The sequence below is a fragment of the Fringilla coelebs genome (genome assembly GCF_963513975.1).
Source record: "Fringilla coelebs genome assembly, chromosome: 9".
Taxonomy (NCBI): Eukaryota; Metazoa; Chordata; class Aves; order Passeriformes; family Fringillidae; genus Fringilla; species Fringilla coelebs.
Window position 1 is genome coordinate 31,082,878 of NC_140067.1, and position 138,861 is coordinate 31,221,738.

The 138,861-nt window shown below is 50.5% G+C and overlaps 7 protein-coding genes across 14 annotated transcripts in view; 3 read left to right on the forward strand and 4 right to left on the reverse strand.

Annotated features, from left to right (window-relative positions):
* The first annotated feature begins 10,350 nt into the window (after positions 1–10,350).
* On the forward strand, positions 10,351–24,099 carry OLFML2B (olfactomedin like 2B). 2 transcript variants are annotated; one of them, XM_084211381.1, is made up of 8 exons: positions 10,351–10,583; positions 11,645–11,908; positions 15,210–15,317; positions 18,247–18,417; positions 20,024–20,261; positions 21,158–21,646; positions 22,101–22,277; positions 22,564–24,099. In XM_084211381.1, exons 1-8 carry the CDS (start codon positions 10,440–10,442, stop codon positions 23,163–23,165), a joined length of 2,193 nt encoding a protein of 730 aa, XP_084067507.1. In that variant the 5' UTR covers positions 10,351–10,439; the 3' UTR covers positions 23,166–24,099. The 2 variants fall into 2 exon arrangements, with proteins under 2 accessions (XP_084067507.1, XP_084067508.1); XM_084211382.1 differs by having other exon boundaries at positions 20,024–20,252.
* Positions 24,100–24,542: 443 nt separating this feature from the next.
* Positions 24,543–98,059, reverse strand: ATF6 (activating transcription factor 6). 2 transcript variants are annotated; one of them, XM_084211492.1, is made up of 16 exons: positions 97,948–98,059; positions 97,805–97,869; positions 96,098–96,185; positions 95,685–95,779; positions 95,073–95,202; positions 94,604–94,810; positions 91,976–92,196; positions 86,520–86,705; positions 86,054–86,145; positions 74,896–75,039; positions 73,038–73,157; positions 71,602–71,704; positions 70,102–70,166; positions 66,136–66,247; positions 42,221–42,305; positions 24,543–26,561 (listed from the first exon to the last, which is right to left on the reverse strand). In XM_084211492.1, the coding sequence occupies exons 1-16, from the start codon at positions 98,015–98,017 to the stop codon at positions 26,353–26,355; spliced, it is 1,992 nt and encodes a 663-aa protein (XP_084067618.1). In that variant the 5' UTR covers positions 98,018–98,059; the 3' UTR covers positions 24,543–26,352. The 2 variants fall into 2 exon arrangements, with proteins under 2 accessions (XP_084067618.1, XP_084067617.1); XM_084211491.1 differs by having other exon boundaries at positions 66,136–66,250.
* Positions 98,060–98,792: 733 nt separating this feature from the next.
* Positions 98,793–110,178, reverse strand: LOC311156889 (P-selectin-like). Of its 4 annotated transcripts, XM_084211207.1 has the most exons (23): positions 110,170–110,178; positions 109,602–109,689; positions 107,041–107,430; positions 106,837–106,944; positions 106,547–106,729; positions 104,373–104,558; positions 104,051–104,236; positions 103,730–103,915; positions 103,412–103,597; positions 103,092–103,277; positions 102,773–102,958; positions 102,446–102,631; positions 102,128–102,313; positions 101,808–101,993; positions 101,489–101,674; positions 101,168–101,353; positions 100,850–101,035; positions 100,535–100,720; positions 100,194–100,379; positions 99,939–100,058; positions 99,519–99,549; positions 99,255–99,310; positions 98,793–99,110 (listed from the first exon to the last, which is right to left on the reverse strand). In XM_084211207.1, the coding sequence occupies exons 1-22, from the start codon at positions 110,170–110,172 to the stop codon at positions 99,256–99,258; spliced, it is 3,582 nt and encodes a 1,193-aa protein (XP_084067333.1). In that variant the 5' UTR covers positions 110,173–110,178; the 3' UTR covers positions 98,793–99,110; position 99,255. The 4 variants fall into 4 exon arrangements, with proteins under 4 accessions (XP_084067333.1, XP_084067334.1, XP_084067335.1 ...); XM_084211208.1 differs by lacking the exon at positions 101,808–101,993; XM_084211209.1 differs by lacking the exons at positions 103,412–103,597; positions 103,730–103,915.
* A 4,696-nt stretch (positions 110,179–114,874) lies between these two features.
* Positions 114,875–115,942, reverse strand: LOC311157130 (1-phosphatidylinositol phosphodiesterase-like; the record flags this gene model as incomplete). The annotated part of the gene is made up of 1 exon (XM_084211547.1): positions 114,875–115,942. The coding sequence occupies one exon, from the start codon at positions 115,940–115,942 to the stop codon at positions 114,875–114,877; it is 1,068 nt and encodes a 355-aa protein (XP_084067673.1).
* A 1,218-nt stretch (positions 115,943–117,160) lies between these two features.
* Positions 117,161–119,637, forward strand: HTATIP2 (HIV-1 Tat interactive protein 2). 2 transcript variants are annotated; one of them, XM_084211320.1, is made up of 6 exons: positions 117,161–117,346; positions 117,422–117,529; positions 117,627–117,764; positions 118,516–118,577; positions 118,927–119,052; positions 119,160–119,637. In XM_084211320.1, exons 1-6 carry the CDS (start codon positions 117,185–117,187, stop codon positions 119,383–119,385), a joined length of 822 nt encoding a protein of 273 aa, XP_084067446.1. In that variant the 5' UTR covers positions 117,161–117,184; the 3' UTR covers positions 119,386–119,637. The 2 variants fall into 2 exon arrangements, with proteins under 2 accessions (XP_084067446.1, XP_084067447.1); XM_084211321.1 differs by lacking the exon at positions 118,927–119,052.
* A 4,156-nt stretch (positions 119,638–123,793) lies between these two features.
* On the forward strand, positions 123,794–135,569 carry LOC311157196 (regulator of G-protein signaling 5). Its single transcript, XM_084211687.1, has 5 exons — positions 123,794–123,923; positions 128,677–128,787; positions 130,966–131,027; positions 131,156–131,322; positions 131,807–135,569. Exons 1-5 carry the CDS (start codon positions 123,880–123,882, stop codon positions 131,966–131,968), a joined length of 546 nt encoding a protein of 181 aa, XP_084067813.1. The 5' UTR covers positions 123,794–123,879; the 3' UTR covers positions 131,969–135,569.
* A 257-nt stretch (positions 135,570–135,826) lies between these two features.
* RGS4 (regulator of G protein signaling 4) overlaps positions 135,827–138,861 on the reverse strand; it is a 7,607-nt gene continuing 4,572 nt past the window's right edge. For both annotated transcript variants that reach the window (XM_084211685.1, XM_084211684.1), the window contains exons 4-5: positions 138,624–138,790; positions 135,827–138,117 (exon numbers count right to left, since the gene is read on the reverse strand). In XM_084211685.1, the coding sequence (XP_084067811.1) occupies positions 137,866–138,117; positions 138,624–138,790 (419 nt within the window). In that variant the 3' untranslated portion in view covers positions 135,827–137,865. The remainder of the gene's footprint in view (positions 138,118–138,623; positions 138,791–138,861) is intronic.

A 138,861-nucleotide genomic window follows, 5' to 3' on the forward strand; every position in this document is an offset into this window, starting at 1 on the left:
TCTTGTGACCCCAGGCATTATTGTCCATGCCTTTCTGTAGAAAAAGACTTGGCTGTGCTCAACCTCACTTTCTGCCCCTCTCCTCCATGTGCTGAGGAGCTGGATGTCTTTGCAGCCAAAGGATGGGGCTGTTTTGTGGGGTGGGAACCATAATCACCTCCCACGTTTTTTCTTTTGTCCTGAAAGCACAGGTAGAACCTGGATCCCTGAAACAGGGACTCCCCAAAGGGTGGCTCAGGTGTTGGCTGCTCCCAAGGTTTGGCTGCCCACTCCAGCAGGCTGTGGGAGGAACTGGCCATTGCTGTGGATGTGCCAGTCTGCAGGAGGATGGCTCCTCATGCTCTTCTCCTGGCCAGCAGATTCCTGTGCATGGAGCTTAATCCTTCCAGCTGCAGCCAGCTCCTCTGTGCCATGGAAACAGGTCCTGCCTCTGGAGCACAGGGCCCTGGGGTGCAGGCTGTGAGAAATTCCAGCTGGGATAAGGAAGAGCTGGCAGTGGCAGCCATGAATCACTGCTAACACAGGATCTTGCTCTTAGTGATCCTTGGATATGGAGCTTTCTAGAGAACCTCCAGGGCAGGTCTGCAGTGTGAAAACTCATTGTGGTTGCTCTGTGAACCCTGCACAATCAGCTGTGCGATCTGATCTCTCACAGCTGTGCCTCATCCTGAGCCACTGGTTTTTCACCTTCGTGAGCAAGCACACACATTGCCTTGCTCCAAGCACAGCCTGAGCTCCCCATTGCTTTTCAGCTCAACTGGCTTTCAGCTATGTAGGGCATGGATAACAGGAGGGTGGGTGGGAACTGAGCCCTGGCCAAGGAAGGAACAAGCTTGAGATTGGTGTGTCAGAGCTGGAATCCCGTGGCTGGGTGACCTTTGCCTCTCCATGGCAGGAAAGGGATGGGATGGAAGAGAACAACAAGGACTGGCATGTTCCTGCATACAGGTGGATGTAATACAGTCAGGCTGTTTGGAAAGATCCAGGCTTAGTGGATGGCAAGCTTGATGTTGAAAGTCTTGGGCGCTGCCCAGAGTGGGGAGAGGAGACACATAGCTCTGAAGGGCTGGGTGAGAAATGGAGCAGAAACCCCTCTGGGAGGGTTGCAGCAGCATGACCTCTCTGTCTGGCAGGGAAGAGACAAGAGGGACTGGGTCTGGGTGGGTTTTGCTGAGAATGGGCAAATTGTAGAGCCAAGACTGCCTCTAGAGTCAGGGAAGGTTGTCAGCACTGCTTTGAAAGATGGAGTTGTGCTCAGAGGAGAAATCAAAAAGGGAACTGGCAGATGAGTTCAGGAACAACTCGTGGGAAGAATCAGAATGGTAAATTCCTTGTTAAGCTCATCAGCCGATGCTCCTGTGCAGAGCAGAGCTGGGAGAGGCTGTGATGCTCTTTTGGCACCAGTGCTGAGAGAGAGGAGCCTGGAAAGGCTGCCCTGCCAGAACCCCTCCGCAGATGCAAGGGTTTTATCAAACCAAAGTGCTAGCAGGGGAGACGACAGGGCGGGCAGATGACATTCACCTTGAGGCAGAGCAGCTGAGCTGCTCACTGTGCATCCATTTCTCCCTTCAAGCTGCCTCAAGCACAGCAAACAGAGCATGGTGGGTACTCAGCCTGGGTTCAGGCTGTGCAAGGCAGCACAGATGCTGAATGTGTGTGTAGGACCCTCTTTGGGGAAGGAGAAGCTACTAAAGACAAAGATGGTGTACCATGGAGGCACAGCTCCAGACTTGGCCTCCTCTGCGTTTCTGTCTGTCTCAGCAGAAGCTTTGGTCAGCTCAGCTGGGATTAGTGGGAGCTGTGTCCCTTGGAAGCTCCATGAGTCACTGTGGCTGGCACCCCCCAGGGCAGCACGTGGCAGCAATATTTCACATCTCTGTCACCTGAGCAGAAGGTGCCTCACTCTAGGTGAGCCAGCAGAGGCCAAACTGGCTGCCATGGTCTGGGTAAGTCCCTTCCAAGCAGCAGTGTGTGGAGGCTGTGGGGGTGCTGCTCTGTCCTGGCTGGCCTGTCGAGCCCTGGGGTGTGGGAGCACGGTCTCCAAGTGCCAGGGGTTTATTGATGGCACTAGCACCCCTCAGAGCAGAGCAGATCATCCCTCGACCTCCCCACGCTGCCTGGCAGCAGCTGCCACAGCTAGAGGCTCAGCAGGGCTGCATCTCATCCCTGCCTTGAATTCCTTGGATACCTTTCAGCAGCTCCTGGCTTCCTTGGCTTTGGGCAGCTCTTGGGTTGACTCAGGCTTTTCCTGCTGAGCTCAGCTCACGATAGGCATTTTTGTTTGGAGGGGAATGTGCTGTCACTGGGGTCTGGGCTCTGTGGATGGCAGCTGGCAGAAGGCTGCGGGAGGCACGGCTCAGGTGCGTGTGACAGCAGAAATGTGGGAGAACGGGAGGGCTGGAGGCCAGCTGGGAGGGTGGCTCCTCCTCTGGGCCCTGGGCTGGCTGCCAGGCAGTGCCAGAGGGCAAGGTCAGGGAAGTCAGGGAGAGGAGCCCACTGCAGGCACGCTGCCCCGGGTCTAGGGGAGAGAAGCTGGCACGGCAGGAGCAGCTGGCAGCTGGGGCCCCGCTCTGTTCATGGGCAGGGGCTCCCCTCACCTCTGCTGGGACTGAAGCTTTGCCTCTCTGAACCCCAGGCATGGGGTCAGGGAATCAGCCCAGCAGGCAGCTCTAGCTGGGTGCAGCCACCTCAGCTTCACGGGCACGAGTGGCTTCCTCCCACCCACGTGGGGACAGCCCTTGGCATTTCCATCCCCACAAAGCCCTTCAGGTGCTCCTGGTGTCACAGGCACAGTGTTCCATGAGGAGGGACAAGGAGGGGAGGGCATTCCTGCAGGAAATGCTGCTCCTCCATGGGCACAGTTATTCTCTGTGCACTTTGGGAGCTGGGCCCAGCTTCTGCTTGGGTCTCTTCTCCCAAACCCAAGGACAACACTGCTGGGGTGCAGAGCAGCAGAGCTGGCAAGGGTATGGGGGAGAAAGGGGGAGCATGAAGCTGAACTGGTGGGGTAGAAGCTGGTGGTGTGGAGATGCCCTCTCCAACACCTCTGGGGCCCCTAAAAGCCCTCAGGATCTTCAGGGAGGTGTGGGCACTGACCATGGCAGAGTGATCTGCTGTTGGTATCCCAGGACAAGCAGAGCATGTTGGACCAGGTTCCACAGAATCATAGAGTTGGAAGGGACCCTCAAGGATAATCAAAGCACAACTCCTGGCTCTGCACAGGACACCCCAAGAGTCACACCCTGTCCCTGAGAGCATTGTCCAAACACTTCTGAAACTCTGGCAGGCATGGCCACTTCCCTGGAGAGCCTGTTCCAATCCCCAACCACTCTCTGGGTGAAGAACCATCTCCTAACATCCAACCCAAGCCTTGCTGGACACAGCTTCTTGCTGTTCCCTCAGGTTCTCTTGCTGGTCACCAGGGAGAAGAGATTGGTGCTTCCCCTTGTGAGGAAGCTCTAGACTGCTATGAGGTCTCCCCTCAGTCTCCTCTTCTCCAGGCTGATCAAGCAAAGTGACCTCCCTGCTCCTTCACCTCCAGCCCTTCCCCATCCTGCTCAGGGCACGAGCAGGACCCAGGTGATGCTGGGCAGGGCGGGTGGCGCTGGCACCGGGGCCATCCCGGATGGGCTGCCCGGGGCACCTCAGTGGCAGGTGCTGCTGGTATGTGGTGACTGCTGGAGAAACCTGTTCCAGCAGTCAATCAATCCCACTCAATCAGTCAATCAATCACCTTCCCTGAATGCTGCTGGTCAGGCTGATGCTGGCAGCTCCCTCTGAGGAGCTGAGCTCATTCATTCCCCAGGGACCTGTCAATACTGTCCCTTGTGACACGGGCTGCTGTCAGAGAGAGGTCATGTTTTTATCAGGCCTTGATAATCCCTATTTTCTCCCCACCTTTTTCCCCTGCCCTGCATCCCTCAGCGAGGTGTTCATCAGGGATTTGATTGCTGCAGGACAAAGGGCAGCTTTCCCAATGTTTATCAGAGCACTGCTGTGTGAGTTGTGGGTCCAACTATGGTGGCTGGCCACCTCAGAAGCGCTGCTTGGAGCAGGACAGGCTGTCCTGGGCCTGGCCCGTGCTCACTTGGCCAGCAGTGCTGCATGTTGAGCTCCAGCAGCCTCGGCTGGGGTGTGCAGGCTCTGCCCGGGTCTCCCTGCACAGTCCCCTGACCTCTCAGGTCCCTGGTTCAGCTCAGGAGAGAGCAGAGCAGGGTAATAACAAGGGGGACATCCCCAGGTGGGCACCAGCACAGCTGGGAGTCATGTGGGTCAGGCAGGCTGGGCTCCCTGGAGCCAAAAGAGCTGAAGCCAACCAGTCTTCGGAGCCTCACTTTTGTCCAAGTTGGAGGTTTCCCCAGAAACTTCCAAGGGGGTTTTCTGTCTGAGAGACTGAAACAGAAGCTTTTGCTTCCTTGCTTTGTCCCTGAGCAGTTCTATGGCTACCACAAGCCCCTGCTTCCCCTTGAGGGCCCTTCTTGCCCCCTGCCCTGTCTTGGCAGGGCTGCTCTGAGGCAGGGCAATGCGGAGGGGTTCCAGGGGAGGGGAAGGAGTGTGGGGTGGGCAGGGCAGGGTGCTCCAGCAGGGCTGTGTGGAGAGACTGCTGTCCTTCTGCAGCAGCACTGTAGCTCAGGCTTGCTGGTATCTCAGGGGCTGCCTGTAGTGCCCAGCTGGTGCAATGTGCAGATGGCAGCAGGGCACACACGTGCAGAGCCTGGGGATGGCCCCTGCCAGCGGGGCACGCTCTGCACACCCTCCCTGCCACGGCCGCCCGCTGAAGGCTGGGATGTGCAGACAGAGGAGGGCAGGAGGAAGTGCTGATCCTTCCCAAAGGGATGGAGCAGCCTGGCAGCGTGGGGGTGTGCTGGAAGCGTGCTGTGAGATGTTGGCTGAGTGGCCTCAAAAGCCAGGGCCTGTCTTGCACAGCCCCACGCGGCAGAGCGGGCACGTGCCCGATGGAACGGGATGTGCGTGCTCAGGGAGATCGGTATTTTGAAACACAGCAGGGCAGAACCCTGCCTTGATCACAGGGACCGGGGCTAATTACAGTGTGAAGTGGGGATGGATACAATCAGCTGGCATCCCAGGGAGGCTGGATGGAACAGCTGCATCCCTGGAGGTGCTGGGCATGAGCTGGGGGTCAGAGGTATGGACACACCCTTATATTTACACGCTGGATTTCTTTGTCATCTCCTGTGCTGTTCAAACCAGAACTAATAGGCAGAGCTGTTTTCCTGGCTGTGCTATGCAGGGGGTGGCCATGGAGCAAGGGTTTCCACGGTACTCTCTAGGTACCAGTGCCAGCACGGGACAGAATCCCTTGATGTGTAGGAAAGCCCAGGTGAATCCCAAAAGTCTTTGATGCCAATGGGAAAATGTCAGGCCCTGGCGTCTGCCACTGTTTGGTGAATAGGAACAGGAAGCCAGGAATTTTAGCATAATATTATTATAAGGCAGAACTTGTATGAAGTCCCACTTTGCTCACACTGCAGTAATTTGTCCTGAGCTTTGTAATCAGTACCTGTGTAGCTCAGCTTAGTGCACATTCTCCTAAACCCAGCCTTAAGCTACCCTTGTAAGCTCTTATGGATGGAACAACCTGCCTGGGAAGCCTGGGGCTCCTCCCAGCCAGCTAACCCACCTGACACAGTGCAACTCACCTGGCCTGCTCCTGGTTTCAAAAACCGTGCTTGGAAAGTTCTGTTATAACTGCTTTTAGGAGGAGGTTTTTAAATACAGTTTTTGTTCTGGCTTGGACAGGCCTCCTCCCGCTGTGCAGGTGCTCTGACAGAGGAATGCTGAAGGGCCAGGCTTGGGGCAGTTGTGGCTCCTGCTCCCGTGGACAGCCCCAGAATGGTTTCCGGAGCACGTGCCTGCTCACCCAGGTATCATTTGACTCACAGACACAAACAGGGAAACCTCTCAAATTGCTCTGCAGCTCAGGGTCATGTCACGAGTTTCCTGCCAGGTTAATTCCCTCCATGGGATGCATTTCCTCCTTGAGATGGACGTGGGAGGGAGCTTCCCTCAGCCAGGGCACCTGTGCAAACCTGTGTGCTGGAGCTGCTGCACGAGGCGCCGCCACTGATGGCTGCGGCCCCTGCCTGGCTCTGCGGGCTCCTGTCAGGTGAGTGGCAGCTGCTGAGTCCACCTCTCCCTTCACACCCTCACCCATCACCTTGGCAGCTGCATAAGCATTGCCTTCAGGGCCTTCAGGGGCCCTGGCTGCTGCTGGCAGCCCAGGAACGTGGGGACATATTCCACCAGCCTCCTTCTACCTGTGACCGCCGGTAGGCACAGTGCCTCGCAGAATCCAGCGTGGGAACGCAAACACCGTCTGCCTCCTGAGGCTTTGGTGTCTCTCAGCAGGATGTGGTGCTGATACCCAAGGCCATGGCACCAAAAGCCACACGAGCTGAGGCCACAGATTCTGGGAAGAGCTCCAGCACATACCAGGAGCATGCAAGGATCAACCACAGCCTGTAGCTCACCTCTGGGCCAGATAAGAATGAAGATGATGTGTCCCATCCTTGTGATGCTAGGGATCTTTCAGGTTTTGACCCTAAGTTTTCTGACATGTGTCCTTTCAGACTGGCAACTGGAGGCTTGGTCAGCCCTGCAGAGACAGGCTGGGGGAAATGAGGAGACAGGGACCTCATGCAGCAGCACAGAGAAGGGCAGAGTCCTGCTAGGGGCAGGAACAGCCACCATACCAGTATGTGCTGGGCCACCCAGCTGGAAGGGAGCTTGGCAGAGAAAGCCCGAGGATGCTGGCAGGGAACAGGCTGGGCAGGAGCCAAGAATACACCTTGGCAGGGAAGAAGGTGGATGGTGTCCTGGGTGCATTAGCTGAGGGCTGATAGGAGGCAGAGCTGCATGGGCTACCCCTGGAGCGCTGCATGCAGTGTGGGGCTGGCCGGGAGCAGCAGAAACCCTGGAGAGCTTCCAGTGGGGGTCACTGCCGTGGAGAAGATACTGAAGATACTGGAGCATCTCTCCTGCGAGGAACGGCTGGGCGCGCTGGGGCTTGTGCCGCCTGTAGGAGGCTCGGCGGGTGGCGGGCGGGAGGCGTTTGACTCGCCAGGAGCTGTGAGGAGCCGCAGCTCCGAGCGCCCGGCTGTCCGGGCCGGGCCGTGCCGCGCGGGGGAGCTGCGCCCCCGCCAGCGGGACGGGCGGGACGGACCGGCCGAGCTCCGGCATCCCGCGGGTCCAGCTCCGGCATCCCGCGGGTCCAGCTTCCGCATCCCGCGGGGTCCAGCTCCGGCATCCCGCAGAGCCCAGCTCCCGCATCCCGCGGGTCCAGCTCCCGCATCCCGCGGGGCCAGCTCCGGCATCCCGCGGGGCCCAGCTCCCGCATCCCGCGGGGTCCAGCTCCTGCATCCCGCGGGGCCAGCTCCGGCATCCCGCGGGGCCCAGCTCCCGCATCCCGCGGGGTCCAGCTCCCGCATCCCGCGGGCCCAGCTCCCGCATCCCGCAGAGCCCAGCTCCCGCATCCCGCGGGCCCAGCTCCCTCATCCCGCAGAGGCCAGCTCCCTCATCCCGCGGCCCCAGCTCCCTCATCCCGCAGAGCCCAGCTCCCATCCCGCAGAGCTCAGCTCCCTCATCCCGCAGAGCCCAGCTCCGGCATCCCGCAGAGCCCAGATCCCGCATCCCGCGGGGCCCAGCTCCCTTATCCCACAGAGCCCAGCTCCCTCATCCCGCGGGCCCAGCTCCCTCATCCCGCAGAGGCCAGCTCCCTCATCCCGCAGAGCCCAGCTCTCTCATCCCGCAGAGCCCAGCTCCCGCATCCCGCGGGCCCAGCTCCCTCATCCCGCGGGCCCAGCTCCCTCATCCCGCAGAGCCCAGCTCCCGCATCCCGCGGGCCCAGCTCCCTCATCCCGCGGGGCCAGGTCCCGCATCCCGCAGAGCCCAGCTCCCGCATCCCGCGGGCCCAGCTCCCGCATCCCGCAGAGCCCAGCTCCCGCATCCCGCGGGGTCTCACCCCGGGCTCCTGCCCGCTCCCGGGGCGCCGGCAGCCTCAGGTGTCCCCAAAGGGCAGGATGTGCCGCCTGTGCCGTCCGTCTGTCCTGCCGATCTCAGCACACCCTGGCATCACAAGGAACGGTCCTGGCCTGACCCACGGTGTCCCCCTGCTGCAGGGCCCCCTCGAAGGGGCCCAGACAGGCACAGAGAGGCGAGGCACTAAGGACATGCTTTCAGGGGGCAGGACTTTGCACTCACAGCTCCAGGCACAGACATACTCCTTGCCTGTCCTGAGACTTAAATTCCCTTTTATCCAGACCTGCTGGTTGTTCTTGATACACTTTGAAGAGCACTGTCTGCCTGCATCCTCGGGCAGCCCTGGCTCTGCTTGAGCCCAATAACATAGAATGGGGTCAGCTATGGGGATACTGGGGCCTCCTGCTCTCATTGAAGTTTGGGCCAGTCTCCATCAGCAAGACAGAAAAGCCAGAACCACACCTTCTTGCTCTGCTGTCCTCTGCAATCTGTGGATTTGTCTTGTTTTTTTCTTGAAGGAGGAGTATTCAGACTCTAGAGATGATTGCTCTGAATCCAAAGTGCCTGTCAGTTTCTCTCCTTGCCCCTAAAGGACAGGATTAAACCCATCTTTAACCCAAAGTAAATACCACCATAAGAAAAGCTTTCTTCCACTTATAAATAAAAGAAATCAGCAAGGTAGGTCAGTAACATGTGAAATCCTTTCTTTTAGTTTTGAAATACCCTGGTTGATTTGTTTTCCTTATGTTTTTCCAGCCTTTGAAAGTGATCATTAGGAAGAGGCCTCCCCAGTTTTAGGTGCTGTTTGCTGTGGGTGCCCTCTGGGCTGGTGTCACTGCCAGCCCTGGCAGTGCCATGACTGCACGGGGGTCTGGCGCTCTGGGCCAGCTGGGCAGGGGCTGGGGGCTGCTGAAGCGCTGGCCTGGCAGCCTCAGGACAGCCTGTGCTGACAGATGGGGTAGCTGTCCTCAGGGAAGTTGAGCCATGGAAACAGAAGGGAAGGAGCCTGTGCTCAAGGGACCAATTATCCTTGACAGAGGCTGCTCGGGGGAGGCTGTTAGAGATGCCTTTGCCTCCCACTGCTCTCCAGTTGCCAAAGGCTGACTCTCCTTCTCCTCCCAGCCTCCCTGTTGCTTCCCATCCTGCTCTGTTCTGCTCAGCCCTGCTGCAGGGACCCACACGGCCCTGCCCCCTTCTCCGCAGGCTTCCCTTCCCAGGGAGGCCAGAGGAAAGGGAGGCACAGCGCCATCCCACACGAATCCTGAGGTCAGCATCGTCCGCCATCCCCTTGCCACAGCCGCTTCCTCTCTCACACGAGATGTTTTCTTTGTGTCTGGCAGCTCCATCCCTGCGGAGCTGCCGTGGGAGAGAGGGCTGGAATGGAGGAGCTGCAGTCCCCCTAAGGAGGGTGCCTGGGCCCAGAATTGGGGTGGTTTTGGAACACTTGTGCATTAGGGACCGGGGGCGCTTGGCTTGTGCACAGCCTGGCGTCAGCAGGAGCTTACACGGCCTCTGGTGCCACACGCTGTGCGTGTGACTTCTGCCCGCAACCTGTGCGCATGTTGGGAGGAAATGTGAGCGTGTGCCACACCTGGTACTGCGCTGGCCTGGGCTGGTGTGTTTGTGAGGGCACCTCGCGTTCCCTGCTGTGTCGGTGAGGCCCAGCCATTGTCTCAGCAGCACAGGACGCTGTGCCTGCGCTCCCCGGGAACAGCGAGTCCAGAACATTTCCTTTTGGCAGGAGGTGCACAAGGATACAGGACTGCCAGAGCACAGCCGCTTCCCGACGGCATCAGATTGAATTTCAGGGAGCACACACAGGTCCACACTCACGGCTGGGATCCTTTCTTGGAACACACTGCCTGCGTGACCCCAATGTGGGCAGTGCGACTGAGAGCCGGGGTGTGCCGTGCCGTGCTATCGGGACCACTTCCCTGCCACCCAGAGGACGGAGGGTGTGAGCCAGGCTGTTCCTGGAGCTGGAGAAAGGGCCAGACAGGCCGTAAGGACGGCTCTCCGTCCACCCCGGCTCCCTGGCACACGGCAGGGATGGGATGCTCATGCATCCCGGCATGCGCAGGCCCTCTGGGGAGGCGGCTGGCGGCTCCCCAGAGCGGTGCCGGGGCTCCCCGCAGCCTGCTCCGGGCGGGCGATGCCCGAGTGCCCCGCGGAGCCCCAGCAGCTGTGGGGAGCCCCCGCCGCAGCTGGGAAGCGCCGCCGGGGACTCGGGCGCGCCCGGGGCTCGTCCCGCCGCCGAAGGGGAAAGGACCGGGAGAGGAACGGAGGGAGGAGCGGAGGGTGGGAGGTCGGAGCGGGAGGGAGGGAAGGAGGAGGAGCGGGGCGGGAGCCCGGGCCGGCCCCGCCCGCGCCGCCGCTCCGCACCTGAGCGAGCAGCGGCGGCTCCGCGCCGGCCCCGGCCCCGGCCCCTCCGACGCCCGCCCATGGCTCGGCCGCTGCCGCTGCTGCTCTGCCTGGCCGCGCTGGGCGCCGGCTGCCGGGCAGCGACCCAGCCCGCCGCCACGGCCGGGCCCTCCGCCGAGCCGCTGCAGGACGAGGCGGACAACCAGGAGAACATCCTCTCGCAGGTACGGCGGGGCCGGGCTCTGTCGGGCGGGGCTGTGCGCGCCCTGCGGGGCGCTGGCCGGTGCTGCGTGCTGTAGGTGCTCCACAGAGCGGGGTGCTCCCGAGTGAGGGCTTCTCGGCACTGCTGGGTAATACTGGGCACGCTCTGAGTGATGCTGGGTACACGCTGTCGGTGGTGCTGGGTGATGCTGTGCACATCCTGGGTGATGCTGGGTGTACATTCTCGGTGGAGCTCGGTGATGATGTGCACTGGAGGAAGTTCATCACCGAGGGCACAGTGAAATCACTTAAGCCCATCAGGGAGCGCTTCGCAGACTCCATCCCATCATTTCTCCGGGGAGACTCAGAAAAAGGGAAACTCCTTGAGAGGAGAGTTGGTGGGGCCTCTTTGTGTGCCGAGGGGAGGGATCCGGGCTCTTTCCCTGCCAGTGGGATGCGGTGGAGGTTTCTGTTAGATTTGGCTGATCAGGCAGCGTGTTATTATCTGCCCTCGGAAATGGCTAATGCAGAGACTATTGCAAATGTACCGCCAAAGTTATTTTTGTGCTTGGGCTTCCAGAAGCGCTGTCTGCAAATCTCCGTAAAGGAAATTCCTGGCATTGTATAGAGCTAATCAGAAGTACTGCTTCACCACCAGGTTACGCTGCTTATAGGGTGGCTTTCAGCCACTCTTCCAATGTACCCTTGCCCTGTTGGCCTGTTTAAAACAGTCTTGCTCTGGGTAGCAGGTGACTTATTTGGTCTTTTGCGCACAGAGCATTAAAAGAAAGCAGAAAAATTCAAAATTCTTGTATTTAAAATTCAAAGCGGCGTTCTGTGCACGGTGCAATAAAGAATACCCTGTTGGAAGAAGCCAGTTTTTGTTCCCCTTGTAGTGTAGTGATCAGCTCTGTGCTCTCTAGAAAGCTCCTTGGCTTAGCAGATTCTGGAAGAGCTGGCCAGTTTCCTCGAGACTCAGGGCATCCAGAGTGTCCTTGTGTGGACCTTGAGCTCTAGGCCGTGCGTGTCCCTGGGCGTGCAGGCGCAGCACAGGAGGTTTCTCACTGCTGTCACCTGTGCTCAGCTGCTAGGTGACTACGACAAGGTGAAGGCGGTGTCCGAGGGCTCCGACTGCCGCTGCAAATGCCTGGTCAGGCCCCTGGGCCGTGGTGCCTGCCAGAGGATTAACGAGGGCGCCTTCAGAGCGGAGGATTTCTACACGGTGGAAACCATCACGTCAGGACCCAGCTGCAAGTGTGCCTGCGTGGCCCCCCCCTCAGCTCTCAACCCTTGCGAGGGCGACTTCAGGCTGAAGAAGCTGCGGGAGGCAGAAAGCAGCGACCTGAAGGTAGGAGAGCAGCTTCAGCTCCTGACTCTTTGGGGACAAGGTCATCTTATGGAGCCTTTTTTTTTTTACAGAGCTTTTTCTGAAAAAAACTCTATTTCCGAACATTTTTCTTAAACCATCTCCTAGTTATATTTATATCTGCATGTTTGATATAGAAATCAAGCTCAGCTTAAGGGCTTGAGTCGAGCAGCTGCAGTGGATGATTCACTTGATTCATCCTGTGCTGCCTGGGGTCCACTGTGGCTTTCTGTGCTGAGAGCCCAGCAGGGACTGGGCTGCTCCCTGCCCTCTGTCCAGCTCCAAATGTCCCTGGAGGACAGCTCTGCTTCACTCAGCAGCTGCCAGGTCTTTTTTCTGTTGCAGACAGGGACTCCCAAGGACCCACGCAAAAAAGCTGATTTGGCTTCCATGGGCTGAAAGCTGCTGATGCGTCAGTGTGAGGGTGTGATGCACAGCTGGCTGATGGCAGGAGGGATTTGTTGTTTTAAATGCTGACACTTCTCTACTATTTAGAAAGATAAAATACTATTTAGTATTTTATCTCTCTAGTAATATGTATCTCTTTTCCAAAAGTGAAGTGTTTGTTTTTAAGTACTCCTGACTTTTACTGGAGGCTTCCTTTTGCTGGTGTAGCAGCTGGCAGCAGACCCTGCTGGGTTTTCCAGTTTGCTTCCAGTGCAGGGCAGCAGAACGTGCCACTGGCTCGGTCCAGTCCCTGGAGTGCTAGGTTGGGTGCTGGTGGCACTGATGCCCTTAAATCCCTCTTGGGTGGGAAGGGGGGTGGCGTGCAAGGTGCCTTGGGGCAGCTGCCATTGAGGCCACCACGATGGGCTTGTTCTAATTAATTTGGAGCTTGAGGATGTGTTTCATCTTGCCCGACTGCAGACAGTTAGCAGCTTCTTGTCCAAGCTCCCCTGCAGCTAGGGAAGATAAACAGGCACAGGCAGACAATCCATCATTCCAGGGGAGGAGGAGTCCCAGTCTGGAGCTGTTTGATGGTTCCTCGTCTGGGGAAAAGCCAGGAGGTCCCACGTGGCCTTAGATGAGAGTTGTGAACTCTCTGCGGTTAGGGGAGGGACACCCCCAAGGCGACAGAGCCACCCCTGTGGTCCCTTGTGGGGCAGCAGGCAGAGCTCCTGCAGCAGCAGCTCCCAGCTCCCTCCTCATCCTCCTCCAGGAGGAGCAGAGCTGCCTGGCCGTCCCTCGGAGCTCGCAGCCAGCCGCGGTGTGAAAGGCTGTCCTCTAGGAACGGCCCCGGCCCCCCCGCTCCTTTGGCGAGGGCCGGCGCCAGGCGTTGCACAAGGTTTATCCAAACACACACACCCGGGGGTTTCTGTGCCGCCAGCGTCCAGCACGGGAGCTGGGCAACAGGATTGCCTTCCCTCCGAGCACAGAGCCCCTCCAGGGGTCACTGGGGATCACTGGGAACAGCCCCTTCTTGTAGGAGAGGCTGGGAAGAAGGAGAGGACACAGCTCCAGTTCTTAAATTGCTTATGAGGAGCAGCTCCCCCAACTCATCAGTGGGTGAACCCCACAGCTCTAGCAGCCCCAAAGGGTTTTACTCTCTTTGCTGGTCCAACAAGTGTTGCTCTTGCCCAGTCCAGCAGCAGGAAGGGCACAGGGTCATTTGTATGCTGTGTTTTACCAGGCTTACCTGACACAGCAGCCCTGGGTACTCCATGTGTGGGAGAGCCGTGGGAAGGTTCCTCCCTTGGGTGGGCTGGAGGATGAGTCCCTGAGGGAATGATGAGAAAGAGAGAAATCCAGGCAGCAGGAACACAGCCCAGGGCAACCAAACTCAGTCGAATGCTTGCACTGGGCTCCCCAGCTGAACGTTTCAGTCCCATCTGTGCCTTTAGTGAGGTCCAATGGGAATTCATGGACCATCAGACCAGTGGGAGCCAAAGTCCCAGTGGGTGAAGGGAGGGAAGCAGTGAGTTGAACATCAGTGTCGTGGGGGAAGGTCAGCGTGGTGTTGGCAGGGAGCAGCTTTATCTCAGCTCTATTTCTGTGAAATGGCAGCGTGCTGCCTGCAGGCACAGCGTGAGTTTTGGGGATCTTGGTGCAGAGTCAGTGCAAGGAGGCTGTGCTCAGGATCATTTGGAAGGAGGTTAATGCAGTCTGCAACCTTTGTGCATTGATGGAAATTCTCCAGCCTGGAGGGAAAGTGGTTGTCCCCAGCGGCTGTCTGGCAGGCAGCGTGCATTGTATCGGTCGTCTCCATCCAGCTCTCAGTGGAAAGTGGATGCACAGCCATAAAACAGCTCTTGTCTCTTAATGCTGCCATTTTATCTGGCCCAAAAAGTCTTTCCTTTGCTCTCAGCTCCACAGGGAGGCTGCAGAGGCTGGGGTGGAAACTCCAAGTGCTGCCAGCAGCGCTGCCTGTGATTCTCCCGTGTTTATGAAGCTCTGCTGACCAGTTTGTAGCTGCTGGGAGAAAATGTCACCACCCTGTAGTAATTCCTATGAACTGAAAATCCTGCTCAGCCATCGGGGTTGTAGAGTCCACAGCACCACGCTGGACATGTGGGGACACATGTGGACACATGGGACCAGGAGGAGGTGGCCCAGGAGGCCTTCCCACCAGCCGTGCCATGCTCAGCACTGTCCTCTATGTCCACCAGAAACTGGACAAAATGCAGACCAAGGGCTCTGCTGTCCAGATCCCCAGAGGTGACCAAGGGCTGATGCTGGGCAGGACACAGGCACAGGGGTGACTTAAATACAGGGTGTCTGTGAAATGGGTGGCTGCAGGAGAGAGCAGCATCCCTCTGATAAAATTGTTCTTCTGGCGATTGTTGCCAGGCTGGCACTGAATTCCTATTTCTTCACTCTTGCAATCTGAGAGTATTTTAAAACTTTTTAACAAGTTTCTTGTTCCAGGAAAAAGAGCACAGGATGGCATGAACTCAGAGTCTGATCTCAAACTGAGCTGCCTTTTTCTTGTTGCCTCTTTTGCTGGCAGTCACATCACTGGTGGAGTAATTAAGCCTTTGGGCTTGTGGGAGAGCCTGCCTAGAGCAGGCAAAGAGAGCAGCGTGTTACCTTGCTCTGCTACTAATCCCCAGCGCCCAAAATGTGTTCCTGAAGCCCTGAGGCTCTGTGGGGGTGGCGAGTGTCACTCTGCTTGCTGTGCTCTGACCAGGGCAGCAGTGCAGCAGGGCTGTGTAAGGGAAAACTTGCCTTTCAATGCAAATTCTTGCGCTCGGGTGGAGTGCACTTGACTTTTCGGCTGAAGAAGCTGCACGAGGGTGTGTTACAGCAAGTGCTGCTGCCTGACTGCTCTCCCCTTGCCTTGCAGCTCTCCTCCATCATGGAGATGCTGGAAAGTGCCTTTTATGGCTTAGACCTCCTGAAGCTGCACTCAGTCACGACCAAGCTGGTGGGTCGGGTGGAGAAGCTCGAGGAGGTGAGTCCTGCTCTCCTTCAATGTCCTTGCCCTTGGTGGGACTGGCCTTCAGCCAAGTTCCTGCTACCTTTGGTGCATTCAGAGCCACGTTGCCTGGGAAGAAACGTTAATTAACTATTTGGCTGAAACTAAACCAGACCTAGACTTAGATGTCTGAACCAGAGTGGATCACAGGCAGTGCTCGGTGCATCCCCACCCCACCAGCCTTGCCTGATCCTCTCCAGCACTCGCAGTCCCTCAGGGCTTAGACTTGGGAGCGGGATCCCAGCTGTGGCCTCAGCAGGAGCAGCATCTCCTTTGGGTCAGAAGGCCCTGCTGTTAAGTTTTTCCTCCTCTCAGTTTTACTTGCGTGCTGGTGTGGTGGTTGCTCTCAACCAGGAGCTTTTGTGCTGTTTGATGTGGGGGCGAGAGGTTTGAGGCTGGTGCTGGGGTACACTCAGCAGGACTGTGGGGAGCCAAGGCGCTCACATTCCTGAAGGACCAAGTTACGTCTTGGCCTGTGTTAAAACAGAGCAGAACCCTCAACCTTCCATTTAATTTTAGAGCAGACTTTCAGTGAAATAATTTTCACTTCCATACAGTTTAATATTTCTTTGGCTAGCACAGTGTAGGGTTTGCAGTTGAAGCTGTGCTCGGTGTGTAGCAACAGGTTGCCAGATTAAATAGTGGAGTTTTCTCCCGTGGTCCGTATCTGGGACAGTAATTCCACATTCTTGTCGGAGTGGAGCAGCCCTGTTCATCTCCAGCCAGGAGCTGAGAGGCGATGATGATTTATAAAGCCAAAATTCCACTTGCAAAGTGTTTCGGGAAGGCACGGCGTGCTCCGTCCCAGGGTCAGGAAGGAGACTGCTAAGGGGAGCACGCTTGCCTGGGGGATTTTGAGTTTCCAAGCATGGCAATTGACCCAAAAGGGGTTTTGAGGTCTGAAAATAACAAAGCACCAATGTTCCCCTTTGCAATCCCACCCTCTTCCTGTAGTTTAGTGCGTTCTTGAGTCACGACTTGTGTTTGCCAAGGGATTGTTTCAGGTGGGATTATCCCTGCACGCTGCTCCAGTACCAAAGTGGCCCAGCTGGTTTCTGCAGGGGGTTCAGAGCCAGCAGTGCTGGTGGCACATGGGCACATGGGGTGACCTCTGCAGCCTGGTCACTCCGCTCACAGCCTGTCACAGGGAGGCAGATGGGCAGAAAGCTCCATAGGGCTGAAGGAGTGGGGCCTGGGATGGAGTTGTGGAGGTGTAGGAGCAGGGAATTCACAGGGGTCTCTAATTTCCCAGAAGTGAGGCTGCAGGATCATATCAAAACAGCCGAAGCTGCCTGCAGGCACTGGGTCAGGATGGAGAAAGGCAGGAGAGGCCCTGGTTAGAAGGAGATTGCCCAGTGCTTGGGGCAGAGCCCAGCTGATGCAGGCAGCAGGTGTGAAAGCGTCCTGCTGCTGGCTTAGCACAGGAATTCCTGTTGAGAGGATGTGGAGGAGGATCAAGGCCTGCACCAGCCATGGGCCGTGACAGCAGGGACAGCTGAGATGCTGAACTGGAGCCTGGCATAGCTTCAGAGCATCACCCTCCCAGGCAGGTGTGCTTTTGGCAGCTGCTGCCCTGCACAGCAGCTGAGCAGCCTCAGCAGCATCACAAGCCAGGCCTTGGTGCTGCCTCTCCACTCCAGGGGAGGCAGATTTCATCCCTGAGCAGGTCATGAGCCAAACATTACACGGGAGAAGCAGTAAGGGCACAAGGCTGTTGGCATCAGGCATCCTCCCCAAAGGAGGATGGTGTCGAGAGCTGCTCCTGCGCTGCTCCTGGCAGAACATCATGAGATGCCCTGCTCCTCTGCTTACTGCAGCAAAAGGCTTGCTGGAGAGTCCCTGTGCCATTGGACTCAGCCTCAAAGTGTCCTGGTAACTCATGATTCTTGGGTAAGGATTGGGAATTCAGATGCCCGTGGAGGGGGCTGGGGGTTAACCCTCTGTTTGCAGAACTTGGAAGGTTTCATGAGTTCTTTGCAGTACAACAAGGTATTTTAGACCAGCAGGGTTGGTAGAGGGAAGGAATCCCCAGTTCTTGGTCCATGGAGTGCCTTCTTTAGTGAGGCAGCTCCTTTGCTTTATTTTCAGCTCACAGCTGTTGCATCAGCTGGCAATTTTGAGGTCACAGGTGGAGGTCATGGTGGGCTTTAGGAGAAATTAATGACGGAACAGATTGAAAAGGAAGGATCAGGGTGACCACCCCCAGTGTCTGTGCTAAAGTGCTTTGACTGATGTGCCACCTATCCAAAGCAGTTGCTGTTTGAGGTGTAGAAGCCCAAGGAGTGATGGGCAGACACTGCAATAATCCCTTGGGTACGGGGTGTGCCTGTGGCTGGGGGACTGAGAAGGGTGAAGAGCTTTGCCTGCTGGGTGAGTTGGAACCAGCCCCAGCTCTGTCCCCATCACAGGACAGCTCTCTGAGGCTCACTGGCTCTTGTCCTGTCCCCAAATTCTCAGATTCTGTGGGAGCAGAGGGTGTTGGGGAGCTGCAGTCCCTGAGTGCAGGTACTGTGTGACCAGGCCAGGAAAGTGGGATTAATAAATGCAAGGTGAACTTGCTGCCACAGGTAAAGGGCACCAGGCTGACTTAAGGTGTTTCAGCTTGTCTTTTCCTCTTCCTTCTGTGAGCTGGAGGATGTGGCTGAGGGTGGGGGTTGAAGAGCCTCAAGGCCACTCTCCCACTCTATGGGAACCTGCAGCAAAGAGTGGATCTGGGATATGTACACCAGGGATGGGGTTCCTGTCTCCCGCTGGGGTCATGGGCAGCTTCTTAGCAGCTGAAGTGCCTGGCCTCATGGAGAATCCCCAGCTGTGAGCCCAGGATGGCAGCACAGAGCTCCAGGGCTGCAGTTTGGGGGCCACAGAACATCCCTTGTCGTTAAAGCGTCCTCTCCTGCTTTCCCAGGGCATGTCCAGGAACTTGACGCAGGAAGGCCAGCGGGCAGGAGCCAGCGGGGAGGAGGGTCTGCAGGATCCCCCTGGCAGGGAAAACTGCTCCAGGCTCCTCACCAACAGCCTGGCTGACATCGAGAGCTCTCTGCAGCGGGATGCCGAGGCTGCCTACGCTCACTCAGAGGTACAGCTCGGTGTCACTGCTCTGCTCACACTGCCCCGGGGTGATTTTCTCCTCCCGTTTATGTGCCTCCAACTCCAAGCCGTGTGTCTCGGCACAGCCCGGCTGCTGCTGGGATGGGATGTCGGTGGAAGCAGAGGGAGCTTGCTCCCTCGGCCTCCCCCCTTCCCACGGGGTTGTTGGTTTTCGAGGTCAGCGGTGGCTGAGCTGCTTGGAAAACGTGATGTCATTGCGGGGCCGGCTGGGAAGCGCTGGGAAACAGAGCCTTTGATTAGCAGGGCTTGGGGCTCGCTGGAGGGACAGCCTGTCGCCTGCCTCCCCTCACTCCCGGCCGGGCAATTACCCCTCCACCAGCAGCCCCTGTGCCTGGCGGGCTCTGGGCAGGGGCTTGGCCATTCCCCTGGTTCTGGCAGCCAGCAGCAGACTGTGGGGTCCCCATGGCTCTGCCCAGCATGGGGACATCCTTTGCCTGGGGCAGCAGTTTCTGTGCAGCCCCAGAGAGATGTGAGCGGGGTGTTTTGGGAAAAGCTCCTGAAGTTCTTGCTGCTTCAGTGGTACCATCTAGGATGGCCCATGCTGCTCTGATCCCTGCTGGGCAGCTCCTGGAGCGTCCTGCCCTCGCCCCGGTGTCCCTCTGCAGGGCACTAGGAGGTGTCTGGCAGGGGGGAACAGTTAGTGCATAATTTCCAGCTCAAGCAGGGGTGCTCATCTGCTGAGGATGGCGAAAGCCTGCGCTTGCCCTCCACCCCTGCTCTGCAGATCCTGTGTGGGGGTGGGCTCCCCAAGCCCGTGGGGACAGGGGTGGGCTCCCACACGTGCACTGTGTGTCAGCAGGTGGGGAAAGGCACCAACTGTGCTGTGCCAGCGCTCCCTGCCCCAGGGGGAGCCGTGCCCAGGCGGGGGTGTCAGCTGTGCTCCCAGCCGCTCTCCCCTGCTCCCCAGGCTTTGAGCTGAGCAGCTGCTGCCTGCTGGAGAGGAGCCAGCCCCAGCCAGGCAGGAGAGCAGAGCATGGGGCTTTTATTACCCCGAGTGACCTCATTTCCCAATATTCCTCTTTTCTCACTGCTAATTGCAGCAGGGCCCATCTTGTCAGCCAAATGGGCACCGCTTCAACCCTCAGGCTGGCTTTTCGATTTTCTTTAATGAGATGAAATCCTTCAGACCTGAGCTGTGGCAGCTGGTCTTTGCCCTGGGGGGTTCCTGGTCCCTGCCTCAGGAGCTTCCCGGTCCTGCTGGGAAGGTGCCTTCAGCCTCTTTACCCTGTGAAAGCTCAGTGCACATTGCACACTCTGCAGATCAGCTGCTGGAACCAGCCCCTGGCATTCCAGGGAGTGACCCTACTTCTGCCTGCCCTGCACTCCACAGGCCTTAGGGAGTCCTGAGTCCCAGAAGTGCAGGGTGGCACCAAGGACATGCAGGGGCAGTGCTGGTCTGCCACCCTGCTGTGTCCTGAAGGCTTTCCGATGGCAGAATGGACTGAGGGAGACCCTAAGGAGGGAGGAAGCTCAAATCCTTCTGCCCAGCATGGGGCTGTGCAGTCTGACCTGCCCTTTCACCAAAACGTGGCATTTCTAGCCTATCTGGTAACAACCTCCTGTGTCTCTTCCAGGGAAAATATGAAGAAAGATTCCTGAAGGATGAAACCATCTCCCAGCAGATCAACTCTGTGGAATCCCTCCCGGAGCTGCAGCTCTCTCTGGAGGACAAGAAGCCCGAGCAGCTCTTGCAGAGGAAGCTGCGGGTGAGGAGCCGGCCTCCTTCCAAGCCCACCATTGTCCGAGGGGTCACCTACTACAAAGCCCAGTCCAGCGAGTCAGAGAATGACATCGAGGAGCAACGTGAGTTGGGTATGCAGCCGTGCTGGGATGGTGGCTGCATCCTGCAGCAATGACAGTGCCTCATCCCCTGGGAATGTGGGGGCAAAGCGTGTGGGAGCAGCAGGGGGAGGTGGGACAGCTGGTACTCACTGCTGTGCAGCCTTTGAGCTGTGCACGCAGGGCAGTGTAGCATTGTTATTCCATGGAAAATCCCTGGTAGCTAAGGAAATAGCTCACTGCTTTGGTTCAGAACACCCAGCATCAACACCTTTCCAGAAGTGCATGGAGGTTTATTAAATTCGCTTCTGTTTCAAACCCGCCTGCCCAATGGCGCCCCGGGAGGGTTGTGCAGTGTTTGCTGTGGCGGGAGGCGGCTCAGGGCTCGGCCCTGCCGTGCTGGGAGCAGGGCATGAGCCCTCCCGGAGCAGCGGGGCGGGCAGAAGGGCGAGTGCCCTCGCTGTGCAGACCGGCTCAGCAGCAAGGACGTCCAGCCCTGCCCTGCCCTGGGGGATTTGTGAGCTCCTGGAGATGAGGAGGAGCAAAGGATGCCCATGCTGGCTGGGGAATCCCAGCGATCCCCGTGCCCTGGCTGAGGCTCCTGCTTTGGCATTCTGGGTGAGGTGAGTGGGATCTGGTTTGGAATGCAGCTGGGTCTCCATCCTGCCCGGTCTCTGGGAGGTGGCAGGGCAGAATTGATCTCCATCACCTCTCGCTCTGCCTAGCCTGAGGTGGTGGATGTCACCATGGTGGGGCCTCACTCACCTTCCGACACGGGCACTGTCGGCCTCTGCAGTTCTCTGAGGGGACATGGAGAGGGAATGCAGATGGATTTAGTACCAGCCAGCCTGCAGCAGTGCCCAGGGAGCCGGCTGGAGGGGCCTGGCTCCCCTGGCTGCGGGGCTGACACCCGTGTCTGTGTTTGGCAGCGGACGAGCTGTTCAGCGGGGACAACACGGTGGATCTGCTGATAGAGGACCAGCTCCTGAGGCCCAGCAGCAGGGCGGGCGAGCCCCTCAGGAAGCCCTCCCCGGTGGGGTGGCCGCCCACCCCTGGCATAGCTCCCAGCACCCTGCCAGCTGCGGGCACTGCCGTGACAGCCACGGTGCCGCCGTCCCCTGCCACGCCGGACCCCAATGCCGTGAGCTGGCTGATCCCCGCCCCGGAGGCCGTCACCGCCCCGGCTGGGCTGGCGGAGGAGGGCACCCCACAGCTCCCGGCAGCAGCCACGGCCAGCACGGTGGTGGCCACAGCCACAGAGAACTTGCTCGTGGCCACCCCCCCTGGAGGCTGGAGTGACATGGAGCCCAGCCCAGGAGCTTGGGTCCAGGCAAACACGCCTGCAACGCCGGTCAGCCCGGCCATCCCTGCCACCCCGAAGGAGGGCCTGGAGGAGGAGGACATCAGGAACATCATCGGTGAGTGCCTGCAGGTGCTGTGCCCGTCCAGCTTTGTGAGGGGGCTGGCTCGTGCCCACAGTGCATCCTGCTAAGCACAGCTCACCTGGGTTTGGTCACAGGTGGGAGGTGTCATGGACATGGCAGCAGGGCAGCACTGGGGTGCCAGGTTTAATTATTAACTCTGGAACCTACTGTAGTTTCCTCCCACCTTTAGGGGCTGGGCTGGGCAAAGCAAAAAGAGATGGGACCTCAGACAGTGACAGCCTCAGCTGGAGCAGGGACACGGCTGAGGCTGTGGGGAGATGTTTGTGGGGTCTGGCCAGTCCTGCTGGGCCTCACAAAGCTGCACCAGAGCCAAGGTGGCAGGGGGTGCCTGCTGGGAGAGCAAGGGGCTTGGGGCAGGGGGTGACACCTTCAGGGAGAGCATGACCACCCTGCCTCTGGCCTCACAAGCCTTCCCCTGCCCACGCAGGGCGCTGCAAGGACACGCTGTCCACCATCTCGGGGCCCACCACGCAGAACACCTACGGGCGCAACGAGGGAGCCTGGATGAAGGACCCCCTGGCCCAGGAGGAGAGGATCTATGTCACCAATTACTACTACGGAAACACACTGGTGGAGTTCAGGAACCTGGACAATTTCAAGCAAGGTGGGTTTGCACCATCTCTGATACCATGCTAACCAGCACTCAGCTGATCCAAGCAGCATCCTCGTTCCTGGGGATGCTGCATCGCGGGGGGATGATCTGCCTGGCGACCCTCCACTCTTGGCTGCTGGCACCTGCTGTGTGGGGCACGGAGCATGGGACAGCTCAGGCTGTGGCTGGGGGCCAGGGAGGGAGTGCAGGCAGAGCTGTGGGCAGAGGGTGCTGCTGGCACGGCCACTCGCCCCCCAGCAAAGGGAGGTCTCAGCAGCCAGGTGTGTCTGCCCTGCAGGTCGCTGGAGCAACTCCTACAAGCTCCCGTACAGCTGGATTGGGACAGGGCACGTTGTCTACAACGGCTCCTTCTACTACAACCGGGCCTTCACGCGCAACATCATCAAGTACGACCTGAAGCAGCGCTACGTGGCCGCCTGGGCCATGCTGCACGACGTGGCCTACGAGGAGTCCACCCCGTGGCGGTGGCGAGGCCACTCTGACGTGGACTTTGCCGTGGACGAGAACGGCCTGTGGGTCATCTACCCAGCCATCAGCTACGAGGGCTCCAACCAGGAGGTGATCGTGCTGAGCAAGCTGAACGCGGCCGACCTCAGCACCCAGAAGGAGACCACGTGGCGGACGGGGCTGCGCAAGAACTTCTATGGGAACTGCTTTGTCATCTGTGGGGTCCTGTACGCGGTCGACAGCTACAACAAGAGGAACGCCAACATCTCCTACGCCTTTGACACGCACACCAACACGCAGATCATCCCCAGGCTTCTCTTCGAGAATGAGTACGCCTACACCACGCAGATAGACTATAACCCCAAGGACCGCCTGCTCTACGCCTGGGACAATGGCCACCAAGTCACCTACCATGTCATCTTTGCCTACTGAGACCCCCCCCACCACAGTGGGGCACTGCAAGCCAGGGGCCACCAGCACCTTTTATTATTATTTTTATTGTTATTATTGTTATTTTGTACAAATTGAAGAGTAAATGATGGGTTTTGTTTCAAGCTGGTTTTTTATGGCGGATTGTAGATCGATCCCCAGGCCAGAAGCACCCCCCTTGTCTTTGCTGTATCCTTGCTTCCGATTTTCCTTCCCAGGGGAAGGAGGTCCTCCTTTGGAAGGGCAGGCCCGGCTCTCCTACCCAGGGAAGAGGAGGTGGCCCAGACGCCGTCCTCCTGAGGATGATTTCAGCTGGAGATGATCAGCAAGACACCCTGAACCAGTGCAAAGCTGCATGCAGCAGGTCCCAGCAGGATGCTGCTGCCTGCCTGTCCTGGTGGAGGACCTGCATGTCCCATGGGAATGGCCCATCTCTCAGGACCATCCTCCCAGCTGACGGCCAGCAGGCCCCTCGGAGATCCTGCTGTACAACGGGGCTGCCAGCACAGCCAGCAGCCCCTGGTGCTGGCACTTGTGTCGAGGACTGTCCCCTCCAGCCGGGGCTCTGCTCTCTGCAAGCCGCTCTGGGGGGCTGGGCACACCCCGAGCCCTGCCTCATGCCTGGAGGGAGCTGGCGGCAGGAGGGGGATGCTGTAAATACGTGTAGATGGCTTTTGTTTGTTCATTTTGTAACCCAAATAGTCCCCCTTGGCATTTGTTGGGTGAGGGCTCTGCTCAGCTGGGTGCTGGGCTGCCTTGGCAGGGGCTGGCAGAGCCCTCACTGTGCCACTCCACCTCCTACATTCCTTCTCATGCCCATGCCAGCCCTGGTCCTGGACCGTCAGGATCCCCTCAGAGAGGCACAGCCCTTGCCCTCCTGCCCATCAGCATCTTATATTTACCTGCTGTCAGTAATAAAGGATCCAGTACCTTCGCAGCTGTTTGGGCCTTTCTTTGGCTCTGGTTCACCCTCTGGGTGCATGACACTGCACAGGGGTGTTTGGGGTGGGTTCTGGTTAGTTTGGGGAGAGCCAGTTTACACACCAGATGGGGACAAACTCCAGAAGCCTGCTTGGGACTGGTTCTGGGGCAGGGTGACATGCCATGTCCAGCCCCCATGGGGTCCTCTGGCAGGCTCTGGGTGAGCAGCTCGTGTAGGGTACCTGCTCTCCAGCAGCAGGAGGGGCAGAGGGTAGATGTGCCACGGGCACTGCCAACACTGTGCCAAGCAGAGCCACACTGCACAGCCCAAGAGATGGCAGACCAGGGCAGGTGTTCCAGTAGTTTGCCTAAGGAAAACAGTATCAACAACCACAATAATGAAATTATTAGTAATAAATAAAAGAAGGATTTTACTGCCTTCAGTACTAGGGACACAGAGAACAGAATTACACAGGATGGAAGATGCTCTCCACCACCAGAGCCCAGGGCTGCTGGCTGAGGATGTGGTGCTGCAGCAGTCCTGAGCCCCCAGCCCCCACCAGCAGCCCTTCCCGAGGTTGTGCCAAGCCCAGCCACCACCCCAGTCCCCTCCCCAGCTCCCTGGCAACAAATGCCCCCAGAGCAGCCAGCAGCCCCTACCCATGGCTGCGGGGGAGCCGTGTGCCTCTGGCTGGGGCACCGCTGGGGTTTTTATTTCTGACTGTTGTGAGCTGGCCCGCAGTCAGGTGGGGCCAGGCCAGGAAAATGAACTGGTGTGAGCAGCACAGCCGAGCCCAGCCAAGCCCAGCTCCCTCTGCGAGGACGGGGCCTGCGCTGCCGGGGACGTGGCAAAGGGCACAGCTTCCCCAAGGTGCTGCAAGGCACATACCACAGGGGTGTACTGCCCCTCATCCTCCTCCTCACTGCCCCTGGAGCTGTTTGTCTTGATGCAGGATCAACCTGTATTTCCTAACAGCCACACACATGCACTAATAATAACAATAATAATAATTAATAATTAATAACCCCATGTGAGTCAGTTAGCGCTCAAACCATGAAGGAAAGGCGGCTGGCTGGCTGGCAAACTGAAGTTCATCATCCTCTTTGCAAACTGCACAGGGGAGAAAAAATAATGTAACAACATGCTGAAGTCATTATGTAAGGCTGATGCTCTGCTGGCGGCTCATCCCAGCTGAGCAGCAGTGTGCTGGAGCTCCTGGGCCCAGCTCCAGCCTGGGGCTCGGCTGACAGACAGGGAGCAGTGAACAGAGCTCCCCTCTGCAATGGCAGCACTGTGGCCAGTGCTTGGGGCCAAGGGAACCTCCCCTGCTGCCCAGCGAGCCGCTGGCTGCGCTGGTGAGGCAGAGAGGGCTCTGTGGTGCTGAGTGTGTGTGTGACGTGTGTGTGGCTTCAGGAGAAGGTGCTGTGGCTCTGTCCCACGGAACTGAAGCATCCCCTCTGCCCCAGCAAGGCCAGTGCTCCTCCAGTTGTTAGCAGTGAAAAGAATTAAATAGCACACACAAAAAAACCCACGCAAACGAAAACCAGGAAGAAAAAAACCCAAAACTAAAAAAACCCAAACTTTACAAATGCATCTGCTGCATGAAATCACTTCCTTTGGGCCAAGCCTTCAGCCATGCAGCCACGTGTGCTGGGGAAGGCAGCAGCAGGATCCTGGAGAGCCAGGCAGGTGTGGGGTGGGCAGTGCCTCGTCGGGCAGCCCAGCCCAGGGAAGTGGGGTTGTCTTGCTTGTAGTGCTTTAGTGGTGAGTGAGGGGCCTCAGCACCCTCCTGAGGGGCTGGGCTGGGCTGCTCCACCACACTGCTGCATCCCAGGGCTTCCTGCTGGGGGAGGCTGCACAGGCAGGATTTGGGAGGGAATGAGGAGGAGTGGAGCTGTCTGGTCAGGCCCAGCACCTGAAGCTGGGAGCTGGACTTCCTCCTGCTGCCTCGGCACACTGCAGGGAGAGCAGCCCATCCCAGGTGTGGTGTCTGCTGCCTTGGCTCTGGCTCATCAGCCCACCTCCGGCAGCCTAACAGGGACAGAAATGAACACCAACCCCCAATCCTGGACAGTGCATAAGTAGCAGGGATGGCCCTTGTCCCCCACGTGGTGAGGGGCTCCCAGGACTGTCCCTGGGGAGGAGCCAGCTGTGCTGCATCATCCCCGGGCAGGATGCGGCCGTTGGGCGAGGTCAGGCACAGGAAGGGGCTCAGGCTGGCGGCAGGACCTGCTGCATGCCGGTGCTCCCCGTGCCCTGTCACAAGAGCTACTGCAGGGATTTGACGATGGCCCTCAGGGCATGGGGCGTCTCTGGGACGGAGGGGGAGGAGCTGTAGAAGGTGTCGGTGTGATTTCTGCGCTGCTCTCGGAGGTAGGGAGGGACAGATGAACTTTTGATGTGGAGGATCCTGGTGTCCATCACTTCGCAGTCAATCTGCATCATCACCTCGTAGTCCTGCCCATTGATCACATTCTCTGTGAAAGTATGGAGAAAAAAAAGAGGTCAGAGGTAGCCCTGCAAGCTAGGGATCCAACAGCACTAAAAGCGGAGCTTTGTGGACCCCTTTTTGTCTGGAGCAGGAGCTCCACACTTCCTGCAGCTTTCTGCAGCTGCACACATGGAGCTCCAGCTCACACAGCAGAGCCCCAGACTGCTCGTGACACCTCAAAGAGCCCAGACCACACTTAGCATGTGCAGTCACACCTAGAAATTAATGTCTTTTATTTCCCCTTCTTCATCTGCACATCATTACTGATGGAGTTTGCACTGTGTAACATTCATTACAGAACTGTTGTTCTTGAGCCACTACAGTATGGGAGTAATTGAAAAGAAGGTTTATTTAAGAAAGCTGAATGTTTCACTTTCTGTAACCCTCTTGACACTGGGGATCTTGAGGAATTTGTTCACCAGTTTATTAACAAAAAAAACCTAAAATGTGATCTCTCAAAAGAATTAACTGTGCCTCATTCCCATCCTGACCTGGCTGTTGTACTCGAGTGATGTGGTGACACTGGGCAAGGCCACTCCCCTGACAGAGCCCTGGGACAGGAAGACCTTGAGCAGCATATGGGACCCCAGCGCAGCCCCCAACCTGGGACATCTGCTGCCACAGGAGCTGCTGGGCTTACAGGTTGTGCACATTGGCTAGCATCTGCTGCCTGGATTTAAAGGTGGGAGACTGACTGAACAGACAGTGTGCCCAGGAATGCAAGAGCTGAGATTGGATTTCCAGGCAAGACCAATCCTTTCGGAGCCAGAAGACTGCCATTGGCAGGGTTTCCTTTCTGTGCTCAGGAGGATGGAAGATCACCTAATGGAAAGCGTATGGACTGGAGGAATGCAATATACATTACTAATTTTTACTGTTTTCCTGGATTAACTCTGACTTTGGATGACAGCTGAAGACCGTGGCTGGACCCTGTTGTACCCCACAGCACCTGCAGAAGCCATTAGATCAACTATGTCTGGTATAGTAATGAAAGGCAGGAGCAAACCCTTGCTAAGGGGGCTGAGAGCCTGCAAGGGAAATCAAAGCTTGCACCTGCAAGGAATGAAATGGAAAAAGCTCTGTATGTGCCACCAAGAGACTGAGGCCAGGAGCAGCTGTGCAGGTCTCTGTGCCACTGACCCAGACCCCCGACAAGCCCCTCACCCCTCCTGGGTGCTGCCCTGCTGATAAAGCCCTGCCACGACACAATGCCGTGTCCCCAGATGGGACCCTTTCAGAGGCCATCCCTCCAGGTCACCCCTTCTCTTTGCCTTTGGAGGTGCCCTTGGCTCCCACCCACAAGCTCAGGATCAGTCAGCAGAGGAAGCTGGGCTGCTGGTGCCACTCAGGGAGGGGGCTGGAAAGGGGAGCAGAGGGGCACGAGGGGAAGCTGAAGGGCACAGAGCCCGGAGCCAGCAAATGGGCACAGATGGACTCCCTGTGCCACAGCAAGCTGCAAACAGCTCCTCAGCTCTCATGCTGCAGCTGATGGAACCCCGGCTATGTGAGAAACAGCGCTCCAAAGCCACAAGTACGTGAGGTGGGATGGGATGGGATGGGATGGGATGGGATGGGATGGGATGGGATGGGATGGGATGGGATGGGATGGGATGGGATGGGATGGGATGGGATGGGATGGGATGGGATGGAGCCAGGGCCAGGAAAACATCTTGGTAGCGCAGTGAGCTTCCCTGACGATTCGCAGCCAGCACAGAGGGCTATCATTAAGTTCTGGGCATTGCACAAGACAGAAGGAGAACAGAAATCCCAAGGGCTGCCGAGGCAAGGCAGGGAGCTGTGCTGGGTGGGTGGCACTGGGGAACCAGCCCTGCCCATTCTGGCCAGCTGGGATCCCAAACCCCCTGTGCTGTCACAGCTCCCTCCCAACAGCATACCAGGATTAAGTAAGCCAGAGCTCTGCTACCCCATGGCAAGAGGGGCTGTGTCTTCTGAGTCCACCACAGTGGCGAGAGCTGGGAGGAATCACTGCCACGATGAGCTTCTCTGGCCAGCAGGCACGTAGGGATGCACACCCCCCCCCACACACATTCACAAAAAATACCCAAATCCTGCCCTGTGAGTTAGCCCAGGAGTTAAAGGCAGGTTTGAAGCTGGCATCTGATTCTTTCCCTTTTTGGGTTGAAGGCATTGAACTGCTGCAGAAAACTTCTGCAAAGGCTTTGATCTCACAGGGGTGAGGGCAGCAGTGGGAACGGCTCAATGCCCTCTACAGGCATTTCCAGCAGCCTTTCTCATCACCATTAGCTCCAAACTGACACAGAAGAGGAGGTGGGATGTTCCTCAAAGACCACAGTTACTGCTTGCTGCTGCTGCCAGGCACCTGGAGCAGCTTCATTCTAAGGAGGGGTCTGAAAGCAGTGGCAGCCCCAGGACACCCGGCCCAGCCCAGCCCAGGGAGGGGCTGATGCTCTGTGAATGCCCATGTGATGGTCTCAGCAGAACAACAGGCAAACCTGACCTGAGTACAGCTGGCACAAGCCCCTCCTGTTTGGGAAGACTAGCTCACTGTCATTGCAAAACATTATTCCACACAGCTCTGTCCTGAGCTCGATGCCATTAAACTGCTTCATGATCTGGATGAGGAATAGACAGCATACTTAGAAGACTTCTGGAAGATGCTAAACTGGAGAGATTCCAACAACCTTGGAGTAGCTAGATTGGATGAGACTGCAATTTTGATAAAAGAGAGAAGCTGTCCAAAAGTTTCAGAATGCATTTCAACCACAGCCAGAGCTGGCAAACGAGTAAAAACGGGCTGGGCAGAAGTACTACAGAAAAACCTTGAGGACTGCAGAGGATCACTGTGGATAAGCCAGCAGAATGACAGGATTAGAAACAACAGCTCGACTGCAAGAGAAACATATTTAACTTTGACCAAGTTTCTAATGATAATGAAATACAAGCCCTGATGAAAATACCTTGGGGAGATGAGAGGATCTTCATGATGAAGAGTTTTTAAGGAAGGCTGGAGGAGCAGCTGCCTATCAAGCCCTTGGGTACCAGAGCTCCACAGACACTTGCATGCACTCCTGATCCCTCTGGTCCTGCCCCTCTGTGAGCTGCAAGTCCCTGCTCCTGACCAGAGCTGTGGTCAGCACCTTCCCCAAATGCAGCAGCTCGAGTTGTGGGTTCTCTACTGGACTCCATGGTCTGAGCTGATTCCCAGAACAAGCAAATGATTTTGCCTGGTGATTCCTGTGTCAGATCATTCAAAACCAGCCTTGTCAGGCTTTCTGTCCTTCCCCTCCTGTGCAGTGCCAACATCTGGAGGCATCAGTGGGGCAGAGGGTGGGTTTCCAGAGAGGCTGTGCCCAGCACTGAGCTCAGCAGCTGCCTGCAGTGGATCCCTGGAGGGGTCAGTGTGTGTAACCGGAGCTCAGGCCAGGCTGCACTGTCCTGCCTGAGCACACAGCCACCAGCCCTCCCAGCGAGGCACAGCTGAAGCCAAAGTGCTGCCTGCTGCTCAGGTGCTGGCTGGAAGGGCAGCACTGCCAGCATGCATTACACAGGGCTGCCCAAGGGCCAGAGATCTGCTCTGTCCTGAATTACTTCTGGCTGATGTCTTGTGGGATTGTGTAAATGAAAACAGATCTCCTGTAGAGGAGAGACAGATCAATAATAGATCAATAAATAGATTTATTGCTCCTTTTTGAAGTTCAGAACATACAGTTTTTCACACAGTGCAGACTCAGGCTTAAGAAGCCATCCTTGCTGGGCCAAGAGCCTGTGCTGCGGTTAATTATTTGTTAACAGGTTTAACAGCCATGCTTCAGATGACTGACTACTTCAAATTAATAGCAAAGGTAATTGTGCCAAGTGTTGCAGCTCTGACTGCACTTTCCCAAAGAGCCTTGCTGGCTCTTGCAGGCTGTACCAAACTCCCAGCACGAGCTTGGTCTAGGGAACAGAAACCTAATTCCCAATGCTACTCTCCCTCTAAAAACAATCATGTTGCAAGATCCAACAGATGAAAGCTGAAGTCTGTAGTCCAAACCAAAACCAAATAGGGCTGAGGGCATTAACTACTGCTACAAATTACTGAGGAGGATAGAAGATTGTCTTCATATTTGAAGCACTAGATTTTTAAAACTGTATTACTGAAAAGGCCATAAAACCAAAATCTTTCTTCTTCCCTCAGCAGCACTGGCATCCATCAATCAGTTGGCTGTTCAAATGTCTGTGAGACTGAGCACCCAATTCTATGGGAGATACTCTCTCAGAGAAAGGAAAAAGACAGGAAGAGGGCTTCAAAGGCAGGCAATGAAACTTTTGTTCTGCAGTTAGTAAGAACAAACGGTGATGTCAGCTGTCTCCACAGACTTCAACTTTAGACATATCATCAGTTTGTTTGGCCCTATGGACACATCTGTCCTAAAGGAGATGTAATTCTGATAATTTATCCTTTCCTACTTACATGTTCCCCAAAAAGCTTTGCTGCAGCAAATGTCCACTGTGAAAACTGGTGTCTGCAGAGAAACTGAAACAGAGCTCCCCTGAAAGGCCACCTGAGCTTGCTGGACTGTTTCAAACACTATGGAAAAGCTTTACAGCTTTCTGAAGGTGCACTCACGCCATATGTACATTTATAGAGCCTTATTCAACCACAACTATGAATTTTACTTTACTCTGGGCAATATTGCAGTGTATGACCAAAAAAAAAATACTCAGTGGGACCAATACTCTATCATACAGTGAGGTCCTCAGTCCTCAGCGCCTTTTCTAAGGCCCCAGCTGCCTTTGAAGCAGATACCCATGTACTACTGGCTGCTTTCTGAGCAGGAACCTGCCTGGCTCTGACCATTTATCTGCTGTGCTCACTGAACATGCATTTCAGGTGCTGTCAGCCACACAGATCTGGACATGTCCTTACTCCTGCTAAGGTACAGGGAGGGCAATCCCTCGCCCCATCCTTACTTTAACTACCTGTCTTTGTCAATAAGGTGAGAGAATCATCCCCTCCTTGTGTGGGGGTGGGGAGCAGAAGGTGACTTTGCTATCCACGGAACCAGTTTAACTGATGTCAAAATAGGAGCCAGCGAACCACCCCTGTGTAAGGTGATCCAAACCCACCAACTCTATTAAAGCCATCTTTGCTGAACAGCTACTCATACTCTGTACTTTCCACAATTCCTTCTAGAGAGGAAGTTTTCAGTCTGTGTCAGCACTCATCTACACTTGGAGCCCCTTGTGCAGCCCATCTCTCACAGCAGCAGAAACCAGGGCAGCTTTCAAAGAGCCACTAACGTGCTCCAGCACCTGGGTGCTTTGTGCGAGCTGTGCCAAGCTGACAATGATACAGTTTAGCTTTAGGAATGATTTAGCACCTGGTTATCCAAATAGTTTTATTGTAACCTGCCCTGGCCCAATGCAGAGCTTATGTTTAGGGTAGCAGGGCTCAGGAAGCATGAGCGTCAGGAGCTGAAGGCACCAGCTGCACTCTGCTGCACTGGCCTGAAGGGCTGCAGCTGTCCCCACACATAACTCAGGGGCTCTCTACATTGTCACTGCAGCAATCTTCCATCTCATCTCTGTCGAGAAGCCCTGACTGTCCTACCCAGCACATCTGGACAACGTTTCCCTCTGAAGGGTTGGTATACACTACCAAATAAGTATATAAATGAAGCAGTGTTACAGACTAAAAATACGCTCACTGCAACAACGCAGCAGGATCGCTAAAACATTTACAGATTGGATTGCTGGACAGGATTGTTTGAGGCAAGGGAGAAAGTTATAGTGTGACCCAAATAACTTCCCTTTTGAAAAGCAAATTCCCCCTTGGAACTACTTCTGAACAGAGCAGTTGCAGTGGTCTCACCTCTGTGAACTCAGCTGTCCTCAGTCCCGGGCACAGACTAAGTGAGATCCTGGCATTTCAGTCTCCAGGTCTCCTACCTCCCTCCAACTCTTAGCCAGGCATCTCTAGGAGTACAGAAACACACCATCAGACTCACCCTGACAAGCCATGAGATGACAGTAGGAGACAGGGTCTCTCTCTTCATGCCCAATCCAATAGAGCAGTGGTGGCAGGGGTTATCCAAGGGAGATATGCACAGGCATGAGAAGTAAGCAAGAAAACCAGAGGAAGCAAGCTCTCAGTGGCCTCTGAAGTAAATAATGGGGCCAGCAGCGAGGCTGGCACTGCTGTGGGTGAGGAGCATCACCTGCCCTTAGCTCACACCACTGTGTGGTCTCTGGAAGAGGCCAGCAGCACCTGTGAGCAATGCAGTCAGTGGCCAGCCTGTGCCAGCTGGTGCTTTGCAGTACCTGCTCTAGGCTGGGAGGTCTCAGGGAGAGGGAAGGAAAGTTGGCTCTCCCATGTCCCACTGGATTGCCCACCTCCCTTTTCAATCTTTCATGCTGCATTGCTTCCTCTAGGAGAAAGAACATGAGCTACTGAGGAGATGGCCCAGTGTGGACTTGGTGTGATTGCTCTTGTTTTGGAGAGGGAGCCAATGGTCACCTCAGGAAGAGAAGACCACACTCAGCAGTGTTGACCCTTGCAGGCACTTGATTTCAAACTCCCTCAGATGGAGTATTTCTTGGAAAAACAGAGACATTTTTGACAGCTCTGGCCGGGTATATGTGTGCTGTTGGCAGGGTAGCATTGCTGCAGGATGACCCCATTTAAAATCTAACCATCTGTGACAATGCTAATGACAAGAGGCAAAAACCCAAAGAGAAAACAAAGACAAGGGTAAGGAGTTTTGCAGCACAGAAAACTCTTGGGAGTGAAGGAAAGAGGCTAGAGGAAGGGCAATGCTCTTAGTCAGAACCATCCCATGCCCACTTGGGAGGCACTAAAAGGATAAACAAACTTCCCACACTGCCTGCAAATCCAGACCTACCCACTTTACAAGACATGAAACTGCACACAGGAGAGTAGCCTAGAAAGGCATTCCAGTAAAGGCTTCTTTCAAGAACTAGGGCTGGAGGGCTTGTCCCAGGACCAGGCACTGCTCCCTCTGAGTGCAGCAGGGACTGGGAGCCATGGCATCTCCCCAGCACAGACCTTCCCTGCAAAATGAGACCATCTGTTTCCACCTTTTAGAGACACTAATCTGTGAGGGAGCCTTCCCTCTTGTCTCACAAAAGCTTGCTTCCTTTCAGCAGTCTCAAAGAACCATATTTCCCCAAGGTTTCTGAGCACTCAGTATGTTGCTGTGCTGAAGGGAGCACCCTTATCCTCACTCACTCTCCCTCTGGGGCCTCCAATGGAGCACTAAGGTAGGGCTTTCCTCTGCAGGAGCTGTGCTCTCTTCCCAATCTGCTGCACGTGCCAGGACACACTCAGCTCTCACAGATTCTGCCAACTGGTGCAAAACTGAGACTTCAGTTGAAGCCATTTTTTAAAAGTTTGCCTTATTTGTCACCTGACTGATATTAATACAGCCTCAGTGGTTAATACCAGCACAAGAACACTTTACTCCTTCCTTCAGCATGGCTGACTTCCACTTTAAGTACTCCTTAACACCTTGGTCCTCCACAGGCACTGGAGACTCTCTGGCAGGCCTCCTCTCAAAAATATTTTTACTATTTCTTTTATGCCTCAGGCATGCTGTTGCTCAGTATCTTTTTCTGGCATAACTTCTTATGGTTTGACATTTAGTCTGCCAGAAATTATCCTCTTTTTTTTTCCTATTCCCTCATTTGGCTACAATGTCCATTGTTTAAAAGATATCTTCTTACTTCTATTGATTGACTTTAATGCGTTACTTAAGCCCATCGTATTTTTTTGTCTTCTTTTAAAGATTTTTGCAGTGAGCTTTTAATCTTTAATCAATCTTCATTTGTCAGCATTTTAACCCCACTAGTTTTTCCTTTAATGTTTTCCCATTTTACTCAGCCCCTTCTTTTGAACTGTGGCATTTCAAGTTGCAGGCACTGATAAAATTATTTTAATGGACTTAATTTTTATTTTCAAGAGGTAACATCATGTTTGCATGGACATGGACCTTGCCCTTCACCCAGTATCACTTGTATCCTGGTGTTAAAGCGTGCCACTGATTTAAGACTGCAGGCCAGTGAGAGCCTGTATTCCCTTACAGTTGAAATGTCTTTACAGCTTGGACGGTATCCAAAGAGTGAGCAGAATTTTCCACCTGTCTAACTTGAGTACATAAAGTTACCTCATTTATTTAGATACTGCAATCAGCTCTTGCTTGTAGAAGTGTATTTTTAACACCATCTCCTGTGTGTGTGGGGCGAGCCCTCTCGTGCACACGTGCTTCTGTGACTCAATGCCTGTGTGGGTTCGATGGAAGCTGCAGAGCCTGTGCGAACGCAGCGCGCTCACAGACACAAAGCCCTTGCAAACATTCTGTCTCCCAGCTACAGCAACAGAGATTTACAGCTTTCATCTGCCAGTCCTGCTCTGACACAGGGGTGCCTCCTTTCCCATGGAGAGGGCAGCTGGGCTGGCAGTCATTTCTTCCTCCACGTTCACCCAGGTGTTTGTGCTAGATGGGGATATGGCACAGTCTGCTCCTCTAGAGCTGCTACAGACTCAGGCAGGATGGAGGGAGATGATTTACTTTATGAAGTGGGGAATGAGCAAAAATGTCCTTCAGGAACTCAGGAAGTGTTTTTCAAATAGTTTCCAAGCCCATGAGATGCCCAGAAGCACAGCAGGAAGCACCAGAGGTGAGGTGGCCTGTATCAAGAGGTGAGGGAAGTGCAGCCTGGAGGACAGAGCCAGGATCTGAGGAGCAGGGAAAAGCCTCCCAGCCCTGCTGGCAGGAGTCCAACAGGCCCTCTCAGACTGTTTTCACCAGTCTCTAGGTGTACTCCAGTGATGTTCTCAAGATAGAACTCATAAATGTGAACCTCCTCTACCAGCTCTGTTGCAGCTTTTCGTGTTTTTATGGGGTGAGCTCATTGGGGGTAATTATGCTTCAGATCACTGCAGAAATAATTACCAGAGTTGGCCCGTGTATCACAAACATAAAACTGTTTGCCACCTATAATTTCACACCAAGAGGAATTATATAATCTTGAATTTACAACATTTGAAGCTATATTAAGGCAGATTGGCTGGGCTGGAGGCTAGAATTACAACATGCTGTACACAGAACATAGCCAGGATGTAACCTGGCAGACTGGGGGGCAAGTTCCCTCTTTGCTTTGCAGCACAGCTCTCAGCACAGTGCTCTCTGTGAACCTTGGGAGAGCACACAAACATCCAGGAGACACACACATGCTCAGTTCAAACCCACTCTGCAACTCCACACTGGCCTCCATGCTGCCAGCCTATGGCATGGGCTTCTTTTTAATTACACTTTGTGGATTTTACAGAAGTGTGTCATTCCTACGGAAAAAAAAATCTGCTGTAACAGCTCGGCACTGGCATTGGAAATGCTAAATACAAGTCCAATTAATTTATGACTAATTCTCTGCCCCCTTGGTGAACAGAACGTTCCCAGCAAAATGCCATCTGCAGCAGCTACCCTGAACGCACAGGGAGCACCAGGCACGCTGGGGCTTGGCCTGCTGCAGCAAAACCCATGAGATTCTCTTTTCTGTATTAATTAAGGGGCAAAAGGCACTGAAGATCCTCTGAAATAACCTTCCTGTTCTTTCGAATGCATAAAAATAGATTACTCATTTAGTAATTTAGGTAAACAGCTTGTTATGAAAAGTCATTAGGGAATAAGCCTTCATGATTTCATTTCTTGTTCGTTTCCTGTCTAAATAAATAAACATGAACTCAAGTGACACAGACTCCATTACTTTTGTGCACAGATTGAATGATTTCTTTCTTACTTTTTAAAATAATTTAATCTCCTCCTTTCTCTCAAAGACAACGTATTAACAAACATGGTTGGGGAGAGCAAAGTCTTTCAAAGGTAACAAAAGCAGTTGAGAACTTTTATTTAGGATTCAATCTAGGCAATGATCAATTCTGATTCAAAGAAATGTAGGAAAGTTTGAGGAATATTTTGTTTTGACAAACTGCACTTCTACACAACTTTAAGAACAGAAACGTGACTAGCAGCATCTTACAAGATTACTAAAATCTGATGTTAAAATCCCTTACTAAACAATGTTCTGCCATCATTTCAATCCTGACCTCTGCAGCACAGCTTTACACGAGCATGGGAGCAGAAGTACATCTCTGACATTGGCAAGTCCTCCTAATTACAGGAGAACCACAGCAACGGTGCTGGCCCATGGCTGCACACAGGACACTGCAGGCTCTCCCTCTGTCTCAGCCCAGGCTCAGGAATCAGCTGCTGCAGTGAGGTCTAATCACAGCTTTGACTCTTCCTTCCTCAGACTTCACCAAATGACTTATTCCTCAACTAGCAGCTCAAGGAGCAAAAGAATGGCAGTTTCAGAATGACTGGGATGACAGCATTGGAGACATTCTCAGATATATCTCCCTACATCCAATTTAGAGAACCTGATGGACTCCCAGTGACTCTCCTGAAAAACCTTAGCAGTCACCCTTCTTTCACCCCACATCTAGGTTCTAATCCCACATACACAACTTCCAAAGCCTTCTGGTCACACACTACAGCTTGTAACGCTGTGCTGAGTTCTCAGCACCTTCTGCTAAATGCAGATAAAAAGCAGAAACACTGAGGGAAGTATCTCTACAGCTCATGCTTGTGCAGCCAGGAGATGCGTCCTCCATACCTGGTGGAGTGGCGTGAGCTTCCCAGCCTGGTGCCAAGGACAGCAGCTGTGAGAGGGAGCCATGGGCACCATGACTTGGCTTTTAGGCACAGGGAGAACAATGAGGGACAACAGCTATGGATCACAGGGACCATCACCCTCCTGGAAACTGCTCTGGAACTATCCAAAGCAAAGCAAGAAAGAGGCTTCCCAAAATGTCAAGCAGTAACCTTCAGGGAAGGCAGCTGCTCTTCAGTCAGATACGTGTTATTTTAGACCTTCCTCAATCACTGACTGCGAATTCTGTTTCTTGCTCTGAAAATAGGAAACAGCATCTTTTGTTTGCTTGACCCTGAAAGGCAGAGGAAGTTGAAGACTTTATTTATTCAACCCTAAGACATGGGAACTTACAGACCATTGTCACTTCCCAAAGAGCTTTTGTTTTTATTTTCCTCCTCAGCCTGTGTGGGTTCTGTTTGCCTTACAGATTTTTCACAGACAGTTTGCTACCAGTGCCTGGGACAAATCTGTGACTTGCTTGCACATGGCTGTCAGTTGAAGGGAGGTTCTTTGTAGCTGCATGCAAATAATTATGCTCCTTGATGGCAGAAATCGCTCCAGTTTTGATGAAAAAGCCTTACCACTTTTCCACCTTTTTAATGAACATATATTATTTCATAGCACTTTTGAAGTCTGTTTCCTCAGTATGATGATGGATGGCAAGAAGGAAAGCTGATGGAACTGCTCACAAATCAGAAATTAGCCAACACAACAGAGCACATGGACTCTGCTGAAGTCAGCACTCCATTCCATTTCTGCCTTTGGGGGATTATTTTGCTGTTGGATTTCATGGCAAAAAGCAACCCTTCAGAGAAGAGGTCTCTTTAAGAAGGTTAAGGAGGGTCAGGTTATCGAGGGTCACACAAACAGCTATCTCGAAGGCAGACTGAAGACAAGCCCCACTGGGCTTCATCAGGCTAAGGACCTATCCAGAATATTTATGAAAAATTCAAAACTCTGTCTGTCACAGCTGCTAATTCCAAGAAAACGAGCCTTAGATTTCACCAGGGGCTTTCTCATCACTTTTGTTTTGGCCTAGAGCACAGACACCAACCCCCAGTTTAAAGAAAGTGAATGATGGAAAAACTTTCGCATATAGGGAACTGTTTTGCACGGGGATCCTAAGAAGAAAAAAGGCCTTTTTGGTCTCTGTGTTGCTGCTAAGGCCACTGGTGAGCACACACCTGTACAGACACTTAGAGCTGCTCCTACCAAGAGCAAGTGCAGCTGTGAAAGTCCTTCACCTAATCCCAGGGAGAACTGCATTCCTGAAAGGGGCTCTCTGGCACTGCCTGTCCTCCCTCCCTGTGTGCTGCACGGAGCAGCAGTCCTGCTGGGCTGTGCTGCAGAGCTGCAGGCATGCTGTAGATACAGAAGGCTTGTGCTCAGGATGGGCAGAGTGGCTCAGCTACACTGCTCTCTATAGGTTATTTGGATCCAAAGATCCATGTTGCAGTTAAATAAATAGAGGGCTAATGGCAGATGGTTTCACTTAAACTTCAAGAAAGGCACCGCCTATATGTCAATTTGGAATTGGTGTAATGAGCCAACAACATTCTGAATTAAAATAAAAGCAAATTTAGGAATGAAACCTACTGGAGACTTAACTGGTCTCAAGTGCATAGTTAGATTTCTGAAATAATAGCTGCAATCCAGCATAACAAACATGACTTGCTTGAAAACAAAAGCCTGAGTTTAACTGTAGATTGCAGTTCATTTTCATTCCCATGAGAAACTGCAAGATATTTCTTCTTGGAGTAACTTCACAGGAAGGCACACCAATGGTGCCTCCAAAACCACATGGAGTGGGACTAGGACTTCCCAGTTCTGTGTTTTTCCTTCCAGGTTTACCAATGCTGAGGCCCTTAGGTACCATCAGGCAGATTTTCTGTGAGTATTGCATGTGGTCACTGCGCAGAGGCAGGTCAGGATTGGGCATGGCTGGCTGCAGGGGCCAAGGGCAGAGCTGTACCATGGGACTGCAGCCAGCAGGGACATGGCACAAGGGCAAGGGACTGCCAGAGCATCTGCAGAGGGAGAAAAGGAAGAGCTGCCAGCAGATATTGACTGTGAACTGGGGGATGGCCCAGCAAGCTTGGAAAGGGGCTATGACCAGGGAGGAAGAAGGAAAAGGGAGTAGGAGGTGGAGGATTACCATGTAGTAATGTATAACAAGTTCCTATACTTAAGAAAAATTAAACTTACACATATTTAACATATTTTAACATATTAAGCATATTTGAAGAGGCAAATATGCTTCTGTGCACCTGCACAGTGAGGATCTGGTTCTATCCTAATGCTTTCTGAGGGTGACGGTGATTCAGGCTGACTGTGAGAAGGAGCACGTGGCACATTACAAGGTAATGGCTGTTTTTACTCTTTTCCAGCACAGAGCCACTGAATGAATACTTGAAAGCAAGTTTTTATCTGGAAAATTAATAACATACTGCTATTGCTAGTACTGCTAGTACAAGATCTCCTTTTAGACTTCGATCTTATTGACTGCACACATGTGCATGTGCACATCGATTACAAGATTGTCTCTTGACATTTGTTACTACCTCACAGCACAAGGACTGCCACCTTCCTCCCAGAAAAATTCTTCAGGCTGTAACCTCGACTCTGCCTTGTATGCTCGTGAAAACTGCCAGGTCAGTCCTGCAGGGCCATGTAGGACAGCAGTGGACAACTCATTCCACTCTGTACTCATTGTCCAGACCTGTACTCTGTCCCTGCAGCCAGTGGGAATGGCTCAAGCTGGCTAAAGGCAGTCTCTAGTGGGCCTCAGAAGGCACCAGAAGAATCTAAGTGTGATCAGAAAAAGATGACTGCCTGCTGGGAAAAGACTGTCCAAGTAGTTCAAAGGGCTGGTTCTCAACTGCCCTGTCAAATATTTCATCTTTGGAAACAGTGTCAAATGTAAACTTTAGTATACAAAGCAAGTGATCACAAGCAAGTGATGAAGTTCTGAAAAAACTTCAAAACAAAGACCCCTTCACTTGTATTCCTGTCATCTCCTCTGCCAGGGCTGTGGCAGTAAAAAAGAAGGGCAAGGAAGTGGCAGTGGAAAAGCTTTCCCTTCTTGCACAGAGATCTGGCTGAGGCACAAGGAAAGAGGGGACAAGTTCTGAAAGCTCTGCCAGTTTCTCCAAAGGAGACTCGTCCTTTTCCAGCAGCCAACTCTCTGCAGGTGCACAAAGAATTAAGGTGGGCTTAAAAGAACAGCAGACAGCTGGGAGGAAAGCTTTGCTGTCAGCTAATTCCCAGATGCTTGTGCAGATCGACTCCAGTCCTCACAGAGGCAGAACAGGGTGGAGAAGCAATTTTCTCCAAGGACAGAAATGGATTCTCCTCCTGACAGAACATTTTAGGGAATCATTTCCTATGGTTATCAATAGTCAAACTGAAAACCAAGCCAAGTTACTCACTGGCTCTTGTGTGTCTTGTAACTTTTTCCCCAACACCTGGCTGGGTGTCACAGAAGAATCCAATGCTTGATGCTGTTGTTTACTTAATGCTATTCTTGTGTCTCATCTGTTTCGACATCTCTGCCCAAATCCCTGGACATTTTTTTATTTCCTGGATTATGCTGATGTTCCAAAGAAAAAATCCCGAAGAACTGATGAAAATATAATTTCACAATGTTTTATTATTTATGGATAAGATTTGTCACTGGATTCTGATGCATATTTTCCAAATTATATTTACTCCAGCAAATGAAAAGTTATTTCAAGTAAAAACAGGACTCAGTAAAATGTTAAGAAGAAATAATTTGTAATTTAGAAATAGTGTTTGTACTTCAGTGATAAAGTGCCCACTTGCATGTGATAACTCAGGTCAGCCAGAAAAGGATTTTTGTAACAGACATAAAAAGGGAGTTTCAGGCAGATAAATGCCAAAAATAATTCTGATACATCTAATAAAAATTCCCCTAGGACAGCTGTGCAGATTATCACACTCGGCTGTACTGCATGGGAAAGTGCAATTATCAAAATGCTGAATGCCTGAACTGATTCTTTTTTTCTTAGTTTATGGAAATTCGCATCAGCAGATAATGTTTTCAGCGTGCTGGGATTTAACAATAACATTTGGGTTTATGATTCACATGTACTGTAAAACACAGATGTTTTAAAAAAGCATTATGTGCACAGTTGTTCAGAAAGTAAAGTTTACAGTGCTCCAGGGTTCTCAGTGCATTCAATGAGTGTGGCAGCGACCCTGTGTCCCAAGCATGTCCCACCCTGGCAATTTCTCACCATCTGAATTCATGATATATTTCTGCAAGTCATGTCCTGTCTCTTGTGTGGGACTCAAATCCTGATCCAGAACATTTCTGTGCACTAATAAGCTCGTGCCTCAGTGCAAAGCTGTTTTCTCTGCTGTCCTGCAGCACAGTAACATGATGATTATTAATCCTGACCAGGCAATGCTGAGAGGTCCCATTCACACTGAGTGTTGTATAACAGTGTGGTAAACAGCTGAGGAGGGCTAGGGAAGGCAGTCAGCATCCTAACAAACCAGCAAGGCCAAGGAATTTGCCCTGCTAAGCAAGCGTAGGAGGAACCCAAACGAGGAGATGAGGACAGTCTCCAAGGGCTCTGTGAGCCACCAAGTTAGAGAGGTTAAATCCCACTCATGTAACCCTTAATCAACTGGCTACAAATCACCAGGACTGGATGGCACCCTCCCTGTCCTTGAAGGAGCCAGAATGCACAACTGCTGGCCAAGTCCCCACCTCTCCTCAAAGCCTGGGTGACCAAGCATGGGAGATTTGCCAGCACTCCAGCTCCAACGGGGACCCTGGCAACAAAACCCCAGTAATGACCAGTTTGACTTCTTTTGCAAAGCTGTAATGACAGACATTTGGCCTAAGTTTGCTTTTCATGTATGAGTCAGTCACATCTCTTTGAAACTGTTCTCTTATCGTTCCCTTACTTCTTTTGCACTTACCATTGATGTTTACAGCTGGCAGCACTATAGACATCTTTGGTCTCCTGGTCTTGTTATGTGTGGTGGCTGGCAGTAGCAGGTGGTCCTGGAAAACAGCAGAAAAGAAGTGTTAAATCTACTCTCAAAGCAAAGAGCTGGGAAAATGCCTTTCCACTCTCTCTTACTGGCATTCCACACTGAACTGTTTACAACAGCTCAGAAAATTCATATTGTTGAGGGAGTCTTCCAAAAGTCACAGCAATTGCTCATGCTGTGTAACTAAGAAGAAATCCCTGTTGCATGCAGCAGAATATGAAAAAGCCTTGATCATGTGGAAAGAGATGGAAACTACTATTAAGCCCTCATTCAACAGAGTGCTTATGTATATGATTAAAGTAATTTAACTTGACTTCAATGATATTTAAACATACGTTTAAGGCCCTTGCTGAATTGAAGCTTTTACTTGCACAGCTGTTTACTTTCCATGTAAGTCGTCTTGCTCTGTGAAGCTCGACACCACATGCCTTGTGCAGCAGGACTGCAGTGCTCAGAGCTGGGCTGGGGTGTGAAACACAAGCTCTGCTGACAACACCTCCCAGGGAAGCTGGATGGTGAAGCTGTGCTTTAGCATCTGATCTCTCTTGGGCATGCTGTAAGGCAGCAGAAACTGCCCTGGCTCTGACAGGGGCAGCTGCATCTGCAGGAAACAGACCTGCTCTGGGTACAGAGCTGGCCTGCAAGGAGAAGCACAGCCTTTCTCCAGGGCTCTTGTGCTGCTGCTGAACTCAAGCTGCTCAACTTGCAGCCTGGAAAAATATGGTTCTTCCCTTATCAATGGAACTTAAAAGCTCTGCTCCAGGCATCTCCCATATTATTAAGCCAGTCTGATGCTCTCCTTTCATGCTTTCCCAAGCTTTTCCCATACAAACATCTCATACTTTTGGGCAAGGTTATCTTTTTGGCAAACTGAATTAGACTTCCTTCAGGATACATTTATTTATTAATGTCAGGGTAACTGTAATTTTGCCATTTTAAAATATAAACGCTACAGTGTTATATACAAGATTTGGGGAACTGAGTTACACACAAAGTTTGGTGTTAAATACCTCAAGATATTCTGTAGATACATTGCAGAAATATTACTTTCTTTCTCTTTTTTTCCCATCAAAAATTTCCCTTCCCCAAAACACCAAATGACTGACCATGAGAAGAAAACATTACTTAAATAAATGTCTGCAAAAAACATCTTGGTAACCAAAATTATAAAACCACTCTGGTATAATTCTCAGATCACATATGTAATTCCCATTTCACTTTTGAACCGCTTAAGATTAAGACAACATTCACTAAGACAATGAACCTTACATAAAAACTCTTCTTGAAATCCAACGTTCCCAAAGGAACAGGCCTAAGATAAAATGTCCATTAAATTACATTTTGTAACAATGCCCTCGCCAGAGTTTGATGACTATTTTTAGCAGACCTTAAAAATGCTTACACGGTTTGGTTTTTTTCCTTTTTCAATGCTTCTGAGAGTCCATCACTACCTACCAAACCACAAGCACTGCACAGATGATCACCTGAGAGTCATTACAAGTAGCAACTGCTTTTTGCTAACCTGTCTGAAGACTGGGGCATTAATCTATGCTGCCTTATAATGGCACCTTTATTTACTGTATGTATAAATTGTATTAAGAGCTACCACAAGGATTTTACAATTGCATTCAACCCTGCTTTGGCAGGTTTGCTGCACAACCTCCCAGTGATTCAACACCAGCTCTGGAGAAAACAGGCAAACAAAAAGCTCTAAACGCAGACTGCCACCAGGAGATAACGTGCAAGATGCACCCACGGTCTGGAAGCTGCCCATCTACAAAGAGACATTTTATAAATCTGGAATTGGTGAAATGTATCCATCTCTTGAATCATCTTTCTATTTCACATGCATTGTGGCAATCAGTGCAAACTTGCAAAGTTACCTAACTACCCCCATTCTTCACTGAAGTTGAAGGGTATGCTGTAGAATATCAGATATTCTGACCACAGTTAGCCACCCACAACATTCTCAAGCCCGAAAAGTCTTCAAGTAGTCCAAACCTTTTATTTCATAGCAAAACACAATTAATTCTATGCCACAGAAATGAGTGTACAGATTAGTGATTTGGAAGATATCAGACATTTAGAAGCACAGTTTGAATGCATTTCTAAAATGTCTTGTGCCATTCTGAAGGATGCTGAATTGCATCCCAGAGGGGGCTGTCACACTATCACTCATCCCCAAACAAACTTAAATTAAAATATTGTTTGTGATATTAACACATGGTATAAAACTGAAAATGAATAAAAGCAAAATTTGCAAGTCAGCATCTGGCTCAGGAGCATGAGTGTCAACCAAAGGCAGAATAAATCAGAACTATTACCCAACAACAGATGGCTTTGCCTTGGAGCAGGAGCTGCACTTAGACGACAGTTTAAATAGACTGAGCAGACCTGACACTGCTGGCAGAATGACTGGAAAAATATCAGCCTGGAAAGAATATTTCAAATGAGATCCTTGCTTCAGCATTCTCATTTTGCTTTTGATCATCTCTGCAGTTCTGTGATACTCAAGCCAGATGAGATGGACAGATAGATATAGACACTAAAAATCCAGCCACGAACACGTTACCTTAATTTAGTAAGTCTCAACAACACATGGGACTGCAATAAGGATTCTGAAGTTTCTTTCTCTATCAGATCAGTGTCATCAGGGCTCCAGCAGGAGTAAAGCTTTAGAGCCTCATGTATCTCTAACCCTACAGCCAAATGGCAATGGAAATTCTGTCCCACTGTGCTAGAATATTCCAAAAGTCCTGCTGCTCCTGCAGCTTCAGTCTCAGCCTCATGACATGTGGTTTGGTACCCAAAGTCCCTCCTACCTAGATATGGAGACGTATTAGCTTTCATTTTCATTTTTTTTTGTTAAAAAATTGGTTTTATCTTTCATAGTTTTAAGGATATAAAAACATCATCACTGCATACCACGAGGCTTCATTAAACAGAGGAAAAAAATTCTAGGCATGGGTCTTTTTGATGTAATTTTGTTTCTTAAACTACCATCACTTCTAGGCTGGACTCTTGGCCTTTAAATTAAAAGAACTGGCAACAGTGCTTGTTTTGGCTTTTGCCGTGCATATCCCATCAGCCACAGCACCTCCCAGGGAGCAGTCCTGCACCCCCTCCATTCCTGCTTCATTGTGAGACAGAAACACATAATATTAACCCTCACAGTGTGCCCATGATGAAGGAAAATGCTCCAGGGACTGTTTGGAGGAGAGGGGGAGGCATTTCAGGGAAGCTCACGTGACACAGGACACAAAGGAGTGGATTTCCAGCCCCACAAGGCGCTGCACTCTCAGCATGAGCTGTCCTTCCTCCTGTCCCAGGGGTTCCTCTCTGTCAAATACATTCCCCCAGATTTTTCTTACCTTCGTAGTTGTTGTGCTTAGCTATGGATAAGTTTTCAAAAGGCTTTTCTGAGGTCTTAATTGAGGACACTCGATTGAGATGTGCTTTGCTGGAGCATGTTTAGCACATCTGCCCGTGTGAGCCCTGCTGGTCGTGCTGCTGCCCAGGCTCGAGCCCTTCCAGGGGGCTTGGAGCATGGACCCTGCAAAGTGCAGATGTGATCCAGGCAGGAGCCAAGGCTCCAGGAACACAGCCTCCCACAAAGACTTTTGTCCAGTGAGCCCTGCTCTTCATTAAGGGCTCCATCTCTGACAAACCAAGGGTAACCTTTTGCAAAAACAAGGAGCATTTGCTGCTTAACAGCAATAAAAGCTCAGAGGAGACTGGATTAAAATACCAAAGGAAAACTTTAATGTGCTATTCTGGTAATTTGCCTTGATGAGGAGATTTGATCTTTACCATGGCCTTGGAGACCTGCTCTGTGCTAGAATGTTGCAGCAAAGGCAGTTGCCAGACTAGAGGGGGCAAGAGGAGCCAGGCATGCTAAAGGGCACTCTGTCACTCCATCCAGCAGCTTCCCAAGGCTCCTTACAGCAAGCAAACACTGGAGCTGGGCATTTTTTCCATCTTTGTTTATGACTAAGAAGTCTCGCAGGGAATTGTGTGCCTCAACCTCTTCCAGCCTGAATCTTCCTGCTGTGGTTCTAGGACCACATTACAGCCACTGCCGACCCAAGCTGAGCTGAGCTGATGCCTCAGGTTTTAGCTTTTGTATTTTTTATATTCTGTACTGCTTTAGTGTGTAGTTCTGAGCTTCCTCTCTTCACAGAGTAGCTGGACAAAACAATTCCTTCCCTAGCTTGGCACCAAGAGCAATCACCCAAATCTCAGCCCCAGAGCACAAACCCCATGGGCTGAAGAGAGAAAAACAAGGATGGGACTGCAGGGGCTAAAGCTGGAATGGGACAATGAACTGCAAGGTGCAAATGGAGCAGAACTGATCAAAGTGTCAGACCCCGTGCCCAGCCGTGCATTTTGGGACCATTTTCGTTCATCTTGGGTGCAGCCCTGGCTGGGCTCTGGTGCTGCCCAAGGTAGATCCACTGAGGCCTTTAATAAATCCATGTGTTATTCTTTAGCTTTGTCCAGCCTCTGTTCTAGGTCAGCCTTCTCAAGGCATCAGAGGAGCTCCCCACATCCCACAGAGGGGCTGTTTTTCTTTAATGGCACAACTTTTGGCAGTTTTCAACACCCCCTGACAGCTTAAAACCTTATCTGTTCACTATCTGACCACACCTCATGAGTGATAAAACACAAGTGCTTTTTTGATCATACAAAAATTGTGCACCAAATCCATGCACTGTCTTTTGACCCTATTCTTTCTGAACATCTTCAGGGATTTCGAGACTGATATGACACTGGACCTTCTTTACAGGTATGCTTTTGACAATACAAAGAATATGCAACAAAAATATGATCTGCCAGGCCAAATACTGCATGCCACTGCAGAGACAGATTCATAGTACAAATACTCCAAGGAGTTAGACTTCTTAAACCCCTGGGTTGACAGAGCCCCTGAGCCAGCTTTTTTTTCCTACAAACTACAGATTTCACACTTTTTAAAAATTTCAGGATCATTGTTTCCAGCTTTTTGCTGTTACCAGAGATGTGATGTGTCCTATTCTGCACAGCCACTGACCTGGCCCCGAGCAGCATCCCAGCCTTTGGCACACAACTCCTGGGCAAGAAATGGTACCTGAGAACTTCATTCTCAGGAATGCAGGGCTGCATGTCAGCAGCTCTCTGAACACAGAGGAGGCTGCTCCCCAGGGAAGAGAGAGAACTCACCAGTGCGCACTCAGAGCCAAGAGGCTGATCCTCATCCACCCCAGCAGCTCCCAACAGTGCAAAGCACAGAGCAGGATGTAAATGGGAGTCAGGCCTTGGCATTTCTGGTTTCCTCTTGCATTTCAAAAAGGACACGCAGGAAAGTTTACCAATATGTAGAGGAAATGGCTGTGTAATTTCATTATTGATTCATCTGGGAGATGGCAACCATACGGTGCCCTGAGGTTACACCACACTGGATGCAGCACTGGTCCATCTGAAAATGCCAGAAGCTGCTGAAACACTGCCTTCACCATCAGGAGATGTTAAATTGGGCAGAAATGCAGAGGGGAGGGTGCCTCTGGAAACATTTCTGACCTTTATATCCGAAAAGCATAGGAATGTTTTTGAGAATAGAAAAAAAAAAAAAGAAGATCCCAATTAAAACCTTTGCACAAACTGTGACTCATAGCCACCACTCTTGCTCATCAGACCATAACTTATTAAAGCTGGCTTGTTTTAAAAGTTGATCTGTTGAGTTTTTTTGTTTGATTGGTTTCTGAGGGTTTTTTTAAAGGTAGACCTTAGAAATCCAAGGAGATTTACTTACCTCATCATGGATCCTTACAGGGAATCCATGACATGAAAAGCATGGGAGCAAGTGAAAAATGGGATAATGACTGCAAGGAACCCATAGAAAACCCGCAATAAAATTTCACAAGGTATCAGCCTCTCTGCAGCAGCTCTTGGCAGCTTTACCACTTCGAGTTTAACAATGTCATTTAACTTAATTTGAAATTGTACCAGTTCTACCTATGTTAATCTTGATGTTAGCCAGCACACATTAACACAGTTTGAGTTTGCAGCAGTTTGAAATTGAGAATTCAACCCCTAATCCTACTTTTCTAGGTTTTAAGGGATGGGGAGAAGATGGTCCCAGAACAAGAAAGCTCCAAAAAGTAGTGGGAATAGAGATTGTTTTCTGCTTTCATTTTTGCCAGAATTGTTCCTTTTCACCCAGTGCTGTTTTAGTCCCTGTGTTTCTGTGCACAGGTGGTTTTTACAGCCTATTCTTTGCACACAGTGATGCAATGAAGTGATGAGATATCATTTTTATTTAAGTGTTTTACCAGAAATAGCTCAATCCCACAGTCAATAAAATGTCCTCTAGTGTAAGATTACACCCTTCTGCCATTCCCAGACAAATTTTCATAAATAAAACATAACTGCACTTTGGAACAACTTCTAGTCACTGTCCCAGCAGAAGAAAGAGTTGCTATCCAGTTTAGGTCCCACATGAGAGACCTTTTAATGAAGAAGTCTTTAGTGCCTTTTATTGTAAATTGTGCTACTGCCAGATGTGATATGGGCTGGACTCCAAAAGCAAACTACCTGGAAAGCACCTCACTCGGAGTCAGAGGGCCTTGTGAAAATCCCAGAGACCTCAGAGGAATGGAAAATTCCCTCTGTCACAGCTTCCTTCAGAGGAGCTTCCCCCCTCTGTCCAAAGGTAGCACTGCTGCTTGTCCAGAGCAGGGCTCAGCTTTGGAGAATTTCCTCGTGTAAAGGAGAACCAGCAGCAAAGGATCTCTGCTGGATTAAGAACCAGAAAGGTTATGGAGACTACTGAGGATAACCCAGAGACCTGCTGGGTTCACAAACGTGCAAAGCGTTGTGGAGGTGCACAAAAGGCAGCTGTAAAGCAGGTGTATAGAAAGGGGAAAAACACTGACATGCTGTTTAGTTTTTCTATTTTCATGGTTTATAATCCCTTTGTTCAACATACAAGGCCAAAGAGGAGGAATTATGCCTGAAGATAACACTGAAATAGGCAGGTAATCAGGTATCTATAGACTCTACCCTGGGAAGGCACTGTGTCTCCCTCCTCCAGGGAGTGGAACACAGTGCACTTCCATAGACAAGCTCATCAACCTGTCCCACTGAAACATCTATCTGCACCCTGGAGCAACATTACCAGCTTCTCTCAAGCTTCCTGCTCCTCTGCAAATCCCTCATTCTGGAATCACCCGAGATGAACCTGCCTCACTTCTATCCAAGCTGTTGCAGTATCATTTTTGACTTGCAAGACACCCAAAATAAGAGGCACAACATTCCATCATCCTTGCCCTGTGCATAGGGAATGCCCCAGGAAATCACAGTTTGCAGAAGCTTCAATGGGGCACACGAGCACCAGTCCAACTGCAAGGGAGAACAAGGTGAAGGGACTCCATTTGGACTTTATCATTTCTCTGATAAATCTGTTTTGTCCTTTTTGATATGAATAGGAAGGAAAAAGGCCATGTGAACATGGAGGGCACAGGACAGAGACTGGACAGAAATCCTGCCAATTAAACTTGCCTGCAGAACTGCTCTGCAGGGCCAAAAGTGAAGAACAATGCATGCATTTGCTATGATGTAATTTTGGTTTGGCAGCAGATCAAAAAATAAATTCCTAAATGCAAAGTAAGAGGATGTGAGGGATAGAATTCTACATCAAGTGAACAGTTTTGGTTACAATCATATAGGAAGGTTCTAAAGCATTCTTGAAAATGCTTTGGTAATTTGTGTGTGTGCTATTTGTGGAAAATATCTGCATTTCAAAACAAACTGGAAAAGGTATGTCTAGCTGACTTGGCTCTGTGCCTCAGCGAATGAAAAAGAATCCCAGCTTCTACTGGTGGAAAAGTTTCTCCATTATGTTTGATAAGGATCAGGTTTTCTTCTAAAGGCTCTCTCAATCTAACCAGCATCATAAAATTACAAATGTTTGCTTCACATTATTTGAAAATTATGTTTCTCTGCCATTTTCTGTCCTTCCCAGGGGCTAGAGAAGCACAGAAATGCAGTTCATCTGTAACTCCCAGCCGAGTCTGTCAACTGTCTTTGCAGATTTTACAAAGTTGTAAGACTCAAAAGGAATTAATTGTTTTATTACTATTACCCATAAAAAGAAATACCCCTCCTTCTATAATTCACTGCAGCAGAGCTCTGCTTTTGCATAGCATCTGCAGGCTATTAGTTTTGCAACTGCAATCTGTAATTGCAAAAACATGTAATTTAGATAGGGCATGTGAATCCAGCCCAGTAAAACCAAGAAGGATATAATCCAGATTCCCTGCTTCTCTCACAAAACACTAACTGAAAGTTTCTATACTTGTCAGCATGACCTCAGGTCTTCTACAGAAGACAAATCCTGGATTCCCAGAATTGCTGCTCTGCTGGAGACTGCCCCAAAAAGCACACACAACCCCAACTGTAGAGGAGAATGCTCCTATCAGCAAACACGTTTTTTCTCTGTTCTGCCTTTTGCAGCCCAGGCACACAAGCCCAGAGGCAGCCAGGGCATTCCATGGGCACACTCCTTAGAGGGGAGTGCAAGCTCTTCAGATCACATTCCCATCAAACAGAAGCTGCATGGCTACAGAGACATTGATGCCAGGCCTTCTCCAAATGCTGCCTCAATGCAGCACTGCAGTTCCAAATCCATTTGCTAATACAGCTGTCCTCTGCTTTCTCTTCCAGCTGACTTCAAAGGACAGTGAAGTACTAAAAGACTTTGATCTCACTTCGTGGTGAGATCATCCTGAGAGCTCTTCAGAGCCCACTTGACAATGTCACAGCCAACTCACTGTCAGCAACAGCCTTCTTCCACACAGGAGGCTGGACCAGAGAGCTCTTCTAAGCAGCATTTCCAGGATCCATAAGGAGCTGGGCTCAAATTTTCAAGTCTGTCAAGACCATACTTCTACCTTGCCTTTTCCCTGACTTGCTGACCTCTCATGAAAAGACCGTGTGAGAAAGGTGTTGAGAGCAATCAGGGTTACAAAGATATCAAAGACAGCCATCAGGGTTAAATACAAGTGAGAAACGTTCAGGAATAGCTACACAAGCCTAGGAAAGGTCCCAGCCTGTGACTGAACGCTCATCTGGCAGAACAATTTCATTTCAAGGCAGGAGAAAGGATGCTTTCTTACAGTGCAAAAATGCCACATGCAGGCAGCTGGGGATTCAAGAGAACTTTAAAATCCTAATCAGAAAGAACTGCTAAATAGAGTCAAGACTTCAATTTTTTTTAAATCAAGGCAATTAATTTGATCACAGTGTGTTGAGTCCTACAACACATATGGCATAAGAGCCAGCCCTGATCTGAAATTACTGTCTTCTTGCCTTCTGCAGCACCAGAAGGAATTTAAACCCCCCATTCAAGCCCCACACTATGCAAGACAGCTGCAAACCAAGAAGCAGAGCACCTGCAGTTGTCAATGCAGCAGACTGGGCATCTTAGACAGCCCAGCTAAGGAAGCTGAGGCAGTCAGAATTTGGACACAAGATGCAGGATTCAACCTGAAGGGCAACTTTTATTAAGTGGATCCAAGCATGTTCCCCCCAAAGAAAAATTTTATATATATTACAGGTGAATATACATTTAAAGCTTCAAGTAAAAATACCACTAGACTGCAAAACTTCATTTTTCAGCTGTTAATTATTCTAAAAAGTGTGCACATAGGCACATTTGGCACAACAGAACCCAACTGTTCATTAGCCCAAAATCTGAGCACACACAGATGCATTCTTGAGTGGGATTTACCTTAAAATATGTTTTCCTGTCTGCAGAGAGAGCATACATGTCCTTTGCAGTCAGGATATCAGGTACTGGATTCAGATCTGGTTTGAGGGAACAAAATGACAACTGCAGCTTACAGTCATTGTGACTTTCTCCCTTTCCTGATCCATCCACTGATCTGCGATTGTTGTCAACTTGCTGGAAATATATTCACTGGAAGGGGTATACAAACAAATTGAAAGCAAGGCCAATGACAGGAGAGAATAAATTAAGTCTAAATTAAACTCAGATCAAACCCACTGGGAGCCAAACTCAGGGTGCTCCTCTCTCCTCTCCCTGCTGGGACAGCCCCAGCTTGCTGCTGCTTGCCCTTGAATGCCTGTCCTGGTTTCAACTAGGAGAGACTTATTTTTCTTCTTAGCAGCAGGCACAGTGCCTGTTTTGAATTCATGTTGGTAACACACCAATTTTTTGGCTGTTGCTGAGAGTTTACCCCAAATCAAGGACTTGTGGCTCTGCCATGCTCTGCCCGTGAGCAGTGCACTGCTGGGAGCCTGGACAGCTGACCCAAAGTGACAAAGGCACATCCCACACCACACAATGCTGTGTGCAGTACACAAACTGGGGAGAACTGGCCAGGATTGCTTCTTGGGACAGGCTGGGCATCAGTCAGCAGGTGGTGAGCAACTATACTGTGCATCATTTGCTCCTCTCCCCTCTCTCCTTTTCATTATAATTATTACCACTTTTACAATCATATTTCTTTTATTTTAATTATTAAACAGTTTTTATTTTACAAGGTGTACTTTTTTTTTTCCTCCAATTCTCCTCCCCACTGGTGGAGAGACAGGGCATGAACAAGTGGCTGCATGGTTCTTATTTACTGGATGGGGTTAACCCATGGTACTGCCCAAGAGCAGACACTGGCAGCTTGATTCACATCTGCAGCTAGAGTGATGCTGCTTCTGGGAGCACAGCAGATGTACAGGAAATTAGCAACAAATCTTTCCTAATTGTGGAAGTTGCATCAATTACACAAAAATACATCAGAGGACTGGAAAGTCTGGTTTAGAAGTGTTTGCTGTCCCTCAAATTCTTGGAAAAAGCAACAGACTGTGAGCTAAGTTTCTGGGGATCTCCTCCTCTCCCCATCCTTTAGCCTTATATGCTCAGGGTACCTGACCCTCTCTCTAAACCTCTATGAAGTTAACTCCAATGAGATGGAGATAATCACCTCCCAAGCAGCAGCAAGAAATGATGTTTTAGGTCACCATGATGATGGTCACAGGCAGAAAGCTGTTTTATAAACAGAGGCAGTACTGCCTTTGACCTGGTTTCAAAAATACAGGTATATTTGCATTGTCAGTGCCTGCTGGGTAAAGCAGCTTTGAAAGCACCTTTCTATGGAACCTAAAGAACTGAGTCCTCTGATTTCACTGCTGAGAGCAGATTCTCCCTCCTTGCAAATCATGCCAAAGCTGAATAAAAGAATACCTTTTTATAATTATAATCACCCACAATGCAAATGCCACTGCCAAACCCCCAAGAACAGAGCAACACGGGACATAAGGAAAGGAACACACACAGAAAACACAGAAATAAACACTCTTCTCAGTCAGCAGTTGGTTGCATTTTTGCTTGACCCCCCCAGCTTTAGCCAGAGCTCTGCAATGACTCCAGCTCAGAGCTGGGTGGGTCTCTGCACATGCTGGCAGCAGGGACAGGCAGAGCTCCTGGGCTGCCATGCTTGGACACTGGGCTGCCACACTCAGGCCATGGCTGGGGCTCCAAAGCCAAACTGCCTTCTGTTTCCCTCAAAATGCTGGTGCACACACAGCACAGTTTAACATCAGGATGCAGTGGGCTGAATCCAAATTCGATGGCAGCCTTTTAATCTGTGTAATGTGTATTACATTACAGCTGCTTGTTCGAAAGATGTTTCTCATTCTGCAGATCCCAGGCCATCTGTATGGCTAAGGATTCATCAACTATTAATAGCTTCTTCTAATTAAAGAGATATTCAATATAATAATGTTAAAGAAGTTATTGCCTCTGTTAGTAATAATCTCAGTTAAGACAGTATGAAGATGAAGCTCCCTTTATTTTTTTTTGCCTATTGGTTTGTCTTTAGCCCAGTCCAATGAGCTTCCTTCTTTTCACATTTGTAGCTAAGTTTCACTTCTAGGTTTCACTTCTAAATCTCAAATCTGAGTCCAGATTTTTTGCCAAACATCTGCTCTGTTTGAATTTCTAGTCTTGCTGAGGGACGCAGAAATCAGTTTTTAGAAACAGAGATCATTTTATAAGTGAAAAAGTACTATTAAAAAAAAATCAGCATTTTCCCCTAAAAAGAACTCCTCGAACCAAAACAAGAAAACAATCTGAAGGCAATGGGTCTTTAAAGCATATATAAGGTACATGGCTAACTCTTACTTGGAAGCAAATAGGATGCCTGACATGGAGGATTCTCCATTAATCAACCCCAAGGTACCTGAAGTGCCCTTCAGAATGGCTGGGCATAGCCTGAGCAATGTGATCCCCATGACCACCTGAAACAGGAGGGTCCCTTCTCCTTCCCTGCCAGCCTCTGGCAATTGTCAGACTCTCCTGAAAGTGCCCTCAACTCCTCAGGCTGTTTTCCCACCAAGATAATAAAATAAAATGGCCCAGAGAGAGCTGAGTACTCACAGCCAAGGAACTGGCATGGACAACAGAAACCCCCTTTCTGGTGCTGATAAACCATGTGAATGACTCACTGGTCTTTACCCTTAGAAAGTCCTGGGATCTACTTATGTACTAGAGAAGAAAAGAAATCATCCAGTTTTGAACAGTGTGAGAGTACTACAGTGCTATAAAAGCCATCACACAAGCCATCTGCACTTGTCCATTGTATAGCTGGTAGAAAACAGCAGTTTGCACAAGAAGCTTTCTTGTGTGCCAGTATTCACTTGGGTCCTGCTCTGAAGGCTGAGAATGGATGAGCAGAGGTGTAAACCAGTGCATGACCACCACGCTCCTTGTCCATCTCCTGACTGCATGTGAGTAACTGCCTGTCTGCCACAGCAATTGAATTAGCAAGATCACAGGCACCAGATTAGATAAAAGAGAGGGAAAGGTCAGCTCTGGGAAGATAAAAACGTGGGGATCTTTGCTTGCATGCCACTCAGAAGCCATCAGGCTATTGCTTTCAGGCTGGGCCAGTCTCTCTTCCTGCAGAGTAATATATTTCCTTCTATCACTACTTGCCAGCTCTCCACCACATTTAGAACATAATAGCTCGAGCAAATAAAAGCCTTTCATCTCCCCACTCAGGGTGAGATTAATTTTTTCCAGGTTTAGCTGTCTCACAGAGTTGTCTGGGTTCTTTTTAAAACTTACAGAAGGAAAGGCACCTTTGGAAGAAAATCCAGTCCGTGCAATGGTAGGTGTTTGGGATAGGTGGGGAAAACTGAGAAGAGCTTCTCTGCCTCCATTTAGCAGAGAAAGAGCCTTGAGTGGTGCTTAAGAATTTGTGGGGCCTGGTAGTCCATAAAATAGCAACAGCAATCTGTGAAATTATTCAAGAAAGAAAGCCAGATGCAAAGAAATTAAGAAAGAAAGACAGAAGTATGAGAGGAACGCTACAAATTAAGCAAACTTAAGCCTTTATCAATCCACCTCTCACTTAACATGTGCCAGCAGCATGTAAAACTACTTAAGTAAAGGCTTTTGCCTTCAACTGTTCTAATTAGGTACATTTTACTAGTGGAAGAAAAGTCTTGAGTTAATTTCCACATTTTCGACAAACATCCTGCAAAGTGTGATGCAACCATATCAGAGAACCACAGAAGCTCTGTTTTCATAAATGTGGGTTTTAAAAATGAAATGCCCCATTGACAACTTTTCACCAAGCCACTGGAGTTTCCAGCTTTTTAATTTCAAAATACAGGGGACTTTCAGGTCAAAGAAAGCTCTACCAGAATTCTAATCACAGAACAAAGATGTGAGGAATGATGCCTGAAAGGTTTTAGATGACTACATGTATCAGTGTCCTCTTAGACACTGAGGGTACAAACACCATGGCAAAATAATTGATTTCACTACATGGACAGCATCAATTGCATGGGCACTTTTATAATCACCTAAATTATGCTTCCATATGAACCCTCCCCTCTTTTCTTCATACTGTACTGGTTTTAATTCTACACAAAACAACTGAACATCTTGGACTCATGATGACTTCTGCAAATTATCAGAGGCACTGAGCACCCTGAAGGCACCAATCCAAATCCTCTCTTCTAGCTGGAAGGCAACTCAGCTTGCCATTAACCAGTTTAATATGTGTAGTCACTACTCTCTTCATTACCTAAAGTCATCAACAAAAATACCTTATCATGCTCTTAATGTGCAGGTCTACAGCAGAGCCAGAGCCTGAGGCTACTTCCTCCTGCTGGATGTGCTCCCTTTCACTTCCATTCCCTCCTGCCCTCTGAACCTCTCGTGGCTCTGCAGAGCTATGCCTGACCCACACAAAGGCAGCATGAACTCCAGGCAGGCCCCAGGCTGCTGATCCTGTCCCTCTGATCCCACACACATCTGTTTGTAAGCACACCAAGAGCACACACAGCCCTGTAACAACTGCACATGCCATTACTGGGAGGGAAACCCAGCCCAGGAGCACAGTAACACATCCTCTGATGGGCCAGATCCAACACTCTAACTTCCTACAAGCCCAGGCAGCTGCACCAAGGCTTTGTCAGGGCATTTTCAATCAGAAAAAGCACTGCAAGCAGCCAGAGGTGATTTGTAACAGAACTGGACAGAAGGTGCCACAGCTGAGGTACAGGGCTCTGGTTTTTGTCTTTCAGTGCACTAGTCTCATTCTAAGATGCCTCTTTCCTAGGAGAATTAAGGCACTGGAAGTGACTTTTATAAACAAACAGGTAAATTCTCAAGTCAACCATCAAGATTTGGAGAGACTAAGTCATAAAGGCATCAACTTTGCTTCATGTGAAGAGGTTCTACTCTGATGGACAGTGCTGGTTAGAAGTGCCAGGAGAGCAGAGGAGGGATGGAGTGCTGTAGGGATTAAATGATCATTATTCGAGAACTTACAGGAGTTAAGTGGCCTGCCCTGCACTCTTTACAGGTACATGTGTGCATGACACTGGGACTAAGGGACAGACATGCTTTTTACATGCATTTCTTGCATCCCTTTGACAAGCGCCATGCTGTGGGCAATATCCTCCTCCCGGACCGCCACACCAAGCCAAGAGCAACCAGCTCTACCCTGAAATGGAAATACCCTGTCACAACACTGCCATTTACCCAGCTGGCTTCACACCCTTTTTTCACCATTGGTAGTACCACACCTGTGTTTAGCCTTAACCTAAAGTTTCCTTCTAGTTGTGTAAATGCAGTTCTTTACACTTTCTTTTATTCTCCTAGAGCTGCAATTACCTGATTTTGGCTAAACTTTACACCAAGCAAACTGCTGCATCTGTTGTTTTTCTCCAAATGACAGCATGTTTATGTCTAGCTTCATTTTTATACGTTTCTCTATGTTGGCACTTCGGAAATTGAGTGGGAAGAAGGAAGAAGGAAAGGAAACTTCGTGCCTGGATTCTGTGCAGCACCTCGGCTGCCTGCTGGAAAGTTAAGGCTTACAGCTGGTTAGCAAATGCCAAACATATGGACCAGCAAAAGGAAAGAGAAACTCACAGTGTTATTTCCTTGATGTTAAGGAGATGCCCTTCTGGAGATGCTGCTCCCAGACCACCTGAGACAGCAGACTGATTTCTTTTCAGCCACCTTTTCCAGGAGTCACCTGTCCACTGATCACCTACTGAGTTCCTGATGAAAAACTGCAGGTCTGAATGCCCAGGACTGTTCTTAGAGAGGAGAAGAGCTCTGATTTCCTAGAAAGGAGATTAAACAAGGGCTTCCCAGGTGCTAACGAGGGACTCAACCTAAGAATCTCCCCGCTGAGGAACAGCTTGGGAATGTGCACTTCTAGAGTCCCAGAGGAGAGCATTGGTTAACACACAGGAGCCTGGCCGGACTCAGATCCTGAGAGGAAGGTCTGTGCACCTTCCCACACAGCATGACCTCTCTGACCACTTTCCTCATAGTGGATATATCCCTCTTTGAGACAGCTGACTCTTCCAACCTTGTTTTGGATAGTCACGGAACCAAGGAACAATAATGATCCCTTGTGCAATACTCGGTGGCCCTCTGCCAAGCAGCTCCAAGGGCAGTGGCCCGTGGCATTTAGCAGGCAGGCCACTCCTGCACAGCATCTTCATGCTGCAACACACTGCTCAACTGTGCACATGCACCTCCTGCACAGCTTTGCCTTCTCTCCATGAAAAACACTTTCAAGTGCCAGAAGTATTCACAGGCACATTTTAACGTTTGCAATCAAAACAGAAAGAGGATTTCCTGAACAGTGGTTTCCAGTGAGAAGGATCTCAGCTTAGCCCACAGCATTCTGATTTCCTAATCACTAACTCAAAGCCTGACAGTCTCTATGAAATGTGCTGGCAAAACTGGAGTTTATCCAACTGCAGGGCGAAGAGCAAAGCTGTGCCAGCCACGAGGCAAGATGATCTCTTCTCACACCCATCACCATTCCAGCAGATAGACCACAAACAACTAGGAGACCCAGAAGCTGAAAACAAGTTTTATGTTCCACTTTCAAGCAATTTCAAAGCCAGTTTAAAGATGAAAATGTAGAGTGAATTCTATCACACTTCTTGTCCTAGGAGTATCAGCTATTTAAAAATAAAACCTGGAAGCTGCAAGAGTTCTGTTCGGTCCAGTGGGAGGTGATAATAATCTGCACACACTCATAACAGCACCTGGGCTCTTACTTCATAAAATAAGCTTTGTGTGCTGTCCAGCTAAAAATCTGGCAAAAGGATTAATTCTAACTGGAAGCAAATAACTTCATCTGACCAGAATTAACTCTAAATGTGTGCCTAAGATTTCAAATAATGCTCTCAAATGTAATACTGTAATGATTAATATTCACTAAAAGGTAGGACACTAATGAAACCAAACCCATCTCTATTATGTATGCTTTACTTTTATACAGACTAGAGCATTGGATATAAAAGCAGAAAATGAACAGAAAAATATCCCTAGTCTGAAGCTGTGGAAGTGTGAAGTTGAACTGAGAAAGCAAGCAGGGATACTTTCAAGTGCTCTCTGCATGTGCTGCCATTCAAGGCAAACAAAGTATCATGAAGGTCATTTTTTCAAGCAGTTCATTCCTATCAGATTCAAGTCAGTGTCTCACTGGGTACTGCAGTTCCAGAGGTGAAGGTACCATTTATGTCTCTGTACAGTTAGGGCTCGGTCAGCATCCATCCCATAATTAAATACTGCCACAGATCATAAGCAAGGGCCCATCATTCCCTTCTGGGAACTGTTCAGAATAATCTGAGTAAAATTTTCTTCAATGAACACCATGCTATCACTACAGAAAGATGCACTATTATCTGGCATAAGTAAAGTATTATTAATGCATGATTGAACTTGGGTTATTTCCTGAAGGAAGGCAACTGTTTCAGAGCTCCCTGTTTTCACCACTTGCTCTGACTGAACACAAATTAATTGTCTGTGGATAAACTTGTGCTCCTGCTCACTTTGTGGGTAGCAATTGTCTGTTCCGTACTCTTATTAGTGCTGTTCTGTACTCTCATTAATGAGATACTGTTGTCATTCCTTTACTGAGACAATTCCCACTATATAATCACATCTTCCTCCCACACTTCCCAATTATACTTCTCTAGCCTATGTCCACACCAATTTCATAAACAGTGGGACTTTTACAGAGGTTTTCCAAACCCAACAATCTTCCTTTCCTTCTTGCCCACAGCTCTTTGTCTCTCAAGCATGCAGCACATTTTAAATACATGTATGCTATTACTGGTCACGTCTCCCTGCAACCACTTTGGGTTCTGGAGACATTTCTTGCAGCATGTTTTATTTTCACTATAATTATCTGCAGTGTATGTTGTCCTTCCAAATACTAGTTTAAAAATAACAAAGTATTAGTTAGATCTGGGATGTGTAAAGAAATTCAGTGATGGCATTAATATGATTCATGAAGTTTCAGCAACCATGGAGAAGACAAACGAATCAAGACTATACACACAAAATCCAACAGAAGCTTTTGCTTCATGCCAGACATATTCCAATTGACTTTCCTGCCTCCCCTTATACATCTGTCCTCTTTGCTCTTTACTTCACCCCCCAAAGGATGTCCTCAGTGACAAATGATGACATAGTCAAGTTTTTTGGAAAATGGAAGGTGTTGACAGAAACACTTTTTAAAGAACTGCTGGCCTTCAGCTGCAAATTAACTAACTAAATTAACTCCTTTTACCTAACTTGCATACACAAGTATTTTGAGAATCCCAGGACAGAGGTGAGGCCATTTGTGTTCTATAGACTAACAAAAACACCACATCAATTCTCCACTTTCTTTGGAGGACAGTGGGGTTCAAAGGGACCCAAGGAGACAAAAATCAGAGCGACTAAGACTTTGCCTCCAAAATGCCTTGGGATAGATTCCCAAGTAGGAGCAGCTCTCCAAGCAGGAGCTAAGAACAGAACAAAGTAAACAAAACCCCACTTGCTGGGACAGGCATGACCTCCCTTCTCAGAAACACCATTCTGCAATGCTGGTCCCTCCTGTTTGCACCTGGTTGAGCCAGGAGGCTGCAGGAGATGTTGGACTGCAGCTGCCACTCGTGGCTGCTCCTCTCTGGCTTCCACCTCCACACATCTGGGATGTCTCACTGCCTGCTCCTTCTCTTCCCCCTCCTCTCAGGCTGCTTGTTCTCCACAGCACACACACAGCTCTTTGCTGCTTCGGCCCCCAAAGGATGTCCTCAGTGACAAATGATGACATAGGCAAGTTTTTTGGAAAACAGAAGGTGTTGACAGAAACACTTTTTAAAGAACTGCTGGCCTTCAGCTGCAAACCTAAATTAACTTCTTTTGAGCGTCCTTTTACCTAACTTGCATACACAAGTATTTTGAGAATCCCAGGACAGAGGTGAGGCCATCTGGGTTCCATAGACCAACAAAAAAATTTAGACTTCATTTTAGATCATTAGATTTCTCTCTGGAGGTTTTTGGACTAAGCTCCAAGATGCTACCAAAAGCAACATCTTCCCCAGCTGAGTAACAGGAAGAGCACAGAGAAACCTTCTCCCCACCACCTCTCCATCCCTTTGGAAGTCACCTCTACCTCCTCCCCGCCTACCTGAAATGTTCCACATGGAAAGGAAGACAGTTCAAGAAACACCAGCAAGAATGCTTGCTTGATTGGTTTTGTATGGACACCGGGGATTTGGAAGGAGAAAATTCCCTGACACAGAAAGAATCCAAAGTCTGGCCAGAAAAGAGGGAATTTGTAACTAAGAATACAACAGGCCAGATTAATTTTCACTATCAATACTTAGATGGAAACAGGAGGTTTTCATAATGGATTTTCAAATCTGAAAGTCAAATACAGCTGTAGTTTGACAGAGGCTGACTCACTGAGCTTCAGGGCATGCTGAAGCACAATCACACATTCTGTTTGCTTCCTCAAATTCTCCCAAAGAGGCAGGAATTGGCCTCACAGGGAAGACAGGCTAAAGGGTGACCTCTGCTTTGAAAAGGACAGACAATTTTATCATGGATACTATGCCCTTAGCCTCAGTTCTTCTGCCACATATTATTCTCAGCTTATTTATAAAATATAGGACAAGATCTAAAAATCCTACACTCCTGAGATAAAGTAACCTTTTTCCTCTGAACAGCTACTAAGGTTCCACAGGAAAAAGGGCAGTTTGTAAAATCTTTCAAAAATCTGCATGTTAACCGACAGCAGTTGCAAATCCACAAGACTCAAACAAACAGAAGAGCTGCTCTAGGGGCAGCAGGACTGTGTGGGTCTAATCAATTCATCTGAACGAAACACCAAATTACACATCCCAGTCTGCAGAAATCCACAGAAAAGTCAACAGCAGAAAACACCATGTTCAGTAAAAACCACCCATTGTCAAGTGCAACAAAGTAGGAAGAAAATATATGTTAGGACTGAATTTCTGGCTGTGAAACATCATCTGAAGCCAACTTCTTCTAAAGCAGTTCTCCCTGCAGGATGTTGATGGCATCAGGAGTGCAGTGAATTGGAACCTGCCACATTCAAATTATTGTTGCCAGCAGTGTGTGCAGCACAGCAAAGCATGTCAAAGCCAGGCTTTATAATCTTTTGCTTCCTGAAAGTAACAGATCATCCCAAATACAATTATATCATCTCAAAATAGCACAGCACAGGCTTATTACCAACAGAAGCACATTTTTCAACCTAGACATTTGTACTCCAGCAAACAAAGAAAGAACAAAAGTTCTGATTGAAATTTGGCTTAATCACTTCAGCAAAAGCTTGTCTGCAGAACTCGAAAAGCTGTTAAATGCTTACTGCAGATGTTGGCTTACAGGACCAGAAATTTCCTTTCATAATAAGAGGTTTCCATGAAGCTCTATGGTTTATGGCACTGAAACAGAAATTTATAAAGCAAATTCCTGGTCTTCCAGAAGCTGGTAAAGGCTTTGCCATTGATTCCCAAAGGGCCAGCATCACTAAGAAACAGAAACCATTTAATATCTAGTTTTTACTACATTCTATTGTAAGATACTCTATATGCACTGCAATAAATGCAAATGGCAAACTTTGATATTAGGAGACATTTCTGCTTTGAAATAGAGAAAGTAGTGAAAGGAAATGCCAGAAGTCCTCTGAATTTCCCAAGTGAATTAAACTTTAAACTGTGTTTTCCTTAAGAACAGTAATTATTCTTACCCTAAAAAATGTCACTGTCCTTAAATAAGCCTGCAGAGATGTCACCACTGAGTGAACCTTCCAGGATGGAGAAATCTACTGCTTAATCACTCCAAGTTGTGAGGACTCTGATCCTAACCACACAAGGGTGGAATGATCTGAAGCAGCATTTAGAGGCCAAAGTAAATTGGATGAGATTTCTTTTCTCCAATGATTTACTCAATTACTTTTCAAATTAAGCTAGCTATTCAGGTAATTCTAGAAACAAGGCCTGAGTACTCTGTGACAAACCAGATGTGAGCTGTGACAGAGCTGTGTGGGTGCCAGGCTCACACAGAGGCAGCCAGGTGTCTCTTCCCTGCTGACAGAGCACCTCAGATCCACCAGCTGGGGTTTTGTATCCACACTCCACTGGGCTTTTAGGACACATCAAGCAGACTTGTATCACAGACATTACAGAGCGGAAATCAAAGGGGCTGGCAGAACAGCAGACTCTTTTTGTTTAAAATGACATTACAGATACCCCTGATAATAGCAACAAATTAATTTCTTTAGACCCAGAGCAAAAGCCTTGCTTCTTCTATGGACTCAGCTGATCCAAATGCTACTTTATTTTCCTCTCTCCTCCTTAAAAAGGAAAAAAAAACCAAAACACATAAACTTCAACTGTAAATATGCAGACCTGCAAGCCTTCCAAGACAAAGGAGAGACAATAACATTTATGAGATCATGGGAATCTCAGTCTTGCAGGTAGCAAGCATCACCAGAAGAACATGCAGTGTGCAAGAGCTTCGCTTCCCAGCCCTGCACTTCCAGAAATCTTGGCTGAACCCTACCATGTAAGAGGCAGGGGTAGCCCTAGCAAAACCCATTTTTTAGAAAATCCAAGGGACTCAGGGCATGGTTCCTGCAGTGCAAGTGAGAACGCACAAAAAAAGTTCCATTTTATCCCATGTATCCAGGAGAAATGATGTGGTTTGTGAGGCTGCAGAGCAGGAAATGGGCACAGAGGATCCAGGGTCATCAGGTGGACGGGAACTCCTGACATCCACAGTCCACCTTCCACTCGGAGCACTACAACCAGGACCACCCATTCCCTGCAACTTTGAACTACATGATTCTTGTTCTGGTTTTTATGTTACAGGGCTGTAACAGCTTATTAAGTATGGGGAGTGTCTGCATGGCAAACAGTGAGAGAGGAGAACAAAACATTTCATCTGCAGGCCTTGGCTCCTCACTTGGACAAGCACAAGCAACACAAGTGAATTGTGGACAGACTGGAGAGGAATCAGTCCTCTCACAGCTCCTAATCAGTAGGGAAAAGGGAGCTGTGGTCCAGAAAAAATGAAGTCAGCAATCCCCAGGAGGAGGTGAAAGGGCACCTCCCAGGCTGAGGCCCTGCTGATGGCACCCCTCTGGCTGTGCAGGAGTCCTTTCTTCTGCACTCACAAAAGAATCTAAGCAAATCATTGAAAAGTGCCTCAGGGTAGAGCTTGCTGCTAGATCAGGTTTGCCCTGTTAAAAGAATAAATGAGGTAATGCATGAAACTGCCTCCTATTTGAGGACACTTCATTCATAAAACAGAAATACCAAACACTTTGCAACCAAATAAACTTCACAGATGGGTTTAAAAGGCCCCTGCACCCCTCCCTGCAAGAGAGCAGAGCAAGCTGTAGGGATTCTTTGGCACAAGGCATGCTGTTTCCAAGGACAGCTCTGCCACTTGAAATGAGAGCTGACAACTTCCAGGTCATTAACCCAACAGTGTAAACAGGACCTGTGGACACATCCATGCATTCAGGTGGGCTGGAGCAACGGCCCCAAGTGCAGAACTCTACAAACACTGCTCTGCTTTGTGTGCAGAGTTTCCAGGAAAACTTTTATTCTCTGCTCCCTTCTCCTCATCCTCAGGATAAGTGGAGCCTGGTGCTGGCTATATTTGTGTTGCTAGCTGAAAGAACAGCAGAACATGCCAAGCATTTAATAACAAAATTCCAGCCTTGTGACACAACCCAGTAATCCCACGACTGGAAGCTAACCTCATATTTCTACTCAGCATAAAACCTTAATACTAAGAAGAGCATTGCTGTTTTTATTTTGCCTGAACCTTTCCTATAGGCGTGCATCTCACAAATTAAGAAATTTGCTGTGTACCAGGTGGAACAGGGCTGTTATTACCTATGTACCTATGGCATCTATAGATTGGTAGTTATGACAACACAGGAACTGCTCAAACTAGCTGTGCTGATCTGTGTGCTCTTACACAGAACTGGTTTTAGCTGGGTGAGCTGCTGTCGTGGTCGCTACTGGTGCTCTGTTACCTCGGGGCCCCTCTGGGGTCACTCCTATGAAGAGGAAACAAATGGAGCTTTGCAGAGTCCTGGCAGGATCATGGCTGGGTGTGAACATGCACAGAACAATTCTCATCTAACACCCCAGCTGCAAAATGGCAGGGCAGGAGGCTCAGCAAGGCCCAGGGTCAGCCAAATGTGCATTATAGACATATCTAATGACTCATCAAGACCTCTGCAAAAGGGAGGGAAGAAGTTCCTCCAACTCCAGGTTGGTGTTTCAACCACTGTCTGCCTTGATCATTTCCATCACCAGATCCCAACCAGCTTCTCACTGCTGCAGCTGTCCCGGCTTCGACACTAGCCAGGCTTGCAGCACAGAAAGTGCCATCAGACACCTGAAATTCCATTTTATAACAGCTTTTACCATCACTAACTGCGCTGCAGATGTGAGGCTGTGCCTGACAAAGCTGCAGCACAAGCCTCTGCTGTATCACAGCACAGATAGCATTATCTGTGTCAACCTACAAGTCACAAAACAGCAGAAAAATTGTCCTGTACAGCTGCAATATGTGATACATAAAACTGCAAATGCAAGAGGTTTAGGGGAAGACAGAAACCATATTGTGCTAACAGTAATAATTTATGCAGTGGGTATATTTGCTCCTATAACCAGAAGCACAGAAGGTTTGTACCCCTATTAAGTAGCTCTAATGTGTGTTTAACCACAGAGTTCATGCAATTTTGGGCTGTCTTGCCCGGGCACTATAATGTTTCCTGCAAAACTCTTTCCATTCCCAATGTGATGGACATGTCTTACAAACACCATGATCTGGCCATGTCACTTGCAAAGGACACAGAGAAGGATAATTTCAGAAGAAACAAATTTAAATTCAATCTTGACTAAATCATCTTTGGTATCTCTGCTAGAAGCAATCTCAGGGAGCTGAGTAAAAGGCCAGTACCAGCCCCTGTTACACTTACTCTGCGGAATGACACCACATAGAAGGTATCTTCTCTTCGGTGAATTGCTTCAAAGAAGTCTTGATAGCTCCTTGGAGAGGCATAATACACTTGCAGCTCATTCCCTGAGTTCCTGCTGAAATGAAGAAGGGCAAAGGTAATTCCTTTAGACAAGACAGTTCATTTCAGTGAGACAATGACTTTGGAGACATGCTTTTTAAAGGAACTCCAGCTCTTCCTCCACTGAGAGAAGCTTGAGGAACACAGAACACAGCTGAAGACAATGAAACTACTCAGTACTTTTTGAAAGTTCAAGGTGTTTCAAAGGTCTTACTATGGCAAGGTTTTCCAGATTTGTTTTTGTTCATGCTTCTGAGGCCAGCAAAAACCTGTTTGCTAGCTCAACAGGAAAAAAAGTTTCAACCTAAGGTATCTGAAAAATTGTGATGACTTCTGAAAATAAATTTAATGACAAAATGTCATTCTGAAATAAAATATCGAAATATTTAGTAATGAAATAATTTTCTTTTACTGCTAAGAATCCAAACCACTGAAATTGAAAGAAGGATAAAGTTAAGCATAAACAAAGCTTTTAATTTACTGTCAAATGACAAATTCACCTTATTTCTCACCCACATTTCTTTTCTTCTTCTGCTGTGTCCTCTTGTCAACTCAAAGATTTTTTCCCCTGGTCAACTCCAAGTTTTTTCTTAATTTCAACTTAGAGGAGCAAAAATAAGATATTCACATAATTCTGGCTTATCTTTTCCACGGTTCTCATCTTACACATATGAGACACAAGGAAAAGATGCTCTAAACCATTCTAAGCCAAAATACTGGCAAGTCCTACAATCATAGAACTTATCCACTGTTTATCTTGGAGAGGTGAGAAATTCCTAGCATATACTGCTATCATTAATACTTCCCCAATCCCATTCCAAAAGAACTTATTTAATCACACTGGAAAGCTGTACTCAGGAAACCATTAGCTGGACCTTCAACCTGTCATTTTAATTTCTTCCACTTTAATAGCACACTGTGTGTTTGTGGCAAGGACACCGACCGGGCACCGCTCCCCTCCCAAGCTGTCTTCTGCTGACCCAGGTTTTGAACTAGGGGGGCTAATTTAGATTATTTCAGTACGTTTATAAAATATAACAAGGCACAAATCTATCACCAAGAGATTTTCTCAAGCAGCAGTAATAACAGGCTGTCACCATCTTCTGTTCCACTGCAGCTGCCAGGCCAATTGCCCTTTCATAGGACTGGGGGTGTAAGTCCTGGGGGGATCAGAAGCAGGCAGCTCTACTCTACACATCCCCTTCTGCAGAACTATGCAAGAGAGGAATCAGGTCCTGTCCTTCACACACAGGAAACAAAGACTGGAGCTAATTTGAGCTTGATTACTCATCCACGAAAATACACAGGCCCAGCAAGCCCCTTCTGAGATGGAGCACTGGAGCTGGGCTGTGATGAAAGGCACCAGCACTGCACCTACAGCACATCCTGAGAGCTGACACAGGGCACACAGAGTTGTGTGCCTGCCCACACTCCATGGGACACAATAAGACCTGAAAACCAGCCGCAGGACAAAACTGCCCCAAAGCACTTGGAAACCACGGGGCCTTTCCAAAGCTCTCCCAGTTGTGTAACACATGGAATATGAGCAATACCAGGGGATTATTGTAGGTACACAGTTTATGGTAATTGGGAATGGGGCTGTAGCCAAGCCTCACCCCAATGGGCTACAAGTGTGAAAAGCAAATGAACAGTGTTGAAAGCAATGAGCCATGGAGTGCCCAGCTGTACTGACCAGTCCCAGAAGGGAACAGAGGGCACACAGGTACAGTGCATGAACAATGAGGGGTATAAAAGGCTGGGCTAAAGAACAAGAGGGGCAGATGCTTGCAGCCTCCTGAAGTGATATGATGTCACTCTGTATGGGCAGACACCTGGAGCCCTCTGATCTGGTATGGTGTTACTCTGTAAGAGCTGAAGCTTTCTGAAATTGTATGATGATACTCTGTGTATCACAGCCATCTCAACTGCAACACACGCTGTGGTGCGTGCTGTGACTATTGCAAGGCAGGACATCACATCTGCCAACAACTGCGGTGGACTGCTCCAGCAAAGGGAGGGAGGAACTCCAGAACCAAAACCAGGTGCAAAACCATCAGCTGTTTTAGTAACACCTTTGCATATCACAAGAAAGCACCATCTTAAATTGTGTATCCCAAACAACGGTGCTGAACCTGGCCATTTATTGGGAGATAAACAGAGCTTTTGTTTTAAACCTCTGAAGGACACTGCTTGTTATGCATCACAGAGTGCTGGGATGTTGCACACAGGCTTGTTTTGGGAAGAAATGAGGCAGGACACAGTGCTTTATGCATCAAGAACCACAATCTTAATAGTGCAAAACTTAGGAAAATAACTGGAGGCTTATCATTTTGATACCTGAAGCCTTAAGAAGCACTCTTACATAAGCCCTCAACAAAATCACCTCTCTAAAAAGCCACATGGACTATAAAGAGATGAGGGGTGTTGATGATTTTCTTTGAAATCATCTTAAATTTATCTCCTCCACTGCTTTGACTTTCCTGAAATTCTTTTCAATCCTCAGCTTCCTGACGGAGATTACAATGGAGATGGAGACTCTCTCTTCTAACAGAGGCATTCAGTAAACCTGAAGTTAAGCCTTTGAGAGGACATTGGACTAGAGATCTCCAGAGGTCCTTTATAACCTAAACTTCCCTTGATTCTATGATTTCATGGAGCACCTAATAGCTGGTGGCTCCAAGAGGAACTGGAAATCTGTTATATGTTCTTGGCAGTTCCAGGACAGTCTCAGCATGCAGCTGCCATGACTCACTGGTCCTGTTCACATAAACATCCTAAATCTGAAAAAAAACCCCAAAAATCTCACTTCCTTCAGAGTACAACAGATGCATGATGTTTCACACTGTTTCCAATAATCCAGATAATTTTTTTTCAAGAGTAATGCAAGCATGTATATTAAACCGCCTTATGGCATGAGGCTTGTTCATCAGTACTCAGTTGAAACAGCTATCCTTCATCTGCCTGCAGAACTCAAAAAGCTTTTTTCCTCTTTTTTTTTTTTTCATGTAAGTCAAGATGTATCAAAATTTGACAGCCTGTTTTCCATAACATATGCCTGCAGCTTGCTCTTTTCTGCTAGGCTGATCCTGCTTTGAAAGCAGCAGTGCAAACAGGAAGGCCACAGCTGTCTTACTTCCCACAGCACCATTTCAGGTGGTGTTCTCACCAAAAAGTCCCCTCAATACTCCATTCTGCTCTTACACTCCTCTGGCACTTCAAAGCAGACAGCCTCCTAAACAGTTTCACACAGAGACCCGGAGAGAGAAGTTTTGTTTCCCAAATCTTTTCTGTCCAGTACTTTCTGTCACCAGGGAAGAGGGACAGGAGAGTTATGCAGAAGGGTGGGCAGGGGACATCAGGAAACTATCCATTAACATGCTCCAATAATCACCAGAGAAAAGTCAGCAGATGGAGACAAAGAATGCAAGTGAGATACAATGGTACTTTAAGTTCATAGCTCTAGCCTTGAATATGATGAGAGAAACCTTTCCCTAACCAGACTCATGGCTCTTTGAAACCTTGTTACAAACTAATGATGCTCTCAGAGTCCAAAGTCAGTTCCCCCTGTTTTTCCCTAAATACTCAAATCTGTTTAGAAAGGGATTCCAGAGAGCAAAGCAAGGATTTTCTTAGAATTCATAGCTAGAAAAGCCCTGGAAGAGTGCAGCTGTGATACAGGGGTCCCTTAAGTGCAATATAAATAATTAGAAGCCGTTATTTGATGAGGGACAGAATTAGATCAAGAAAAGTAGCTGTATTTGGCATCAGAACCCTGAGAAGATGAAAAATGGACATTCTTTACCAACTGTTGGTGATAAACTAGGTTACTAAGTAGAAAGCAATAACAAAGGAGCTGTTCTGCCTTACCTGAGACTGGTCTCTGTGTAAGGCATGGCCATTAGCTGGGAATCTGCTTTGTCACTGAGGGAGCTCTGAAAAAGGGGAAAAAAGAAAAGATGACACAAAGTGAAAGCAATAAGCAATTCCGTGGTTTGCCACTACATTAAATAGAACACACAGAATGGGGGGCAGACATTCATCAATGCCCTGCACCAAAAATGTGCATTTTTCCACTGAAACATGAGAAACTGAAATGGTCATCAATCAAGCTGGAACAACAAAACCAGCAAGATTTTAATACAGCCAAATTTGAAGTCAACATTCAGAGACAAGAAAGGGAGCTTGGCACCATAGACAACATTTCTAAACATTCCACCATTCTGCTCTGGACACCAGTGAGAAGGATCTGAAGTTTAATACGCAACATTTCTTCTCTAGAAAACTGCAGTCTTTCCCACACTGTGAGGCTCAATTCCTTTAAAGCTGCTACTATGTGGGGGCTGGAGAACCAGCAAAGGGAAAGCCTAGCACGCTCCCCTGGAGGGCCAACCCCTGAGCTACGACCCTCTGGTAATGGTGAGCAAGAATATTGCCCTCAGAAAACACCTAGCAACTGTATGTTGATTTCTTCTACCCCAGTGGCCCTTACCCCTCCCTGAACCCCTGTGCCCTCATCCCACTGGCCCTGGTGTTCTGTGCCACCCCTCGAGGTCCCTATAAAAACCCTGCTTTCCCTGCCTGGGTGGCTCTTTGTCCCTGGGCTCCTTTGAGGAAGAAGCTCAATCAAGGCTCTCCCTGAGCCCCACACAAAGCCCCCAGGTGACAGCAGAGCTGAAATCAGCCGGTGGGAGCACAGACGTGCCTGTGCCCCCCAGGTGGCTTTTTCAAGACGCTTCTTCGGGAAGGTCGTGGCACTCTGGACAACCGCAACAACTGCTACATGTAATCAATCTAAATACTTTGAAAATTCATTGTCTTAATTTCAGCCTTGATATAAGTATGCCATCTAGATAAAAGAGATTTTAAAAGATGGGAAATATGAGCACAAGTCTCATCATTCTGTAGTCGTACAAAAAAAAATAATCCCTCTAGCAAAAATTTAAACAATAGAAATATTTCAACAAAACAAATCAGCTGTCAACCTTAACAGTGAGTCAGATGAATGTGCTGTAGGTTGTATTTCTCTCCATTAAGCAATTGCTTATCCTTAGAGAGAAGCCATAAAAAGGACAACGATTTATTTAATTTTAAAAAATGCTGAACATATTTTGATGGCTGCAAAAAACAATTTAAAACCCTGAATTCAAGAGCAGGAATGGAAGAACAAATCTGACAACATAATAATCAACCAAGCGCAGCAGTTTAAAATGGGATGTGTTGGCTGCCCTAATTACAGGCACGATGGCCACTTTTGTCTATGATGCCAAGTGAGGGAGAGTGTTCCATGGAGTGATATTTTTTGCTCACTTTTGTCTATGATGCCAAGTGAGGGAGAGTGTTCCACGGGGTGGTTTTTTGCTCACGCACCTGCGGGACTCGTGCTCGCTGCTGCTGGCTGTTGCTCAGCCGCCGGGACCGCGTGCGCTCCACCTCGTGCCTGTGCACCCATCCTCGCAGCTCGTGGGTCAGCCTAGGAAAGCACAGCATCAGCACAGACTGCAAACAACCCTGGCACAATGATTTTAGTGTTATATAACAGTTTAGCTGCCATAGAGATGATGCCTTAGGATTTTAGCTTTTCTATTTTTCATACATTTGTAATCCTGCTGTTCTTTAGCATATAGCTCTAAACTCCATGTACAGTGTTAGCTGCTGTCTTCACATTTTAGTCAGACACAACAATTCCTCTCTAGGCCTGGGAAACAAGAACACCTTACTGCCTCAGGCCCTGAGAAACGTAAACCAAAGTGAGTTGGGGGGGTGCAAACTTGGGGTAAATTACTTCATTACCTGAAACTGTAATTGGAAGATTAACCCCCAATATGCAAATGGACCAAACATAAAAAAGTATGAAAACCCATGGCCTGTCATCCATTTTTGAGTGCAGGCCCTCGGTGGGGTTCAACTGCCCAAGGTGTACCTATTGAAGGCCTTTAATAAATACCTGCTTTAACTCTCCTAATCTTATCTGCCTCTGTTCTAGGTAGCCACTACAAGGCATCATAGACACTGAAGATTACTATTATTTCACCTTATGATAACTTATTTTTAATACCACAGGAAGAAAATACAATTGTAAGATTTTTCTATAAGACTTAGATTCATGGGTGTTCCCACATAAAATAGATACAGTCCTTTCTTTTGCCCAACAAACAGTAATTTTGTAATTACTGGAAGAACTACTGAAATATAAAATCAAAAGCTGATGAATCCAAGACAAATTATTGATTAAGGATAAATTTTGGCAAATAAATCAGAGAGAAAGAATGGACAAAGAGAATGGAGATAAGGTATGACTCATATCTATGGAAAAAGTGGAGCTAGGTGTTTTCTAGCAGCGAACAATGAACATCTGCAATGTCAGGTTCAGACTGCTTCTATCAGAAGCTGAATAATAGAAGACCATCTCTTATATAACTGAGTTGGGAAAGGCTTTTAGCTGGACTTGATTTCCATATCATTAACACTTCTACATATGAAGTGATTTGTCTTTTAAGTCACGAAAACCCCCCAGACAATCAGAAAACTGTTATTTGGTTATTGCAAATGACCAGTGTGAAAAGAGAGTGGTGAAAATCATTACCAAAAATCATGGAAAGATTACAAAAATCCAGGTGGATCTGTCCTTATGACAGCAGGCATTGGACAGTGCAGACACTTAGGAGACACTGGTCATGTACTGGATAAACACCATGAATGGACAACAGCATCATCCACAGCTGTCCAGCAGCACTCAGCCAACACAGAGTTGATGTATCAACTCCTAATAAACTGTAAATGCTCACAACAGGTTGTTTTCTCACCTCAGCGACTCCGTCCTGTTGATCAGAGGCCGGCAGGGGGGTGGTGGTGGTGAAATATATAACAGTGGTTCTTCTGAGACTATCATTAGTGCTTTGTTATCAGATACAGAAGGGTCATACCTGGGAAAAATCAACAAAAACACAGCAAGAAATCCCTTAAAAAACTTTTTCATGACCCTTTGAGCAAAGCCAGAGAATGAGCACTATCACCAGCAGACCCATGAATGTTACAGCTGCTCCCATAAGACCTCTGAAATGGGTGAGTAACAATTCCTATCAAACATCCAATGTTCTTAGTCAATCCCTCAAAGGGGGCTGACAGCTCTCAATGCAGGGCAGACAGATGAGCATTAGCAGATGTTGGATCTCTTCCCAAGAAGGCCAGATATTGATAGAATATGTAGTCTGTAAAATATTCCTCATAGTATGCAAACTATGTGATGTCTGCAGACACAGCTTTCGTTTTCATTGCAGAGCTGTGCAAGACTTGCTACAGAAATACTAAATTTATTATCCACTATAACCATGCAGATAGAAAGACTATAACCTATATAACAACTGAGCAGCCACAACCTATATCATAACTGAGTAGAGAGGATTTACATCTCTGTCTCCAGAAACTAGCTTAGTTTTGATAAAAAGTGAAAAGGAGCATGTATTTCTCAGTACACAAATCCGTAACACTCTCAGCAATTCCTGAGGGGTTAACTATTTATCACCAAATACCTAATGTAGGTTTCTCTCTTGACCAGTTATCAATGTAACAGCTTTAGTCCTCTTGATTTTGATAGACTTGTAGCTCCTGAACCTCAACTTCTTTCTGAAAAATCAGGTATAAGAGCTTATGAAAGCCTTATTCATAATCCCCTCCCTTTCCCAGCTTTCTCTCCAACTTCAAGTCTGCTTCTCTCTACTGCATCTAGGACTGATAAAGAATACGCAGCAAAGAGCTCACAGCTTGCCAAACCCAGGATGAAGCAGAGAAAGAAAAGGAGGTACAGGCACGAGCACATCCTCCTAAAAGAACCACTCCACTCCTCTGTCCCACAGGTCGTGGTCTGAAACGCAGCACGTAGGATACAAAGCCCTCACCATGGCTACAGCCTTAAAATGCTCCTGATTTATTGCCTTCTTTTTGCATGGCAAAATACATTAGGGTTTTCTGCACATCTGTGCCTGGCTTTGTTCAACCAGCCAAAACACTCTGCTGGAAAGGGACAGTCTAATAGGATAGATCTTGTAAGGGGAAAACATGAGCTGTATTAGCCAGACTTCAATCTGGAGGCAATTATATGTTCACTTATGCACTGCATGCTGGAGATCTAGGAAGCCTGAAAGGCAGTACTGAATTAAATAATGGATAAGCACATGGATGGACTCAGATGGACTTTTTAAAATGAAAAAGACACTGCTAAGTGCAGAGTATGTTTCTACTCATGAACTTCCCCAGTCTTCTCTGGAGCAACTAAGAAAATAAGTACTCCAGCTTGCAAACTAAGAAGAGATAGATAACATGACAGCTATCACAACTATGCAAGCTAAAATATAGATCAGAGGAAAAAAGTAAACAGCTGAATTGAAGAAGGTCCTCAAAGTCTTGGTGACAAGCACTTGCGGATTAACCCTGCGCAGCACAGCCACACGTACACTTCTGAAACTCTTCATATTGGGTACTCTGGGAGATAAAACATTATATTCATTTGAAAAGCAAACTGAGAAGCTTTCAAAACACTGTGTTTAGAGCTCAGGTACTCTGTAAAAGCAGGAAGAGCACCGGCCAAAAAGGTGAGCAAGGCAGGGAGGGCAAAAGCACCAGTGCCCATTGCCACCCAAAATATGTAAAAGGCTTTGATCTCACCTGTTACTCTTCTCAGAAACTATGCCCTCAGGTATCTTCTGAGCTGTGCTGGACTCCTGGTGAGCTGAGAACTCCAGAAGATTTCTGGTCCGGTGGTTAGAACTCACAGTGGAATCTACTCCATTGGGATCCTTTTCAAATACACTGGAAAACACAATAAACATAGCAAAATGTATCACACACACAGGAGGTCTGCAAGGCACTTTTGTGTAAGGAAACACTCAGGTGGAGAAGTTTCTGGCTGCTGTTACATTACATGGATAAGGTTCACGTCGTATCTACTGTAAAAAATGGATGTGTCATTATAATATCATTGTTCAAAGCAGCAGTAATCAGAAAAGCATTTCTGTTCTCTTTTTCTTTTTTAATTGATTGAAGGATTCAGATGCTCTAGTTTTCACATTCCCTCACACAAACTTCACGTGCTGAAACTATGAACGCTCTGCTTGTAACCCAGGTCTACAGGGATAAGAAAATGACCTACAATCAAGTTGAAGCATGCCTAAACTTCAACTTTCATCAGCCTCAAAGTACAACTGACATAGTTTCTATGAATACAACGTGTAAGGAAAACTTAGCTATCAAATTCCGTGCAGCTGCAAGCCTGGAATGTTATGCCAGACATCTAGGAAGACTCTACACAAACCTAAATATGTTCAGTTCTGCTTGGATTCAGAACAACCGGCAGGGCCAACAGCCCCATGGGCAACAGGCCATGGTGCCAGACACCCTGATCTGGTGTGTGCTGGCGTGGACTGAAGGATCCTGGCCTGGAGGCTGCTCAGGCAGCCAGGAGTATCTGTGCTGCCCTCCACACCATGCAGAGAGGGAGCAGCACTGCACACGTGAACAGGCAAGCCCACCACTGCTGTACCAGACCTGCATCTTCAGAAGGGTGAGCTACAAGAGAGACTCTCAAAAGCACAGAAGCAATACTTGAATTTCTCCACTCCTCTTTCATAACACAGTTGCTTCCTGAAATATGCATGTTTACAAACTCAAGTCCTAACCTTCTTGGCTGCCAACAGCAGAGCATCACCAGCAGCAACAGAGTGAAAACATAAAAATGCAATTCAGCACACTGATGAGCTCTCTGCTGTTCATGCTGATAACAGTTCACAGAGTGTATTTTAACTCATGCCCCACCCCTCCTGTCCAGCAGACCAGTATTTCCTGGTTTTACATGGCATCACTTTGCAACAGGCAACAAATGCAAATAGAGACAGGCAAAACCTAGCAAGGAGGGCAGATTAAATACTCCACAACTAAGCAGAAGGCAGACAGAATTGCCTAGAAATTCCCTCTCTTTGGCCAACACTTTTGCACTTCTATTAGCAGTGACCCTGTGAGCAACTGTGTCATGTTCTGAACCATAGGAGTCAGGACAATCCTCGACTCAGGCTGATGTTGCTTTGATTGCCTCCTCTCCTCCAGGTTTCTAGGCAGCAGCACAGAGTGAGGGCAGCAGAAATGCTACAGGCTCTGCTTTCACTTGTGCTAATGGGCAGAAAAGTACTTACAGTTTCCTTACTGCCTGTGTACATTGGTATCCAAATGTCTCATTGCTTCTACTGCACAGAAAGCTGGATGGTTTATTCATTACCTCCTATCAGGCAACACCAGGCCTATCCAATTTTACAGAACCAATCCCCACTACCTACTAGGTTTTATGAGATCACTTCTCTTCTCTGCCAAAGACAGCACCAGCACAACTGGCAGCGTCTCAAGCCCAAGAACCAGAGCTCAAAACTAAGGCGGATTCTTAAACAGATGCCTCACGTTCCTGCTGGAAGCCACTCACCTGTGAAATGCCCTTACTGTACTTAATCTGGAGTCATGACAGGCAGAAGTACACGGTACTTTATTCATTAGACCAAGAATATCCCTCAGAAGATCTGAAAGTTGTTAACTTTCCTGCAAATCCCTTCTCTACAGCCTGAAGTGTATCAGCCATCCAGTGTGCTGCAGGACCTCCTGGATCTGGTGTTTCAGTCTATCCTACTTCTCTCCTTTCCCATTCAAAATGACACACAGAACCAGAGAAACTGCCCACGTAACTAGTTAGTTAAAGCTGAGAAAAAAATCAAAGCAGAAGAAATCCTTTTTATCCATGATGCTTCTTCCTTCCTATTTGTCTCATTCTGCAAAAGCAATTCTTGTTATTTTCAGGTTCCAGCTTGGCGAGGTGAAGTGTCACATACAATTCATTCCTACTGCAGTTCACCCTGAACTCTGAACAACAGAGACCAATCCGAACCAAGGATAAAGATACACACTGCTCCACAAGCACAGCTAATCTTCCTTTCTGTGATTTAGTTGTTTTAGCTACACACCCATTTCTAAACCACACACACCACATTTATTGCATCAGCTCTGGAAGAGAGGAAATGTTTATTTTCCCTCTTCTCAAGCATAAAACATCTGTATCTTTTCATCAGCTGAGCACGGGATGTTTCAACCTGAAAGAAGATATCTTCAAAAGCAAAAGACAAAGAAGGAGGTAACAGAGTGTGTTTTCCCCCTTACAGGCCTAAACCATGGTGCCCACTTCTGACGATGTGAACACAAACTTGAGAACAAGATATGATATCAGGGTATTTTTTCCAATACCTTTTCCTTTATGAGGATTGGTAATTTTTCTTTTGAAGCAGAGCTAGCAGCAATTTCTGCTATATAGGCCACTTCTGCACTCCCCCTTTCCCATTCTTTTTCTAGGACATTGCATATGACTGTTCCTTCTCAATGTCTCAGATATGTCTGAAAAAAAATAAAGTAAAAATCCCTTTTGTTGCTCCTCTGGTTCATGGCAATGACCTGAAACCAAAATAACTTTAGTTCTGCATAAGGAAAAGCCCCACAAATTGAAATCCTACCCCACTTTCACCTTCTAATTACTTGGGGAGTTTTGGGAGTTTTGTTAGTTTTTTCCCCATCTGAATGGAAGATGTTGTTCTGTTGTATCATTTCTTCCTCTTCCCTTCTCCCCAGAGGGAACACTAGTGAAATTTGTCTATAAATAGGGCTCCATCTTCAGGAATCAAATAGGAGAGGACGTGCAGGTAATGGTGCTCCAGTTTCTTCTTGCCACGTGGGTACCTGAGGGTCTGAGACAGGCTATGAGAAATATTCCTCCTTCTTCATCTCAAATTAATATGGGGGAAAGCATGACTTAGGAGCAAGGAATCCCTTCAAGCAGCTGGGATGGCAATGGACCTGTCCTGCAGAACTGCATCTGGAAACACCTGCCGAGGTCAGGCATGCTAAGCTTCACAAGTGCCAAGCAGAACAGCAACAATACAAGCAGCAACAGGAAAGGTCTACAGAACAAATCCCAGCACCATCACACTGAAGAGGAGGTAAATATTGGGCATTTAAAAGCATCAGGTAGAAGAGACCAGAAAATATGAAAAAGAAAGGTAGAAGATCCCATTCAGAGGGAAGAAAGCTTCAGAAAAACAGTATTTTCAACTAAGATACCAACAGCTGGTTTAAGAACTGGTTTAATATGACAGATGGCAAAAGCCTTGACATTTTTTTCATCCTGTTGAGCTACAAGATGCAAAGTTGGAAAAGGAAGAGCACTTTGGCATACCTGCCCTGCGCAAGTCCTGCTAATCGCAGGAACGAAGTTACTGCCCCACATTACAACTCAAAAAAGGCTGAAGCTGAGAATTGGCTTTACTGGGCAAGACACTCTTTTAAAAGTTGGAATCTTTCCTGTTTGGCTCACTCACACACCTGGGGTGCCTAGCAAGGCTTTAGAGGCTGCATTTGGACATCCCAGATACCGTGAGCATGAAAGGGTTTTCACAAGCCACAAACACCCTGTCCAAGCTGGCTGAGCTCTCTGCTTGCTCAGACACAAAACCAGATCCAAGGGAAAAAAGAAAGAACCACTAAATACTTCATGCAGATGTTTGTTCCGACGTGTAGATAAATTTGATTATTAGAGGGAAAGAAAAGCAGAACTCCTGCCATGGTTTCTCCAGGCATTCAACGGCACCTGATATTTTAGCTGTATTTTTACTTCTTTGGTTTGAATGTCAGTTTGATAAATGTGAAAGCAAGTCTTGCCAGGAGCCCAAACTAAATTTCATTTGTGCTTCTGGCTGAACAAATCCTGTGTGCTTCAAGTTTTGAATACTGACATTTAAGTTGTACAGTAATTTGTAGACAAAAGGCAATAGTGGTATCATAACAAAGAGTTTTCTGGGGACAGAACTCTTGAGTATGAACTGGGAAGTTTCCAACAAGCTAAAGTTGACATTGCAAGGAGACACCAACCAAAGACCTTGTCCTCTTCCTAACTGATTCCAGACAAGGCTGCCATAGTGCCAGACACTCTCTGGAAAGTATTTCTCATTTCTACTCCGGATGAGTGCACCATCTGCTGACAGCAAAGCTCTGCCTTCTCCTGAGGGCTGCTCCACAGCTGCCCTCTGAGTGCTGGGCTGGAGAGAGCAGCCCAGCCTTCTTCCTCTGCAGCATAAGAGGAGGAAAGCAACCCAAAGAGGAGTTTTTGTGTATTTTTGTTGTGTTTTGCATGCTTTAATTTATTTTTAATAAAGCCTCTGGAAAAGAAAGGAAGAAAACAAATATTGTCACCCAGAGCACTTTTCTTTGCTTGGAAAACTCCATACCATTATCTGGTCTTTATTGCCAAAGCTTGCGGCTGTGATCAGCAGAGGACAGAGGAAGTTATCCCTTCCTGCTCCCAGAGTTGTAGTTTGTAAGAAAACCAAAGGTATCCAATTTTATTCGAGGATCAACCTATGAAGAGAGGTATTGAAAGGTCTGGAACATAGACCCATGTCCAATTCATTCAGAGCCTGTCCTTTTTCTCTCGATTTCTCCCCCTGTCTTCAAGGAGAAACTACAACACAAGACCAAAGGTGTGCTGCAGAAGCAGTTTTATATCTTTGGGCCATCCCCAACACAACTGTACGCTCAGCTCAGTACTGAAACATGTTCTTTCAGTGTCACAAACATCAAACACAAACATCCCCAAGTCTGTTTCCTGTATTACAAGTGTTAAGAGCTTCAAATGTCTTCTGATGCTTCTGCTGTTTCTGCTAAAACAAGAGGGCTTTAACTCTCCTTGGCAGCCAGAAGCCATGGGCCTGGATAACCTGCCTCTTGCACTCAACTCACAGTTTTTTCTTCACATTTCACCAGTTCCTCTCTACCAGTGAGTAAGAAATTAACAGGCATTTGGCTGTCATCATTTGTATGTAGGTTTACTATACATCACATTTAAGCCTATCAGCCTCCTGAAGACATATGGGAGGCTATTGAGGCTTGCAAAAAGCAGAAAACCAATCCTTTTCTATCCTTCACCAAATGCAAAAAAAGCCCAGGAGTAGATGAACTGAGGAAAAGAAACTGACCCTGGAGTACAGCCCATGATCTGCAGCTCTCTGCTCTCAGAACACCTCTTAGAGATGCTTCAAGCAGTCACTGTGAGTTTGGAAGTTCCACTCATTGGTTCCAACCAACCAGCCCCACTTTGCTCTGGAATGGAGGCAGGAAGGAGCACAGACAGAATTCAGAAGAAATGTTAAGGAAACAAACTAATGTAAGGCCAAAAGAATGCCGTTTGAGCTGTAGGTCAATGCCCTTCATGCTGGGCAGGTGCCAGACTTCAGCCTGCTCAGCACATGCTACTCAAGGAGACATCTGGGATCTTTTTGAACATACCTTGTCACTGCTTGGGGTCACCTGCCAGGGCAGCACAGAGGTGACTTCAGACTACACCAGGACCTTGGCCTGGCAGCTGTGGGTGGGATCAGCACTGACAGACCCCAGCATCAACAAACAGCTCCCACAGCTCTGCAGCAGCACAACACTTGCTGCATGTGATGGTGTGGGAACCAGATCAGCTCCTTTGCCCACACAGAAAATGCTCCCTGCTGGCACTATTCCTCCAACTTTCCAACATCCCACCACTGAGGTATCCCTATGCTCCTGCTGACCATACAACGGGTCTGTTTCTTTAATCAAGGAGTCCAGCATAAAGTCTCAAACTTGCACAAAACCATTGCTGAATGCACCTCAGAATAATCCTTCTCTCCCACACGCCAGCTCGGGTAAGGGCACTAGACGACAGTGACACCAATACAGGTGTGCTCAATGGATGGTGCTGTCAGCAGCCCAAATCCTTTATGCTCCAAAAGCTTAGCAGATCCCAGTAGTGCTGACTAGCATGCTGGGTGAGATGCTAATCTGGGTACTGCTGTCAAAGACTTGTGTTTTCATTACTTTATCCTCACAAACAGAAGGTCATGGTAGCTTACGAGCTGAACAATCCTCAGGCAATTTCCTCATTTTTAGTAAAAGATGATTAATCTTAGCACTTCTGTTTTTTTTTTTTTCCTGTTTGTGCTACCAATTTAAGAAATTAGACACACCCTTAAGTCTTCAGGAATCAAAAGTCACTGCTTCATTTCAAATGACAAATCACTTCTCAGCCAGCCAGGCCAGTGTCTTTATTTGCAACTGCTCAGTGGATCTAAATTTTTAATAGATTATTCAGTTTCCAGGATAGTCCTGGAAAGTAGAGGAAAATCCATGAGGACACCCTGGAGAAGAGCTGCAATGAAATCTCTGCTAAAGGCCAGCCATTCTACTGCAGCTGCTTGAGGTCAGTGGGACACAAGAGGTTTTGAAGTAGCAGCAGCTGTACTGAGCTACATCAATCACCACCTCAGTCATCCTCCATCATAAATACATCTTTCTACTTATCCCCAAGTCTGTTTTCCAGTTTGAAAGGGATTCCAGCCATACAGAGGCGGCCAACTTGTAAGAAAACACAAAATTAATAATAATACTAAAAACACAGTATCCCACCACCCTCTCAAACCTCCTGTTTCCATCTCTTTGCAAATCTGCCTTTCCTCACTCCAACTTCATATTTTTGTTTTCAGTGGTAGTTAGGACACATTCTGGCTGGCTGACATCTTAATAAATGCTCTAAGATTGCTGCTAGGTGACAACCACCATGTAAGTAAGCTTATGCAGACTGATTATGGGGAAAGAAATAACTGGCTGAACACTTCTTATAGCCAGAAAGATAATGCTACAGCCACCAGCTTACACGCTTTAATGCTATGGTCCCAAGATGAGATGCAGAAAATTTATCTTTTGCATCTTCTGTGATTGTTCTCCTTTCTCTGCTTTTTACACATGACTTGGGTTATTTTCCTGCAAATATTTTACTATCACATGTAGGACTTGCATTAAAAAAACCAAAACAAACATACAAGACAATTTATATTGCAATGAGAACAGGGAAGAGAATCAAAATAAAAATATTCCCAAAATAAATACATGGATTGTTTAGACTAGAACATGTGCTTGGTTGCCATTTGTTTCAGCCTTGCTGGTGCTTGTTTAACACATTTTCAGATCTGTTTACTCTAAGGCATAGTCCAACACAAACGTAGAAATCAAAGGAGGAGAAAAAGGCATATAGGAACTGCAATAATTTGAAAATGACCAGATTTGATGTTGTAAGTGCTAAAAAACCAGCCCAGCTAATGAGATGTTTGTCAATGCCAGCAGCCAGCCATGTCTCAGGGATGCCATGCCAGCTGGGAGTGGGACCAACGCCGGCTCCACAGAAAGCACATATGGAGGGAGGCAGGAGAGCCTGGCTCCCAGGACACCTGGCTGCCAGGACACCCAGCTCCAGATGCCCTGCTTCCAGCTCCCAGCCCTACTGTGTGCCAAGGCCTGCGTGCTCACTGCCTTTGGGCAAATGCTCCTGGTTGCCAGTTCCTGCCTTGCACCTCGTGGAATGCAAGGCTGGGGCAAGGGGGTGATCTCAGTAATGAGCTGAACCAAAATGTACCCTTTTCCCTCCACACACCTCACCAATCACTCTTAAATAATAATAAAAGGAGGTTTTTATATGTGTTGAATCCAAATCCAAATAACTCACGAAGATTACAGAATAGTTCACTGACACACAGTTGGGAAATTCCTGGGCCCCCCTCTTCTAGTATAAAACACACAGATAAAAGAGAAACACTGACAGAATTCCTGCTAAATTAGTTTAGCTTTTAATAACTAAAAGCTTCAGTTTTCAAGACAAAGCAGCAACAAACCCAAAGAGTTTAGTAACACAGAACTACCTAATGCAGAGTGACCACTAGCTCCACACAAGCCTCTTTCACATCCTCAAATTGCACTGGCATTCAATTTCTATATAATTAGACTTGCATTCTTTTCTTAGAGATACCACGGTGCTGTGTTGAAGACTGAAGGATGTTCTGAAAGGCTTGTCAGTAATTAAGCAGATTGGGCAGCACTGTCCCTCCAGTATTTTCAAACAGATTTCTTGTGTCAACAGGCCAACTTCCCTACCAGACTTTTACCCCCACCCCCAAATTCCCAAGTTCAGCATTACAGATCACCCCCACACTATCTGTCAGCATGAAAACCCATGTCAGCAGAATAATTTTATCTGCTAAACTCATTTGCCAAGGGCTGCCACATCCTGGATAGCTTTCCATAATCTTAAAACAGCTGAACAGCAGTCTCAGAGTCCTCCATGAAACATTACAAACATCTCACCACACACACAGGCAACAAGACTTGAGACCGATTAAAAAAATTATGCGTTAGTCTTTATTAGTGCAACACATATCCACTAATGCAGAGGGAAACACAGAACTAACTGCACAGCCACCCATCCAGATGGGACTGTTCTGTGGGATGCTGAGTGCCCAAACACTGACAGAACGAGGTAACCTATACATGTGCCCTTTTGTTTTACCCCTAGTCTTCTTAAAGTCCTACCACTTCCCATAAGAACCATCTTACAACAAAGCCAGCTAAGGGAATTTCAAAGTCTGCTACGGATTTTAGGGGGGTTTTCCCATTTTCCCATGATTTTGCTTTTTTGGATGTCACACTCTATTTGCAATGGTTCATTGGTTTTAAGTAACAAAATATTCACTGCTAGTATGTTTGGATCAAAACATCCTGAGCCCAAATGTTGGCACACCTCCATTCAGGTATGCAAGTGAAATGATTTCTTACATAGAAAAAATGGCAACACAAGGTTTCAGAACATATTCACCTCCAGCTAACCACTGCATGGAAATTAGGGATTCCACAGTCAGCTAAGTGGAGGAAAATAGTGTTTTTGCTGAACTATAAGCTAGCATGGATATTATCACCAAAAAAAATACTTATTTCTGTAAGAAATTGCAGGGACTCAAAAAAAGGACATATATTGGAAGCTTCCGTTGTTGAGGACTAAGCAGAACAACAATTCTGCCATGTTTGTGGAGCTGCCATTCAGTGACACCTTTATAAAAGGAAGAAAATGTGTATGGGAGAAGTAAAATCTAAAGAAATGGTCTGTATAGTCCACATTCTGAGTCTTCTAAAGAGTATTGCACAATCAGACATTAATACCACCTTGATACAGCCTAGGATTTTAATTGCAGTGTGAGCATTTCTTCTGCTAGGGAGGACAAAAAAAAAAAACCAGGAAGAGTAATTCCTTGCAAATTTGCAATTACATTTCTCTTCATTGCCTAAATCCAGTGCTGATGCAAACCACCTGGTTCAGGCACAGCAGTTACACTGGCATGCTCAGCTACTGTACTGGCCAGGACCAGTCAGACACCCAAGGCTTTCTTCTTGCTTTATCTACTTTATAAAACATCAAACCTGTCAGAAAGTTAACCCTGTCACATTCCTATAGTTCCTGAGTGCTCCAAAGACATAAACACAACATGACCTTCCAGACCACTCTGACAGCAGCGCCTTGCCATTGAGCTCAACACCTTGCTCATTCCTGGGGGTAGGGAAGATGCCACAAAACTTCAGAGCACTGTGGTAAAAGACTTCCCACCCATCTCTCTATGTTCCCAAGCCTTCCATCACCAACAAGAGTTTCAGGCACTCCATCATCTCACTGCAATGCAGACACAAGTACATTCCCCCCAGATTCAGAAAGATGATTGGTTCTAGTAATTCCCAACCAGTGTCTATCTCAAGTGAGTAGTAATGCTTCAAATGCAGATGGGATGTACAAATCAATCCCTTAGTATCTGGACGACTATTTTTCTGCCTGATAGACAAAAATCACAATACAAATCCTAAATACACTAAGAAATGGTGTACCTTAGCATCATCCATATCAAAGCAAAATTATCAGCTGTATTTCACTTCCTGATATAAACAATATTTGCAGTAAGTGCAAATACTTCAAAAGTCATTTCAGCTTTTCTAATACTAAAAATACAAACATCACTTTCTAAAAATTTATCACAGTCAGAAACAAAGTCTTCCTCCATATTTATCCCATTCCTTTAGTTTGACTGGGATTCTGAGGACAAATGCAGAAATTGCTAACTGGGATCCTACTGAAATATTATGCCTTTTTGAAAAAGTGAACAGCTCAACCTAAAAGGTCTTTATGTTCCAAAGCCAAGTTAAATAGACAGGTATGTGCAAGAAGTATTTCTTTTTATTCTCCTTTCTTCCACAGATTTCTTTATAAAGTGTCTGGCAAGTGATGTAGCTTTTCCCTGCTGCTCTCTGGCTTCTACACTCCACTGATAACAGCTGAAACAAGAGAAGTTTCTGATTACCACTTCAACTAATCAAGGAGAGGGAACAACTTCTTCACCAGACCTGGGAGACAAGGGCTTACTCTGTAATGAGGGAGCCAGACACATCTTAAGGGTCAGGACTGCAAGGCATGGAATGTACAGCAGAATTTCCTGAGTATTTTGAGTACTAAAGCAGCTTCAAGTCATAGCTACTGAAATTAGCACGAGTATGAGCAAGAAGATAAGCTCTCCAAGTCTGCCTTTTTTTTTCCTAAAAGGATTCTAAACACAGTTCTTAATCTCCACAGGTATAAATGGAGCAAACAAACTGCTGTATGCTGGCACTGAATAAAAAAATGCCAAACCAGGAGAAAAAGAGTTGTAAAAGATCCAGCCCTTATCGCCAGAAGGATTCCCAAAGAGGAACCTATATACAGATGCATCTCCCCTAAGCAGGAGGAGAATAAATGACAGATTTCAGATTTCAGGCACAAGGCTTTAAAACACAACACTGGCTGTTATTAATGACTCAAACAAAAACCTCAGGACAGTACACTTGCTAGGCAAAGAGGGATTTCTAAGCAGCTTACCTCAACGGACCATAATTCAACATTATAAATGCCAGTATCACCATCACACAGAGTGTCCTTCTCTTCGGAGATGATACTTTGAGCTTCTGGTTCTAGACAGAGAAAACAGAAGACATACCATGTCAGAAGCAAAGTACACCAAATTATACTTGTTTTTTAAATTTATACTTGCCTAATTATGTGTGAATACATTCCTGAACTACTTAAAAACAAAACTTTTTGGTTTACATATTATGATCAGCTTCTATCCAGTGATATATTCAGAAGCGCCATGAAGAATGAAAAGTCTACCAGATAATGTGTCAGCTATCCTGACCTAGAGCTGGTGAAAGTCATGCTTGGACTGGGATGCTGGGCTAGAAACCCTCAAAGGTCTGACAGTCAATATTTTCCCAACTCTGTTGTAGCGCCTTCCACCTGAACAACTGCCTTCATATGAAATCAGACTTTCATCACAATCTCTTACCTCTAATACCACTTCATCCAGCTGCCTCTTCAGAGTGCTGTTTTCTTTCTTGAGTTTCTCATTCTCCAGCAGGGCTGCCTCCAGCCTGGCCTCCAGTCCCAACATGTATTCCTTCTTTTTCTTGCGTGACTGAAAGGCTGACTCACGGTTTTTAATCATGCGCTGCTGCCGCCTCAAGACATTGACCTGAACACACAATACACAGGCTGTTAACAATGCACAAGTTAAAACTGCTTCCATTCCACACAGAATTTCTGCTTCTCTGCTTTGTCAGAGGTCTGCACCGATAGCTTCCCACACTCTGTTTCAAATAAGCTGGAATGGTCAGCACAGGGGCACCTCAGGATCGTGGTACACCTATGGGAAAAACAGGTACCCAAACCGTCTCAGTTTTCTTCTGTATTCTCAACATTCTATATGCAAGGGTCAAGTTTGATTTGATCTATCAAATCACAAAGACAGAAAATACCTATCTTCAGGTCTGCAAGGCAGCAACAATGGCTTTTGCCTTGACTTTTCATTGCACCGTTTTACAGGCTACAATCAGTCATCTGCCTTCCTAACAGGAAATTTCTAGGGTTTTTCAGTCTGTTCTGTATGAAAGTAATTTCCACACTGATTGCACCTGCTTCTGTACCTTTTCCACCTATGCTACACAGTTTTTGAGATTTTGAATAGCCTTACTGATCTCAGATTGCACATTCTATGTGTATCAAGCACTTACATGATAGTTTAAATGCAGTCTCTGGGTGCATCTACACTAACATCTTAATTTAGATCAGGTGTGGCTTGGGTTCACATTTCCTGACTGTCCCCTAAAAGTGCTTCACTTCACATCACAGAACAGTCTCTGAGAGCACACAAACTGGATTCCTTCAGGATGAAGCTCAACCAGCAAATGTGCTCCAGGAGAGCACATAACTCATGCTAACCACCAGCAGGCATTCAGTCTGCAAGACCAGACTGGGACAGCTCAAAGCAACCCCTCCCCATCCTCCAACAGTCCTGATTTTTTTCCCAAGCAGGAACACTCCATCATCTTTTACCACTTACTCATTTTGTGGTTTGTGCTGAGTGGGACGACCCAGACCGACAGCATCTTGCTGCCAACAAGGATAACAATGATGAATACTGCAGAACTATACAAAACTACTTGAAATCCTAAGTTTAAACACTAGATTGTTGATTTCCTTTCCCTCACAGATTAGCAACTCTGTTTTCATTAGGAAGAAAAGACTTCCATCACATTTTTAAGCTGCAACTGGATGTGCCTCAATGACAATTGCACTGACAGATAACTGAATGATCCATCTTACACAGACCTGAATATCCTTCACTACCAGCATAGGCTCTGGTGTAATCTGTATCTCTCAGAGCAGGAACATTAAAGAAAAAAGGTAAGAACTATTCCAGAAGTATTATTCTAGGGAAATAGTATAATCAGAACACTAACATTAACTAATTCAGATTTTGAGTCCAGCTATGTAAAAAACATTAACCACAGCTTTTCAGCTCTCTCCTTGTATCTACCTGCACACAGACAATATGCTGTTCTGGGGCACTGGCACCTTCAACAGAAAGTGGCCACAAGCCGTTTGAAGAACCATTCTTCCTGATGCTGCAGTTTGGTGACAAAGGTGAAGGTTACAGTGCATTAAGGTTCTGGGTTGCCTCCATGTTGGTCTAATTGCTTTTTATTTAGATCATTTATTACGTCTAGTCTGCTTTCACCAACCAAAGTCTGTGAAAGTGAAGCTGTTTGTACTTACTCCAGTTTCTCTCTTTAGCAGGGAAAGGAAAAGATTTTAACATATTTTCATTAACACTAAGCTTTGTCTTGAATTTTTTAAGTACAACATTTAACATAAAAAAGCTTCTGCAGACATATGAAAACTGGACCAAAAAAAAAGATTCAGGCTAGCCAAGAACTGCAGTGTACAGAACACACCAGTCTGGGGCCAGGATCACTTAAACTGTTCAGAGATGAAAAAACAAGGCATGAGTTCATGCAGCAGCTTTGGCTCAAGTTGTGTGCTATTCCAAACATGGAGTTACATTCCCCTTTTTAAAAAGACATTCTGCATCATGAACTCAGAAAAGACCAAATTGTTTACATCCATTCTTGTTTGCAGACCTGCTCAGGATTATTCATTACTGGACAGCTTTTAATTACATGTCTGGTACCTCTGGCAAATCTCCATGCTTCCCTGAAGAAAAAAAGGTGTTAGAGCACCAGTGCAGTGGCTCTATACTAAGAGTACATCCTAAGGTACATCTGTCCCTGTTTCAGACACTGCCATCTACATTTTATGTGCCACTTACCCAGATTGCTCTACTTTACTCACGGCTGTCCAAATGCTGTGGGGAACAGCAGCTCTCCCCAGCCTGATTCCAGGTACTCTGTGCAGTATCTGCATTTCAGTATATGCCTCACCAACTACATTTTGACTAATTTTTAAGCCTTGCTTAAATGAAATCCAGTATTTGTGTCCTTGAGTTATTTTGTTTTAATTTAGAATCCTTAAACAGCTTAAGGTCCTTCTAGGTCAGCCCTCCATGTCTTGCCTGGCTTTTCTCAGGGAATAGGCCACAACTGCACACCCAATCCCACCTAAATGCGATGCAGGAAATGGAAAGAGCTGTGTGAGTGAAGTGGTACAGGAATGCTGAACCTGGAAGCAGTGTGGTAATCAGCATCACAGAGCTGGCCTAGCACCAAGATAAACATGCCCCCTGTCCGAGCACTTTGATACTCAGGAGGGAAAGGAACTCATTTATAATGTCAGTCTGCTTCAGCAACATTGCTTTGCACAAATGCTGAACCAAGATTAAAGGCAGCAAACACCTCTGCAAACTTCTTTTACAGCCTCCAACTTCTAAAGTTGTATCCTATTGATGTTCCACTCAAGATAGCAACTCCTGGTTCTAAGGAAACACAGACCATTGAGGGAGAACATTGGCCTTAAAAACTATCAGTAATTAGTGATGCAACTTCTGCTTTCTGGCTTTGAAAACCACACCACCACTAGCAGAGACACACAGAAAAATACTGTAAATATGGAGAACTGGCAGGTTCATTGCAAACCCTTGTTTCAAACAGCACTAACCAGATTCAGATTGTCCTCTATCTTCAGAGGTTTTACAGAGTCACGCGCTTTACAAATAAACACTGCTACCTCAATTTACTTCCAAAGAAAACTTAATTATTAGCAAAATTTAACCTCCCTTCCAACACAAGCTGTACTTCTAGAAGCAAGAATGTCTCTCATACTCCAAAGAGTTTTTGTACATGTGCTGGGAAGGTTAACAAAGAGCTGAAAGTACAAACCATTCAATGTAGCATTAGCTGGCTTCTTACCTCAGCTTATGAAAGCTGCTGTCTTTGAAGATGTATCTTTGATTGCAGGAATACAAGACATATGCAAGTTTTTTTTTTGTTCTGATGGAAGTTCTGGGTTTTCTTGTCTCTAACTCAACAGAACACAACTTGCTTAATGAGTTTGTGTTGCACAAATATTACACAATGTACAGCACAGAAATGAGGATTCTTCAAACAGAAATCACACTTATGCTGAAGTTATTTTGCATAATTAATCTTTTCTAGATTTTCTGTATTCTGGCACTTCCTCATGGCTGGCAGGCTGCACGTGTGCCACTAGGACACACAGGGCCTGACACCTACAGCTAGCCATCAGCCCATCCCAGTGTAATCCACAGGCAGTCTGAATGTTAAGCTAACAGTTTATCCCTCCTAAGCCCAAAAGAAAGTCCTGCAGTGTTTCTTTTTATCCTGCAACATTTGCTTAGATTAGCAAACAATAACACATGTTACAGAGCTCAAATGACAGCTCCCTCTGTGCAGCCCAGAGCGCCACATATGGTGTCCAAGGCAATTGGGAGAGGTTTTAACCCTGCTGGCCCCAGTTGAATCCCAAAACATTTGTTTCTTCTAAAAGCACTTTTTCACAGTATGTGTCAAACAGCAGCTGCAACTGTTTTTTCATGTTGTAACAAACACAGGTAAAATGTGCAGCATTTCACAAGTCTTAAAACTGATTCCCTAAAATGGCTTTGGGTGGAAATACCAACACCTGTTTGGTAGCCCAGCTACACATTTGACTCCTGATGTCATGGATATGTATATGGAATATCATGACAATAAGGGGGGTTTGGCAATTAAACCTTCCATTCATACAATGGCCAGGTGCCATGCTAGCCATGCTTACAAGGAGTCACAAATCTAGTGACTGCGAGTTAACTTGGCATGATGGGGAATTACCATTAACAAATGCAGCACACTTAACTGCTCTGCCCACTACAGACCTTTGCTTCTTGCACTTTGAATATCAAAATTCCACTGTACTTTGGCTGCTAAACAATTGGTAGAACAATATTTTCATTATAAAACGCAGCCCACACACAAATATGATTAGTGAGGAAAGTTACCATCAAGCCTGAGTGGCAATTTCAGGCACCAGGAAATTATACAGCAACATCCCTCCAAAGAAGCTGAAGGAACAGGCTTCCCACTGCTTTTGGGAAACAGTGACCTGCACTGCTAACAAGCATGTGCCTATACAGCAAAATTCCACATCTTTTCACCAGTGCTTTCTCCCTTAGCTCACAACTGTGCTTGGAATACCCCACTGGGGAATGACAGAGTTTTGAAATCACCAACAAGAAGCTCTGATCCTTTCCACAAGCACGTCTTCTTTGGACAACAAAATGCAATCAAAGCACCTCCAAGTTACTAGGAGCTAAATCAAGTTAATACCCAGCTTGCTAGCTGGTTAAGATGTCAGAGCTTAAGGGGAAAAAAAGCCCACACACATCTCAAAAGCTACTGTTTACACCTACTGCTTACTGTGAGCTACTACAGAAAAACTTACTTATTCACACTGTAATTGTTGAGAGCTTAACCCTCTTCTGCTCATTCAATAAATGATCAAAAGGGAACCTGAAGAGATTAGGATCATATGGAACTCAGTAACTGAAGTTGCTCAAAGTCATTAGTAAAATCTGGAGGGATAAATGGGTATGGAAAGAGAATGAGGCATTGAAATTTCCAATTCATCTGCTTCCAAAGAAACGTTTTTACTATATGGATTAGAAAAGTGATTTAGCACTAATCAAAAATCAGATCTATCAAATTTTCCTGTATGTAGGAGAGGTCCAGCCACTGAGAGTGTGCACTCGAGAAGACAAGTTACAGAAAATAGCAATCAGCACTGTCTTCTGCCACTACAATGGCACACCTGGTCTGAACTGCAGGCAGCCCAGCAGATATTTAGCTGTTCCTCCCTGTTCTGTGCCAAGCTGCTAAATTCCCTGCTTGCAGTTGGAAATCCTATTGAGAGTTTTCCTGAGACTCTGAAGGGCCCATTAGGTCCCATATGCAGGTAACTGCAAGAGGTGCACAAGCCTTGGTTAGCAGCTCTTACAGAGCCAGAACTTACATCCAGCCCCACGCCTGGGGAGCTGCTCTGGAGCAAGGGCTTTGTCACCGGGATTTTGCCACTGCTGGAGCCACTACCAGCAGCTGGAGACAGCGTCTTCACCGTGTGGTTCTGAAGTGCTGGGGCCCCTCCAGTGACTGCAATGACTGGCTGGGAGGCAGGAAGAACCCCAGAAGCCTGGAGCTGTACCACTGCAGGCTGGGGCAGCACCACGGATGGACCTGGAACACAAGAAGAGCAGCGCTCAGCATGGATGAAATGGATTTGTACATCACCACTTTGCAGGGGCATACTGCTAAGTGGCCTGCCCTGCAGAGCTGATCTCAAATCCATTAGTATATTGCACAGAACAGGAATGGAAAGAAGTTGTTCCAAAGTTTACAGGACTCTTAATCCATCTTGCAAACCAAAACTGCAGACATTAAAGGAATCCAATAAACCAAGCTCTGTCTCACAAGCTCTTCAAAGTTAATAAAATTCAACACTTGTTATATACATTACTCAGTATTGCTAATACTTGAAGCACTCTGAACAACCTTTTCACAGAATTTAGCCAACTTTCCTCAATCCTCCTTCTCCCTTTTGTCCTTAAGTACTTCACTGCTGTATTCAATGGAAAACTGACAACACAGAAGTGACTCATGCCACACAGATCAATTCAAACTAGCAGAGACATGGAAGATGAACAAAAAAAGCAATGCAAGTTACGCTTTCAAAACTTATGCTGAAGCTTCAATTCACACTAAGAACATTTTTTTAGAAAAATGTCTTATGCAAGAAAGTTTATACACAAGCTGAATTCAGCTTAAAGAAAAGCTGGCAGAAAAAATGAGGTAATTTTGACAGTTTGAAATGGAATTAAAAACAGTCACTTCCAAGAAATTTCAGTCCAACAACTACATTTAACTCAAGCAGGTGCTTGAATAATATTCTGCTGTCTGAAAACACATTAATGTCTCTCTAATCCTTTGTAACAGGATGACCTCAGCAGCTTTCAGAAAGAGTACATTCCGGCTAAGCATTCCAACCAAAAGGTTTGACAATGGATTACAGCACTTATCCAGCCTTCTGGAAGGTGAAAAGTGAAGTAATTGACCTAGTGCCAAGATCTTATGGATGGGGTAAAACTAGACTCTTTTTTTTCCCCAGACACAATCTCGAAGACATGATAACTTAAGAATCTTAAATGTTGAATTTGAGACTATTTCAATTTTTTTTAATGTATAAAAGAGACGATGCTCTAAGACCATGCTTTCTCCTTTAAGCTTTTATAAAAGGGGCTGTGAAAATAAAATTTCTCATGCTTCTTTGAAGATAATGGCATATTTCAAACTGGTATTTCCAACTTGCCATATGCAGGGGATTTAGACCGATGAAAAAAGATCCTTATGGTTTTTGTTATGGAAGCTCCACAAGAGAAATTTTAAACATACCATCAGTTAAAGAAAAGCATGGACATACTTTCTCTAAAGTATTTCCTCTATACTGTCTCACAGAAACTACTGTTCTGACTTTTCTTCAGGGAAAAGGAGAAGCTGATCTTCAGAGTACTAGACTTATATCCAAAGAAATCCATATCCCCAGCATTCCTTATTCCAGATGGTATTTTATCAGCTGGAACATCAGAAGAATTAGGTCACGTTGACAGTGCTGACCTGTGTTTTAAGCAGTCTAGCAATCTTAGGCATGTTACAACAAATGTCAGCATCTCCAGATTTGGCTGAACCCCTGACAGAAGAGAAATCAGTAATGGAGACAATTTTTTCCCAATTGCAATTATTTCTAGATACATGCGCTTAAGAATTTGTCTGGTTTTCCATCCGTGCCTCAGAGCCTGTGGAATCAACTGCAAGGAACTGTGGCCATCAGCTGGTGAAACGAGCAACTGCAGCTGGCAAGTGTTGAAAGGCAAGCAGGGTCCCTCCTGCCACAGCTGGAGAGGAAAACAATGCCTTGGATCCAGAAATGAAAGCTCCAGCTACTTCAAAAATCATGAACAGGGTAACTGTAGCAATGAAGAATTATCACGGGGCAGGACGTCACTTTCCTCTTAACATCATCTATCTTTTCTAACCTCTGACACAGCTTTTCATTTTTAGCAGATTTCACAACATTCTATTTAATGCTGTTTAGTGAGCTACAAAGCCATACATCCATGCTCCCTCCATCCTGTGGAAGAGTTTCATGGGGGTAAAAAAAATGCTTCCTTCAAGTCATCCTGATTCTACTAGATCTTCCTTCAGTTATGACAAGAACAGCACTGTAATCCTTAGGCACCACCTGACACTGCAAGCAGAGCAGAGCATCCCTACAGATCCTTCCAAAGCAGCAATTTTACCTCCACAGCTGCCCGTGTTCAGGACAGCCTCTATCTTCCATCCCAAATAACGGAATCATGTAATCCAGTGTTCATTTTACTCAATGCCCATGTCAGTGTTGTTTCTCACAGGACAGGACAAGAGGAATAAGGCCATCCTTTCAGCCTAAAGCTTTTCCAGCAATGCATGGAGGAGCCTTTTTTCTCCTATTCCTCCTCTTTCATCCACCAAACCTAATTTCATTCTATCAGCCATTCCAAACAGACAGTGCTACCACCAAGACCTGGCTCAGTCAAGACAATTCACCTACCTTTAGGAGGTGCTGGCTGGATGTTAACAACTGGCTGATTCTTTGGCAGTGGCACAAGTGTGGGAAGAGTCTGAATAATTATGGTTTTAGCTGGGATGCCAAGGTTAGCCTGAGCTTCAGGCACAGCAGGCAAAAGGGGTTTGGGTTGTATCAAAGGCCTGGACACTGTCTGACCACACTTCTTCAGGCTCTTCGCAGAATTATTTGCTAGAAAAGGAAAAAGAGTCAGAACTGGACCAAGAGGCATAAAATACATAATTCAAGCTATTATGAAGTAGCTTTTAATGTGAGGTTTTTTATCCATCTATAATATTTGTTGAAAATAAACACATCTGATCAAATATCCAAGTCATAAACAGTAGGACATCTAGTTAATAGTATTAATTTGGATGTTAGTTAATAGCATGAATCTGGATGCAAGACAACACACATATTATCTATAGGATGAAAGTAACTCTTTCTCTCATACCAGATCGAGAAGAGATGTTCACAGTAGGCTTCTTCCCTCCATCTCCTTCAGGGGATGCAGGGCTTCTGCAGCTCTTGCTGTAGAGAGAGATGGGAGACATCTGGGAGCTACAGCTGAAGTCCACATCATCCTGCAGAGAGAAAGCACAGGAGATTAACACTTCAGAAACTCAGAGCAGTGTCTACCAGCAGTTCAGAGTATATCTGCTTCTCATCACATCTGTGTCGCTGCTGCAGCCAACAGGACAAAGGTCTTACCCTGCAATTTGATTCTGGCCAATGCCAAGTGCCACTAAAAAAACCAACAAGTACTTTTCCCCCTCAGCAGAGCAATGGGAGGCAGAGGCCAACCCTACTAGACCCAGAAGCTTTTAGAAGGTATTTTGTTTGGCAACAAGGCAAATGAACAAAGCTGAGGAAAGAGAGCTGAACATGCTCCTATTCGAACGGGTCACAGAGAAGAGATAAGAAAACGCCACTGACAGGATTTTGCAGGGATTGGGAAAATAAACTGTTTCCTCTTATGCCATGAATTTGGTCAGAGGAGTAAATCCTAGGGCTTTTGGTTTGTCAGAGCTGTTGCTGTCTGTGTTACATGGGGGGTTTTGCATACAGGCACATTCTGCACTGGAGAGTCCACAGCCGGTGGTGAAGGGACCGAACAGCTGGAAGTGGCTGGTGATAAAGGTTCTGTCTTCACGTTGACATCTGCAAGAGGCATGTAAAAACATTTCACTGCACAAGTTTGTAGCAATGGGAAAAGTAAAGAACACACTGTCCTACACCAGATATTTAATTCCCAAAGCAAGGCACAGCAGAAAACATAGGCAGATTAAAGGTATTTAACAACTTGGCTTGTAGGGCAACCCTTGCCAGCTGTACCCATCTCCTGCAGAAACACAGCCTAATTCTCATCACAGAGCAAAGGCTGTAGGGCATCAAACAGTTCCACATGAGTTTTAAGAGCTCACCCTTGTGGGGCAGGAGGGGAAGAGAAACATCTGCAAAATATAGGAGGTTAATTACCTGCATAAGCATGGCCTGTAATATTCCAAAGGTCCGAGTCCCAAGACATCAAATCCAAATCAAAATGAAAGTTATAGAGATCATTTTCCTGAAATGACAGTTCGGAAAAAGAGACAAGACAAAAAGAAAGATGCATTGACACCATCAGCCGTTATGTTCACGTTCCTACAGCTGCAGAAAACAAAACAAACAGCATAACTATCAATCGCTTCAGCTGCCTTAAGGTATGCAGAGATGAAAGTCCTTAAAGGAGAAATTCTCAACTGAAACACACAAAACAAGGCTTCTTTTAAACTTACACCAGTAGGAAGGGGCAAGTCAGTTTAAGATCATCGCTAATTATTGTACTCTTCTTTGTAATTTGTATAGCAAAAGTTTTAAGTTCATTGAACCACCTCACAAAAACCAGAAGTCTTAGGAACCTGGTGCCATCCTCTCCTTCATCTGCCTTGACAAATTTATTTAATGCTCTTCCACCATTACATCTCAAAGCACTTTACAAACAAAAACAGCACCAGAGACAGTTTACCAGCAGGAAAACAGACAGAAGACTGATTTGCCCAAGACTGGATTAATGGTGTTAGGTGTCCCTATACTTAATAAACCAAGGTCAACATCTAAAGCCAACGACACCAGTTTCCTTTTCCAACAAAAATCAAAACAAACAGGCTAAAATTACTCCATACATAATATTTATCATATGCCCTTTAAAACAAGAATTGGGGTTTTTCTCCATTTATTATGCTTGTGTATCTCTAAGTCTCAGTTTCCTATGCAAATATGGCCCGTTATAAGCACTTGCATGAAAAATACAGACATGACCTACCCAGCTTATACAAATACACAACAATGATTTTCCTGAAAACCATACTGCAATTATACCTTCCCTTATACTCACAACTTGCATAGATAATGGTACTTGTAAGTTAGAATGAAAAGAAAGCTCCTCAGAGCACATTTAAAGGAAGAATGACCATGTGAGCTGTGCATTAAGAGCCCTCATCCAGGCAAGTACTGCTGACCTGCTGATGGGGAATACCTTTCCCTTGTGCAATCAGTCTGTTCCCACATTTTCTCCAGCAACTCGTTCTACACGTGTAGGAATGCTCTTAGACCACGGGGTTGACATGAGATGATAACCCGGGCTTGTGCTGGAGGTGGACTGGGATACAGTGAGCAGAGACACGGCAGGGGAAGAACACGGAGAGGAGAACCCACGAGGTAAATGCCCCGGGAGAGAAAAAGCACTATGGACAAGTGGGCAGTGAAAAAGACAGGGATTAATGCAGAAGGTTGCAAGCAAAGGTTTTTTGAGAAAACCCTACATTAAAGAAGAAAACAAGAAATAATCTAATAGGCAAAGAGATAAAGAACAGCCCGGGTGGATGCAGGTGTAACGTAGCCACCGTTCTCTCAGGTAGCCCTGAGCCAGCGCTCGCCCAGCACTGCCCTGCGGGGTTTACCTTCAGCGGGGCAGTGACACCGCCGCTCCTCCTCACCGGCACCTCGCCCCCTAACCCCGGCCTGGCACCCTCCGCTCCGCAGCCGTGCCCGCAGCGCTCCGGCCATCGCTACCTCCAGCGCTGACGCGGGGGCAGGCCGAGCGGCCACGCTCTCCTGCCAGCTGCTCCGAGGGCCCCCGAGCCGGCCCGGGGCTCTCACCGCCAGCACAGCGAGCACCCGGCCCCCGCCATCCCCGGTACTCACGTCGGGCTCGTCCTTCGGGGCCGCGGCGCCCAGCAGCTCGCTCAGCTCCTCGCCCAGCACAGCCTCTGCGGAAAGAAAAGGGCTCAGCGCCGGCCCGGCCCCGCCGGCCCGGCCCGGCCCCGGCACCCCGAAGCCGCGCTCACCCCAGTCCAGGCCGCCCCCCGGGGCGGGCAGCAGACCCGCCGGCTCCCACTCGGCCTCGGCCGCCGCCATCGCTTCCCGTTCCTCCCGAAACACACGTCTGCTTCCGGCAGGGCAGGGCCGGGCCGGGCCCGCCCGCCACGGAGGCCGCCGGCGGACACTCGGCGTGCCGGAGGAGGCAGCACGGGCTCGCGCGGCCGCTCCGAGCTCCGCCGGGAATCGCAGCTTCAGCTCGGTTGGGAAAGACCTCTGAGGTCAGCCAGCCCAGCCCATGACCCAACACCACCTTGTCACCCAGACATGGCACTGAGGGCCCTGTCCAGTCCTTAAACACCTCCAGGGCTGGTGACTCCACCACCTCCCAGGGCAGCCCATTCCGGTGTCCAGTCACCCTTTCTGGGTAGAAATCCCTGTGAATGTCCAACCTGAACCTCCCCTGGCGCAGCTTAAGGCTGTGTCTTCATGTCCTCTCAAAAATAACCTGGGAGAAGAGGCCGAACCCCAGCTGGTTACAATCTCCTTTCAGGCAGCAATAAGGTTACCCCTGAGCCTCCGTTTCTCTAGGCCAAACAACCCCAGCTCCCTCAGCCGCTCCTCATCAGACGTGCTCCAGCTCCTTCACCAGCCTCACAGCCTTCTCTGGACATGCTCCAGCATTTCAACATCCTTCCTGAACTGAGGGGCCCCAAACCAGACACAGCACTCCAGAAGCGGCGTCACCAGTGCCAAGTCCAGGGGAAGAATCACTTCCCTAGTTGTGTTGGCCACGTTATTTAATGAAAACTTCTCCCCCGCCCCAGGCACACAGGAGGCACTAGTTAGACAAAGATGTTTATTCAGACCCCACTGATACAAGCTCATTGGTGGAAGCGTGAATGGAGCAGCTATTGGGGACTGTCCAAATTCCTGGTGGGAGAATGTCCAAGTGCAGGGCGGCAGGCTGCCCCCAGCACGTGGCTCTTGGCCCCTGGTGGGTCTCCAGCTGCCAGCACTGGAGGCAGCTCCCCTTCCCAGGGGAATGCTGCACACGCAGCATGGCAGCAGTGACCAGGGGCAGCTCTGGTCCTGGCTACAACCACAGGCATGGAGTCCCTCTGTGCTCCCGCAGCAGCTCCTGCTGGGCCTGCAGCCCTGGGGGACATGGTGGGTTTCAGTCTCAGGCAGGCTGGAAGCACAGGAGAGATGGAGCTGGTGTTACCCATTTCAGTCCCAAGGGGTGTCCCCACCAGGAGCACCCCAGCCAGGAAGATGGCCACCCAGGTGAGTTTTAAACAGGGTGCTGCGAGGGTCTCGCCCGCCCTCACCTCACCTCACAGGTTGGCATCATATGCTGAGTTGGTGAAGGTGCCCGGCGCTCCCAGATCACTGGAAGGCAAACACAAGGATGTCACCTTGGGGAGTGCAGGAGTGTGTGAAGGCCAGGGGTTAGCAGAGCCCTGTCGGCCCCAGAGATGCTCCCGTAAAAAAACAGCCTCACACAGGCAGATTGGGTGTCAGTAGGATGAACATAGGGCTGTGACACTCCCAGGGCCGACACTCCAAGAGCCACCCTCCTGCAGAGCACAGGTCTCACCTGGTGGGTTTCAGGAGCTTCCTCTTCTCCTCTGATAACAGTGTTGAAATGTCCATGGGCATAAAGCACATAGAAAAGAAATAACCAGCTCTGTTTAGTGAAGGTCACAAGAAGCTGCAGCAGCAGCATCTGAAATTGAGCGGAGTTGAACAGGCATGACATGGGGCTGCCTTAACAAGCATTTGCTGCCTTCTTCAGACTGATTATGTTTATCTGGCTCTGTCCTTCAAACCTGGCTGCTGGCATTTTCAGCTGGACCAACTGCCAAGGACCCAAGCAACTCAGCAAATAAAACATGTGAATGGAGGCAGTCACACTGCTAAACTGTTCTGACCACCCCAGCCTCCCCTGGGACTGTCACCACCTTGCCTGAGAGCCCCTGACCAAAGCTAGGGTGGGCTGCAGGAAGCATTTCTGTACCTCTGTCACTGAGCCTCTTGGCAAGGAAGGCAATGAGCCCCCCAGAGAGCACAAGACCAGCTACTGCCAGGGCTGAGCCACTGCTGTAAGCCAGGACTTGCTTTAGGAAGGCACCATCCTCTGAAACAAAGCCACAGAGCCACGTGTTAGAAAGTTTTCGGCACTTTGCAGCCCCTGGGGTGTCCCCCTCCACCACATTCAAGAGGTGCTTGGAGGAAGGCTGGAACCTCCACAGTGCTAGAGGAGCTGGGGTACCTGCACAGACAGGGGGATCCCTGGTCCAGTTCCCTGTGGCCTCACACCGAAGCATCTCTGCTCCCATCCGAACAAACCCCTCCTCGCAGGAAAAGATGCACGTGGAGTTGTAGGTGAAGTTCCCATGCACATGAGAACAGCTCAGCTGGCCTCTGCTAGGGGGGGACAGCACTGGGCAGCTGATGGCTGCAGATAAAGCACAGCAGGAGCATCAAGAGGACAGGACTGATGGCAATGAGATGGGGATATGTGGGCTGAAAAGCCAGGGGATAAACTAACATAGCCCAGGGTGCTGGGGAGAGCACTCTGCATCAACAGACGTGTGAGATCAGAGGATTTACCTTTGCAATGTGTGGGGTCCCCAGTCCAGGTCCCCAGGGCTGTGCACTCACGGCTCTCCGGCCCCATCAGCACAAACCCCTTCTGGCAGGAGAAGGCACACGTGGAGCCAAAGGTGAAGTCCCCATGGAGATGGAAGCAGGACGCCTGGCCCATCTTGGGGGTGGTCAGTGCTGAGCATTTGATGGCTGCAAAGGTAAAGAGGCACAGCTCAGAAAGGAGCCTGGGAGACTACACTGTTGGGACCAAGGGGCTGGGGACACATCATGGTGTCACCCCACGGCCAGTGACACCCTGAGCTGTGGCAGCAGCTCTACCTTCACAGCGTGGGGCATCCCCAGTCCATGTCCCTGTGGCTGTGCACTCACGGCTCTCCGGCCCCTTCAGCACAAACCCCTTCTGGCAGGAGAAGGCACACGTGGAGCCAAAGGTGAAGTTGCCGTGGCGGTGGGAGCAGTTCAGCTCTCCTTTTTCTGGAGCCCTGAGCACTGGACAGGCAATTGCTGCAGGGACATAGAAACAGTTCAAGGAGAAGCCTGGGAACTACAAGGCTAAACTGTTTGGTCTGAGAGAATGGGGAAACCCCAGAGTCACCCCACAGGCAGTGACAGCTGGCACTCCAGCAGCAGCTCTACCTTCACAGCGTGGGGCATCCCCAGTCCAGGTCCCTGTGGCTGTGCACTTGCGACTGTCTGACCCCATCAGCACAAACCCTGTCTGGCAGGAGAAGGCACACGTGGAGCCAAAGGTGAAGTCCCCATGGAGGTGGGAGCAGTTCAGCTCTCCCTTTTCTGGAGCTCTCAGCACTGGACAGGTAATGGCTGCAGGGGTGGAGAAGCACTTTGAGCAGGAGTCTGAGGATTACAAGGCTAAACTATTGGAATGAAAGGACCAGAACACTGGGGAACATTCCGGGGTGAACCAGAGGCCTGTGACACCTTGAGCAGCAGCAATACCTTCACAGTGTGGTGGGTCCCCAGTCCAGGTCCCCAAGGCTGTGCACTCCTGGCTCTGCAGCCCCACCAAGACAAATCCTGTCTGGCAGGAGAAGGCACACGTGGATCCATAGGTGAAGTTGCCATGGAGGTGTGAGCAGCGCATCTCTCCCTGGTCTGGCGCACTGAGCACGGGGCAGGCAATGGCTGCAGGGCAAAAAGCACACTTCAGGCAGCAGCTTGGGGACTATGAGACTGAATTCTTGTGATGAGAGAACTAAAAAGTGAACATCCCAAGGGTCTGCCCCAAAGCCTGTGACACCTTGAGCAGCAGCTCTACCTTCACAGCGTGGGGCATCTCCTGTCCATGTCCCTGTGGCTGTGCACTCACGGCTCTCCGGCCCCTTCAGCACAAACCCCTTCTGGCAGGAGAAGGCACACGTGGAGCCAAAGGTGAAGTTGCCGTGGCGGTGGGAGCAGTTCAGCTCTCCCCGGTCTGGTGCTCTGAGCACTGGACAGGTGACGGCTGCAGGGGTGGAGAAGAACCTTGAGCAGGAGTCTGAGGACTACAAGTCTAAACTGCTCAGCCTGAGAAGCTTCAGGGGAACCCTAGAGTCACCCCACAGGCAGTGACACCCTGAGCTGTGGCAGCAGCTCTACCTTCACAGCGTGGGGCATCCCCTGTCCATATCCCTGTGGCTGTGCACTCACGGCTCTCCAGCCCCTTCAGCACAAACCCCTTCTGGCAGGAGAAGGCACACGTGGAGCCAAAGGTGAAGTTGCCGTGGCGATGGGAGCAGTTCAGCTCTCCTTTTTCTGGAGCCCTGAGCACTGGACAGGCAATTGCTGCAGGGACATAGAAACAGTTCAAGGAGGAGCCTGGGAACTACAAGGCTAAACTGTTTGGTCTGAGACAATGGGGAAACCCCAGAGTCACCCCACAGGCAGTGACAGCTGGCACTCCAGCAGCAGCTCTACCTTCACAGCGTGGGGCATCCCCAGTCCAGGTCCCTGTGGCTGTGCACTTGCGACTGTCTGACCCCATCAGCACAAACCCTGTCTGGCAGGAGAAGGCACACGTGGAGCCAAAGGTGAAGTCCCCATGGAGGTGGGAGCAGTTCAGCTCTCCCTTTTCTGGAGCTCTCAGCACTGGACAGGTGATGGCTGCAAGGACAGAGAAATATTTTCAAGCTGAAATGTGGGTACTACAAGGCTAGACTGTTGAAAGAACAGGACCAAGAGGATCCTCTAGCGAACATCCCATGCTCAACACAAGGCCTGTGACACCTTGAGCAGCAGCAATACCTTCACAGTGTGGTGGGTCCCCAGTCCAGGTCCCCAAGGCTGTGCACTCCTGGCTCTGCAGCCCCACCAAGGCAAATCCTGTCTGGCAGGAGAAGGCACATGTGGATCCATAGGTGAAGTTGCCATGGAGGTGTGAGCAGCGCATCTCTCCCTGGTCTGGCGCACTGAGCACGGGGCAGGCGATGGCTGCAGGACAAAAAGCACACTTCAGGCAGCAGCTTGGGGACTATGAGACTGAATTCTTGTGATGAGAGAACTAAAAAGTGAACATCCCAAGGGTCTGCCCCAAGGCCTGTGACACCTTGAGCAGCAGCTCTACCTTCACAGCGTGAGGCATCTCCTGTCCATGTCCCTGTGGCTGTGCACTCACGGCTCTCCGGCCCCTTCAGCACAAACCCCTTCTGGCAGGAGAAGACACACGTGGAGCCAAAGGTGAAGTTGCCATGGAGATGGGAGCAGTTCAACTCTCCCCGGTCTGGTGCTCTGAGCACTGGACAGGTGACGGCTGCAGGGGTGGAGAAGAACCTTGAGCAGGAGTCTGAGGACTACAAGTCTAAACTGCTCAGCCTGAGAAGCTTCAGGGGAACCCTAGAATCACCCCACAGGCAGTGACACCCTGAGCTGTGGCAGCAGCTCTACCTTCACAGCGTGGGGCATCCCCTGTCCATATCCCTGTGGCTGTGCACTCACGGCTCTCCGGCCCCTTCAGCACAAACCCCTTCTGGCAGGAGAAGACACACGTGGAGCCAAAGGTGAAGTTGCCATGGCGGTGGGAGCAGTTCAGCTCTCCTTTTTCTGGAGCCCTGAGCACTGGACAGGCAATTGCTGCAGGGACATAGAAACAGTTCAAGGAGGAGCCTGGGAACTACAAGGCTAAACTGTTTGGTCTGAGAGAATGGGGAAAGCCCAGAGTCACCCCACAGGCAGTGACAGCTGGCACTCCAGCAGCAGCTCTACCTTCACAGCGTGGGGCATCCCCAGTCCAGGTCCCTGTGGCTGTGCACTTGCGACTGTCTGACCCCATCAGCACAAACCCTGTCTGGCAGGAGAAGGCACACGTGGAGCCAAAGGTGAAGTCCCCATGGAGGTGGGAGCAGTTCAGCTCTCCCTTTTCTGGAGCTCTCAGCACTGGACAGGGGATGGCTGCAGGGGTGGAGAAGCACTTTGAGCAGGAGTCTGAGAATTACAAGGCTAAACTATTGGAATGAAAGGACCAGAACACTGGGGAACATTCCGGGGTGAACCAGAGGCCTGTGACACCTTGAGCAGCAGCAATACCTTCACAGTGTGGTGGGTCCCCAGTCCAGGTCCCTAAGGCTGTGCACTCCTGGCTCTGCAGCCCCACCAAGGCAAATCCTGTCTGGCAGGAGAAGGCACACGTGGATCCATAGGTGAAGTTGCCATGGAGGTGGGAGCAGCGCATCTCTCCCTGGTCTGGCGCACTGAGCACGGGGCAGGTGATGGCTGCAGAGTGAAGAGGAGGTACACATCAAGCAGCAGCTTGGGAACTGGGAGACTAAAATTCTGGGACCAAGGGGCTGGGGAACACCACAGTGTCACCCCAAGGCAGTGACAGCTGGCACTCCAGCAGCAGCTCTACCTTCACAGCGTGGGGCATCCCCTGTCCATGTCCCTGTGGCTGTGCACTCACGGCTCTCCGGCCCCTTCAGCACAAACCCCTTCTGGCAGGAGAAGGCACACGTGGAGCCAAAGGTGAAGTTGCCATGGCGGTGGGAGCAGTTCAGCTCTCCCTTTTCTGGAGCACTGAGCACTGGGCAGGTGATGGCTGCAATGGGAGAGCAGAGCTCAGAGATGGGATAGATGAGGTTAAATTTAATAATTCAGGCTGAATCCAAATCAAATCTTGCCCACACTCACCTCTTTGAAACTGTAGTTGGTGCAATTATTTTTCTGCCCTACAAGTGATTTCCTCAGGGGGACACAGTTGCTGCTCTGCCAGAGCCCTGTTCATCCCTTTCACTACCCTGGGTAAAGCCCCTGGGAGGAAGGGCCACAGCTGCTGCAGATCCATTCATCTCCCTCCCTTTACTGGAGCAGAGACCAGCCTCTGTCCTTGTCATAGTGGCAGGAGGATGGCTTTGGGACTGTAAAGCACTGCAATGGCTAAAGAGGTTGTGTACCAGCCTCCCCTGCCTGTTCCCAGGGTGTGTTTTGCTGCAAGCAAGGGCAATACCCAAGGTTTTCTGGGGTGAGTGGCTCTGCTGCTTGTGGGAACACCAAAGGTCAGTGCCAGCAGGGCATTACCACCACCCAGCCCAGCTGAGACAGACTGCATTCACTGCATCTTCTGCTTTCAAACTGGCACCAAGCACTTTCCTGGGGAGACTTCTCCTTTTGTAGCTATTTTACAGGCAATTCTGGTTTCCCAGTCCCCAGAGGTGCGTGTTGGTGAAGATGCTGTGTGGGTGGGAGCAGCTGACCCAGCCCCTCTGGGGGCCAGCCAGCAATGGGCACACAATGGCTGCAGGTGGGCATGGGGCAGAGTTTGAGGCAGGACAGGCAGCCTTGCCCCTCACAGTCCTTGCTGCACCACCAGCCTTGCTTGCAGCCTTGATCTGCTCGTTTCTGGAGTAAGTTTCTGCACCACCAGCTGGCAATACTTGCTAACACCATTTTATTATCAGCACAGGTGACCAACCGACTCATCTGATTGTTTGCAATAAAACAAAAATCAATCATATTACAGCCAGCAGGAAAAAAACAACAAGCTGGGAAAGCAAGCCCCTGGGAGCCTAAAAAGCCTGGAGCAGACAGCCCAGCTTGTCTGTGGGGGTTTTTGCAAAATTGGGAGCCATCTCTTGCCCTTGTCCCTCCTGGGGATGGTGGTTACAGAACAGTAGCATCACATCTCCATGCCTGTTCCCCTTAGCTGCAGACAGTTTTGCTGGTCTCAGCTACCTAAGGTCCAGGGCTGGACCACAGGCCCAACCAGCACAGGCAGCAGCAGCACTAACTTCAAGGCAGGCTTATTTTAAAAAGAATATATATACAATGATGCTTCCCACTCCCATTCCTTCCCAGTCCCAGCTGTGTCCCATGTCTGCTTGACTCACCCCATCCTTGTGCAAGGCTGCAGGTGTACCACACAGCAGCACAGGAAAGGTGGAGCAAGACTCTTGCACCCCCCAAAAAAGCCTGGCAGTTGTCTGGGATGCCTGGTGCGTGGTTGCAAGCCCTCAAGCCACTGACAGGAAGACTTTTTCTGCCCCTGCAGAATAACATACCCCAGCTTTCTCTCCTTTGTGGTTTCCTGCCACACTCTGTCCCACCCAGCTTATATCTCTAACCTCATTTCATGAGTCTTTCTTCCTATTCAAGGTGGCCCACTCCTGCCAGGATGCACCCTGGATGTGGGACAGCAGGCTCTCTTTTCTCTTTCCCAAGATGGCAAATGCCTTCCCAAGGCAGATCAGGGTGGACTAGGGGAGAGAACTGCCACAGAGTTGACAGAGGAGCCAGGACACCATCCTGACCCACACTTGGTGCACACAGGGCGCTGATATCTGAGTGGGATTCAGGGCAGCAAACACAGGCATAGGGACAGCCAGGCAGAACAGGGCCTCACAGCTCACAGCTGCTCTGCCCACTGCAGCCTCCTCAGGGAATCCCACCCTACAGTGCAGCACCAGGAGATGCTTCCACCATAGCTAAGGGCGCAGCAACACTTGTCTGAACAGCACTGGGCACACGGGCTGGTTCCCCCAAAGCATCAATGCTGCATCCCTGAGACCCCCAGCCCCTGCCAGGCCCTACCTGTGCAGGTGGGGATGTTTGCTGACCACTCCTGGGAAGGCAGGCACCGCAGCACGCCCGCCCCTCGCCGCTCAAACCCCTCGTGGCACCTGAACTCACAGGTGGAGTTGTAGCTGAAGTCTCTGTAGGGATGGCTGCAGTTCATGGGCACTCCCTTGGGCTCCAGCTTGGCACACTGCACAACTGGGAGAGACACAGTGCCACAGCCCAGCAGGAGCACCGGAACCCTGCTCTGACACCAGGGTTTGGACTCTCCAGGAGGGAAGGAGGGGTGGGGACGGATGTCTCACCATCTGTGCACTCAGGGCCACGGAAGCCAGGGTAGCACTCGCAGCGGTAGTTCCCAATGGTCTCCACGCACTCGCCACGCTGGCTGCACAGGAAGGGCTTGCAGGAGGCTGCACGCACAGGGGACGGTCATCAGGAGCTGCTGACCCCCCTGCTGAGGTCCCCAGCCCACCCACTCCAGCTCTGGTCCGCAGTCCCCTGCTCACCCTGGTAGCACAGCGCCTTCTTCTTCCGGTTGCAGGGCTCGTCGTTCCACTTGCCGGCCTGCTGCAGCCGCTGGATGTAGATCTCCACGCAGTCCTGGTTGGAGCGGCGGTTGTTGGGCTCCCCCCGTGCCCAGTTCTCTGCCTCCTTGGACAGCGCCTTCCCAGTGCCCACCCAGGTCCAGATGCCGCCCAGCTTGCGTAAGCCAATCCAGTAGTAGCGCCCGTGGAAGGGCAGGCTCTTGTTGAGGTACTCGATCTCCTGCTGGTTCTGGATTGCCACCAGGTCGGTAAAGAAGGTCTGGCAGAAATTCCTGGCCTGCTCCCACGTGTAGTCCCCTTGGTCGCTGTAGTGGTAGGTCCAGGCACCCACCTGGACCCACAGCACCATGCCTGTGAAAGAGGATGAGGTCTGGGATTGATGCAGAAAGGATGGGAGCTGGGTCAGGGCTGGGATCTCTTGGGACATGAGGGTGGGCTAAGCCTGACATCATGGCCAAGGGATGCCAGGGACAGGCTGGGTGAAAGGACTGGATGAAGGGGTGAGTGTGGATGACAACGGGACTCCATGGGTACACAAAGACGTGAGAAAAGGAGCTGAGGACAGAGGGGAATGGCACAGGGATGAGGAAGTGGAGGTGACAGGGTGAAGGCTGAGATGGGGCAGCACGGGATGGGGCAGGCAGAGCACAGAAGAGCCCCAAGCAGTGATGCCAACCCTCCTCCAACTGAAAGCTCAGCCCCATGGCCCTGTTCCCCTGCCCACAAAAGCTTCCCAAAGAGGAAAGTCCCACTTCAAGATGGTTCCATAAACACAGTTCCTTCCTTGAGTGCAGATGTGTATACTTCAGTTTTCTTGCTTTATCCTGCTACATGAGAGCCAGATTGGAGCAAGGCAGAGCAGCCAATATGCCCTCGCCCCCAAAATCATTTGGGCCCCAACTTGCTCATCTGAGACAGAGATGGTCTAGAGTCTTGTAAAACTCAGTGTTGCAAAACAAGGTCTTTCAAAAATAAGCTCATATTATGGTCATACCCAGCAGGCAGGGCAAAGCCAGAACGTAACTGGAACCCACACCCAGACGTGAAGGGCACTTTGCTGAAACCCTGCTCTTATTTACAGCATTTCACACCACAACTTTATGCAATCAAAGGGTTTTAGCCACAGAAAGTAGCTTCCTCCATTCTCCCCAGGAGCAGCTATCTACACAACTGCAGAAAGTGATGTGGGGATATCATATCTCCATCTGTGCAGAGAGGGAGATGAGGATCAAAGTTTGCTCCAAACAACCAGCCTAGCTTACGCTGTATCTCAGGAGAGCATTTTATCACACTGCAGTTGTGCAAAGATCCAGGCATTGCAGATTAGCTGCAAATGCACATCTTCTAAAGTCTAATAGGGCTGTACTTTGGTCCATTGTTTTACATTTTTGTGAGTAATTTCCCATAATTTGTCTGGTTTTTCCTGTGAAAGATCAAACTATTCTCTTTGTTCAACAGAACTGAAGCTGGGGAAAATGTGGTTCCCTCTTTACCTTTTGGGAATTTGGGGCTGCAGGACAGGAACTCAGGGCACCTTCTGGGAGCCTGCCCCATCCTCAGCTCCCACCAACCTCCTCGTGGCCCCTGCTGCTCCCCAGCACTGCTCAGCTGCCTGCTACCCTCACACAGCCCATCCCCAAACTGAGAAGACCAAAGCTTGACACCTGCTCCATGTCTGTCCTCCACATGCTCTCCTACCTCTTTCCTCCAGCTCCACCAGTGACACCCTCTCTATGGCACAGCTCATCTCCCCAGTGTTATGCTCCCTCTCCCTGCCCCACCTGGTGCTGAACCCCCAAATGAGTGTTGTTTTCCTGTGGTTTGACCCCTTGGCTCCCATGGCAGCCCTGATACTTCTTCCCAGGGTGGTGCTCAGCACCCTCGGCCGTTGAGGTGCCTTTGCCTTTTTGTTTTCTCTCAGAGCCAAATCTCAGCCTCCTCCTGACACTGCGCTTACCTCATTTCTGTTCCTTAGCTCAGTCACTAAGGTTCTTAAGAAAATAATTCAGCTCACAGAGGATTTCCAGGGACAGAGCAGGCACCAGTAGGTTTTGCTCTGTGCAATGCCAGCATGTAAAGGAAATACCCCACAGGCAGCAAAATCAAGTTAGTTTCTATACTCCTGATGTCAGCTGGCAGCTGTGAATCTGTGTGATGCTGCCCCAGCTGTGCTGTGAACCTGTGACTCCATCCATGCCCATCTCCCCAGCACAAGCATGGGTGTGGCAGTGGGTAGAGCTCCCCTGCCTTTCCCCGGTTAACAGCTCACAGCTGCATTTGGGGAACCAAACATCCTGCAGGGACCTCAGCCATGGCCTGGCCCTTCCTGGGGAAGCACAGTCCACCTGGAGGGAGCTGGCACAAGCAGGGGCAGCCCCCTCCCAGCCCAGAGGGATTCAGCCCTGGGGATGGGCTGATGAGCCCCCAAAATAACAATGCTACATTTCTCCAGTTTCTCAGACCTGCAGACTCCTGGCAGCAGGGTCACGCTGGGCTTACTGAGTAGGTGATGGGTGGCTTACCCCATGTGATGGCAGCGATGCCCAGGTAGGTGCCAGGAGAGCCCAGAGTCCTTGAACTCCCAGCAGATTGCAGTCCCGCAGCAGTACCCTGGGAGGGATGGGAGACAGGGAGGGAGACATGAACGTGTGCATCCCAAGGTGCTCACACGTGCACCCACACCACTGCCAGGCAGTCCTGGCTCACACAAGGGCAGTCACTCACGGCACTGGCACACAGGCACACACGGTGCTCCCAGCCAGGTACGGCTCTGCTGCAGGAAGGGCCCCTTGCAGTGAGGCACTTGGGGGGAGCACTTCACTCCTGGGGAGCCCCTAAGTCCTGTGCCCCCCGGGCCCCTTCCTGCCTGGCCAGGGCTGGCATCTACCGCTGCAGTCGCTGTGCCGTGTGTGCCTGGCAGTGTCCCGTGAGCCTGGGGTCGCTCGGGCAAAGTGTCCCCAGGGCCGCCTGCGTGTGTCCCACAGCCCGCAGCTATGGTTCCTGTCAGTGCCTGCCCGCAGCCCTGCCCTCCCCTGATCCCCTTGTCTAGGCAGACCCTCAGTCATCCCCAAGGAAAGGAGCAGCACTTACCATGTTGGCGCCGCGGCAGCTGTCCCTCGGGGGCAGTGCTGCTCAGGCTTCCTCCGAGCGCATCGCTCCCTGCCCCCGGCCTCTTCCCGTCCCATTCCAGCCCCGCTGCCCGCCCACATCCTGCCCCACACCCCCGCCTCCCCTGCCACAGGGCTTTCTAGCCCCAAGAAACCCTTCTCTGAGCCCGGGGCTAGAGGCAAACAGTGGCGTCAGCACTGGCCACGGTCCTCATGGACCTAGCTGGGCAGCAGCCCTATGGCATGGGAGCTGGCTGCATCCCCACTGCCATGGGGACAGGAGAGCCAGAGGAGATGACCCACAACAAGCCAGGCTTGCTCGAGTACCCCGGAAGGAGGAAAAGAGCCCCCTGAAAAATGTGCAGCCCCAATCCATGATGCCCAGAGCACCAAGACCTCTCTGACCCAACGTGTCCATGTGGCAGCACCTACACTGGTGGAGGACAGGGGAGACTGAGGTGTGATGAGGTCCCTCGTGGGCTGAGAGGGAGAGCGGCTCACAACCTCCCAGCTCCGTGCCAGACGCTTTCCTCGCATGCAGGCATTTTGCTCTGCCTGTGAATCTTCATATACCATTTATAAACAGTTACTTGCACAATGTATTTTTCTGTCTTTGCCTTTAAGTCTTTATGAGAAAGGTCCAGGAATATGCCAGAGGAACTTCCCCCTGACTTATTAACATCCTTTAGGAACTTCCACTAGTGTTTCAGGAACATGTCTAATTGTGTCCACCGCCCCTTGGACCATTATAATCATTATAAGTCTTTTCTTACCCTGTCCTGCTTGTAAGTAGAATTGCCTTGGCCAGGTTTTCTGCAGAAATTACTCTGCTCACTTCCAGCTAAAGCCAAACAAGAGCCATGCAGGTCACATGTATTTTCCAGTTCCAAAGAAATCGATGCTGCTCCACCAGGACATTCTAGACAAAAGGAGGAACCCATTCCACAAGAGCCATAACCCGCTACAATTACTTTATCGTTGGCCAACATAAATGAACCTTGTTTCCTGTCTCTGGATATTTTCCTTTAAAAATGTTTTAATGCAGTTGTCTCTTTCTTTGGAATTGCTGAGTCTGTATACCCAGTAATTCAGGAACACTTGCTTTCTAGCAGCTCCTCTGCCAAGAGTGGTCAGTTATTGGAAGGGAAGGAGCAGCCAGGAAGGTAGAGAGGCTGAGGGGCAGCTGCTGGAGAGGAGACCAGCACCAAGTGCTGAGGGTCACCTGAGCAGGGTGGGAGCTGCCTCTCCTGCTGGTGAGACACTGCTGGGACTCAGAGGGATGTTCATGGGTACACAGCCCCAGGGCAGAGCAAGCTGTGCCCCTGCCAGTTTCACTTCTGCTGGAACCCAACATGGTAGAGCAGAGCAGTAGAAAGAAAAATACTCCCACCTATTTTTTTGTAACTACAATTAGTTGTTGGTATTGCTTTAAAAATTGAATTAAGGTGTCTGAGATGCAGAGGCTGTTGCTGCTGCAAAGACAGAACTTGACCAAGTTCGAGCTCTGTGTGGAGGCAGGTGCCCCATGCCTGGGTTCAGAGAGAGAGTCCTACATGGCAGGATGGATACTTGGCAGGCTGGAGGCTTGCTTTGCAGGTAGTGGGAAAAGGTACACATGGTAGAAGGGAGAGAAGACCCGAATCAGTTCTGCTGGGAGCTGGGTAATCACCAGGAGCCCTTTCACATCTCAGGTTATTTTCAAGGGTGGCTTCCCTGGAAGGGATTCAGGATGCTGCAGGGCACATGCTCCTGCTGGATTCCTCCTGCTCTGCTCGCCAAGGAAGGGCCTGAGCAGTGTGGGGATTTCCCAGGTGTCAGGATGGTGCATCCTGTTCCCCAGCCATCCCTCCGAGGACACAAGGCAAGCTGCCAGCTAGAGCTTTGCTCAGGGTGGGCTCAAGGGAGCAGGTACAAAGACACTTTCCTGTGTCACCTCCGCCCTGTCCCTCTGGACCCAGGCACTGGAATGGGAAGCATCTCGTTTGCTGTGCCCCGGTGCTGAGCAGCCCTCGGGGCCGTGCTCTCGGTGCCGCAGAGCCGTGCCGCCGGCTCTGAGCCCGGGTAAGGGGCACGGCCGCGCGTTCTTTAGGGCAGAGGCTCCCACGCCAGGCTGGCACAGCTTGTTCCCCTCCTTGTGCAATGTCCCCGCAAACCGCAGAGGAACCGAGTCACCCGGCACTGCCCGGCCGGCTGGGCTGCTGCCTGCGATACAGCGGGCACCTTCCTGGGAGCCGGGAAGGGCTCAACAGCCCACGGGAGGTACCGATCCCGCCCCGCCAGGGCTGTGGGGTGCTGCCGGCGAGGACACACACGCCTGGGGGGAGCCCCGCTGCTGCCATCCCTCCGTTCCTCCCTGGGGACACGGGCGGCTCTCCCTGAGACTTTAGAGGCATCTCCTGATCGCGGGCAGAAGATTCCCTTCCGCCACAGGTCCCCAGGAAGTGCTTGACGCAAAGGGTGTCCCTGAGCTGCAGGGTGCCTTTGGGCAAGTCTGCCAGCGCGCTGCTCCAGCAGCCGGAGCCTCGCCCTCCACCCTTCTATCAGCTGCTGCCCCGCCTCAAGCAGCCGCTGATAAAATCTTTCTCACAATTTGAAAGCGTTTGCACACCGGGAGACGCATTAAGGGTGCTACCCTGGCTTGGAGGGACTGAGATGATTGCGAGGATTAGCCGGGACCCAGAAGTCCAGGGGCAGGTATCCCATACCCCCCACCCACAGGGACCTTGAGGCACTGTGGAATGTAGGGGTAGTTTGGGGCAAATCGCTCCTGCCCACCCTATCCAGACCCTCTCAGAGATGTTTCTTTGACCTCAGCTGTGGGACAGTTCTCTGCCTCCTGCCTTTCACTGCAAAGCTGGTGCTGGAGAGCCTTTTCACTGGGCATCATTGTCACACGGGGACCCCTGCCCGTGCTGCCTGCTGGCTCCCTGGCACCTGGCAGCAGCCACATGTGCACGGCACAGATAAGGGTTTGCCAAACAGGATGCCTGGGGCATAGATAACACCGACATTATCTCACTGCTTGAGTGATAGGGAGTAAACAAGTGACTGCCCACGCGGGGAATCCCAGGTGGCACCTCTGCCCTGCCAGCGAGCTGGGGCACAGGGTGGGCACGGGCTGCTGGGGTGCAGCTGCAGGGATGTGTCACATCCAGGGGCAGACCTGAGTGACAGCCAAACCACCAGCCTACAGCTCCGAGGAACTGATTGCTCTGCTTCTGCCCTGCCTGGCTCTCTGTGGCACTGCATGTAGCTGGAACGCTACATACATACCAGCCGACTCACCTGGCCCTGCCCCAGCAGAACCCATCTTCCTGGCAGCCACACTGGCTTGGTGTGGGGGCAGCCCAGGCACAGGGGGCACTGGCAGCCAATGAGCCAGGCCACTCTCACCCAGGACACACCAGTGCTTTTGTAGCACGTCTGGTTTAATGCAGAGATTTCAACCTTCTCCCATCTCACATAGCAAACCCTGAGCTAGGTTCCTCTGCCTGTCACCTCTGTCACCTGCTGTGTACTATTGCCTGCTCCCCTCCCTGGGCAGCAGATGAACAGTCTCAGCACCAAGAGCCGTGTCCCTAGCCAGGGCTAGCCCCTGCACAGCCAAAGACATCCTCTCCTCGGGCCAGGAAATCCTGTGGCATCTCCTCCAGCTGTGCCCAGCTGTGTTTCACCCAAGACAGAAGCAACTTGAGGATATTCTTCACCTTCTGGCAGGCCAGAGCTGAGCTTTCCTCTTCTAAAAGTTCCTCTCTCTTTCTCACCTCCCTGTTTCAGCACACAGCCTGTGTGGCTTGGCTGCTGCCAGTGATGCAGCAGACACCCTCCTGGGCGATGATTTCTCCCCTGGGATCTTGGTTACCTTTCTGCTCAAAGGAGTTACTGTGTTGTCTATTTGGATTAGTGATTTATTATCTGCAGATAGCGCAGGCATCAGCACAACATGTTTTAAAGTCTTTTTAATGCCTCAACCACCTTGCTTTTGTAGATCTACAAAGTCTGCAGTGCCCCAGCTGTTGCAAACTGCTAGGCTCTGCCCAGCGCAGCATCCCTTGGTGTATGACCCCAGGGACAGCCCTGGCTGAGCTGCTGTCTCTGTAGCCATCTAGTGCTCCATGCACAGGATGGGTGGCCCTTGCTGAAGCTGGATCTTCCTAAGAGTCCTGACTTCTGGGGCAAGCCCCTGCAAGAAAGAAAAAAAGCTAAAACAATGAGGCAAGGGCTGTTCCTAGACACTTGTTGTCACCTTTGAAATTAATTCTTACTCCTGTGGCCTCTTGCAGCTCTGCTTTAAGAGCAAGATGGTCACAGACAACAATTTAACAGTGCTTCCTCCATGGGCAGAGGGCTACAAGCTCCTTCACATCTAAGCAGCAAAAGCAAAAGGTCTTTTCTCCACTTTTCTGACAGGAAATGGCAAGGCAACATCGGCAGTGCTTTCCTACCTTTTTATTTTTATTTACCCTTAAGGAAAAGGACTATTTTGCAGAGAGGCATCTTGGGAGGACTTACTGGCCCGACGGGAGGTGAGGCAGGACGTTATACCCCCACCCACCCCCGCTGCCCTGCGGGACTCAGGTGGCCCAGCCCTGTACCGGCACCGTACCTGACTTCTCAGGGCAGGGCGCAGCTCCCCGGGCTGCCCGGCTCCGGCCGCAGCCGGCCCTCCTCTGCTGCCTCTGCGACTGTCACACCATCGTCACACGAAGGCTTCCCGGTGCTCTGCAAGACGTAGAAAGCCGCTTTTGCCCTCCGGGCCCGGAGGCCCGTGGGCAGAGGCGCGGGGCCGGGAGCAGTGTCCTCCCCGCGGGAGAGCGGCGCGGGCAGCGCGCGGGGCTGTGCGGGCTGCGCCGTCCGTCCCGTGTGCCGCGGCCGCGCCGGCACCGCACCGGGGGGGTGCCGGGGGCCGCTGGGCCCTGTCCATTGGCCCGCGGGCCGTTGCTCTCCACGATGAGCCGGAGAAGGCCTGCGCCAGGGAAGTCCATGATGACCACCCCCCAGCGCACGGGCTGCCCGCCCCGGCGCCGCAGGTGCTGGCAGCAGCGGGGATTCACAAAGCGGGCCACCTCCTCTGGGCAGGTGAAGAGCCCGTTGCCGGAGCAGAAGGTGAGGTACATGGTGCTGGGGTCTCCGCCGGCCGCTTTCTCCAGGTGCCGCCGCACCCGGGCCCACTTGCGCTCCAGGGACAGCACGTTCCAGGCGTCGCTGATGCTCAGCTGCTCGTAGGGGATGCCCAGCACCTCCCGCGCCAGCGCCTCCAGCACCACTATCTTCCCGCGCACCTGGCCCAGCGTTGGCACCTCCTCCCGGCACCACACGCAGCCCTGTCCCTCTTCCAGCAGGCAGCGGTGCAGCTGGGCAGCGAAGCCGGGCCGGGAGAAGATGGGCAGCTCCTCCTTGATGCGCATCAGCACGGCCTCGCCGGGGTGGGCGCGGAGGAAGCGCAGGGTGCGGCGCAAGACGCCGCGCAGGCTGGCCCGCTGGAAGGTGCAGAGGTGGTAGATGCGGAGCTCGCCCCGCGACAGCTTGCAGCGCACATCCAGGAAGCGGATGCCGGCCGCCAGCTGGGCCTCCAGGCCCCAGCTCTGGCACCGCAGGCGCCGGCCACCGAACAGGCTGAGGGAGTCGTGGGTGCCAGGGATTGAGAGGCGGGAGAGGGGCAGGGCGTCAGGGAGCTCCGCCATCCAGTCAGGGCAGCAGGCTGCCGGCTGGGGCACACAGTCGAAGGCAGCGCTGCGCCGGGACCATGTCTCCATGCCACCGGGAGAGCGGGTACCCCGGCACCTGGCTGCCCCCCCAGAGACCTGCCGCGGAGGAGAAGCAGACCATGAGCGGTGGGAGCATGGCCCCTATGCATCCCAATCCCAGCCTCCCGCCCCCATGCATCCCAATCCCAGCCTCCCCAGTGGCATCCCCACCGTACCATGAAACTCTAGAACACACCATACCCTATAACCACACGCGCCCCATATACTCTGCTGCCTGTACTTCTGTCACACTGTACCGTTCCCGTGCCACTCTCAAGCACCCGTCCCAGTACCCCCGAGCTCTGGTACGCCCTAGCCTCCCCCTCATTCACGCACCTGGGTTTGCCTGTGGCTGTGGAGCAGAGCCCAATGAGCAGGGCACGGCCGCGGGTGCCGGCGGCACACTGGCAGGTGGAGCGGGATGCCAGCCATTAACCCGGTGACTGTCATGACGCGCGTCCTGCCTCGCAAATGGCACGTGCACCTGGGATTCATCCTCAGCCCTCGGCCAAGGAGCGCACTTGACAGACACACCAGGCTGGAAAACCACCTGGCTGATCCCGACAGCAGCCATTCCGGGCTCTGCACCTCCCTCCCCAGGAATCAGGACAAACGGGATCATGGTGCCGCGGGGCCCCTTGGTGCTGCCCACGGGAGTGGCTGTGCAGAGCCGCGGGGTGCCTGCATGCCTGCTCCAGAGCTGTGTCCCGGTGGGACCCGGACCGCCCCGGTGAGGACTGGCGTCGTCCCTATCAGAGGACAAAGCACAGGAGGTGTCCGGAGCGGGGGTCTGCGCTTGCCAGCACATCCCAAGACCTGCTCAGCGAGAGTTCCTAAGGAACTGGGCTTCATCTCCTCGCTCTTCAGACACCAGGGACCGTTTCACAGTGGAGTCACGGCAAGGCTGCCCGGCGGGAAGCGACCCACCTCCTGCCCAGGGGACAGAGCTGCCGAGCACCCCGGCCGGCAGCAGTGCTGAACCCAGCGGGGTTTGGAGAGGAGCCGCCGGACAGGTCACAGACCCCTCCGAGCATCCCTCCAGCTCAGCGGCCGGGCTGAGCGGGGGTCCCTGGGCTGCCCCCGCCCCGACAGCCCCGCCCTGGCCCCGGCAAGGGCCCCGTGCCGCGCCCGCCCACCCGCGGCTCCCCGGGCACGGAGCGCCGGCCGGCGGAGCCCAGCGCGGCCGCGCAGCCGCTCCTGCCCCGCCCCGGCCCGGCCCGGCCCGGCCCGGCCCCGCCCGCTGCTCTCGGCATGGCGGCGGCGGGCGGCGGCGGCAGGAGCTGCTTCGTGCTGGGCGCCTCCGGGGAGACGGGCCGGGTGCTGCTGCGGGAGCTGCTGGCCCGGCAGGCCTTCGCCCGGGTCACGCTGATCGGGCGGCGCCGGCTGAGCCTGGGCGAGGCGGAGGCGGCCGTGGTGCGCGGGCCGGGGACAGCGCTGGCCGTGGCGGCGGGGACCGGCCGGCGGCGCTGACCCTCGGCCTCCCCGCAGGAACAGGCGGTGGTGGACTTCGAGCGGCTGGGCGAGCACGCCGCCGCCTTCCGGGGACACGACGTGGGCTTCTGCTGCCTGGGCACTACCAGGGCCAGGGCTGGCGCAGTGAGTGGGGACGCCCTGACCCTCGGGCGAGCGGGGGTCCCGCTTGTTTCCCTCCCTGCCCGCTCCCTGCCCCGCTGACCCTCCCCTCTCCCCGCAGGATGGCTTTGTCCGTGTGGATCGGGACTACGTGGCGCAGGCGGCAGAGCTGGCGCGGGCAGGGGGCTGCAAACACTTTGTCCTGCAGTCGTCCCGGGGGGCAAACGCACAGAGTCGCTTCCTCTACCTCCGAGTGAAGGTGAGGGGGCTGCTGGGGTGGGTTCCTGATGCCCGTGTAGGAGTCACGGGATGCTCGGGAAGCAAGCAGGAGCTGAGGTTTAGAGATGCAAATGGCTCTGGGGGTCCTCCTGCCGCTGCAGGACAAGGGAAGGGGCTGGCTGGACAGCTATGCAACTTGCTTCTTATAAAGCAGCACAACACCTGCATGCAGCGTCTGCCTCCCTCCTCAAACCCCAGAAACACCTGCTGGGGTCTCCAGCCCAACAACAGTTCCCCAGCCTTAAGCTGGGATAGTTTCACAGCTATGTGGGGAGGCTCAGGGCTGTGTCCAGGTGATACATGAGCTATTTCCTGATGGAAGGCCCGCAGGCTCCCCAGGGAGGACCATGCCCATCGCAAAAGCTTTTTTCTCCATGTGCTGTGTGCTGCAGCTCCCAACACCTGCTGGACTCAGAGCTGCCTGCCAGCGCCTTGTGCCGCCTGGACCCATCCCCAGGCTGGATGCTGAGTCCAGATGCTCTCCGGAGCAGCCTGTTGCAGTTTAGCCTGATGGTTGCAAGGGCACACTGCTGACCTGTGGTCTGTGTCCACCACAGGCCCTCGCCCTGGCTGCCTGGCCTGGAGAGCTCATCCCTGCCTGGCCTGTTCCAGCCTCACGCTGGTGTTAGTGCCATCCTGCCCTTGGCTCAGCAGCCCTTCCCTGCCCATTCATGGGGTTGGTGCTTGCAGTCATCCTTGTTTCCTTTTGTCCTTCCTGGCTGCTCTGACAGGGAGAAGTGGAAAAGCTGGTCCAGGCTGTTGGTTTTGATCACTGTACCATTCTCCGGCCAGCGTGAGTAGTGGTGGAGCAGGGAGGGCACGGGGTGGAAGGTTGCCAGGGCAGCAGGGAAATGCTTCACTGGGAGATGGAGGAAGAGAAGGGATACATGAGGGCAGGGCTGGCGAGGGAGGTGGAGAATGCCAGCAGCTGCAAATGCAGCTCATGGATGAGCAGACTGCTTCCCAGTGCTGCAGGGAGCAAGCTCTGCAGTTTCCTGTGGCCCATCCCACTGCTAGTTCCATATGCCATGCAAGGGCAGGAGCCTTGGGCTGAAAGCATGGGTTGAGGCACATAGGTCAGAGCTTAGCTCCAGATGGACTTTGACCTTATGCAGAGGGAACACTCACCTGTGTCCTTTCAGGTGTACTGTGCCCTTGCTACCTAGGAGAAGTGGAATTCCGTCATCAGCACAGTGGGGAAAGGAGTTTAGAGTCCAAGGGCTCAGCTCTGTCACGTTCCATGACCCTGCCAAAGCCCTACAGACCGTGTCAGTTCAGGGGGCTTGTCTGGGCCCTGGTGCAGCTGGAGAGCTCAGTCTCTAGCTCTCACCCTGGATGGTTCCATGCTGACCCCCCTGACCTCCTTGCTCTGCAGGGTGCTGCTGTGCAGGCGCCAGGAGTCCCGGCCCATGGAGTGGATAGCCCAGCAGTTCCTGGGCGCTGTGGCTCGGCTGTTCCCCACCGCCTACTCAGTGCCTGTGGAAGTGGTGGCCAGGGCTATGGTGGCCTGCGCGCTGCAGCCAGGAGAGGGGAAGGTACAGGTGCTGGAGAACGGGGCCATCCATGAGCTGGGAAGGGCAGTGCCACAGCAGGGCACATAGAGCAGCTGGGGTGACAGGCAGGAGCTCGGTTCACTCTTCAGAGGCTCTCTGGGCTGAGCATGAACGCACACATGGGAGAGCTGTGGGGTGCTTGCATGGCCGGCGTGGAGCCAGAGGTACATCCACGTCTTTGCACTTTGGCTGATTCTGTCAAGGGATCAAAAATGCAGGTGCTGGCTGCTGGGTGGGGATAACCAATGTGCTCTGCTGCCTGGATCCATAATAGGAATACGGGTAAAGATGAATGTAATCCAGGCCTTGAATAAAACCCTGTGACTGATCTGGTTGTGCCGGTTTTGTGTTGAAATGTCTGTCACCCACACGCCAATAACCCAGCTGCTCAGATCACGTCACTTCAGGGAATACTCACAGGCAGGTGGCAGACGCAGGAAGGCAGAGACGAGGCACAGCTGCCTGTGTGGAGGCTGCACTTGACAGAGCACATGGTGGCACCAGTGCTGCTTGGATAGCAGAGCTCCTGGATGCTCAGCAGCAGCTGCTGAGGCGCCAGGGCTGGTGGCTCTGCCTGCAGCAGGTCTGTGCAGATACTCCTGGCCTCATCTGCTCAGGCTGCAGAGCTCTGGGGATGCTGCAGAGCTCTGGGGATGCTGCTATTCACACCTGGCCTGCCCCTTGGTACCTGGAGTTAGAAAAACACCACGCAAATGCTTGTGAACGCCCATCCCTCAGGGCTTTCCTTGCAGGCACAGAAGAGCTTGAGCCCAGCCCTGTTTTTCCAGGAGTGCTCTGCATGTGTAAAAGTTGAGGTCAGCCCTGTGCACACCTTGTAGGGGGCTTGCTCTGCCCAGGTGCCAGAAGGGGAGCAGGTTCCTTCTGTGGGCATGGAGCAGGCACGAGGAGGAGCAGGGCAGTGTCCCAGGCCCAGCTGTTCTCAGGCCTCCTGCTCGGGGTCGAGGAACTCGGTGGCTCCCCACAGGGGATGCAGAACATACGTGACTCCCAAGTTCCCTGCTGGCCAGAGTCCCAGTGCTCCGGGTAACGCTGCTTTCCAGGATTCTCTCTGACCTCACCCACGGCTCCTGTGTCAGTGACTTGGACAAATGGAGGGAGCCTAGATCTCATCTCCTCCTTCTACATGAGCATTGCCATCATTGCCTTGGGCCTCGGGGAGTTGGAGGCAGTGAGATGGTGTGGTCCTGCCCCTAGACAACTCCTCAGCCACGTGAGGGGCTCAGCTCAAAGGGACCACAGAGCCACAGCTACTGATAAAGACGGTCCCAGTGAGAGCAAACAACACCTTTAGAATAGTATTTAATGCACGAAGGGGAATGAGAGGTAGGCTGGTCAGCATCACACAAGTATGAGGAGCACAAAGGCTAGTCACCTGCAACACTGGATTACACAGGCATGGTGCACTCAATGCTCAGGGATTTTTTTAAAAGGGAGGTGTTTAAAAGGGAGGCATTTCCGTTCCCTTGCTTATACAAGGGAGTGGAAATGAACACCTGAAGTGGTAAGACCTTAAAAGAAGTGAAAATTGAGAGAATAAAAAAAAAAGAATTCAAGCTCTGGAAAGTTACAGGTGAAAAGCAAGCCACAGAAGATGTGAGAAAGCATCCTAAAGGCATAAACATGAATTATGACTGTGTGAGAAGCAGAAAGTTCTCCAGGGAGGCTCAAGGACAGGATGTGATCAGGCTCTATAGGAAGGAATGAGCCATCACAGAAAGCCTCACTGAGTTGCTTGTGTTGCCCTTTGCTTTTAGGAAGCTCACACTACCATCATTCCTTAGGGGACACACATTTGCATGACTGTCCCAAAGCATGCAGGGAAAAAAAATATTTTAAACACCATTTTTAGAACACGTGGTTAAAAGTCTGCCAGAAGGAGCACTCAGATGAATGTCCAAATGCTCTCCTGGGTGAGAATTGCAGTGATCCCCTTACCAAAAGGTCAATATTGTTAAATATGATGCTAGGTCTTAAAAAGTTCCAGTGGGAACCAGGAAACAGCGAAGCAGCTAGGCTGCCTTCTATAAAAGGCACGTTGCTAGAAAGGATAATAAAGTCTGGAAATAACAGGGCCAAGGATAAATTGGGTGTAATGGAAATTCCACGTGGCTTTTGAGGGGGCAGTTGTAAGGCACAAGCCTGGAGCCCTCTTGGAGGAAACCAGCCTTTGTGTACACAAGACAATCTGCTCCTCAGAGTGCACTCAAATGTCCACAAAGCTCTCGCAGAAGGGCTCTTAGAGAAATTAAGCTGTCGTGGGAAGACGAGGAAGGTCTGTGTAGTTTCTTATTGGAAATATTTTCTTAGCACTCCAAAGCCTTGAAACACAAAAAACAAACATTTCTTGCTGGACAAAAGTCTGTGGAAAATGCAAACCATTTCTGTGTAACCCTTGTTTCTGCTCAGTGCTAAATTTCTTTTTCAGTGTTTCAGATAAATCTGTGTTAAAATGCACAGCTGCAATCCCAGGACACAGTATAGCTTCCTTATCACCCTCCCACATGGAGTTTCCTCACACACTTTGGACCTCGGTTGTCCAGTTTGCTCTGTGGACTCCTTAAACCCCCACCCCAGAGCTTTGGGAGAGATTTTGGAACACTGGTCACTGAATTACGGCAGAGGGGATTTGCTCACTTCGGACTGAAGGAGGTGAAGGAGACTAAAGTCTGTAGGGAAGAGACTCAGTCCCTCCAGGGGCTCTCACTGGGGAAAGCTCCAGGTTCTCTGAGCAGCAGGAGTCTGCAGAGGTGGAGCCAGTCCTTGGCACACCAGGCAGGGCTCTTGGCTTTCCAAGGGCACGCAGCCCTGGCTGCAGCTGGGGGGAGAGCAGGGCAGGGCAGGGTGCTTGGAGGCTGCTGGGCAGCATTAACACAAACCCTGCGGTCCCACGGACCCACGCTCTCCTGGATTCCCACGCTGGCTGTACTGCGGAAGATCCGTGATGAAAGGACAGTGGGGGTGCCCAGGAGGTGCCCTGGCCCTACTGTCCCCCCCAGCCCTGAGCTGGGAGAGCTGCCAGCCCCTCTTGCCCGGCCCATGCTGCCACCACCTTCCCTCTGAGCCAGGGGCTGCCTGAGCAGCTGGCAAAGCCTCCTGCAGACAGCACCACGCCTCAAAGGAGCTCTTCAAAACACCCTCTGAGCTGGCACTCAGTGACATCCTGGTGACATCCCTGCTAGCAAATGTGTGACCCTGATGAACTCTCTGGCCCCAAGGGCACTGGCACAGCCCAGCAAAGGTGCAGTATGCCAGGCTATGTTCCTCCAGAGAGCAGGGACTGCACCCCAGCTGCTGGGAGATGGGGCCACGGAGCCTTGTGCTACCCCTGATTGGGCTGAGGCACCTCCAAGCTCCTCCTGAGTCCTCTGGGAGCAGGGCAGAATGAGACAGCTTGGAAGAGTAAAGGACCTCCATCCATCCTCTGTGGGGGCTGCTCTTCCCTTCCCCACTCTGTGAGACACGAGGGAGGCTCGGGGGCACCTCCATGGCAGCAGAAGGAAGGGCAGCCCAGCACACTCTGGCTCTGACCCCTTGCCTGAGTGCATCTTGGGGGCTCTAATCGGCCCAAGCCATTATTATCCGAGCATCTCATCCTCTGAAATTGTCAGTTGTACTTTTTTCATTCAGTTTCCACTACAAACCAGTACAAAGCCAGCCCAAGCTCTCCAGGGAGGCACAGTTGCCAGCAGACTTCCAGCTTTCCCTTACTGTACTCAGATGCTGAAAGCAGGCAGTGTGTTGCTGCATAATCCCACAACAGGCCCAAAATGCAGAGCCAGGCAGGCACATCTCTGTGCCATGTCTGACCCAGCACAAGGGAAAGGGTACCAAGAGCCGAGCTTAAATGTAACCCTGGGCTGCACCCAGGGAAATGGTGGTTGTTAGTGCAACTGGGTGTGGATGGCCAGGGTGGGAGCAAAGTCCCCATTCCCAACTCCCAGTGCTAAACAAAGCCCAGAGAGGCACATTTTCACAGTCACCCAGAAGCCAAGGTCTGAAACAAAAGTCACTGATGGCCGCTACCACTGGTAAAGCAGTGGATATTTTGACATTAGCCACAGCCTTGAAATCAACAGCAAGACTTCTCACTAGCACTTTTATTTTTCTGAAAGTTCAATGTTTCACTCGAAAAATCTCCCTTGAATGAAGCATTTCTACCTGGCTCTTCTAAATATTGACACCTGGAACCTGATGCATCCTTAAAAGAAATGCAGTGGGCTGCCTGAAGCCCCCTAAACATCAGCTTGGCCCTTCCAATTTGATTACCTGATCTCACCCCAACAAATCCACATTTTTCCTCCCCCCGTGTGAGCTTAGAGAGAAGAAAACAAAACCCAGAAGCCGGCGGGGCTGGGGCCAGCTGCAGCAGCCGGCCGGCATTGGACACGGGGCTGGCGGGGGTCCAGCTGCGGCGCTATATAGGAACGAGGGAGGCAGCCGGACTGCAGACACTGCCTCTGCTGCCCGCTTTGGCCGTCACTCACACTCTTCTCACGGCCGAGGGAACTACAGCCTGCCAAGATGTGCAAAGGATTAGCAGCGCTGCCCCACACGTGCCTGGAGAGGTGAGAGCGGCCGCGATGTGCGGGATGCCGGGGCTGCCTCCCGCGGGGCTCTGCCGGGGAGCACGGGGGCTCTTCCTTGGCACATCCCCGCGATGGGCACCTCTCATGGGCGCTGCCATGGTCCAGCTCTGGCGGGGAGGGAAGGGAAGCTGGCTGGGATGGGTTCAGTGGGGGCTGCGCGTGGCTGAGGTCCTTGGAGGGATGAGTTCTGATTTGGTCCCGAGCTCCCCACTCTGCCCCGGGAGTCATTCTGCTGGGGGAGTTTGGGCTGCTCCAAACCCAGCCCTCCACCGTTCTGGGCAGGAGATCCTCAGATCTTAGTTTCCACAAAACACGGGGAGGAGAGGAGGAAAAAATCAGGACAGAGGTTTTGCCTTTCTGAGGTAGAAACAGCCCTGTCTCCAAAGTGCCACACAATCCCCTTTTAATTGCCTGCGTGCCACTCACACGTGGAATAGCCAGACCTGGCCCCTCTCACAAGGCTCAGCCCCGTACAGAGCACCAGCTCTGCTCCCTTTGTGGCACCCATCCTCATCTTCATCCCTATCCACCCTGGTTCTTGCCCCAAAACCTGCCCCTGATGGTGGCAGAGGCTCCTCTCAACCCCTTGGGAGCTCAGGCAGGCTCCAGCCCCTGGCCATTTCCATGCTGATTGGAACCTGTCCTCTCCTCTGCTCCCATGGTCTTTGGAAGAAATCCAGTGAGAAGCAGAGGTGCAAGCACCTGAGGTCTCACTGCAGCACCAGGGCACTCAATGCTCCACCTAAGGGGGAAATTTAGGAATAGAGTCAAGTGAATTCCTCAGTGAGGGTTCCCTCACCTGCAAATGCCTTAGCACTGGTTTTTGGATGAGACTGGCAGTAGGAAATTCACTGCCCTGAGGGGAGCTCCAGAGAAGTTCCAGCTGAAATTGTGCCACTGGGGGCTGATGCTGCTTGCCCAAAAGGCAAATTCTCACCACGGGCACAAACAGGAGCACCAGCTTGTGATGGTTTTGTTGTTGGAAACTTGTCTTTCTGTGCTGCTCCTGAATCTCTGCTGACCTTGCCTGCTCCCCTTCAGTCTCCTGTGCTATGGGCAGCCAAGAGCACTCTTCCAGTTTCATGTGGGTGATCCACATGTTTCTGCTCTGCTATCACCCTTGCTGCCGCTCTTCTGACACTTTTTAACAGTAAATTTCCTTAATAAAGATCTTCTCCCACTCCTGCTATGCTGATGTTTTCTATGCCTGCTATGCCCTCAAATCCTCACTCTTGAAGGCTGCATTCACACTTTGACACGCAGAGTCAGGACTGCATTTGTCCCCTGTGTTTCACGTTGCATTGCTCTACCAGGCTTTCCAGCTGCTTCCCTGCTGTGCCACAGACCCTTCTGCAGCTCCTCCCAGCTCGCTCCCCGGCGATGTCTGCTCGGCACTGACCCTTCCCAGCGCCTGCAGCGCCATCCCTGCAGGTGTGTGCTCCCTTTCCCACCCTGCCATCCACGGGCTGACCTTCCCCTGCGCTGCCTGGGTCTGCAGAGCCCACCCAAGGTGCCCTGCCGACCCCAGGGGCTGCTCCCTCGGCTCTTCCCACAGCGTGTGTTTTCTGGCCTCTTCAGAGAGGGATGAGAGGTTGAAAGGAATCTCTTCCTACGGCCAGAAGAGCCTTGACTGCTCTCCAATAGACCATATTTGTCCGTGTGTCCACCACAGGTCTGCCACAGCTGCCACTGACGTGCCCATGCAGCTTTATGGCTTCTCAACATCCCCGGGAGGCTTGTGCAGGTGAAGGGGCATTTCCCCTGGCACCTCCCTGCCCTCAGGCACAGCATCACCTTGAGCTTTCAGCTATGGCTTTAAACTCCTTTGGGCTTCTATTTTTGTTTTGCTTTTAAAGCTGCAGTCTCTCCTGGCCCTCCCCAGCAGCCCTTCTTGTCCTTGATATGTTTGACAGAGCCCATATTTTCTATTAATGCTTCTTGGAAGCTATTTCTCAGACTTTTTCTTGGCTTGCTCCCATATGTTCTCACAGTTGACCTTCCACCATTTACAGTCCTCTTGCTTTTTCTCACTTGGCCAGGGTTTTTTGGTTGGTTGTTTTTTTGGTTTTTTTTTAATGCCTTTTTTGTTTATAGCTGCCTTTTTCCCCCTGCTGTTTAGCCTTCCCTGAAGCCTCGCTTGATAGCTTGTAATCCATCTGCTGGAGGACACCAGGATGGTGTCTTTAAATAGCCCTTCCCTCCCTCAGCCTCCAGGCTTTCAGCCCGCTCCTGCACTTCCTTGCTTCCTTTTAACAACCTTCCTTATCTCTGCTGTCCCTACAGATGCCATGAAGGTCCCACTGCCAGGGAATTGCTCTGGTGCAGGGGGAGGCTCTTGCTGCTGTCCCCACACCTGCAGGACTCGGGGCAGCTGCTGGGGGTCCCTTGGCAATACCACGGGACGGAGCAGGATGGGACTGCTGAGGGCCTCGGTGCCTCTTGGGCCACGAGTCACTGTCAGAGGATGGGAATCAGAGAGCAAGGGTTTGAGCCAGGTCTGAGCACTTGTCATGTGAAGCCACCATCGATTGCATCCAGACCTTGTGCAGGTGTTGGCCTCATCCGCGCCAGGGCACGGGGACCCCAGGTGCTGCTCTGACAGAGGCAGAGTCCTGCTCCTGTCTTCCCAGCTCCTGGGGTCATCATGGGCTAAGTTTGACTTTCGATGCCCCTGCTCCCAGCCCAGCTTGTGTTGTCCCTCTGCCCGCTCAGGAACTCCTGGGATCCGCTGTCCTTGCTTCTGAGGTGGGCAGCCCCCGGCCCCGTGCTCTTGCCCCTGCTCCTGCCGGATGAACTGCCCACGATGGGACACGCAGTCCAGCTGCTCGGAAGGGACTGTCCCTGCTGCACAGCACCCGGCACTGGCAGGGGCTGGACCGTGGCAACATCCTGACTCATCCCTCCTGAGCACTGGGAGAGCGACAAGGTGGCACCCAGCCTTTCTGCTCAGCCCCTCCTGAGAGATGCTCATGGAGCCCATGCGTACCCTTCCTGCAGGAACCTGTGGCCACAAGCACAGATGTCTGGGAAAGGAGGGTCAAGGGAGAGGCCAGCCCATCCCCTCAGCTTTCCTGTGGCTCCCCCTACACCCACCCCCTGCTTTAGTGTTAAGGGGGCTGCCCACTTCAGCTGCTCCCCATCCCTACAGCTGTGCCATCCCCATGCGTCAGGGCCATCCAGGTGGTCCCAGTACAGCAGCACTGGCCAGCAGGGTGCCAAGGGGCAGCTGAGGCTTGCTGGAGAGCTGGCCCCAGGACATGAAGAGCCAGCTCTGGGTCGGAGCACTTGTCTGCATTTTACTTATTTACTTACAGCAGGATGAAGGGCAGCATCCCTGTCCCAGACGCTCTGTGTGGGAGCATGGTGACCTCGTCACCCTTTTCCTGAGGCCCTGAGCTTTCCAAGATTCAGGTTTTCTCAGCAGCAGTGGCAATGGAAAGTGTCCCTGTAGCTGCTGACGCTGTCCCTGACAGCAGCTGTGTCTGGGTGTGCGCTGCCCTGTGCTGCACACCCGCTGCGGGTGCTCCCTGCAGGCTGGGCTGCTCTCTCTGCCTGCTCCTGTCGCCCCCCTCCAGCAAGGGTGGCTGCTCAGAGGCAGGTGTCTGCAGCAGAATGGGGGGCAGCTGGCAGGGAGCAGAGCAGAGCAGACACCCCTGTGCCAGGTCTCCAAATGTCACCCGTGGGGACTGGTGGGTGGAAACCAAAACACACAGAGAGAGAGTTTTACAAGGAGGAAAAAAAATCAAAGGAATTGAAATGAAATAGCAGACATAGCAATGGAGTGATCATCCACAGAGGGCTAATGAAAACAAACAGCAGAGAGGAAAATTGCAGGGAGCCCCGCAGGGAGCTGCAGTCCAGCTTTGCCAGCCGTGCCGAAAGCTCAGCCCGGTCAGCCTGTGAGGAGCAGTCTGTCCCCTCTCCTTCACCTCCTGTGCCAGCAAGATAACCTGGAGGCCACCAAATGTTGGTGTGCCAGGGAAAAGCCCTGCCTTGCAGAGATGGGGACTGGGGATGGGGAGTGTCTGTTTTCACTCCTTTATTTCTTCAGCCTCAAACAGCACACCTGAGTGTTCCCTGCAAAAGCTCAGCTTGCTCTTGCTGCCCTCCCTGAGCTGCAGTGGGGTGGGCAGGGGGCCTCCTTAGCCCTTTTAGATGCTCAGGACCTAATTACTACTCATGTTGCATGAAAGGCAACGTTTTGGGAGACAGCTGGGCCTGCTGCCCAGCCCCAGGACCCCCTGTTTTCTCTGCATCCTCTAAATGCAGATCTGGAGCGTGGCCTTGGTGCAATGGGAAGTGGCAGTCAGCCTTTGGCAGTATTCAGCCACTGCAACATTTTTCCCCTCTCTGCCCAGAGAAGGTATCACCCAGGAGGTGCCTGTCTGCAGGACCCTTCCCATTGCAGATATAAGGCTTATATATCCAAGCTCATCTCTACAGAGACCGAGCGCTGCACACACCCCCCTAATTCAGCCCCAGAGCAGCCTGACAGCCCTGCTGATACAATTATCCTGGCCACAGATGGGGACAGAGCAGGAGATCGAGATCAAGAGCTGCCGCTAATGTGCAGCGCCTGTTTAGAAATGCCGCAGACAGACACAGCCTTGGCAGCATTAGGGTCCATTTGTTCATCTGGAATTAATTACAGAGTGGGTGCAGGGCAGGGACTGTGACTGTCCCACTGCCCTGTTCCTCTGCCTGACCTGTCTCTGCTCCTCCCCTGCTGCAGGGCCAAGGAGATCAAGACGAAGCTGGGCACACTGCTCCAGAAGCCTGACTCAACCATTGACTTCATCATCCCCTACCCCGAGAAGCCAGAGAAGCCACCCAAGGCCCAGAAGTGAGTACTGCAGGGGGCTGGGCTGCAGCAGTGTGTGTGCCCAGCCCCTGGGGTGGATACCAGCCCCTTTGGGATGCAGAGGAGCTGAGCCCTGCTGTGGGCTGGCACAGCAGGCTCTACGTGGCAGGCAGCTCGTGGCATGCTCCTCATGGCCTGCCTGCTAGGTGCAGGCTCAGGAAGTTTTGTCAGGGCAGCATGAGACATGTCAGGCAATACAGCTCTATGGAAACTAGATTTCCCATGGAAACTCAATTTACTTTTGGTGAGATTTCATATTAATCCAGAAAGGTTTTCCCAGAGGCATATGGCACTTGGACTTCTCTGCCTCAACCCAGAGGTGCCAGCCTTTGCAGCCATCCGGCTTCGGGGTGGCAGTGTGTCCCTGAGCTGGGTGCACAATCTCATGGCATGCTGTCTGGCTCGGGGCAGCTTCATGGTGATGGGACCTCCTCACCCTATGGCCTCTGGCTTGGCCATTGCTCCCCAGCACCAAGCTGGTGTATAATTCTGGCTTATCAACATTATTTAAAGCACATGAAACATTAATTATTTTGCCTGCCAACCCAGGGTGCAGGGGGCAATAGGCAGGGGCATGTTTGCCAGCACGGTGCCTGCCTGACACAGCACTGCCCGTGCCAAGGAGGGCTGGCAGAGCCCAGTGGATTTGTGGTTCTCACTCCATCACTGCCATGCCCCAGATGCCTCTGTGACAGAGCCACGTTCATCTCCATTAGCCAACCCTGCAGAAAGCCAGAGAACATCTCCACTCCCCGCTCTCTGGAGGAGCTGTTTTCTCCTACACTGCATCGCTGTGCAGCCCTGGCATCACTCACCTGTCAGCATCTCACTCGCAGTTAATATCATCCCAGGGACATTCAGATAATGGGAAAGTGAATTTGGTGGTTTCCAGGAAATCTGGTTTGTGTTAGGTTGCTGCAGTGATGCTCCTCCTCACTGGGTGAGAAGTCACGGGGGCAGGGATAGCTTTGATCCTTGACAGAAGTGCAAACACAGTTCAAGGTTCAGAAAGTGAAGGATAAGAACCCCCTGCCATGCTGCCTACTGCTGATGGTTTGGTGACAAGTGAGGGCTGGTACCCACCCTGAGCAAGCCTGGCATTCCTGCCCCTCTCCTCTCCCTGCTGTAGCCCCCTGGGCAGTGTGACGTGGCTGGGCATCAGCACCTACGCTCCCCCAGACCCACCACTGAAGGGACCCCCCAGGACCAGGACAGGCTGTCCTGCCCACTCTCCCTCTCTGCTCCCAGGGACGCTCTGCTCAGCCAAGGGGTTTCAACCCCCATGTGTGGCCCCTGCAGCAGCAAAACAAGAGAGTGCAGCACAGCTTCCAAGGAGTGGAGAAGGTCCACAGCGAGCCCAGCACTCAGTGCCAGGCAGGGGGGCTTCCCCTGCCCTCCAGCCAACGCTGGCAGGGGCGCAGGGAAGGAGATGGGAGCCTAGGGCAGCTTGGTCAAACTCCTCCTCCAATAACAACAACAACAACAACAAAACCCCCCAAAACCGAAAAAACAAACAAAAAACTCCCAAAACCCCTTAACAAACAAACAAAAAAACTCCCCGCAAAACCATCACCAACAAAAATCCCACAAACCCGTTCGGTCTCGCTGCAAACATCGCATTGAAAAATATATTAAAGAAAAAAAAAAAAAGGAGGAAAAGCCGTGCAGATGGAAAGCGCTGGAGGTTTCCAGCGGGAAGGGCGCCGAGGCGGCCGCAGGGCGTGGGAACGGGGCGGGCGGGCTGTGGGAGCCGGGGGCTCTGACCGGGACCCCATGGCCAGCGGGGAGCATCTTTCCCTCCCCAGCAGGACAACGCAGGGATGCTTCCCAGCCGCCCGCAGCGCCCCTGTGCTGCCCTCCCGGTGTGGGCGAGGAGGAGCCCTGTGGCCGCAGAAGGGACTCGCTCTGCAGCTCAGCCGCAGCTCAGCCCAAGCAGGGGGAATTCGCCCTCCCCACCCCATCCTCACCCTCCCTGCACTCGGCCATCACCCTCCCCTGTGCTGGGATGCAGCAGCATCCCCATCCCAACCCCAGAGCACTGCCTCCGCTCTGAAAGTCTCTGCAACTTGTTACTCCTATCCTCCTCTTTTTAAAGGAATTATTAACAAACCTGGCCGTGGGCTAACCTTGGACCACCTGGGCTTTCTTTACTCTCCTCAGGCCCTCTCCGGAGGAGGCTCTGCAGTGGCGCGATTCCTTGGAGAAGCTCCTGCAAAACCCCTGTAAGTTCACATCCCCCTGCGGTTGTCACCTCCCCTCTCTCCCCGTCCCCTGGGGTGCTCAGTGAGGGCTGGGCCCCCCTTGCACTGCCAGGGCTGAAGCGAGGGCTCACCTCCCCCTCACCCCCCAGATGGGCTGGCCAGCTTCCGCAGCTTCCTGCGCTCCGAGTTCAGCGAGGAGAACGCTGAGTTCTGGGTGGCCTGCGAGGACTACAAGAAAACCAAGTCCCCTGTGAAGATGGCCGAGAAGGCCAAAAAGATCTATGAGGAGTTCATCCAGACTGAGGCACCCAAAGAGGTCAGTGGCCATGGGGCCGGAGATGGTACTGGGAGGCATGAGGCTGCAGCCCTGTCAGCCTCCCTCCTGAAGGACAGCGATGGGGGGCTCGGGGCTCGGGGGGGTGCATCCTTGTCACGGGGCAGCCCCCTCCCCATGTGCTGCACTCCTATCCTTCCCAACCCTGGAGCCCCTATTTGCATGATCAGCCTCTGCTGGGCTGTCTCCAGCCTTTGGCACCCCCAACACATGCCTGTCCCCCCCCTCCCCATGGAGGCGTGACATCAATCATGAGGCATGACAGTGTACAGCAATCTTCCTCTCCAAGTTAGCTTTGCAGCAGGACAGAGCTCATCCTGACAGCTTTGCCACCAATAGTTCTACCAGAGACATGAATGCCTCCCCTCACGCTTTGCATGACTGTTGGTGGGACAGAGCAGCAAGGGGAGACCCTCACTCAGCCCTCCAAAGGCAGGCTCCCATCCCTCTTACACTCTCATGGCAGGTGAACATCGACCACTTCACCAAGGCTGTGACCATGAAGAACCTGGTGGAGCCATCACCAACCAGTTTTGACATGGCCCAGAAGAAGATCTTTGCCCTGATGGAAAAAGACTCCCTGCCCAGATTTGTGCGGTCGGAGTTTTATCATGAGTTAATCAAGTAGCAATGCAGCAGGGCTGTGCAAGGCACCCCTGCTGCTTCTGTCTAAACACCTGCCCCTTCTCCTGCAGCTGCTTTGCTTTCTCGATACCACCTAGAGCACCCAGAGGTGTTGCTAAGCTCCTCCTCCCATGCTTTGGACTGTCCGACGTCCTGGTGTTTCCTCTCTTATTATCTCTTTCCTCTCCCACAAAAGACCAATTTGCAGAAACTCCCTGGAGTTGGGACCCAGAAGGGTGAGGGAGCAGCCCCAGCTCTGCAGTGACCAGGAGCCCTGTGGCCAGCTGACACATCCCTGCTGCTGTGGAGCTTGCTATTAGCTGGAGGCTCGGAGGTGCTGGCTTTGCCTTCTTAGGGCTCCTTAGAACATGACAATTTTTCTCACAGCATTGCCGATATTGCCGGTTTGGCCCAGGCTTGCTCCCTTCTCCCACCTTCCCCGGGTGCTGCTGAGACTGCTCAGGTACTCTGCAGGTGCTCCCCTCCCTGGCCAAGGGGACGTGAGACACATCCACTGCCCGACTGGCATCACCAGGGACAGGGGCACGGCAGGGACAGCAGTGACGCTGACACGTACAGCAAGATGGCACTGTGACAAGGAGGGCAGGGACCGCTGTACGGCAGAAGCAGCTGCTGCAGGGTGTGCCTGGCTGGCACCAGGGGTGAGCAGGGCGAGCCTGTGGCACCTCTTCCCCAGCAGCTCCACTCGGGTCAGCCTGTTTGCTTCCCTCGAAATACAAAAACAAGAGGATAAAATGAGACCTGCATGTCCAAAACATTGGGACTGCTTAGCAACCCAGAACTCCTGCTCGCTCCAGCCTTTGCACGGCGCCCTGAGCTGCCAGGGCACATCCTGTGCCACATCCCAGGGCACAGCCCTCGTGGTGTGCTGGGATGCAGCTCTGGGGGCTGCCACGGGGCTCTCTTGTTTCAGTGGCTTCTCTCCACAGTGGGCACGCCAAAGCAATGCTGCACAAACCCCGCATCTACCACAGGACATCTAGCTGGGGGAAAAGAATACTGAAATTCCAGCTGTTCAGATCCAATTTGAAAAGTCCAAACCAAACACAAACCCATCATTGGAAACATGAAAAATAACCCCCTGGCTTCTAGAACAGAGTGTAGACCCTGCTGAGTTTGTGTAGCCTGCATCTCTCTCTCCTGCCTTCTCCTGTCCACCCTGGCCATGTGTTTCTGTAGCTGTCTCTAAAAAGGACTAGCTGCTTTCTAATGATTCAGAGCCAGCCCTCTCCTAACAGAATAATCACACCTGAGGATGGGGCAAGGACACACATGAAAAGCAGCCCACAGGGTCTCATTTCAGCCTTGAGGGAAATGTGATAAACCCCTGCTCCACAGGATCTGGATGGTTCATCCCCGTGTTGGTTTCCTGGTGCGTCATCCACAGGGTCATGGCTTGCAAAGGGCTGCTTCAGCCAGCAACCTGACAGGTGCCAGCAGAACATCTGTGGCCCTGCTGCCCACGGCCATCCCAGGCTGCTCTGCCTCACTGCGTCATGGGACTCTATGCAAAATGCAGTAACATAAACAATGGATTTGCCAGTCTCTTCAAGACTTTCAAAATCTGATCAAAACCCCACCAGCCTCAAATATTTACACGTTGTCACTATGGCAATGAAGAAAAATACATCCCAAGCAGCAGGAAATGGGCTGTGTTTTCCAGGCAGGAGTGGGGAGGCAGGGGAAGGATGGAGGCAGTCACAAATGTGACTCCTTTTTTAAGCTCTGGAGCAAAAGGCCTGGGAAAGTCGGTGCTGGAGCAGCAGGGTCGATGCTTACAGGCATTCCCCTGGGGTGAATGCAGAGGGTGGCTTGGGTGACGCTAAAGAGCCCAAGGGAGCCCGTGAGCAGCAGGAGGGTCCCCTTAAAAGGCACAGGACCCCCCAGCAGTGTCCATTGTTCAGGTGTGCAACAAGGGGGAGGCAGAAGCAGGGCTAGGTGTGAGATGGGGGCTTGGCCAGCCCCTCTGCTGCAGGGTGCTCCCCCCACCCCTGCCTGCACACGCTCCCTACACCCTCCCAAAGTCTCCATGAACTGGTGTCAATTCAAGTGGGTTCAGCATGTTCAAGCTCCTCATTTACAGCGTGACTCAGAAATGCAAAACCGAACAGGCTTCCCTGCAGGAAGACCTGCATCTTTCATTTCTGCTTAATCCTTTGGCAGCTATTTCCAGATTCCCTGCCATGTTTCACAGTTAAATGCCACCATCACCACTGCCATAAGGTCTGGATGCTGCTGGAGGCTCTTGCTATGCACCATCAAACCCTAGGACGTCGCTGCTGTGGCAGCGACACATGGGGCAGGGAGAAGGTGTCTGGGTGTGTATGTGCTGAAAAGAAAGGTGCAGGCTGGATTCAGGAGAAATGCCACAGCTCTGTTGGCAACCCCTCCCCGGCTCAATTTCTGTTAAAATGTTGGCAGTCTGCTCTGGGGGCTGCCTGTGATCTACTGCATGGCCAGAAAATGTGGCCGCTGAAGCGTTTTGGAGCCCGAGGGAAGTTGTGTTTGTGTAGAAGGGCCATTTGGCTACCTACTCCAGCAGGCTTGCCCAGAAAGGTGGCAACACCTGTACCAGCCCCATGGCTCAGTTTTCCACCAGCCCAGAGGTATTTGCTATTGGGCTGATGCCAACCATCATATTTCAGGTAGGAGATACTTCATGTATTTTATCACTCTAGCTCTTGTGAAATTTGGCATATATAGCAGTATATAAACACAGCACGTATATCTGTATTACTGTATTCATATACACATGTACACACACATATATACTCGTAACATGGGCATCTTGACCCCCTGAGAGTCAGAGAGCCAAAAAGCAGAGTTTCTGGATGTGGTGCTTGGGATCCATCACAGAGAGGAGTGTGTCTGGGTTTTGCATTGTTCCAGACCCTCTTGAGGGAAACCTTGGCCATCCAGCTGGGCGAACACAAAGGTGCATCCTTCAGGACCATCCTGTGCCCGTGGTCTCTGCGTGCCATCCTGGCCCCTGGGCTGGTGCAGGAGGCAGGTCTTGTGCCCCTCGAGGGACCCCAATCTCTGCCGTGGGGCAAGGCAACCCCATGCTGCAGCCAGGGGTGTGGGGAACCAGGCACTGCCTCCACACCACCCTGGCACCAGTGGAAAATGGCTCCCTGCAGCTGCATTCCCCAGAGGGACACCAGAGGATGGTTTGATGTGTGTTTTATGGTGACTTCAGCAACCCGGAGCCTCGCACCTCATCAGTCACGGGGAGAACCACCCAGCTCTTGCCCTGCATGCTGAGGCTGGGCACCACCAGGGCTGCCCAGTGCCAGATGTGGGCACTGCCAAAGCCCAGGGGCTGGAGGTGTCCCAGAGCTCATCCAGGCTCCCCCCAGGCCTCGGTCACTCCCTGGAGGGTGCTGCACGCTGCGGCCAAGGGCTGGAGCAAAGGCAGGAGGGCGCATCAGCTCCTCCCAGCCCTGAGCTGCAGGTTTCAGTCTGGAGTTCTCCGTGGGATTTCCACTGGAGATGCTCATGTGGGGAAGAGGTGAGGGGCCGGTGTGCACCGAGGAGCTGTGTTAACCCATGTTCATGTACCACTCAGTAATCCACACATAAACACGTATTTCTGCTACCGTCTCAATGGACCCTTCATTTTGTCTCTCTGTTCTAAAGCTGCAGCAGTTTCTTACCCACTACAGAGAACTCCCAAAACTTATGCCCCAAAGCCCTGGCAAGACCAAAAGTCTCTGGGAGCTTCTGCTGCAACGATGCAGTGGTTTCTCAGTGAACTGGAAAGGGAATCACCCGGGGAGCTGATCCAGAAGAAACACCCCAAGGCTGGTGCAGCACAGGCTCCCTGGTCCTATGCTGCCTGAGGCTTTGGCTCCAGGGTCGCCTGAGGCTCCAGCAGCAGCAGCTGGGCTGCCCTAGGGGCTGAGGCTGAGCAAGAGCCAGCCCTGCTCTCTTCACCCACAGGGCATGGCCCAGGGACAGGCTCAGCTTTGGGATAAAATGTGTTCTGTCTGCTCAGGGTTGCAAAGCATCTGCGTCAGGGAAGGGCTCCTTGATCTTCCCCCCTCCAGAGCCTTGGTGAGGATGGCTAATCCCCATGCTGAGCTGATGGTCAGGCAAGGCATAGACCCATAAAAACCCTTTATCCACCAGGCTCATGGTGCTGAAGGCGTCTGAAGGATAAAATTGGTGTTGCTTCATTTGCTGTTTCATCTTTCTGTGACTTAAAACAATCTCTGAGTGAAGCCACTTGTAACATAAATTTTAAGAGCAACCTTGTCCAATGAATTGGACCTCCATGCATTTTCTTTTGTTCACACAATAGCATTTTAGAAGGGATAACACAAACATTTTTATTTAGACTGCATTCATCATTATTTAAATATTGATACAGTTTTCGCAATAGGTACCAAGACTTCCCAAGTACCAGGGGAAAAAAAAACATAGCCACATGCTTGGCTAGGTTCAGCGCTTTAGCAAGCCTCTCCATCTCTTAGCTGAGCATGCAGGGCGATAGGTGTCGGTACACTGAATAAATACAAAATAAAGCACATGTTAAAAAAGAAGTTTCTCTATGGGCCTGGAGAGCCACAGCCTCCTCCTGCCATGCCAAAACCCCGGTGTGAGAGCTGCTGTCTGGGCTGGGATGCAGAGCAGTGGCCAGAGCAGCAATAGCTAACGAAGGAGAGAGCAAGGCTGGGGCACAGGGAGACACCTGGTGCTGCAGCTCACAGCAGCAGCCCTGCAGCTGCCCCCTGTGCTTCCCCCTGCGGGTCAGTGCCCAAGCCCACAGCAAAGGCCGTGTCTCACCACAGCAATTAACAAGTCAGCTGCCTTCTGGCAAAGCCCCGGAGCAGTAATGAGATAGACACATTCCTCCTGCCATCTTCAGGAAAAGTGAGCCATGCTACTACTGAAATACATAAATAACACCTTTAAAAACTCCAGCATTTTCAAGTACTCCCAAGCAGTGCCTTTCCTCCTTAGATAGGCTGGTCCTATTCCCTCACAAACTGCTTGTGACAAGCCAGGACAGGCAAACCTGAAAAGGCGCTCCCAGAGTCAGGAATACAAACCTGTCTGGGAGAGAAGGAACACGCTTCTGTTCTGCTCTGCTGGACTATTCGACCTGGGAGCGTGAAGGTGGCAATTAATAACGTAGGAAATAATGAGCCTCCCCCAAAGTGACAGCTCTGCACAGCCCTAGGGAGGATCCCTGGGGGTGCTACAGCAGCCAGAGGGAAGAGCTTCCTTCCCGTGATGGCCGGGGGAGGCTGAGCTTCCCTGCGACTGTGGCTGTGGTGACTGAGAGAGGCTGGCTGAAAAGTTCTGGTCTGCCTTCAAGAAGGAGTAGGAGCTCTTCCTGTGCCTGATACTGCAATGCAGCACAGCCTGAGCTCTGAGCAAACACTCCTGACAGCCTGGACATTTGGGAGTTATGAACAGCTGAGAACCAGAGCCAGCCCTTTTCACCTAAACCTTTGCAGATTAGAGAGGGGAGATCACAGTCCCCAGCACTTCCTTTGGTTCCTCTTTGCCCTGCACCTCGCTGGGTGTCCCACGGTGACCTCGCCAGCCTGGTCCCTCCGTGGGCAGAGCCAGGGCTGCCTGGAGCTCCCCAGCACCTGCTGGGCTCTCGGGGCTCAGCAGAGCCCCAGCACACACAGCGACTGCCCCAGCCCCTGCCAGACAGAGCCCAGCGCTCCTACACCGACCGTCACAGGAGGGTTTGCTACACACACCGAGCCTGGATTGGGTAACAAATGCTGGCTGCTGCATGACATGGGATACAACTGGAACATTAGACAGCTACTGGAGACAGCTCTGTTGCTTCATGCCAATGAATGCTTTTGCTGCCACATATTCTGCAAGAGCCTGGCCCGCCCCTGCCTTGCTGCAGGTTCAGGCGCACTGAGAGATGATGTTGGAGTTGCGGTCTAAGCTGTGAGTGTGGTTTCTTTTGCAGTTTTCGGGCCCACAGCCAGCACCAGGTGGGCTGACCAAGTCCAGGTAGTAAGGGGACTTGAGGAAGCGACGGTAAGAATCCTTCTCCATGAGGGTGAATATTTTTCTCTGAGCCTCATCAAAGCAGGACAGTGTAGGCTCCAGCATGTTGTGGCTCGTCTTCTCCCTTGTGCATGAATCCAAGTTCACCTGTCAAAGGGCCAAAGGGACAGTGTAAGTAGAACCTGTCCCAGATGGGGCACAGGAAAGGGAAAATCCAAGTGTCTCTCTGCCATGTGTGCTTGCTGAGCAGTTGTCCGAAATGGCTCTTTGACCCCCTGTAGCCTCAGCAGAATCTGTGCAGCTGGATACCAATCTCTGCTACCAGAAGAGCTGTCAGGGGAGACTGACACACATCCCTCTGGGATGCAGCTAGCCAGGAAACTCAAACTGCGTGGGAGCAGCTGAAACATTGGGAATCATGGTCCTCTTGGGCTTCCCCCATTTCAGTGTGCGCATGGAAGGGCCAGGTGGTTGTAACTAAACACACTTTCTCTCTAGCCAAATTGAATATAAAATCAATGAAAGACCCACCATGTCCTTGCTAACTAGCAGAGAAGCAGGAGCCTTCATCTCCTGTGAAACTATTGACCTCTGCTTGGCTGGTTCAGAATTCAGGGTGGTGCCTTTGCCCGAGCAGTGCTCAGTGCACGTACCTCTTTGGTGGCCTGCACGGAGATGAACTCATCATAGATCTTCCTGGCCTTGGGGCTGAGCTTGGCCGGTGACTTGGTTTTCTTGTACTCCTCACAACTGACCCAGAACTCGATGTTTTCCTCACTGTACTCAGATTTGAGAAAGGCACGGAAAGCAGCCAGTCCTCCTATGGATTGTTCAGAGGAAAACCAGGTCAGGCAAGAGTGTTGGTCCCTGGACATTTGCACCCCTTAATGC

Excerpts from the sequence above, each read along its gene's own strand:
- OLFML2B (XM_084211381.1), top strand. The coding sequence starts at position 10,440 with ATGGCTCGGCCGCTGCCGCTGCTGCTCTGCCTGGCCGCGCTGGGCGCC. Across the intron at positions 10,584-11,644 it reads AGGAGAACATCCTCTCGCAG|CTGCTAGGTGACTACGACAA; the intron begins GTACGGCGGGGC and ends ACCTGTGCTCAG. Across the intron at positions 21,647-22,100 it reads GGACATCAGGAACATCATCG|GGCGCTGCAAGGACACGCTG; the intron begins GTGAGTGCCTGC and ends CTGCCCACGCAG.
- ATF6 (XM_084211491.1), bottom strand. The coding sequence starts at position 98,017 with ATGGCGGCGGCCGAGGCCGAGTGGGAGCCGGCGGGTCTGCTGCCCGCC. Across the intron at positions 95,203-95,684 it reads CTCCAGTGCAGAATGTGCCT|GATGATGTGGACTTCAGCTG; the intron begins GTATGCAAAACC and ends TTCTCTCTGCAG. Across the intron at positions 75,040-86,053 it reads TTGAATTATGGTCCGTTGAG|TGTATTTGAAAAGGATCCCA; the intron begins GTAAGCTGCTTA and ends TGTGTTTTCCAG.
- LOC311156889 (XM_084211207.1), bottom strand. Across the intron at positions 103,916-104,050 it reads GGACCCACCACACTGTGAAG|CCATCCCCTGTCCAGTGCTG; the intron begins GTATTGCTGCTG and ends CCACCCCTGCAG. Across the intron at positions 103,598-103,729 it reads GGATGCCCCACGCTGTGAAG|CAATTGCCTGTCCAGTGCTC; the intron begins GTAGAGCTGCTG and ends ATGTCCCTGCAG.
- HTATIP2 (XM_084211320.1), top strand. The coding sequence starts at position 117,185 with ATGGCGGCGGCGGGCGGCGGCGGCAGGAGCTGCTTCGTGCTGGGCGCC. Across the intron at positions 117,530-117,626 it reads CCAGGGCCAGGGCTGGCGCA|GATGGCTTTGTCCGTGTGGA; the intron begins GTGAGTGGGGAC and ends CTCTCCCCGCAG. Across the intron at positions 119,053-119,159 it reads GCCAAAGCCCTACAGACCGT|GGTGCTGCTGTGCAGGCGCC; the intron begins GTCAGTTCAGGG and ends CTTGCTCTGCAG.
- LOC311157196 (XM_084211687.1), top strand. The coding sequence starts at position 123,880 with ATGTGCAAAGGATTAGCAGCGCTGCCCCACACGTGCCTGGAGAG. Across the intron at positions 131,028-131,155 it reads GAAGCTCCTGCAAAACCCCT|ATGGGCTGGCCAGCTTCCGC; the intron begins GTAAGTTCACAT and ends CTCACCCCCCAG. Across the intron at positions 131,323-131,806 it reads AGACTGAGGCACCCAAAGAG|GTGAACATCGACCACTTCAC; the intron begins GTCAGTGGCCAT and ends CTCTCATGGCAG.